The sequence below is a fragment of the Oncorhynchus mykiss genome, chromosome 10 (genome assembly GCF_057628025.1).
Source record: "Oncorhynchus mykiss isolate SJ-2025 chromosome 10, ASM5762802v1, whole genome shotgun sequence".
Lineage (NCBI taxonomy): Eukaryota > Metazoa > Chordata > Actinopteri > Salmoniformes > Salmonidae > Oncorhynchus > Oncorhynchus mykiss.
Window position 1 is genome coordinate 65056112 of NC_143031.1, and position 117617 is coordinate 65173728.

General features: G+C 42.6%; 5 protein-coding genes across 7 annotated transcripts; 4 read left to right on the forward strand and 1 right to left on the reverse strand.

Annotated features, from left to right (window-relative positions):
- The first annotated feature begins 10152 nt into the window (after positions 1-10152).
- Positions 10153-35595, forward strand: LOC110534612 (uncharacterized). Of its 2 annotated transcripts, XM_021619526.3 has the most exons (6): positions 10153-10665; positions 11001-11131; positions 17617-17799; positions 29370-29531; positions 29948-30062; positions 33673-35595. In XM_021619526.3, the coding sequence occupies exons 1-6, from the start codon at positions 10383-10385 to the stop codon at positions 34719-34721; spliced, it is 1923 nt and encodes a 640-aa protein (XP_021475201.3). In that variant the 5' UTR covers positions 10153-10382; the 3' UTR covers positions 34722-35595. The 2 variants fall into 2 exon arrangements, with proteins under 2 accessions (XP_021475201.3, XP_090043561.1); XM_090187435.1 differs by lacking the exons at positions 29370-29531; positions 29948-30062 and having other exon boundaries at positions 10157-10665; positions 17617-18773; positions 34412-34828.
- Positions 35596-41319: 5724 nt separating this feature from the next.
- On the forward strand, positions 41320-69498 carry LOC110534675 (uncharacterized). Its single transcript, XM_090187427.1, has 7 exons — positions 41320-41829; positions 45483-45613; positions 45806-45988; positions 49575-49739; positions 55736-55847; positions 57451-57578; positions 67227-69498. The coding sequence occupies exons 1-7, from the start codon at positions 41544-41546 to the stop codon at positions 68166-68168; spliced, it is 1947 nt and encodes a 648-aa protein (XP_090043553.1). The 5' UTR covers positions 41320-41543; the 3' UTR covers positions 68169-69498.
- Positions 69499-69795: 297 nt separating this feature from the next.
- On the forward strand, positions 69796-72531 carry LOC149980167 (uncharacterized). Its single transcript, XM_090187532.1, has 3 exons — positions 69796-70309; positions 70670-70800; positions 70983-72531. The coding sequence occupies exons 1-3, from the start codon at positions 70033-70035 to the stop codon at positions 72093-72095; spliced, it is 1521 nt and encodes a 506-aa protein (XP_090043658.1). The 5' UTR covers positions 69796-70032; the 3' UTR covers positions 72096-72531.
- Positions 72532-86720: 14189 nt separating this feature from the next.
- On the reverse strand, positions 86721-93867 carry LOC110534664 (uncharacterized). The gene is made up of 3 exons (XM_021619590.3): positions 90859-93867; positions 90168-90292; positions 86721-89961 (listed from the first exon to the last, which is right to left on the reverse strand). The coding sequence occupies exons 1-3, from the start codon at positions 91115-91117 to the stop codon at positions 88849-88851; spliced, it is 1497 nt and encodes a 498-aa protein (XP_021475265.3). The 5' UTR covers positions 91118-93867; the 3' UTR covers positions 86721-88848.
- Positions 93868-101205: 7338 nt separating this feature from the next.
- On the forward strand, positions 101206-113203 carry LOC110533183 (uncharacterized). Of its 2 annotated transcripts, none has more exons than XM_090187508.1 (6): positions 101206-103967; positions 106412-106542; positions 106889-107065; positions 110364-110513; positions 110865-110976; positions 111214-113203. In XM_090187508.1, the coding sequence occupies exons 1-6, from the start codon at positions 103697-103699 to the stop codon at positions 112089-112091; spliced, it is 1719 nt and encodes a 572-aa protein (XP_090043634.1). In that variant the 5' UTR covers positions 101206-103696; the 3' UTR covers positions 112092-113203. The 2 variants fall into 2 exon arrangements, with proteins under 2 accessions (XP_090043634.1, XP_090043635.1); XM_090187509.1 differs by having other exon boundaries at positions 103483-104281.
- Positions 113204-117617: the final 4414 nt, after the last annotated feature.

Consider the following 117617-nt stretch of genomic DNA (forward strand, 5'->3'; position numbering starts at 1 on the left):
GAGACTTGTCCCGAAGGCACTCCTGTGTTGTCTTGGCTGTGTGCTTAGGGTTATTGTCCTGTTGGAAGGTGTACCTTTGCCTCAGTCGGAGGGACTGAGCACTTTGGAGCAGGTTTTCAACAAGGATCTCTCAGTACTTCGCGCTGTACAGCTTTCCCTCAATCCTGACGAGTCTCCCAATCCCTGCCGCTGAAAAACATCCCCACAGAATGATGCTGCCACCACCATGCTCCACTGTAGGGATGGTGCCAGGTTTCCTCCAGACGTGACACTTGGCATTCAGGCCAAATAGTTCAATCTTGGTTTCATCAGACCAGAGAATCTTATTTCTCATGGTCAGAGAGTCCTTTAGGTAACTCCAAGCGGGCTGTCATTAGGGCTGTGGCGGTCACGCAATTTCATCAGCCGAGGATTGTCAAGCAAATAACTGTCTTGCGGTTATTGACATAAACACATTTAGCATCTCCTGGCTTCCACACTCAGCCTACAAACCACTGATGCAGACCTTTTGGACCATCTACATTTTAAAAAGTCTAATAAATCCATGTAATAAAGCCAACACCTTCACAATAAATCTATTTATTTTAGACAGGTCCAAAGAAGCATGATATGAAGAAAATGTAGTCTTTCAGAATTACAGAATAGCATACTCTGAGTTGTCCTCATGTTAGGTCCTGATTTGGCTATGCCAGTTGGCAGTGGGCTACACTATTGCATTTCTCAGAAAATATTTGCTTAGAATTCCATTGGATTATTTTATAGTATGAAGAATACAATTGAACAAGCTGAATGAAATACACTGCTCAAAAAAATAAAGGGAACACTTAAACAATACAATGTAACTCCAAGTCAATCACACTTCTGTGAAATATAACTGTCCACTTAGGAAGCAACACTGATTAACAAATTTCACATGCTGTTGTGCAAATGGAATAGACAACAGGTGAAAATTATAGGCAATTAGCAAGACACCCCCAATAAAGATGTGGTTCTGCAGGTGGTGACTACAGACCACTTCTCAGTTCCTATGCTTCCTGGCTGATGTTTTGGTCACTTTTGAATGCTGGCGGCGCTTTCACTCTAGTGGTAGCATGAGACGGAGTCTACAACCCACACAAGTGGCTCAGGTAGTGCAGCTCATCCAGGATTGCACATCAATGCGAGCTGTGGCAAGAAGGTTTGCTGTGTCTGTCAGCGTAGTGTCCAGAGCATGGAGGCGCTACCAGGAGACAGGCCAGTACATCAGGAGACGTGGAGGAGGCCGTTGGAGGGCAACAACCCAGCAGCAGGACCGCTACCTCCGCCTTTGCGCAAGGAGGAGCAGGAGGAGCACTGCCAGAGCCCTGCAAAATGACCTCCAGCAGGCCACAAATGTGCATGTGTCTGCTCAAACGGTCAGAAACAGACTCCATGAGGGTGGTATGAGGGCCCGACGTCCACAGGTGGGGGTTGTGCTTACAGCCCAACACCGTGCAGGATGTTTGGCATTTGCCAGAGAACACCAAGATTGGCAAATTCACCACTGGCGCCCTGTGCTCTTCACAGATGAAAGCAGGTTCACACTGAGCACATGTGACAGACGTGACAGTCTGGAGACGCCGTGGAGAACGTTCTGCTGCCTGCAACATCCTCCAGCATGACCGGTTTGGCGGTGGGTCAGTCATGGTGTGGGGTGGCATTTCTTTGGGGGGCCCGCACAGCCCTCCATGTGCTCGCCAGAGGTAGGCTGACTGCCATTAGGTACCGAGATGAGATTCTCAGACCCCTTGTGAGACCATATGCTGGTGAGGTTGTCCCTGGGTTCCTCCTAATGCAAGACAATGCTAGACCTCATGTGGCTGGAGTGTGTCAGCAGTCCCTGCAAGAGGAAGGCATTGATGCTATGGACTGGCCCGCCCGTTCCCCAGACCTGAATCCAATTGAACACATCTGGGACATCATGTCTCGCTCCATCCACCAACACCACAGACTGTCCAGGAGTTGGCGGATGCTTTAGTCCAGGTCTGGGAGGAGATCCCTCGAGACCATTCGCCACCTCATCAGGAGCATGCCCAGGCGTTGTAGGGAGGTCATACAGGCACATGGACGCCACACACACTACTGAGCCTCATTTTGACTTGTTTTAATGACATTACATCAAAGTTGGATCAGCCTGTAGTGTGGTTTTCCACTTTAATTTTGAGTGTGACTTCAAATCCAGACCTCCATGGGTTGACAAATTTGATTTCCATTGATCATTTTTGTGTGATTTTGTTGTCAGCACATTCAACTATGTAAAGAAAAAAGTAAGGCTGCATGATGCGACTCTAATGATGTGAAAAAAAGGTCACTTGAAAGGCATGAGCTCTGCTTTGTTTTGTTTTTTGCGCAGGCTGTACACACATTCACAATTTGACAAGCACTTGAAAATGCCTAGAATTTCCCGGCGGCATCTCCTTTGTGTGGCCGTAATGCACCCTAAAAAAATACATGTCTTTTGCGGCCTTTGGCGGTTATGCCCTTCTCCCTGAGTGCTGCGTGCTCGGAATCACCTCACTCTCATTCGCTCACGGTCATGTGATCAGGTCTTTCTCACGTTTACAAGTGAAGACAGACACATCCGGGACGCAGCTGCGAGGTGCATATTGAAGATATTGGAAGAACTATCCACATTTTACTTTTCGTTAGACAGAAAGATGAATAGGCCTAACAAACAGCAAAAGCACTAGCCTGTGTCAATCTACTATCCCCCATAGTACAAAAGTCGACCTATTCATTTCAACATTTCTAACAGTCTGGGACAGTTGTGGGATGCGATAAATCACAAAATAATACAACCACTATCATCAACAAAAATGTTTTACACAATGTGGCTGACGCAACAGATCAGAACGTTTAGCTTAAAATGTTGATAAACCTATTAGGCTGTTTCCTCACATTATACGCGCACATGGTACGAGGCTATAAGCGCGAATGTTCCATTAGCGGAAAACACCATTATCAAAAGTGACCGAAAATGCTATTATGCATGTAACGCTGTTTTACAAAGGTGCATTTTTATGTTGAAAATGATCTAACCCTAACTTGAAACTCACGCACTGCTTATGTATGCCAGTTAGGCTCTACACCCCTTGTAAAGCGAATTAATGTACTTAATTTTTTTAATAATTAATTTGACCACTTTAGTTGTGATAAACCTTATCAAAACATATAGGCCTAAAGCCTCCCGAGTGGCGCGGTAGTCTAAGGCTAGAGATTCTGGTTCGAGTCCAGGCTCTGTCACCGCCAGCCGTAACTGGGAGACTCATGCGGCGGCGCACAATTGGCCCAGCGTCATCCGGGTTAGGGGAGGGTTTGGCCAGCAGGGATGGCCTTGTCCCATCGCGCCCTACAACTTCGGTGGCGGACCGGGCGCATGCACGCTGACACGGTCGCCAGGTGTATGGTGTTTCCTCCGACACATTGGTGTGACTGGCTTCCGGGTTAAGTGGGCATTGTGTCAAGAAGCAGTGCGGCATGGTTGGGTTGTGTTTCGGAAGATGCTAGGCCTTCGCCTCTCCGGAGTCGGTACTGGAGTTGCAGCGATGAGACAAGACTGTAACTACCAGTTGGATAACACAAAATTGGGGGAAAAAGGGGATAAAAATAACATCTAGGCCTATGGGCTAGGCTACACTAGGTCTGTGACTATGATTTGAAAAAAGGCATTGTTTCTTATGCTGGGCATCATTCACAAGTGATAATATATAATTCACAAGTGATAGTCTGATGGGTGACAATATTAACCTGTTCTTGATTTAGTCTTGTCTTTACATATACTAAATAATATGTGTGAAATTTGTTTTGATTTAGAATGGACATTTATCATGCACCTGTATCGAAACGGGCAGCAGGAAAAATACATGTCATCTATGCACTTAAATTGCAAATGGAGGACGCTTTTCCCGTGGTTCATTTTCATGCCAGCCAGTTAGGCTATACACCTGTTGTAAATCTAAGCAATGTGCTTAATATTAGGAAAGTTGAGAAATAAATATAATAGCCCTAGCCTGTAGAAAGCTGATGGGTCCTCTTCTTTTTAGTAGAGGCCATCACTCAATTTTCTTGTGCAATTGCATAGCCTATATAAATGTTGCTCAACATGAGCTCAGTCGTAATTAGTATTACGCGTAATTAGTATTACGAGATTAGACTGATTAATCATGTAACTAATTAACTAGGAAGTTGGGGCACCAAGGAAAAATATTCAGATTACAAGGTTATAATTTCCTAATATAACCTTTCAGATATTTTCATATCTGATCCATAGTCTGCTGATTAATTAATTATTTACTTTACCTCACGTTAGTCTCATTCAAAACATGGTAAATTGTTGGTTATCTGCACAAACCCAGTCTTCACTATGAGTCATCCATACATCAATTGTCTTAAATCATTTATTTATTACTAACTAAGTAATTCACAGAAATGCATAAACAAACAGTCAAACAAGGTAAATGTGGTTACAAGAAATGATAGAGAAATGTTCCCTAGTGGGCTAAACCGGCCTCGCGGCTTGTTAGACAAAAGGGGAAATGGGGGTCGACTAAGAAGTCACTACTGAGGGATAATTATAACAATTCAAATGCTAATCCTTTGCACATGAACGCTCACTCATTCGGGAACAATTGCAATCAATATATATATTTACGCTCAGTGTGTCGTCTTGATCGCTGGTGAAAAGTTTGTTTCTTTTGTAGAATTGTCCGTCTCTCTCTCTCACTCTCTCTCTGTTGTGGTTATATATGGATAGTTCAGAGTGACATTCATTCGTTTCGTTATAGAGTGGATGTTTCGGCGGTTGTCGTTCTTCGCGTTCAATGATACTGAAATCCTAGCTGCAGACTAGTAATTAATATCAAAGACTTGTTCTTATTCTGTCGGTATCGATAGTCTAAAAATTTAACCACGTGGTATGGTTAAAAGATTCAGCAATGGTCTACAACCTTTGTCCCCTCCTAATGGAGAAAAACATGGTCTGCAACCTTTAGCCATCTCGTAATTGAGGTAAGCTCGGTCTGCTGATCGAAAACCTGAGTGGGAGTTTTATTCGGAAGGCAGAAAAGGGCTGTCCCAGGACGCCTGACCCTAACTGGGCTCAGGTGCGGTCCTCTGATTTAGTTAACTCAAAAAGGGGATTGGAGTTTTCCTTCATTAAACAGTCCAAAATCATATTACACAATTTTACAAACAGTATCATACTCACTCATACATCTTATACAACAATTAGATGTAAACCTCATATCTGAGGCTATTATATAAACAGCGTTAGGGTAATGTGGCGACACCGTCTCCCATGAGCTTCCCCAAGTTGTGACAAACGGACCAGTTCATAGCTGGAATCTTCACCAATCTTTTATACTTTCTCCGGAACATGAAATTTGTTCTTACTTTAAGTTCTGAGGTGGAAGAAATTCCTTTGTGCTCCAAGAAAACCTACTCTCTCTATACTGTGTGTCCATGAGGAGATCCTCAGGAATTTACGACGTCTCTCTGACCACAGCAGCCTAGTTGAAGGAGGAGAGGGGGAGGTAGGGAGAGGGGGATGGGGCTTGCTATACCCAGAGGCCAACGTCATGACAGCTCCTATGAAGTGTTTGATTGCGCCCCCTCTGGCTCGTGCGGTGGAGATCTTCGTGGGCTATACTTCGCCTTGTCTCAGGGTAGTAAATTGGTGGTCTGTTGATATCCCTCTAGTGTTGTGGGGGCTGTGCGTTGGCGAAGTGGGAGGGGTTATATCCTGCCTGGTTGGCCCTGTCCAAGGGTATCGGGGCCACAGTGTCCCCCGACCCCCCCCTGTCTTAGTCTCCAGTATCTATGCTGCAATAGTCTATGTCCCGGGGGGCTAGGGTCAGTCTGTCTTACCTCGTGTCCTGTGTGAATTTAAGTATGCTCCCTCTAATTCTCTCTCTCTTCCTCTTTCCCTCTCCTCTTGAAGGACCTGAGCCCTAGGATCATGCCTCAGGAATACTTGGCCTGATGACTCCTGGCTGTCCCCAGTCCACCTGGTTGTGCTGCTGCTCCAGTTTCAACTGTTCTGCCTGTGGCTAGGGAACCCTGACCTGTTCACCGGACGTGCTACCCTGTCTCGGACCTGCTGTTTTCAACTCTCTCTCTTTACCGCACCTGCGGTCTCGACCTCTGAATGCTCCGCTATGAAAAGGCAACTGACATCTACTCCTGAGGTACTGACCTGTTGCACCCTCTACAACCACTGTGATTATTATTTGACCCTGCTGATCATCTATGAACTATCTGGCCTTACATGGCCATGTACTCTTATAATCTCCACCAGGGAACAGCCAGAAGAGGACTGGCCACCCCTCAGAGCCTGGTTCCTCTCTAGGTTTGTTCCTAGTTTCCTGTCTTTCTAGGGAGTTTTTCCTAGCCACGATGCTTTTACATCTGCATTGTTTACTGTTTTAGGTTTTAGGCTTGGTTTCTGTATAGCACTTTGTGACATCTGCTGATGTAAAAATGGCTTTCTAAATACATTTGATTGATTGATTACATTTGCATTGATGTCAGAGGGATTAGAAGGACAGTAGAGTGCTGAGTACCAGGCAGTTAGCAAATTTGGTAGGCTACTAATGACCATCAGCAGCATCAGAGCATAGAGAAGCTTATTTACCCTAACCAAACAGTCACGTGGAATTTGACTGCCTTCATGACTCGTGATCGGTGTGGCGGTAATACGGTCACCTCAACATCCCAAGCTGTCATGTGCCTTTTACTGAGGAGTGGCTTCCGTCTGGCCACTTTACCATAAAAACGTGATTGGTGGAGTGCTGCAGAAATGGTTGTCCTTCTGGAAGGTTCTCCCATCTCCACAGAGGAACTCTGGAGCTCTGTCAGAGTGACCATCAGGTTCTTGGTCACCTCCCTGACCAAGGCCCGTCTCCCCCGATTGCTCAGTTTGGCCGGGCAGCCAGCTCTAGGAAGAGTCTTGGTGGTTCCAAACTTCTTCCATTTAAGAATGATGGAGGCCACTGTCTTCTTGGCGTATCTTCATTTTTTTAGTACCCTTCCCCAGATCTGTGCCTCGATACAACCCTGTCTCTGAGCTGTCCGGACAATTCCTTCGACTTCATGGCTTGATTTTTGCTCTGACATGCATTGACAAATATTGGACATTTATATAGACAGGTGTGTGCCTTTCTAAATCATGTCCAATCAATTGAATTTACCACAGGTGGACTCGAATCAAGTTGTAGAAACATCTCAAGGGTGATCAATGGAAACAAGATGCACCAGGCTCAATTTTGAGTCTCATAGCAAAGAGTCTGAATAGTTATGTAAATAAGGTATCTGTTTTTATTTTGAATAAATTGGCAAATATTTCTAAAAATCTGTTCACACTGTCATTATGGGGTATTGTTTGTAGATTGAGGTAAAAATTGTATTTAATCAGTTTTAGAATAAGGCTGTAACTTAACAAAATGTGGAAAAGGGGAAGGGGTCTGAATACTTTCCCAATGCAATGTACACACACACCATTATTTATATTTTTATATATATATTTATATAAAGGGCCTTCTTCTGACACCACCTGGTGTAGAGGTCCTGGATGACAGGCAGCTTAGCCCCAGTGATGTACTGGGCCGTACACACTACCCTCTGTAGTGCCTTGATGTCAGAGACCTAGTAGTTGCCGTACCAAGCAGTGGATGAAACCAGATGCTCTCGATGTTGCAGCTGTACACCTGAGGACCCATGCCAAATCTTTTTAGTTTTCTGAGGGGGAATAGGCTTTGTCATGCCCTCTTCACGACTGTCTTGGTGTGTTTGGACCATTCTAGTTTGTTGGTGATGTGGACACCAAGGAACTTGAAGTGCTCAACCTGCTCCACTGCAGCCCTGTCGATGAGAATGCAGACATGCCCGGTCCTCCTTTTCCTGTAGTCCACAATCATCTCCATGTCTTGAATATGTTGAGGGATAGGTTGTTATTCTGGCACCACCTGGCCAGGTCTTTGACCTCCTCCCTATAGGCTGTCTCTTCGTTGTCGGTGATCAGGCCTACCACTGTTGTCATCTGCAAACTTAATGATGGTGTTGGAGTTGTGCCTGGCCACGCAGTCGTGGGTGAATAGGGAGTACAGGAGGGGACTGAGCACACAACCCTGAGGGGCACCAGTGTTGTGGATCGGCTACGGAGGGCTACAGAGAGCGTGATCACACAGTCGTCCGGAACAGCTGATGCTCTCATGCATGGCTCAGTGTTGCTTGCCTTGAAGCGAGCATCGAAGTCATTTAGCTCGTCTGGTAGGATCGTGTCAGTGGGCAGCTCGCGGCTGTGCTTCCCTTTTGTAGTCTGTAATAGTTTGCAAGCCCTGCCACATAAGACGAGCGTTGGAGCCGGTGTAGTAGGATTCAATCTTAGCCCTGTATTGGCGCTTTGCCAGTTTGATGGTTTGTTGGAGGGCATAGCAGGATTTATTACAAGTGTCCGGGTTAGAGCACCTTGAAAGCGGCAGCTCTACCCTTTAGCTCAGTGCGAATGTTGCCTGTAATCCATGGCTTCTGGTTGGGATATGTACGTACAGACACTGTGGGGATGACGCCCTCGATGCACTTATTGATAAAGCCAGTGACTGATGTGGTGCCATCGTATTTTTTACCCTCTGGTTGTGCATTTAACATGTTGATAGAAATTAGGTAAAACTGATTTAAGTTTCCCTGCATTAAATTCCCCGGCCTCTGGGTGAGCGGTTTCCTGTTTTCTTATTTCTTTATACAGCTGACTCAGTGCAGTCTTAGTGCCAGCATCTGTCTGTGGGGTAAATAATCAACCACGAAAAATATGGATAAATAACCCTCTTGGCAAATAGTGTGGTCTACAGTTTATCATAAGATACTCTACTTCAGGCGTGCAAAATCTAGACTTCCTTAGATTTCGTAATGCGTTAGGATGGACGGAGACAAGCCGTAACGCCTGCCCCACTTGTGGGAAGCGCTTTCCTAAGGTGAACTTTGTGAAGAGGCACCAGACTGTTCACACCAAGGAGAGGCCCTTCAATTGTAAGCTGTGTTACAAGAGCTTCTCCTTCCTGAGTGATCTTCAGACACAGGGATGTCCACAAAAGGGGAAAATTGTATTAGTGTGGCTTGCATTTCGCTGCACCTGCAATAACATTCTTTGAAGTGTCCTGAGGGTAAGTGTTTTTTTCCCATTATTACTATGTCCCTCAGTTGAGCATCTGGATATGATCACATTCTCACATGATACAGACATGTTGTTTGGTGTGCTGGCATGGCCAAAACACTGTCATGTTAGTGAATTGTAACACTATATTTCCCCTCTGAATGTAGTTTTGCCTACAGCCTAACACCTTTAGAACAAGTCAGGTCTGCTGAGAAGACATGTATCCAGTGTAAAGCATAGCAGGAGAATTTGCGACAAACCTTTACTTGGCGATACTTCCTTAATTCCCAACTTGGAAGATAACCCATGTCTTCTAAACTTCCATGGCTAGTTGCAGGTGGTTCATTGGAATTTAGAAAACTGTTTTTAAATAAAATAAAATTGAAAACCCTGAGCAGTCGACAAATGGTGAACTCTCAGAAATTAAACTTGACAAAAGTGAAGATGCCAACCAATAATATCCTTTCTCTTCAGTAAAGCAGAGGCCAGGGATTAATAAAAGCAGTGGTAAAAAAAATTGGCAAGAATTGTGGAATAGGGACGGAAAGGGAAGACACCTGTGTAAGATCTAGGAAAACGTGAGGGCAGGGAGTTCCTCGGCTCGAGAGGGAAACGTAATCACAAGGCTGAGACTGGGACTCATGAGACTCAACAGCACTTAGAAATTTGTAGGGATACATCCAACTGGGAAGTGTGATCACTGCCAGGAGGAGATTGAGACAGTGGACCAAATTATATTTCAGTGCCATCGGTATTGGAGGGAAAGGGACTATTTGTTATTAGGAATAATGGTATTGAAGAGCCAAGTTTAATTGAATTGTTATGAAACCCTTAAGGTGATATTGTATTTGAATTATGTATTCCATTTCCTTAAGGGGAAGGCCGAGTTTAATTGGGTAAAGTTCAATTTGAGACATTCCCTGTCTGTTCCACACTCCAGTCCAGTTGGTGGCGGTAAGGCATTACTAAAAGTTGGTTGCCAACCGCCATTTCAGAACCAGTGAAGAATAAGTTTAAACGGAAGTGACCATGAACAACTTCCATGTTAGCGTTTAAATTGTTGTTATTTAGACGTTTATTTACACATTGGAACTCAAAATATGACTCTTAACTGCACATTATAACATAATTATCCCAGGTAGCCTAAGTCGCGTTGGAGACGGGACTTGGTTGATATTTTATCAAGGTAACATTAGCTAGCTGCTAATGTTAGCTAACAATGGCTAACTGTATGGTTTTTCACACTCAAATAGCCTCCATTATGGAGGTTCTAGCGAATGCCGCCGTGGTAGAGGTCTGCAAACTTGTAGACGACGACTATGCAGTGTTTCGTTTGGAAATAACTCAAAGCCAGAAAGAAAACAGGGTATTGCGGAGGAAACTACAGCTACTGGAACTGAAGGTGGCACGGGAGCGTGCAGAGAGGACAACGCCAGACCGCGTCCTCGCCAGTTTCCCCAGTAGTATCAAGTCCCTCGACCGATACAGAGGAATGGCAAGAGGTACATTTTGCAGAAGGCCTGTCGCACCGTTCACATCTACACATGTGACTTTAGATGTGTTAACCAGAATTGGGTCTTAGTCAGTTTTTGGATAGAATCACATTACTTAACTAACTTGCAGAAAGACACTATCAAGTTTCTTGATTTACTATGATTTACTCATTGAATACAAGATGCCTCGAACATAACAATCGATCTATAAGTAGTATATTAAAAAATTATGTGAAACTTTACCTTACATTCTTGCCAATTCTAGACCGTGTCAAAACTGTCAATATTGTACAATGTAGCATTGACGGTACCTAACCAACTCTTTCCCCCAATCACTCTCTCAGGTGAAGGAAATCTCACTGGAGGCCACAGGAGCTTTGTGAAGCCAGCGGAACACAATACATGGAGAGATGACCAACCAATCACTGTTGATGAGGAGAGTGGAACCGCAACCCAGCATGTTATCGTAATAGAGGTTAGATTACAGTACATAAAATGCTCCCAGTTTATTTCAGAAAGGCTCCCCTCAACAATTTTTTGCTTACATACTGGGATGCTACCAGTATCGTGATACTCATTAGTATTTAACTTATTTAGGAAAACAGCACACATTTTTGGAAACAAACATAATTAAGTTGTCATCCAGTCATATCTATTTATTTTTCTAGCTATAACAGACAATATTTTACATACAGCAGGTTTTTAAAAGGACCAAAGAGTTTAGTCTGCTTGGTGTTTTAATTTTTCCCTTGGGAAAAATATTGCTATACTGGTATCCTCACAGGCCAGTGTTAAGGTAATGTGCATTGTGTAACAAAAAAAGTAATTTGAGCACATACAAAATCGCAGTCTAAAAGGCAGAATTTATATTTGACAACAAAATGGGAAAGCTGTCTTGACTTTGGCTGTGTTATTTATTGGAAACCAGTGCAATCATCCAATGTAGAAACCACGCTGTCATTTCCTGTTTGCTAAAATCCTACACTGTTCATTCAATGTGGGGTAAAAAAAAAAAGCACTGAATAGTGTAGGGAATCATTGTACCATCTAGTTAAAATAACAAAAAATATAGTTTTTACATCTGGTTGACTAAAACCGAAAGGCTCAAGCTCAAGGAGTCTCCATGTTACGTGGAAATGGGATGCGGGGGAGGGGAGAGATTGTTTTGAATGTAGCCTAGTGCTGTTGCAATTCATCTAGCTTCCACATGGGGGAGAGATTCATCTGTAGAACCTTTAATTTTGTCACCTATTTTATATTTTGTTTTAGTCTTCAAGAGGTGATGATATTAAAACCAAACAGTTATAACATTTATTTAACAATCCCTTAAATGGCATGCAGTTGTCAATGGTTTTAGTGGAGCTGTGGGTCTCCTTGCCCCACAGCAGGTAAATCCAATTCTCTGCACCTTATTTTATTGATAATGGCCTATTAATGTGTAGTTTTAGTCAGTCATTTTAGTCCTATTTTAGTCACAAGTTTTATTTAACAGTTCATACAAACCTCTTAACTTAATTTCCATCATGCACATAAATCAAATTAAATTTTATTTGTCACATACACATGGTTAGCAGATGTTAATGCGAGTGTAGCGAAATGCTTGTGCTTCTAGTTCCGACAATGCAGTAATAACCAACAAGTAATCTAACTAACAATACCAAAACTACTGTCATACACAGTGTAAGGGGATAAAGAATATGTACATAAGGATATATGAATGAGTGATGGTACAGAGCAGCATAGGCAGGATACAGTAGATGGTATCGAGTACAGTATATACATGAGGTGAGTATGTAAACAGTGGCATAGTTAAAGTGGCTAGTGATACATGTATTACATAAGGATGCAGTCGATGATATAGAGTACAGTATATACGTATGCATATGAGATGAATAATGTAGGGTAAGTAACATTATATAAGGTAGCGTTGTTTAAAGTGGCTAGTGATATATTTACATTTCCCATCAATTCCCATTATTAAAGTGGCTGGAGTTGAGTCAGTGTCAGTGTGTTGGCAGCAGCCACTCAATGTTAGTGGTGGCTGTTTAACAGTCTGATGGCCTTGAGATAGAAGCTGTTTTTCAGTCTCTCGGTCCCAGCTTTGATGCACCTGTACTGACCTCGCCTTCTGGATGATAGCGGGGTGAACAGGCAGTGGCTCGGGTGGTTGATGTCCTTGATGATCTTTATGGCCTTCCTGTAACATCGGGTGGTGTAGGTGTCCTGGAGGGCAGGTAGTTTGCCCCCGGTGATGCGTTGTGCAGACCTCACTACTCTCTGGAGAGCCTTGCGGTTGTGGGCGGAGCAGTTGCCGTACCAGGCAGTGATACAGCCCGCCAGGATGCTTTCGATTGTGCATCTGTAGAAGTTTGTGAGTGCTTTTGGTGACAAACCAAATTTCTTCAGCCTCCTGAGGTTGAAGAGGCGCTGCTGCGCCTTCTTCACGATGCTGTCTGTGTGAGTGGACCAATTCAGTTTGTCTGTGATGTGTATGCCGAGGAACTTAAAACTTGCTACCCTCTCCACTACTGTTCCATCGATGTGGATAGGGGGGGTGTTCCATCTGCTGTTTCCTGAAGTCCACAATCATCTCCTTAGTTTTGTTGATGTTGAGTGTGAGGTTATTTTCCTGACACCACACTCCGAGGGCCCTCACCTCCTCCCTGTAGGCCGTCTCGTCGTTGTTGGTAATCAAGCCTACCACTGTTGTGTCGTCCGCAAACTTGATGAGTTGGAGGCGTGCGTGGCCACGCAGTCGTGGGTGAACAGGGAGTACAGGAGAGGGCTCAGAACGCACCCTTGTGGGGCCCCAGTGTTGAGGATCAGCGGGGTGGAGATGTTGTTGCCTACCCTCACCACCTGGGGGCGGCCCGTCAGGAAGTCCAGTACCCAGTTGCACAGGGCGGGGTCGAGACCCAGGGTCTCGAGCTTGATGACGAGCTTGGAGGGTACTATGGTGTTGAATGCCGAGCTGTAGTCGATGAACAGCATTCTCACATAGGTATTCCTCTTGTCCAGATGGGTTAGGGCAGTGTGCAGTGTGGTTGAGATTGCATCGTCTGTGGACCTATTTGGGCGGTAAGCAAATTGGAGTGGGTCTAGGGTGTCGGGTAGGGTGGAGGTGATATGGTCCTTGACTAGTATCTCAAAGCACTTCATGATGACGGAAGTGAGTGCTACGGGGCGGTAGTCGTTTAGCTCAGTTACCTTAGCTTTCTTGGGAACAGGAACAATGGTGGCCCTCTTGAAGCATGTGGGAACAGCAGACTGGTATAGGGATTGATTGAATATGTCCGTAAACACACCGGCCGGCTGGTCTGCGCATGCTCTGAGGGCGTGGCTGGGGATGCCGTCTGGGCCTGCAGCCTTGCGAGGGTTAACACGTTTAAAATGTCTTACTCACCTCGGCTGCAGTGAAGGAGAGTCCGCATGTGCAGGCCGTGTCAGTGGCACTGTATTGTCCTCAAAGCGGGCAAAAAAGTTATTTAGTCTGCCTGGGAGCAGGACATCCTGATCCGTGACTGGGCTGGATTTCTTCTTGTAGTCCGTGATTGACTGTAGACCCTGCCACATGCCTCGTGTCTGAGCCGTTGAATTGAGATTCTACTTTGTCTCTGTACTGACGCTTAGCTTGTTTAAATAGCCTTGCGGAGGGAATAGCTGCACTGTTTGTATTCGGTCATGTTACCAGTCACCTTGCCCTGATTAAAAGCAGTGGTTCGCGCTTTCAGTTTCACACGAATGCTGCCATCAATCCACGGTTTCTGGTTAGGGAATGTTTTAATCGTTGCTATGGGAACGACATCTTCAACGCACGTTCTAAGGAACTCGCACACCGAATCAGCGTATTGGTCAATATTGTTATCTGACGCAATACGAAACATGTCCCAGTCCACGTGATGGAAGCAGTCTTGGAGTGTGGAGTCAGCTTGGTCGGACCAGCGTTGGACAGACCTCAGCGTGGGAGCCTCTTGTTTTAGTTTCTGTCTGTAGGCAGGGATCAACCATGTCTCGTTAGCCTTAAGGCATACGCCCCCGCCCCTCTTCTTACCAGAAAGATGTTTGTTTCTGTTGGCGCGATGCGTGGAGAAACCCGCTGGCTGCACCGCCTCGGATAGCGTCTCTCCAGTGAGCCATGTTTCCATGAAGCAAAGAACGTTACAGTCTCTGATGTCCCTCTGGTATGCTACCCTTGCTCGGATTTCATCAACCTTGTTGTCAAGAGACTGGACATTGGCGAGAAGAATGCTAGGGAGTGGTGCACGATGTGCCCGTCTCCGGAGTCTGACCAGAAGACCGCCTCGTTTCCCTCTTTTTCGGAGTCGTTTTTTTGGGTCGCTGCATGGGATCCATTCCGTTGTCCTGGGTAAAGGGCAGAACACAGGATCCGCGTCGCGAAAAACATATTCTTGGTCGTACTGATGGTGAGTTGACGCTGATCTTATATTCAGTAGTTCTTCTCGACTGTATGTAATGAAACCTAAGATGACCTGGGGTACTAATGTAAGAAATAACACGTAAAAAAACAAAACACTGCATAGTTTCCTAGGAACGCGAAGCGAGGCGGCCATCTCTGTCGGCGCCGGAAGTACATAATAAACTCAGAAAAAAAAAGAAACGTCCTCCCACTGTCAACTGCAATTATTTTCAGCAAACTTAACATGTGTAAATATTTGTATGAACATAAGATTCAACAACTGAGACATAAACTGAACAAGTTCCACAGACATGTGACTAACAGAAATGGAATAATGTTTCCCTGAACAACGGGGAGCTCAAAATCAAAAGTATGTCAGTATCTGGTGTGGCTGCCAGCTGAAGTGGACTGCACCAGATTTGCCAGTTCTTGCTGTGAGATGTTACCCCATTCTTCTACCAAGGCACCTGCAAGTTCCAGGACATTTCTGGGGGGAATGGACCTAGCCCTCACCCTCCAATCTAACAGGTCCTAGACGTGCTCAATGAGATTGTGATCCGGGCTCTTCGCTGGCCATGGCAGAACACTGACATTCCTGTCTTGCAGAAAATTACACACAGAAAGAGCAGTATAGCTGGTGGCATTGTCATGCTGGAGGGTCATGTCAGGATGAGCCTGCAGGAAGGGTACCACATGAGGGAGGAGGATGTCTTCCCTGTAACGCACAGCACTGAGATTGCCTGCAATGACAACAAGCTCAGTCCGATGATGCTGTGACACACAGCCCCAGACCATAACGGACCCTCCACCTCCAAATCGATCCTGCTCCAGAGTACAGGCCTCGGTGTAACGCTCATTCCTTCAATGATAAACGCAAATCCGACCATCACCCCTGATGAGACAAAACCGCGACTCGTCAGTGAAGAGCACTTTTTTGCCAGTCCTGTCTGGTCCAGCGTCTGTGGGTTTGTGCCCATAGGTGACGTTGTTGCCGGTGATGTCTGGTGAGAACCTGCCTTACAACAGGCCAACAAGCCCTCAGTCCAGCCTCTCTCAGCCTATTGTGGACAGTCTTAGCACTGATCGAGGGATTGTGCATTCCTGGTGTAACGCGGGCAGTTGTTGTTGCCATCCTGTACCTGTCCCGCGGGTGTGATGTACCGATCCTGTGCAGGTGTTGTTACACGTGGTCTGCCACTGCGAGGACGATCAGCTGTCCGTCCTGTCTCCCTGTAGAGCTGTCTTAGGCATCTGCAATTTATTGCCCTGGCCACATCTGCAGTCATCATGCCTCCTTGCAGCATGCCTAAGGCACGTTCACACAGATAATCAGGGACCCTGGGCATCTTTCTTTTGGTGTTTTTCAGAGTGAGTAGAAAGGCCTCTTTAGTGTCCTATGTTTTCATATTTGTGACCTTAATTGCCTATCGTCTGTAAGCTATTAGTGTCTTAACGACCGTTCCACAGGTGCATGTTCATTAATTGTTTATGGTTCATTGAACAAGCATGGGTGTTCAACTTCTTACGGCTGAAATCCCATTAACAGGATCGATATGACAACAGCCAGTGAAAGTGCAGGGTGCCAAATTCAAACAAATCTCAATTAAAATTCCTCAAACATACAAGTATTATTCACCATTTTAAAGATAAACTTGTTGTTAATCCCACCAGTGTCCGATTTCAGAAAGCATATCATGCGATTGTTAGGTCAGCACCTAGTCACAGAAAAACACAGCCATTTTTCCAGCCAAAGAGAGGAGTCACAAAAAGCAGAAATAGAGAGAAAATTAATCACTAAACTTTGATCATCTTCATCAGATGACACTCAGGACTTCATGTTACACAATACATGTATGTTTTGTTCGATAAAGTTCATATTTATATCCAGAAATCTCAGTTTACATTGGCGCGTTATGTTCAGTAATGTTTTGCTTCCAAAACATCTGGTGATTTTGCAGGGAGCCACAATTTACAAAAATACTCATTATAAACATTGATACAAGATACAAGTGTTATGCATGAATTATAGATAAACTTCTCCTTAATGCAACCGCTGTGTCAGATTTCAAAAAAGATTTACGGAAAAAGCACACCATGCAATAATCAGCGCTCAGGTGCCAAAACTGGACAAAACTGATGAAAAAGAGCTTAATGTCAAATTAAATTAGCCTCATATGGAATTCTCGTCTGGTCTCATTTTCGTAAACTAAAATAAAAAGTAATTTGTAATAAAGTTTTTTCCCATTATGGCATAGTTTTAGTATTGTCACATCCCTACTTGCATGTACATCACAGGAGGTTGGTGGCACCTTAATTGGGGAGGACGTGCTCATGGTAATGGCTGTAGTGGAATGTTATTGAACATGTTTGATGCCATTCCATTTGCTCCATTCCAGCCATTATTATGAGCCGTCCTCCCCTCAGTAGCCTCAACTGATGTACATCGTCATTTATTTGTCATAGGGGAGCTTGTGAGACATCCTTACGACATTGTTATCCATTTCCACTCATGTACCTGTAATAACCTCCTCTCTTCTTGTCAGTCTGCAGATGCAGAGGCTGCAGGTCCTGGAGGATCGTCTTTGGTCAAGCAGGAGACTGAAGGAGACGACCCACAACACAGCAGAGACATCAAGACTGGAGCAGCGGCTGGAGTGGCGCCCCCTGTAGTTACGGACAACCTCGCCACCACGCCCCAGCCCAGGACCCAACGCAGCATTACGGAGGTCAGTGGAACATCGAAGGCCGTCCTCAAGTCAGAGACAGACACCGAGACTTTAACTGTAACACAAAGGCTCTTACGCACAGGATCTGACCACAGATCAGACCCAGAGAGACTGGGACTGGGGCCACTGGGCTCTCCTCCTGCTTCAGGCTCAGGGTATTTACCGGTATTTCACCAGAGCCAGGGGACTGTTAATTCCCTTGGAGATGGTGATACGTTAGACACTGGTGGTGATGATCTGTCTTGTTCTTACACTACAGAGACGGAACATGTCAACATGCCCTTGGGTTTAGAGACCCAGACTGATCCGTCTAGAGGGGACTGGAACCGGTACAGTAGTAGTGTATACTCTGAAGGGTTCCTTGATAAGAAAGGGGAGGGTCTGGTTGTAGATGAGGTGACTGTGAAAGTGGAGGGCGACGTTCCTCCCACATGGAATGCAGATCATCACCTAGGAGACGGACACTCACAGGGCAGAGATTTCTTAGACTACAGGGAAAGCTTCGAGACAAATCCAAATGTTGCGACCCACTCCCCTTTACACATGTTCAGGGATCGCAACCCAGTGTCCACGTCGATGGGGCCTTCCGATTCACACGGCCGCATCCTTTTCGATCAGGTATTGAACTCAAACGACATGGCTAGAGCCCAGGTTCAGGGAGGGGGGGCAACATCAGGCAATAGTAAAGAAAAACGGTTCCTCTGCATGTTCTGTAACAAAGGCTTCAGCTGCCCCCAGAAGGTGGAGATCCACCAGAGGGTCCACACAGGGGAGAAGCCCTTCAGCTGCACACAATGTCACATGCGCTTTGCGGAGGCAGGCACCCTAAAGAGGCACCAGAGGGTCCACACAGGGGAGAAACCCTTCAGCTGCCCCCAGTGTGAGAAGAGGTTCTCCCACCAGCACCATCTGAAGAGGCACTTGAAGGTCCACACGGGAGAGAGGCCGTTCGCCTGTACGGACTGCGGGAAGATGTTCTCAGAGAGGAGCTACCTCAGGATACACCAGCAGAAAAACCATTCCACTCTATAACATAGAAAGTAACTATTATATTCGATAGCTTCTGACGTTTAGATCAAATCTTGCATTAAAGACAATTCATTTTCATTGTCAGCAGAATGGATCCATAGATGCATTTGGAATAACAAGAGTAACAGATTTCAGTGTTTAAATGTTCCTGGGTAGAATATTACATCCAGACATTGTGTGATATATAAGGCATATATGTAAGCCTAAGAAGTCTGTTATATATTGTGTTTGTACTATGTAGGCTACAGTGCCTTCAAAGTACTCAGACCCCTTTTTCCAAATTTTGTTGTGTTACAGCCTTATTCTAAAATGGATAAAAAAATCCTCAATCTACATACAATACCCCATAACGACAACAGGTTTTTAGAAATTTTTGCAAATGTATTAAAAATAAAGAACAGACCTTATTTACTTAAGTATTCAGAACCTTTGCTATGAGACTTGAAATTGAGCTCAGGTGCATCGTGTTTCCATTGATCAGCCTTGACATGCCTACAATTGAATTGGAGTCTACCTGTGGTAAATTCAATTGATTGGACATGATTTGGAAAGGTGCACACCTGTCTATGTAAGGTCCCACAGTTGACAGTGTATGTCAGAGCAAAAACCAAGCCACGAGTTCGAAGGAATTGTCCGTAGAGCTCAGAGACAGCGTTGTGTAGAGGTACAGATCTGTGGAAGGGTATCAAAAAATGTCTGCAGCGTTGAAGGTTCCCAAGAACACAGTGGCCTCCATTATTCTTAAATGGAAGAAGTTTGGAACCACCACGACTCTTCCTAGAGCAATCGGGGAAGTGGGAGGTGACCAAGAATCCTATGGTCACTCTTGCCAGAGCTCTAGAGTTCCTGTGTGGATATGTAATGAAATCAATATTGAACTCTTTGGCCTGAATGCCACATCTGGAGGGAACCTGGCACCACCCCTACGGGGAAGCATGATGGTGGCAGCATCATGCTGTGGGGATGTTTTTCAGCGGCAGGTAATGGGAGAAAGATGAACGGAGCAGAGTACAAAGAGATTCTTGATGAAAACCTGCTCCAGGGCGCTCAGGACCTCAGACTGGGGTGAAGGTTCACCTTCCAACAGGACAATGACTCTAAGCATACAGCCAAGACAAAGCAGGAGTGGCTTTGGGACAAGTCTCTGAATGTCCTTGGAGTGGTCCAGCCAGAGCCCGGACTTGGACCTGATCAAACATCTCTGGAGAGACCTGAAAATAGCTGTGCAGCGACGCTCCCCATCCAACCTGACAGCGCTTGAGGGTCTGCAAAGAATGGGAGAAACTCCCCAAATACAGGTGTGCCAAGCTTGTAGTGTCATACCCAAGTAGACTCGGATGTAATTGCTGCCAAAGGTGCTCAGCAAAAATGTTTTAACTATTTTTGCTTTGTCATTATGGAGTATTGTGTGTAGATTGAGGGAAAAATACAATTGAATAAATGTTATAAGGCAAGGGGTCTGAATATTTTACAAAGGCATTGTATATGATGTTCACAAATGCCTATTTCATTACCTCCATTCAGCTAAAGGTTTTTCCCCCAAAGACACTTTTAATGAGAAAGGGAATGCAGTGTATCATGGAGATTTGTAGTTGAGACCTGTATATGTGTGGGTTACATATGGTGTATTTAAATCTTGTTTATGTTTAATAAACACAAAGTAACTTTTCATTCTAAGCCCTTGTTCAAACAAGCATCACCCACCGAACACAAAATGTCACTGTCTTTGGAAGTGGGGCTAGAGTGCCGTCTGAAACCATCAAGTACGCCTCGTCTAAATGTTGCCGATAGTTCAGCAGCCTCTGCCACTCTTTCGGCGTGGTGCACGTGAAGCTCGCCTCTGTTTCATGCAGAGGGCGCCAGAGTGCTGTTCTTCCACTCGGGAGAAATGGTATTGCATATTAAGATATGTTAATTACATGCCAATGAAGGTTGCTCCACACTCACAATGGAAGCACAATCATGCACAGGAGGTTGGTGGCACCTTAATTGGGGAGGACGGGCTTGTGGTAATGGCTGGAGCGGAATCAGTGGAATGGTATCAAATACATGTGGTTGATGCCGTTCCAGCCTCCTGTGTAATCATGGTCTCGGATCTGCAGGTGGAGGACTTGTGTGACTTTTGTTAAGCCTGAATTTGACCCAAAACCAACAAGGAAATTTACTGCAGTGTTGAGGGGTTGTATGAAACCAATCGGTACATCAAGCAAAGCTCTTAACCGTGTCAGCCTGTTCTTAATTTCTATTCAGTTTAACTCGCCATAAGTTTGGCGTCTGAACTGTGAGTAAGACATTTTTCTCATTGTGACTCTTTAGTATACATCTCACCCTATTCTGCATGAACACGACAGTGTGTTATCAATATACACTTACTAAATGAGAATGTTGCCAGAGGGGGATGGCCGCCCTTTTACGGGCTCCTGACCAATTTGCATTTAACTTTTTTTGTACGTAATGTTTCCGCTATCGTTTCCTATGACCGAAAATAGCTTCTTTTACCTCAGAACAGCAATTACTTAGCTCGATCTGGCCAATAATTTTTCTTTAAGGAGTCAGACACAAAGGATATACTGTTCTTCCTGGACCAGGCCAAAATCCCCATCATTCGTAATTAGAGGGGTTCCAGGGGTTGGCGAGTCAGATTCCTGGTGAGACTGCGTCGACGAGTGTATAATCCGCCTTTACTCTACTTGCGAACGTGCAATCACTGGAGAATAAACTGGATGAGCCCCGTTCGAGACTATCAACAAGACATTAAAAACGATATCCTATGTTTCACAGAGTCGTAGCTGAACAAGGACATGGATAATATACAGTTAGCTGGATTTTCCGTGCATCGGGAAGACAGAACAGCAGCTTCCGGTAAGACCAGGGGGGGTGGTCTGTGTCTCTTTATTTATAAAGAGAATTGCACACGACACATGGACATTCCTGCAGTCACCATGCTAATTGCATGTTCCCTCAACTTGAGACATTTGTGGCATTGTGTTGTGTAACAAAACGGCACATTTTAGTGGCCTTTTGTCCCCAGCACAAGGTGCACCTGTGTAATTGTGCTGTTTAATCAGCTTCTTGATATGCCACACCTGTCAGGTGGATGGTTTGGCAAAGGAGGAATGCTTACCAACAGGGATTTGTGCACAAAATCTAAGAGAAATAAGCTGTTTGTGCATATGGAAAATTTCTAGGATATTTTATTTCAGCTCATGAAACATAGGACCAACACTTTACATGTTGTGTTTATATTTTTGTTCAGTGTATATATTCTTCGTAGCTGTCTATTTACAACCACAAACCGCTACTGGCACTAAGACAGCACTCAACAAGCTGAAAACGGCAATAAGCAAACAGGAAAATGCTGATCAAGAGGCGGTGCTCCTAGTGGCCAGGGACTTTAATGCAGGAAAACTGATCTGTTTGACCTAATTTCTTCGAGCATGTCACGTGCAACTAGGGAGGGAAAAAAACTCAGCTACTCCACACACGGAGACGTGTACAAGCTCTCCCTCACCATCCATTTAGCAAATCTCACCAGAACTAGCCTAATGATTCCAGTTTACTAGCCAAAACACATCGGAAGTGGTCCGATGAAGCGGATACCTCACCGGCTCTGACGCTTGTCGGCTTACAAACTATCAGGGATTACAAATTGAAACAGCCACGAGCTGCCCAGTGACGCGAGCCTACCTTCTTTGCTCACTTCGAGGCAAGCAATACTGAACCATGCAATGAACTAGCTGTTCCAGGTGACAAGTTTGATCACACTCTCCGTAGCCCATGTAAGACCTTTAAACACGTTAACATTCAACTTTCCCACCTAGTCAAAAGTAACACCTATGTGAGAATGCTGGTCATTGACTACAGCTCAGTGTTCAACACTATAATGCCCTCCAAGCTCATCACTAACTAAGGATCCTGGGACTGAATGTGGTCCTGGGGGCAACAACACATCCGCCATGCTGACCCTCAACCCTTTAGGGGTGCGTGCTTCGTCCTCTCCTGTACTCCCTGTTCACCCACGACTGCAACTCCATCGAAGGCCTGATCACAGACGACGATTAAACAGCATATAGCAGTGTTACTCACAATCTTTTGTAAGGGGGACACTGGATTGAGACAATCATTGAGGGCCGCACAGATCTTTAATTTGTACTTTTCTTGCAAAATCAGAGCAATAGAGCACACGCAACTGATTTGATGTACAGCACATCACAAATATATACATACACACATAAAATAGGCTACATCACATGTATATGACCCATATTAAGTGTTACCTCAGTAGTTGGATGAGTAAAAATGTCCCTTCTGCCCCTTGACTGAATTCATTCTAAATGTATAGTCTGTTGCTATCCTTGTGAGGCAATACAGGTGTGCATTGGTCAGTCTGTTTCTCTGTGTTTATTCCAGCACGGTCAGGACAGAGGGCTGTGATGACTGGGGTCAGAGATAACACTGGCACATGAAAGGGTTTCTCAATGAAGTTGAACAACTTGTACTTCATGATATCCTTGAATCTTGACTGAAACTTCAGCTCTTCCAACACACGCACAAATGCATCATAGCTAAAACATTGCAGTATGTCTGGGTTGGATGTGGTCACTGCTCTGAGTTTTGGGAAATTAACAAACTGTAAGGTATGAACAGTGTGGTGATTTTTATTTTGAAATGCTGTGACCACACACAGCATTTTGCCAGAAGTTTTAGCTTTTGCTTGGAGCTGGAGATTCACCGTGTTCAGGTGACGTCAGTTAAAAAAGCCAGCTTTAATATCCACTGTGGATTATCCAGTTCTGGCTCCTCTCTCTCCTTGCTTGCAACAAATACACGGATTTGAGGGAAGAGAGAGGAAATCTTTCCAAAACTCTGCCACGAGACCGCCATCTCGCCTCACTGAAATAGCAAGTCGCCTTATTCTGTCTGGTATTCCTCCAGCAACTCGAAGAATTGCCGGTGTTTCAGTGCCCTCGCACATAGGCGGAAATCCCAGGGGGGACGGAGGGGACACGACCCCCCCAACCTCTGAATTCCCCCCCCCCCCCCATTATATCACTGTAAACATAACTATGTAATTTCAATAATATGCAATGAAAGCACTTGTGCTGATTATAGACACTTAATAGCGCGTTAAGTTTCAAAAGATTGCGACCCCCCCCCCCCGCCCTTTGCCTCACAATGGTTTGACCACTGCCAGTTCCTTATCTGGCAGGTAAGAGGGTTCGTATCTACTGTCTGAAAGGCACTCAATGCACGTAACTGACGTGAGGTTAATCCAATCAATCGCGCCATAGCAATGTTGTTTTTTATGTTGGCAGGGTTTATACACACACTAGCTGAATTTGCAGAGCTAGCGGGCAAACAAACTATTAAGCTAGCTAGTACCTATTCCATTTATGTGGCGTTGTCAAAGATGGAATCTTTGCCATCGTCAGTTTATTCCAAGATCAGCATGCGGCTGTAGTGCTTCAAAGTCCCTGCGATAAACTGAACTCCCAACTGAACAGAACTACACTCTCTTCTACCATTGTCTTAAATATCTTTAATGGTCTCGTAACAAAAGCTAAATTGTCGCTATGGGACTTTGAAGCACATGTGTGCCGATCTTGGAGTAAACTGACGATAGCAAATATTATAGCAAACACCACAGAAACTGAATTTGTGCTCGCTAGCTTTGGAAATTCAACTATTGATGGAAGCCAGCCAATATGAAACAAACTATATTAAAATGACAAAAGGTTGCAGCATATGTTGTGTAAATGGTGAACTCCTACAGCTGTCAACTCTTGTCACTGCAATCCGTTTCACATTTGCTAGCTACCTTTTAGATCAAAGCCCATATAGGATGATAGAAGCCCATCTCCTACTGTAAATAACCTACACACACTGTGTGTGTGTGTGTGTAGCTAGCCAGCCTGCCAGGTAGAAAAATGTCAGAAAAAAGTAGAGTATTTTTCAGTATACCAAAACACAAAGCAAGAACCCTAGTAGCCTAAGACTAGTTGATAAAATGTTCATTAGAAAGAAGTGAAATGCTAATGGAAATGTTTCACAATGATGTCATTAGGCAGATCAGGCAACAGAGGGCACACAGACAGCAGAGCTGGGGACAGATGGGCAGGGACAGACTGGCAGAGACAGGGAGTCTCAGGTAAGTTTGTTGAGTCTTTGTTTGGCAACATTATGAAAGGTTCTCCATTTTTTTGACTTGTAAAATAGGGACATAATTGGAAAATGCCATGGATACTCCCACTCTCAACTTAAACTGGTGACTGAACTAAGATTTGTTTTAAAGGCAATGGTATTGATTAATTGTGTAGTTTTGGGTACCGGTAGTTAGGAGTACAGCAAACACCTTATTTCTTTTCTAGGAGACAGACTGAGGCAGTGAGGGTGGTGAAAGGGAAAGAGCCAAGGAGAGAGACTTCAGAGGACAGTGTCACAGCCACGGCAGGACCAGGTGTCAACCTTGTTGCCAGCTGCACCAGTATAGGGGACAGTGGCACAGCCACGGCAGACAAGGTGTTAACCTTGTTGCCAGCTGCACCAGTATAGGGGAAAGTGGCACAGCCACGGCAGGACCCAGTGTCAACCTTGTTGCCAGCTGCACCAGTATAGGGGACAGTGGCACAGCCACGGCAGACAAGGTGTCAACCTTGTTGCCAGCTGCACCAGTATAGGGGACAGTGGCACAGCCACGGCAGACCAGGTGTCAACCTTGTTGCCAGCTGCACCAGTATAGGGGAGGTGGCACAGCATTGTTCAGTTACCTCAGTGATGGCACAAAACCATATCAGCCACACCCGCAATTTATAGAACCGCACACTCTTGCCAACAGAGTGTTGACATTTCAAGAGAGATGGTTTCGCAATTTCCCCTGGCTACATTATAATCCACCAATAAAAGGAGTGTTGTTTTCACTGTAGCCAAGGGTTTTCAAGCCAGCCATCTTTTGGCCAAAGAGCAGATGCTGCCTTCATTAGTGCAGGATTTAGGAACTGGAGAAAAGCCATTGTAAAATTCACAGCACATCAAAACTGCCAAACCCACCGCCACTGTGTAACTGTAACAGCACACCAGCTAAATCCAATCAGTGTCCAGTTATCCAGCGCGTGGGGTAAACAGCAGAAATGACGAAAGATACCTTGCACTGTATGAGAAAGCAACAACATTGATTGACTCCATTGAATCCATTGAGACGCACTCAAGACGATTTGCTGGCAAAGCAGTGGATCAGTGTTGGATGGTGTGGAGGTTCAGTTTGGCGACCGTTTTGACCAGGACAGTCTAAACATTCTGCAAAAGTTGGAAAGAGTGCTTCTCACGGTGGAGTTGGATGAGTCTCTAGATCAGTACCCTGAGCTGAACATAGATTCTCTTTCAGTGCAGTTGCCTCTCTTTCGCAAAACAAATACCCCTGTAGCAGTAGTTGAGAGGCAGCAGAGGTCCTCAGGAGGCTTCCAGTGGAGGTGCGGGGGTTGGTTGACCAAGTTGAGGTGCTGATCAGAATTTTGTCTGTAATGTACATAAAGACAGGCTGGACAGTCTTGAGGGAAAATATCTGCCAGCAATTTGTTGGATCCATTGAAACCCTCAAATGAAACCCTCATATGTTCGGTTCTTTTGTTCAGTAGTGTGTATAGCAGTGGTTCTCAACCTTTTTTGAGTACTGGAACGCCACCATATTATGAGGAAAGGCAGGCAAGGTTTTGAGTGGTCCTCAGGGACCTCCACCCCCTCTATATTATATGTAAAGTTAGTGGAATCCTTGTGCTGCTTAATACATTCATTACACTTTTATTTCATGGACCCCTTGCCATTACACCAGGGTCCCCTAGGGGTCCACATACCCTGTTTGAGAACCCCTGGTGTATAGTATGATATTTGTTATTTTGTTTAGTAGTTTTTCGTACATGACAGTACACTTACTAATTATTTCTTTAATTTAAAATTGCATACTTTGTGACATACTTGTCCATAGCTGTTGTTTGAAGAGTTGAGACACTGACTGAACAATAACTAAGTATTTTGGTTGATTTGTTTGGGTTTTTCATTGAAGTAGTTATTTTGCTTTTAGAACTGTACTTATTCTGAGCATTTTGTTCTTGTAAAGATGTTGTAATAGACTCAAACCAGTGGCACATAATTAATGACTATATAAATGAATAAGAAAAAGATAAATAAAAAAAGGTCAGTTCAGTGCGGAGACCAACTTTGTGATGGTTCTCAATGGAGATTCTTTGAGATGAGATCTCACCATGTTCATTGTATTTATGAAACCTGCACCCATACAGTGTACAGTACCATTACCACCTACTGGCCTTGCTTGGTATTGCTGGTTGTAAATACAAATACCTGCATACATACTGGACTGATAAGGAACACTGCTATAACTATTATTAGTAGTAGTATTATAATGATTTAAACATTTTAACAAGTTGGGACAACCCTTCAGTTAACTACTGTACCTATCAATTATCCAGTAGTAGTAATTATGGTTCTTCAATATTCATTTAACAACGTAGGCTGTGTTACAGCACTACTTTTGGTGTCCCCCTCAGGAATTGCTCTTGAGAAAATTTAATGTAATTGTCCCCTCAAGTTGATTTCAAATTTTCGCCCCTGCCCTCGCAATAATAATGTTCACCATGCGCACAACTTGCTGCATCACATTTTGTAAGTCAGTCTTTGAGTTTAGCCACAAGTGCTTCAAGATGAATGATACAATGAAACGTAACAAATTCGGGAATATCATCTCTTTCTCATCAGGCCTCTGAGTCCCTTCTCCTTCCCTCGCATGTTTGGTGCGCCGTCATTGCACACAGATGCCAGATTTGACCAGTAATATTATTATCAGCAAAAAATGTGACAATGGCTTTCCGAATATCCTCTCCTCGTGTTTGTCCCTGAAGGGGCAGTAAACATAAGTTCCTCTCTGAACGACTTGTTTTAAGGGAAGCGGACCCAAACACACAATTGGGCAATGCCACTTACATCAGTGCTTTCGTCAAGCGCAATACTAAAACACGACGCCACTGATGTGTCAGTAATCACTTGCTTACCGATGTCTTCTATGCGTCTTATGGTCGAGTCTGAGAGTTGCAGTCCCTTAATTTGCTTTAAAATAGCTCCCTTGTTTGTGAAACCAGCATACAATATTTTGGCTGAGGCCAAAAAACATTTTGGCAATCTCCGCCGCCTTGTTTCTCGCGAGTATCCAAGCAATCGCATATGTTGCCTCTGTCGTTTTCTCTGTCGATCATTTGCTGTTGTGCTATTTTGTTGTTTCTGAGGTTGCTTTGTGGCGGATATGTTTTGTCAAAGTGGGCATGGTGTGACTGCAAATGTCGTTCTAAAATTGCTAATTTAAAACAATTGACTGCCTTTTGAGCTAGTTCCATCATGCAGTACAAAAAAAATACTTCTGTCCATTTCATATGGAACTTTGTTTTTCTTGAATCCAATTCCGTATCCTTCTCTAAGCCACCGGAGCCACGTTAGCTAGCTGCATTTCCCCACCGCCATCTTCCCGATTTACCTGGTTCTCCAGTGGTTGTTCATTCAATAGCTGTCACATTCTCCAGCTCTTTTTCCTCATTTTCATTGTCAATAGATTTACGTTTCTTTTACAATAAGTTGATCCATGTCAACCAGACTGCAAAATTAGCTAGTAGCAAACTAATGTGTCGATCACTGTAGCTGAGCAGTTGCCTTCTATTTCGGCCTTTCTGTTCAACAGCTGCGCTATACTGCCATCTATCTGCCGTCCAGGGAACTTATATATATATATATATATTTTTTTTTTTTCAATGAAGTGATTCAGGCCCGCATTAAACACATTGAATTTAAATTGTATCAATATTATGTATTATGAATGGAAAATCACCGCAAGCTGCAAATTAAGGGGCCTGCGGACCGGACCGCGCAATGAGTACCACACCTATAGGGAGGTTGTTAGAGACCTGACAGTGTGGTGCCAGGACAAAAACTTCTCCCTCAATGTGAGCAAGACAAAGGAGCTGATCGTGGACTACAGGAAAAGGAGAGCCGAGCACACCCCCATTCGTATTAACAAGGCTGTAGTAAAGAAGGTTGAAAGCTTGAAGTTCCTTGGTGTCCAAACACACTAACACAGTTGTGAGGAAGGCACGACCACACCTATTTCCCCTCAGGAGACTGAAAAGATTTTGAATGGGTCCTCAGATCCTCAAAAAGTTATGCAGCTGCACCACCGAGGCATCGTGACTGGTTGCATCACGGCTTGGTATGGAAACTGCTCGGCAGCAAGACGCAAGGTGCTACAGAGGGTAGTGCATACAGCCCAGTACATCACTGGGGGCGAGCTCCCTGACATCCAGGACCTCTATACCAGGCGGTGTCAGATGAAGGCTACCCAAGTCAGACTGTTCTCTTTGCTACCTCAGGACAAGTGATACAGGAGAGCCAAGTCTGGGACCAAAAGGCTACCCAGACTATTTGCATTGACCCCCCTTGTTTTATTCCTATTTTTTCAAGTGTATGTCTGTATCTCCTGTCTCTTCCAGGAGGAGGAGGGTCTGGAGGTGCTGCTGGTGAAGGAGGAGGGCTGTGAGGAGGGTCTGGGGAACCGTGAGGGGACCATCGTCATGAAGGACAACCAGACTACACCTCCTGAACCCACAGAGCAACCAGCTGAGAAGAACAGGACCACACACAGTCTCACTGAGGTGAGCCCACTGAACTACTGTTTGAATGGTACTAGGTCAGAGGAGTGTTGATCTAAGATCAGTTTTGCCTTGTAGATCATAATTAATAAAAATTATATGGACAGATCCTTTATTCAACTAGGCAAGTCAGTTAAGAACAAATTCTTATTTACAATGACGGCCAAACCCAGACGACCCTGGCCAATTATGCGCCACCCTCCCGATCACAGCTGGTTGTGATACAGCCCAGGATCGAACCAGGGTCTGTAGTAATACCTCTAGCACTGCAATGCAGTGCCTAAGACGGATGCGCCACCCTAGATTGGCACTCCTACTATGAGACACTTTCTGGATACCAGCCCTGGTCTTGACATGCCTTTGAAAGATCCAATTCCAACCCAAATAGTGTCAACTAAACCCAACCTTATTTCTTGCAGTCAGTAAACAACATGGAGGATGGGAAGCCTGATCTGCTGCTGGTGAAAGAGGAGACAATAGAAGACGGACCAGAGAGCATTGACCTGCTGAGTGGACTAAAGATGGGGGAGCAAGGTAAGGGCGACATACTTTTGTGTATGTATAGTGTATGTGAGGATTTTTGCTATTTCAACCACACCCGTGGCTGACCTAAGATCACCAGGCGCAATGCCAAGCGTCGGCTGGAGTGGTGTAAAGCTCGCCACCATTGGATTATGCATAGTGCCAAGTAACGTTTGGTGCAGGAGTAATAATGGTCTGGGGGTGTTTTTCATGGTTCGGGCTAGGCCTATTAGTTCCAGAGAAGGGAAATCGTAACGCTACAGCATACAATGACATTCTAAACGATTCTGAGCATTCAACATTGTGGCAACAGTTTGGGGAATTTCATTTCCTGTTTCAGCATGACAATGCCCAGTGCACAAAGCGAGGTTTATACAGAAATGGTTCCTCGATCGTGTGGAAGAACTTGACTGGCCTGCACATACAGTTGAAGTCGGAAGTTTACATAGGTTGGAGTCAAACTCGTTTTTCAACCATTCCACAAATTTCTTGTTAACAAACTATAGTTTTGGTTAGGACATCAAGTCGGTTAGGACATCAACTTTGTTTATGACAAGTAATTTTTCCAACAATTGTTTACAGACAAATTATTTCACTTATAATTCACTGTATCAGAAGTTTACAAACATTAAGTTGACTGTGCCTTTAAACACCTTGGGAAATTCCAGAAAATCATGTCATGGCTTTAGAAGCTTCTGATTGAGTCAACTGGAGGTGTACCTGTGGATGTATTTCAAGGCCTACCTTCAAAGCCAGTGCCTCTTTGCTTGACATCATGGGAACATCAAAAGAAATCAGCAAAGACCTCAGAAAAAAAATTGTAGACCTCTACAAGTCTGGTTTATCCTTGGGAGCAATGAAGGTACCTTGGAAGCAAAGCCTGAAGGTACCACATTCATCTGTACAAACAATAGTATGCAAGTATTAACACCATGGGACCACGCAGCTGTCATACAGCTCAGGAAGGAGACGCGTTCTGTCTCCTAGAGAGGAATGTACTTTGGTGCGAAGTGTAAATCACTCCCAGAACAACAGCAAAGGACCTTGTGAAGATGCTGGAGGAAACAGGTGTTACGTTTCCCAGATTATGTGTTGTAGTTTGTGTATTTGCATGTGTTTATTTCAGGAAATGGCTTCCTGAAATCCCTCAAGCAGCTGATTGGTCAACTCCAGGGCTAATTGGAGAGCTGACCCCGCCCCCTCGTCAAGACACAGCTGTCTCCAGTTACACATTCATTCTGAAGCTATATAAAAGCCAGTGTTCTGTTCAGGGGAGGGAGATTTGCTGGGAGGTCATTGCAGAGAGATTTTGCTAGAGCTTGATTTTGATGGGAAGTTGGTATGTTTTGTTGCTCAGGTAGAGCTTAGTTGATGTCCTTTGTTTGCTTAGTTTGTTTGTGAAATTGTTTAATATTCTGTTTCATTTGTTCCCGGGGGGAAGGGGAAGGCACCTTGGGAGTGCTTAGGCAAGAGGCCCGCGGGCATACATATACCCGTAGTATATTCATTGTCTAGGCACTCTAGGTAAGACCTGGGTGGACCACCCCCTGTATTTTGGTTAGGGTACCAGGTGGTGCTAAATTAGGTAAGTAGTGGGTAGGCAGGTAAGATAGGAGAGGGGGCTTTGAGATTTACTTTCTTTGCTTTGGTTCCGTCCAGCCCCTTTTCCCCATATTACCGTGTAAAGGAATAAAGTCCTTGTAAAACGGTACCACATTCTGCCTGTTGTCATCCTTACTTGCACCTACAGTCCATACCTTTTTCACTTCACGGAGAGTTTAGTTGTAGCAGGGTGTTGCGTTCCCTCTTCATAGAGGCGTGCGTAACACAGGTACAAAAGTATCTATATCCCACAGTAAAAGGAGTCCTATTTCGACATAACCTGAAAGGCCGCTCAGCAAGGAAGAAGCCACTGCTCCAAAACCGCCATAAAAAAAGCCAGACTACGGTTTGCAACTGCACTTGGGGATAAAGATCGTACTTTTTGGAGAAGTCTCCTCTGATCTGATGAAACAAAAATAGAACTGTTCGGCCATATTGACCATCGTTACGTTTGGATGAAATAGGGGAAGGCTTGCAAGCCGAAGAACACCATCCCAACCGTGAAGCACAGGGGTGGCAGCATCATGTTGTGATGGTGCTTTGCTGCAGGAGGGACTGGTGCACTTCACAAAATAGATGGCATCATGAGGTAGGAAAATTATGTGGATATATTGACATCATTGACATCAAATATTGACATATATTGACATCAGTCTGGAAGTTAAAGCTTGGTTGCAAATGGGTATTCCAAATAGACAATGACCCCAAGCATACTTCCAAAGTTGTTGCAAAATGGCTTAAGGACAACAAAGTCAAGGTATTGGAGTGGCCATCACAAAGCCCTGACCTCAATCCTATAGAAAATTTGTGGGCAGAACTGAGAAAGTGTGTGTGAGCAAGGAGGCCTACAAACCTGACTCGGTTACACCAGCTCTGTCAGGAGGAATGGGCCAAAATTCACCAACTTATTGTGGGAGGCTTGTGGAAGGCTACCTGAAACGTTTGACCCAAGTTTAAATTGTTTAAGGCAATGCTTCCAAATACTATTTGAGTGTATGTAAACTTCTGACGCACTGGGACTGTGATGAAAGGAATACAAGCTGAAATAAATCTCTACTATTATTCTGACAATTCACATTCTTAAAATAAAGTGGTGATCCTAACTGACCATAGACAGGGAATTTTTACTAGAATTAAATGTTAGGAGTTGTGAACAACTGGGTTTAATTGTATTTGGCTAAGGTGTATGTAAACTTCCGACTTCAACTGTACAGTGTAGCCCTGACCTCAACCCCATCGAACACCTTTGGGATGAATTGGAACGCCGACTGCAAACCAGGCCTAATCGCCCAACATTGGCCGATTTTAATTATTATTTTTGTAAATAAAATATAAAAAAATCCCCTAGAGGAAAGCCTTCCCAGAAGAGTGGAGGAGGGGGATGGGGGACCAGCTCCATATTAATTGCCCATGATTTTGGAATGAGATGTTTACGAGCAGGTGTCCACATACTTTTGGTCATGTAGTGTACATAATAAAAGGGAAAGTTCATACTTTTATAAAGTGTGTTTTATGTAAACATAAGTTGTATCGATTTAATTTTATGAATGAAGAATAAATAATAGCATCCACGTCTTCAATTAAGGCAGCCCCCAACCCCCCACCCATCTCTCAGATTCAGAGGGGTTGGGTTAAATGCGGAATAGACTTATCAGTTGAAGGCATTCAACTGACTGAATCAGAGAGGTGTGGAGGCTGCCTTAAATCGACTTCCACGTCTTCGGCGCCCGGGGAAAAGTGGGTTAACTGCCTTGCTCAGGGGCAGAACGACAGATTTTTACCTTGTCACCTTTCGGTTACTGGCTCAACGCTCTAACCACTAGGCTACCTGCAATGGGAATAGTGATGCACCTTGCTATTATTTATTCTTCCTTCTTAAAATTAAATTAATACAACTTAAGTTTACATTTTTTTTAAACACAATGTATGAACTTGATCAGGTAATTGACAAAAAAAAACTAAATATATAGCATTTTCTCTGCCATGGTTGTAAAGTCTATTTTCTAACCTTTTCATGTAGGTGGTTGGCTGGAGGCTAACAGAGGAGACTGGGCGGCCAGCTTGGATTCCCAGACCCAGATGGGTGCAGCCAAGGGCCCAGGGGACAACATCACTGAGCAGGCCAGGACCAGAAGCGACATAGTGGAGGTCAGTGGCTGGGACAGCGTCCTCAACTCTGGGCTGTGGAGCAACACTGTTAACCTCAACCAGAAACCGACAGTGGAACACAAAACAACATCCAAACTTAGTCTCCAAGACAACAGACTGGCTGAGACTAGTGTAAGGCGTAGATTTGGTCCGCGGGGACGAGGTGATGTAAGTATGCAGCGAGAGCGAACAGATACAGACTTCGCTAGCAATGCTCCATCCTGCTCCTATAGTTGTGATTCAGAGAGACTGATGGCAACTCAGGTTAACCCCCCAACAGGTGCTGCCTTCAGCCTGCCTTCTATAGGATCTATCAACTGGAACATGGACCCTGTGACAACACAGACACTCCCTGGCCTTCGTCCTCCTCAAACTCTCCTAATGTTAAACCAGAACTCAGACAATGCCAGTGCCTCAACACTAAATGGCTATACAAGCTCAGTGACAAATGAAAATAGTAGAGATGGAATCAGTAAAGGTGATATCGCCATAGAGAAGCGCTTCCCGTGTTCGTTCTGTGGGAAAGTCTTCAGTTTCTCCAAACAGGTAGAGATCCACCAGAGGGTGCACACGGGGGAGAAACAATTTGGCTGCCACCTGTGCCGAGCCAGTTTCTCTCACTCGTTCAGCCTGAAGAGACACCAGAGAGTCCACACAGGGGAGAAACCTTTTAGCTGTACCCAGTGTCACATGCGCTTCGCCCAGGCTGGTGACCTGAAGAGGCACCAGAGGGTCCACACAGGAGAGAAACCCTACAGCTGCCTCCAGTGTGAGAAGAGGTTCACCCGCCAGGACCAGCTGAAGATGCACCTGAAGGTCCACATGGGTGAAAGGCCGTTCGCCTGTACACAATGCGGGAAGAGGTTCTCAGAGAGGAGCTACCTCAGGATACACCAGCAGAAAAACCATCCCACTCTATAACATGGAAAGTAACCATTGACCTTTACCACAGTAACCTTGATAGCTTCTGATGTTTAGATCAAATCATGCATTAAAGACAGATTCATTTTCATTGTCAGCAGAAAAGAGCCACCGATGCATTTGAAATAACAATAGTAGCATATTTCAGTGTTGAATATTCCTGGGTAAAATATTGCATTCAGACATTGTATGAGCCTAAAAAGTCTGTTACATAGTGTTTGTACTGTGTAGGCTATATGATGTTCACATTCATTTTATTATTTACCCTCCAACTTAATGAGAAAATGAATGCAGTTCATCAAGTTCATGCTGATTTATTTTTTATTAATATTTGTGTGGTTTTCATGTGGTGTATTTAAATATGTTTAATAAACACAATGGGACTTTTCATTAAGACTTTATATGAGACTCCCTTTAATATGCGTCCCATCTGATCTCACCTTATTCTGCATACACATCAGCGGTTTACCATACTTACTGAAATATCTACACACACATCAAAATAGTTCAGTCGCGTTTGTCTGAGGAATTCTCACTTATCATAGCTGACTCATATTTACCCACATATGTCGACCATAATGTCATTCTGTAAATACAGTATAGGACTAGATAGATAGGACTAACATAGTGGGGGTGGGTAAACACGCCATGTTGAAAGTGTGTTTATGTCTGTGTAATCTGTATCACCGCTCTCTTCCAGGAGGAGGGGTGTGTGGAGGGTCAGGGGAACCCTGAGGGGACCATGGTCATGGGGGACAACCAGACTACACCTCTTCCTGAACCCACAGAGAAACCAGCTGAGCAGGAGCTACCTCAGGATATACCAGCAGAAAATGCACACAGCCCATTGATATGTAATAAAAATATATTTATTTCATATAGCACTTTTCATACAGAACCTACCACTTTTAAAAAACAAACTAAAACAAATTCAGGGAGCTGGCAGTTCATGGAAGAGGGTCACAGCTAGATGACAATGCAGTTCAGTAAAGGAGTAGCTTGACTGGAATCTGCGTTGATGGTACAGGGAGACATCAGTCAGACAGGCCCAGAGCTTTATCAGGCACATCTGTCTCTGCAGTACACACCTCCTCCTCCTCTGTAGGTAGGCTGGAACATCCACCACCTGGGTGATGCATCGGCAGCAATAAGTGCCTGAAAGACCACCACACCTGGGCAGTAATCGGCAACAGTCTCCTATGAGGCGAGCCTCTCATCCCCTCACACTACAGTCCACATCCTTCCATGTAGTGCTAGTTTGTAGTTAATTCTGTTGGTTTTGGATGTAGTAGGGAACTGCATGAGGTGAACTAAGGAAATAATTAGTATACTGATGGTTGGTGGGATGGAGTCTGACAACCCTTTCCTGTTTGATTTGATTAGGATCCCCATTAGCCGATGCCATTGGTGACAGTTGGCATTACTGGGGTCTGACACATAATGAAAAATAAATTAGACAAAAAATGTAGTGTGCATGATTGTTTGCATTATCAGTTGTACATACAGTACCAGGCGTGGCTTCCGTCTGGCCACTAACAAAGGCCTGATTGGTGGATGTCAGTACATATAGTGCCTTCGGAAAGCATTCAGACCCCTTGACCTTTTCCACATTTTGTTACGTTACAACCTTATTCTCAAATGGATTCAATAAACAATTTCCCAGCTAAATACTTTTTACATTTTTGCACATTTATTAAAAAGAAAAAACATACCTTATGTAAATAAGTATTTAGACCCTTTGTTTTGAAATTTGAGCTCAGGTGCATCCTGTTTCCATTGATACAACTTGGAGTTCACCTGTGGTAAATTCAATTGATTGGACATTATTTGGAAAGGCACACACCGGTCTATATACAGTGCCTTGCGAAAGTATTTTTGCCCCCTTGAACTTTGCGACCTTTTGCCACATTTCAGGCTTCAAACATAAAGATATAAAACTGTATTTTTTTGTGAAGAATCAACAACAAGTGGGACACAATCATGAAGTGGAACGACATTTATTGGATATTTCAAACTTTTTTAACAAATCAAAAACTGAAAAATTGGGCGTGCAAAATTATTCAGCCCCTTTACTTTCAGTGCAGCAAACTCTCTCCAGAAGTTCAGTGAGGATCTCTGAATGATCCAATGTTGACCTAAATGACTAATGATGATAAATACAATCCACCTGTGTGTAATCAAGTCTCCGTATAAATGCACCTGCACTGTGATAGTCTCAGAGGTCCGTTAAAAGCGCAGAGAGCATCATGAAGAACAAGGAACACACCAGGCAGGTCCGAGATACTGTTGTGAAGAAGTTTAAAGCCGGATTTGGATGCAAAAAGATTTCCCAAGCTTTAAACATCCCAAGGAGCACTGTGCAAGCGATAATATTGAAATGGAAGGAGTATCAGACCACTGCAAATCTACCAAGACCTGGCCTTCCCTCTAAACTTTCAGCTCATACAAGGAGAAGACTGATCAGAGATGCAGCCAAGAGGCCCATGATCACTCTGGATGAACTGCAGAGATCTACAGCTGAGGTGGGAGACTCTGTCCATAGGACAACAATCAGTCGTATATTGCACAAATCTGGCCTTTATGGAAGAGTGGCAAGAAGAAAGCCATTTCTTAAAGATATCCATAAAAAGTGTTGTTTAAAGTTTGCCACAAGCCACCTGGGAGACACACCAAGCATGTGGAAGAAGGTGCTCTGGTCAGATGAAACCAAAATTGAACTTTTTGGCAACAATGCAAAACGTTATGTTTGGCGTAAAAGCAACACAGCTGAACACACCATCCCCACTGTCAAACATGGTGGTGGCAGCATCATGGTTTGGGCCTGCTTTTCTTCAGCAGGGACAGGGAAGATGGTTAAAATTGATGGGAAGATGGATGGAGCCAAATACAGGACCATTCTGGAAGAAAACCTGATGGAGTCTGCAAAAGACCTGAGACTGGGACAGAGATTTGTCTTCCAACAAGACAATGATCCAAAACATAAAGCAAAATCTACAATGGAATGGTTCAAAAATAAACATATCCAGGTGTTAGAATGGCCAAGTCAAAGTCCAGACCTGAATCCAATCGAGAATCTGTGGAAAGAACTGAAAACTGCTGTTCACAAATGCTCTCCATCCAACCTCACTGAGCTCGAGCTGTTTTGCAAGGAGGAATGGGAAAAAAATTCAGTCTCTCGATGTGCAAAACTGATAGAGACATACCCCAAGCGACTTACAGCTGTAATCGCAGCAAAAGGTGGCGCTACAAAGTATTAACTTAAGGGGGCTGAATAATTTTGCACGCCCAATTTTTCAGTTTTTGATTTGTTAAAAAAGTTTGAAATATCCAATAAATGTCATTCCACTTCATGATTGTGTCCCACTTGTTGTTGATTCTTCACAAAAAATAGTTTTATATCTTTATGTTTGAAGCCTGAAATTTGGCAAAAGGTCGCAAAGTTCAAGGGGGCTGAATACTTTCGCAAGGCACTGTAAAAGGTCCCACAGTTGACAGTGCATGTCAGATCAAAAACCAAGCCATGAGGTCGAAGGAATTGTCCGTAGAGCGCCGAGATAGGATTGTGTCAAGGCACAGATCTGGGGAATGGTACCAAAGAAATTCTGCAAACTTGAAGGTCCCCAAGAACACAGTGGCCTCCATCATGGAAAAAATGAACGGGTCTGAATACTTTCTGAATGCACTGTACACACAAAAAGTAGGTCACATGGGGGAGATGTGCTGAGGAGTGGCTTTCATCTGGCCACTACCATAAAGGCCTGATTGGTGGATGTCAGTACATACACCAAAAAAGTAGGTCACATGGGGGAGAGGTGTGAGGTGTTGCTTTATTTTTTTTTAAACCAGGTTTGTTGCTCACTGGCACTATATGAGATGGTGTTCCATGCAATCATGGCTCTGTACAATACTGTAAGTTTCCTTGAATAGGTTCTGAACCTGGGGACTGTGAAAAGACCCCTGGTGGCGTTTGTGTAAGTTGACTATGCAAGCAATTGGGAATTTCCAACACATTCATATTTTTTATAAAAACAAGAAGCGATGCAGTCAGTCTTTCCTCAACTCTTAGACCAGAGAGACTGGCTTATTGATATTAGCCTCTGATTACAAAGAGCAAAACATGCTGCTCTGTTCTGGGCCAGCTGCAGCTTAACTATGTCCTTCTTTGCAGCACTTGACCATATGATTGGACAATAATCAAGATAAGAGATAATATTCTAGACCCTGCATGACTTGGTGTGTGTGGTGTCAAAAAAAGCTAAGCATCTCTTTATCATGGGCAGACCTCTCCCCATCTTTACAACCATGATGCTGGTGTTTTATAAATGAGGAAACAATAGTGCCTCAATTCAAGTAGTGCATCCGTGCGTAATCTAATGTTGAACCTTTTCAAAAGTATTCTATCAAAGTGAGGGTACCAGATTCACAGAAAAGGTAAAGTGTTACCACAGTAAGAAAAGTTATTATAATTGTCACATGCATCTGTGGTGCAATCAAAGTACTGTACTTCAACGTATTTGTGTGTATGACCTTTTTGTTGAGGTTAGATACAAAATTGACTGTGCTGAATGTCATGGTTATTTTTATCATTGGAGGGACTGATTTAGGGATGGGCACTGTTATTCAAATATCCATGGACATTAGTATTGAATTACTTGGGAGAGTATTCATTTGAGAGAAACATATAGGCCTATTTTAACAACTAAGACTTATGTCTCAAATTAAATACAATTATCTGTGTGACATTTCTACATAGCCTACAAGCATAGACCATTACAGTTTTTATGAGTGCACCCCATAAAGAGGCACAGGTAAAGCTATTTCTTATTGTCGTCAATCAAAGTGGCGCTACATTCAGAGGCTCCATGCGTAGCAAGTGAAATGGGAGATTTCTAATCGTTGCAAAATGCAATTGCGGAATTTAATTGTCTAAATGAGAAGGAGTAGTCTACAACGATCAACCAACAGGTAGGCTGTTTCATATTAATGGGGTTATTGTAGCCAAGTATTGGGAGCAAAGCAAAATAGCCTTAATTAGCCTTGCTACTTTTGCTAGCTAGCTAGCTGGCTACTGTAGCTAACTAGCTTCTTTAATGCAATTAAGACAGGCACTACCAGATGGTATGATAGATATGTAAACAAGCAGCAAGTTTGTCTAACTAGCGCAAGTCGGTTTGGCTACTTTCTCGCACTCCCTCTGTGCCACATATTGACTGTCACACACACCGGCCCCTGCTCCTCTCTCGCCCCTCTACACCCTTCTGACGAAACAAGCAGAGCACAGCGCACCCATGAGCATGTCTCCATTGAAGTAAAAAATATATATATATTTTTTAAAAACACATGTAGTTCGACTGTCCGGATATCATTCGAATAGTTAAATCATTACAAGTGCTCAGCATACGTGGGAACTCCTTCAAGACTGTTGGAAAAGCATTCCAGGTGAAGCTGGTTGAGAGAATGCCAAGCGTGTGCAAAGCTGTCAAGGCAAAGGGTGGCTATTTTGATTTGTTTCACACTTTTTGGTCACTACATGATTCCATATGTGTTATTTCACAGTTTATGTCTTCAGTATTATTCTACAATGTAGAACATTTTTACAATAAATTAAGAAAAACCCTAAAATGAGTAGGTAAGCTTTTTACTGGTACTGTACTTGTGTAAATACCTGTTTAGAGAGACAGTAAATCTATGCTAGAATAAGGACAGTTTAATATTTATCTTACAGGCTCTAGTTTAGTCACACCTGGACTACTGTTCAGTCGTGTGGTCAGGTGCCACAAAGAGAGACTTAGGAAAATTGCAATTGGCTCGGAATAGAGCAGCACTGATGGCCATTGGATGTACACAGAGAGTAACCATTAATACTATGCATGTCAATCTATCCTGGCTCAGTGGAGGAGATATTGACTTCATCCCTACTTGTATTTGTGAGAGGTATTGATTGACATGTGGAAAGTACCAAGCTCTCTTTTAAACAACAAGCACACAGCTCAGACACCCATGCATACAAGACATGCCAGAGGTCTCTTCACAGTCCAGAACAGACTATGGGAGGTGCACAGTACTACACAGAGCCATGACTACATGGAACTCTATTCCACATCAGGTAACTGATACAAGCAGTAGAAACAGATAATAAAATAAATCCACCTTATGGAACAATGGGGACTGTGAACCAACACAAATATAGGCACAAACATATGCATATACACACATGATAACATATGCACTGCACTGTACACGTGGATTTGGTGTTGTAGATATGTAGTAGTGGAGTAGGGGCCTGAGGGCACACACTTAGTGTGTTGTGAAATCTGTTTTGAATGTATTGTATTGTTTTTAAAATTATATTACTGCCTTAATTTTGCCAGACCCCAGGAAGAGTGGCTGCTGCCAATGGGGATTCATAATAAATCAAATACTGAGGTGATGTAAATGGAATTAACTCATTATTTTCTACTCTATTATTTCTAAAGAAGTCTCTCAGCATGAAAGATACAGATCATAGGAGATTTGATGTGATAAGCAGTACCGTATTTAAAAGAATAGAGCGAATACTTTTTCATTGAACCACACCCTTTGGACTATGACGCCAACCAATAAGATAATTTCTCTTCAGTGTAAACGGAAGTGAACAGTGACTAAGAACAGTTTCTACGTTAGCGTTTTTATTGTTGTTGTGTAGACAATTATTATTACCCTGGAACTCAAAATATGACTAATTTACCTGCACAGCATCACATACTTACCCTAGGTAGTGTTTAATTCGCGTTGGAGACAGAACTTGGTTGATAGATGTTATCTGGTTAACATTAGCTAACAATGGCTAACTGCAACGTTATGGTTTTTCACACTCAAATAGCCTCCATCATGGAGGTGTTAGCGAATGCAGCCGTTGCAGAAATCTGTAAACTCGTAGACGACGACTATGCAGTGTTTCGTTTGGAAATAACTCAAAGCCAGAAAGAAACCAGGACATTGCGGAGGAAACTACAGCAACTAGAACTGAAGGTGGCACGGGAGCGCGCAGAGAGGACAACGCGAGAGCGCGTCCCCGCCAGTCCGAATAGTGTCAAGTTCCTCGACCGATACAGAGGAATGGCAAGAGGTACATTTAGCAAATGGCCAAGGCTGCGGAGCCTGTCGCCCCGTTCCCATGTGCGCATGTGTTGAGATGTGTTACCCAGAATTGGGTCTTGGTCAGTTTTTGAATAGTAGTATTCAATACTTCCCCTGAATAATTAAGTACGTAGCTAGCTATCGTGCAGTTTTGGATTTTATCAGGAAGGTCAATTAAGAGCAAATTATTTTAGCAACTTCTAACCAGATTCTTGAGCTCTTATGCAGCTATTGTCAATTCATTCATGTGCAATTCAGTTCAATACACTGGCTCATCTGGCTGGCATGTTTTTATTTTGAGCTTCCCTCCCTTTGTTTTGTCTTACACTAAAGTATGCTTTCATTAGTCATGTTATTATTATTATTTTCCTGTCTCCCTTCCTCCACCACATGGCATAGGCATAGCTCAGTGCTACAGTAGTGCCATAGTGGTTGTACATAATACAAGACATAACAAACAGTTGAATAATGTTGAAATCACAAATACCTAAAAGGGATTCACAACAATGAATTAACCTAATGGATTAATTAAATGAACAGCCTGTGAAAACCAACCTGGCAATAATTATAGAAAAATGTAAAAGGTTTCTATTTTTGTGGAACAGATGTGTCGTGAACTTGTTTATTTTATTTAATAGTCCCACATGGCAGTTATAGACTGAAATATATGGGTATAGGCTAACATCGAAACATAAACAATAAAACACCATTTAGTTGAGAAAACAAAAGTATGAATGAGACTCCTCCGAGTTGGCAGAAATAGGTTATGGGTGATTTTTCTTTTGCTATATCTCTTCTGTCATGTGGGATAGAGAGGAGGTGGGTGCTATGGGTGGTTCTGCCCGTCACTTGCCCTCGATAGGCAGCCAGTGTCGGAAAGGGGACTTGAAGAAGGAGATTGCAAAGTCCAGGCACAGCTCCTCTCTTCGCTCTTGGGAGTGCTAGTGTATGTAGCGCATCTGTGTGTCTCACTGTGCCCAGGATGATATGGCAAGCACACGTTCTTTGCAGATTAGATTAACCAACATGACACTAACAGTAGGTGTAGATAATGTAATGAAAAGTGAGATATTGGAGGGTGGTTCACACTACTGTTTGTGATCACGTCATATCACAGAGTCTGCGTTTAAGTATATGCATTATGTACATAAACACATGCATTCACTCACTCATTTATCAGGAGATGCTGCATTACTCTTGATATTGCATGTTACAAAATGTAACCTGGACTTAAATTGAATCAACATAAGAACATGAGTAAATGTGTAGAAAAAATAGGGAAGGGAAGTGCTGCAGGGATACTGTAGTATATAGATATGGAGACAAGTCAGCCTTGTTTTGCTCCTCTTAAAAGATAAATACTTTCTGAGAAGTAACCATTATTTACTATTTTACATCTGGGGTTGCTGTACATAACTTTAACCCATTGTATAAGATATTCACCAAAATTAAAGTAATCCAGGCATTTATATATAAATTCTAGTCGTACTTTGTCAAACGCCTTTTCAAAATCTGCTATGAAGACCAGGCCTGATATCTTTGATGTTTCATAATGTTCAATACTTTCAAGTAATTGTCGTATACTATCCCCAATATATTGTCCATGTAAAAAACCTGTCTGATCGTGATGTACAATATCTGGTAAAACATTTTTTATTCTATGTGCTCTGCATTTCGGCAGGATTCTCGCATCATAACATTGAAGTATAAGGCGCCTCCAGTTTCTTAAATGGACTGAATCTTTATACTTACTTCTTGTTGAGTACCTGAAAGTCTAACATTTTTCTAGGATTAATTAAAACATGCTAAAAATTGATATTTGAGTACATCAAAAAGTTCTGATGTACCTTTACTGGTATACCGTCAAGCCCTGGTGTTTATCCAGATGTAAAATATTTAATTGCCTCAAACAGTTCATCTTTTGTACATTAGCCTTCACACAAATCTTTCTGTAAATGTGTTAATTTTACATTATTATTAGGAAAGAAATCTTTACTGTTAACATCATTTAGTGGAAATGGAGAAGACTGAAAAGAAAACATAATTAAAATATTTTGCCTCTTTCAAAATATAATTTGGAAAATACAAAATTCAAAAGGCACTCGCACATCTGAGCAATCTAATTTGCAGGTGCATGGCAACAATTGAACAAGATGAAGGAAAAAGGAAACCGCACACTGCTCTTGACAGTATCACTGATATTTAATAAGCTTACGAATCGGCCTCACGGCCTTCGTCAGAGCTTTTGTGAATTAAAAAAATGTTTTGCACCCTTATGTAGACCTGGACACACCCACATCCGTTCCACACATCGAATAGGGTTGGAGGCAAAGGAAAAACAAATAAGTGCTACCAAATATAACAATATGCATTTCATAAATATTATAAAAGTGTATAAATAAGACGTATGAAACACCTCTGTAAAACCACAATGAGGACAAAGCAAGTTTTCATTAGTCATTGGGTACATCGTACGAAAAACGTCAGAGTAATCTTACTTAGGCACATAATTCATGTTCAAATTCACAACAAATTCACAACATAACATACATAGGCATTAAAGGTAGAAATGTCATGCTTTAGGTCACTACCTTTAGATTTTGTGGCATAGAGAAAGTTAAGATATCAGACAGGGGAGGAGATATTAATAATACTCTGAGTAAAAGAGAATGTTTTTGGATTTTCACCCTCCAGACATTATTTCCTAAAGGACTTAATGATGAAATGCCTATGTATGTTACGTTGTGAATTTGAACATGAATTATGTGCCTATTTAAGATGACTCTGTTTTTCGTACAATGTACCCAATGACTAATGAAAACTTGCTATGTCTTCATTTTGGTTTGACAGACATGTTTCATATGTCTTATTTATACACTTCTGTAATATTTATGAAATGCATCTTTGATGTTATGGGGCTATTTTGCTTCCACTGGTCCTGGGGCCCTTGTTAATATCAACGGCATCATGACCCAGTACCAGGATTTCAGCCAAAAACCCGGTTGCCTCTGCCAGGAGGCGGAAACTTGGCGGCAAGTGGATCATCCAGCACACATCAAAATCCACAAATAAATGTTTAATTGGTCACAAAATCAAAGTTTTGCAATGGCCATCTCAGTCTCTGGATTTGAAACCCATTGAAAACCTATGGTTTGAATTGAAGAGGGCAGTCCATAAGCGCAAATGAAGGATATCAAGGATCTGGAAGGATTCTGTATGTAGGAATGGTGTAAGATTCCTCCCAATGTGTTCTCCAACTCATAAAACATTTTTGAAAAAGTGTCCGTGCCATTGTCCTCGCAAGGTAAAGTATTGAAAGGCATTGAAAACAGGGATGTTAAACAAAACATCGTTCTCTGAGCAATTGTATTAGTATAAAATATAAATTCCTTTTTTTTGTTGCATACAATGTAGCTCAGTATTTGAATGATTTATTTTATACAGTCATTTTTGCTCATCTTTATCAAGGGTGCCAGTAATTTCAGAGCCCACTGTAGGTGCCCCAGGTCCCCCGGATGTGGTAGTCCAGCCCTGCTTACATCCTTACCAATTGTAGACGGTGTCAATAGTGTACAATATAGCGTTGAACATTGACAGTAGTACTTACCTTAACCACCCTCTTTCCCCCAATCACTCTCTTAGATGAAGGACATCTCACTGAAGGCCACAGGAGCTTTGTGAAGCCAGCGGAACACAACGCGTGGAGAGATGACCAACCAATCACTGTTGATGAGGGGAGTGGAACCTCAACCCAGCACATTATCATGATAGAGGTTAGTGTGATAGTGTAACATAGAACAAATTACAGTACGTTAAATGTGGCCCATTTATTTCAGAAAGGCTCCCCTCAGCTATTCACTTGCTTACATGTACATTCTTATTTATCTTCCATAGGGGAGCTTGTGAGACTTTGTTATCCAATTCAACTCATATACCGATAATAACCTCCTCTCTTCTTGTGTCAGTCAGCAGATGCAGAGGCTGCAGGTCCTGGGGTCAAGCAGAAGGAGTCTGAAAGAGAGGACGACCCACGACACAGCAGAGATATCGAGACTGGAGCAGCGGCGGGAGTGACGCCCCCTGTAGCCACGGAGGACCTCGCCACCGCCACTGTGCCCCAGGCCAGGACCCGACGCAGCATCACGGAGGTCAGTGGAACGCCGAACGCCGTCCTCAAAGCAGAGACTTTAACTGTAACACTCGGGCTCTTACACACAGGATCTGACCACAGATCAGACCCAGAGAGACTGGGGCTGGAGCGACTGCGCTGTCCTCCTGCTCCCAGCTCAGATTATTTACTTTACGGTAACCCTAGCCCTAGGATGGTTCATTCCCATCGGGACTCAGGTGACGCGTTAGAGACTGGCAATGATCCGTTTTGTTCTTACTCTACAGAGATGGACCCTGGCAACATGCCCTTGGGTTTAGAGACGCAGACTGATCTGTCTAGAGGGGACCGGAACCGGTACAGTAGTCGTGTGTACTCTGAAGGGTGCCTAGATAAGAAAGTGGATGGTCTTATCGTAAATGAGGTGACTGTGAAAGTGGAGGACAAAGCTCCTCTGACATGGAATATAGACGAGACTCACTTAGAAGAAGGACACTCACAGGGCAGAGATTTCTTAGATTACAGGGACAGCTTAGAGAATAATCAAAATGTTGCCACTCACTCCCCTTTACACACGCTCAAGGATCGGGGCCCATTGTCCACATCGATTGGGCCTTCCAATTCACACAGCTGTGTCCTTTTCAATCAGTTATTGAACTCGAAGGACCAAAGGGCCAACGCTCAAGGAGGGGGAGCAACATCAGCTGACCGTAAAGAAAAATGGTTCCCCTGCATGTTCTGTAACAAAGGCTTCACCTGCCCCCGGAAGGTGGAGGTCCACCAGAGGGTCCACACAGGTGTGAAACCCTTCAGCTGTACCCAGTGTCACATGCACTTCGCCCAGGCTAGCAGCCTGAAGAGGCACCAAAGGGTACATACAGGGGTGAAACCATTCAGCTGTACCCAGTGTCACATGCGCTTCGCTCAGACTGGTGACCTGAAGCGGCACCAGAGGGTCCACACAGGAGAGAAACCCTACAGCTGTCCCCAGTGTGAGAAGAGATTCTCCCACCAGCACCATCTGAAGATTCACCTGAAGGTCCACACGGGAGAGAGGCCATTCAGAGAGTAACTAAGGATACTCCAGCAGAAAAAACATTCCACTATATCATAGAAACTAACCATTCCACTCAATAGCTTCTGACTTCTACGTCAAACCCTGCATTAAAGACAAAGATACATTTTCAATGTTGTCAGCAGAAAAGATCCACAGATGCATTTCAAATAACAAGAGTAACAGATTTCAATGTAGAATATTCCTGGGTAAAATATTGCATCCAGACATTTTGTGAGATAAAAGGCCTAAAAAGCCTAAAAAGTCAGTTATATATTGTGTTTGTACTGTATAGGCCAGGGATTCTCAACTGGGGGGTCGGTAGGATTTTAAGGGGTTATGGGAACTTTGCAAGAATATAAAGCATGTAATAAAAAAATATTTTGAAAGGTAACCGCCACACTGAAACTTTTATTTTGAAAGGATACGGCCTCACCGCTTATTGTTGCTGACTTTACATGTACAGTGCGTCAGCAGTGTTGAAATGGCTTGTTACGTTTGGACTTGGAGGGTTTTCGCACTGCACACACACACTGACCCCACCCCGCACACACACAGATCCAATGAAATTACAGATTTCTCGACACATACACACACTGATCCAATAAAAATGTCACTGCAACATCGTTTTGTTTTAAATGTGACATGTCCAATCAGGTAATACAGATCTTCTTCTGACAGCTATCTCGATTGATAGCTAACTATTCAGATGTGTTCTGCAGGCATTGCACATGTGGATTGTTAGCTGTCATTTAACTCATGTAGTTTAGCTGTCAGAGTAAAATCATGGACAAGTTTTTAATACGTGCAGTTCCCTCTTCATCTACTGCTGCTTCCAATGTCAACAACAAGGCAGACAACCCAGGCCCTGTCAAGAAGAGAGAACATGAACCCGACATCATTCGATATAGTTTTACATACACTACCGTTCACATTTTTTGTCCATTAAAATAACATCAAATTGATCAGAAATACAGTGTAGACATTGTTAATGTTGTAAATGACTATTGTAGCTGGAAACGGCATATTTTTTTTATGGAATATCTACATAGGTGTACAGAAGCCCATTATCAGCAACCATCACTCCTGTGTTCCAATGGCATGTTGTGTTCGCTAATCCAAGTTTATCATTTTAAAAGGCTAATCGATCATTATAAAACCCTTTTGCAATTATGTTAGCACAGCTGAAAACGTTTGTGCTGATTAAAGAAGCAATAAAACTGGCCTTCTTTAGACTAGTTGAGTATCTGGAGCACCAGCATTTGTGGGTTCGATTACAGGCTCAAAATGTCTAGAAACAAATAAATTTCTTCTGAAATTCATCAATCTATTTTTGTTCTGAGAAATGAAGTCTATTCCATGCGAGAAATTGCCAAGAAACTGAAGATCTCTTGCAACGCTGTGTACTACCCCCTTCACAGAACAGCGCAAACTGGCTCTAACCAGAATAGAAAGGTTCATTCTATTGTTAATTCATTCTGACATTCATATTACATGTTATTGAACTGGTTAAAAACTTATACCTTAAAACTATTCACATGGTAATTGATGATTATTAACTCCTAATGATTGTTGTTTTTTCTATTTTAAAAACTGGTGTGTGTTACTGTTCATTAACATTATTGGACTGGTTTTAATGTCATGTTCTGAGTCTGATAATGTATTACACCCCACTTCTGAACTGATCGCCTAATTAAAATGGCTTATTCATTTAAATTTATAATAAATGTTTTCTCAGTTAATATGGCTGTGTAATGTCTTTCTTTAATACCATAATAGTAGCCCTATTTTGCAAGTGAAGCCTGCCCAAGAAGGCAGCTGCAATACAACATTACAAAATGTAATCATCAACAGTCCATAATATTGGGTCACGACTCAATTGTCACTGTCAAATTTGGGTCCCCAGGCAAGACCAGTTGAGAACCACTGGTGTAGGCTCTATGATGTTCACAAATGCCTATTTCATTATTTTCATTCCACTACTGAATTTTTTTCCCAAGACACTTTTAATGAGAAAATGTATGCAGTTTATCAAGTTTATGCAGATTTCTAGTATGGTTTTTCATATGGTTTATTTAAAACTTATTTAAAACAAAATGTGACTTTTCATTTTAAGATTTTCATTGCGACTCTCTTTAATATACATCACATCTGATCTCACCCTATTCTGCATACACCCAGCAGCACTTTATAACTAATATACACTTAAATATAAATAAATATACCTTTACATACCCCTCACACTAACAAACGAATACTGTACACAAAATATTTGTTCACAAAAGTAGTGCACTGGGCCTTTAATAGTCCTGTATTAGTGGAATGATATATCAGTCTACAGCGCCAGCGCTGGAAAAAATATGTGATATTTGTCCAGCACCCCACCCTACCGGCGAAAACAATTGCAGCACCCCCCCCCCCCCCCCCCCCCCAGGTTTGTCTGATGATGACTTTGTACTTATTTTTACCCACAACATCATATTTATTTCCACCATAATGGGTTTAACAACAATTAAGTAATCCTGTAACTACAGTGTAGGACTCAGTAATCTGTATCACCTGTCTCTTCCAGGAGGAGGCGGCTCCAGAGGTGCTGCTGGTGAAGGAGGAGGGGTGTGAGGAGGGTCTGAAGAACCCTGTGGGGACCATGGTCATGGAGGACAACCAGACCACACCTCCTCCTGAACCCACAGAGGAACCAACTGAGCAGAAAAGGACCACACACAGTCTCCCTGAGGTGAGCCCACTGAACTACTGTCTGAATGGTATTAGGTCAGGTCCTGTATCACAAAGCCTCAGAGTTGGAGTGCTGATCTAGGATCAGTTTAGCCTTTTAGATCATAATTAATAAGATTATATACTACTCAGTACTCCTATTCTGAGATTCTTTGTGGATATGGTCCCAGGTCTTGATTAATTTAGTCTTAAAGGGCGACTGCACTTCCTGATTTGGACTTGTTTTTCATCAATGCACATTAAGAAATGCTGGCGGCCATGACTGAAGGCAACGAGAGTTGTCTTGGGGGTGTGTTTTGATCAGTGGAGGCTCCTCAGAGGGGGAAGGGGAGGACATTCCTCAGTGAATTTCATAAAAATACAAATAGTGAAACAATAAAAAGTTCTACTTTTTAGATAACTATGCTAAATATATTCACATATCACCAAATAATTGTTTAAGTCACACTGTTTTGCAATGAAGGTCTGCAGTAGCCTCAACAGCACTCTCTTGGGTAGCACCAAGGGTGTAGCCGGAGGACAGCTAGTTTCCATCCTCCTCTGAATAGGTTATTATTATTTTTTTTAACCCTTTTTCTCCCCAATTCATGGTATCCAATTGGTAGTTACAGTCTTGTCTCATCGCTGCAATTTCCGTACGCACTCGGGAGAGGCGAAGGTTGAGAGCCATGCGTCCTCTGAAACACGACCCAACCAAGCCGCACTGCTTCTTGACACAAGGCCCGCTTAACCCGGAAGCCACACCAATGTGGCGGAGGAAACACTGTACACCTGACGACCGTGTCAGCGTGCATGTGTCCATCCCGCCACAGGAGTCGCTAGAGCATGATGGGACAAGGACATCCCTGCCGGCCAAACCCTCCCCTAACCCGGACGACGCTGGGCCAATTGTGCGCCGCCGCCCCACTGATCTCCCTGTCGCGGCCGGCTGCGACAGAGCCTGGACTCGAACCAGGATCTCTACAAGCACAGTTACCACTGGGCTACTCGAGAGGCCCCTCTGAACAGTTTTCAACAAATTAATTTATTCAAAAATGAGAGAGAAGTAAGAGCGAGACCTAGTTATATTTTGTTGTATTTTTTTTCACTTATCTAACTAGCGAATGCAGCTAGCTAGCTAGTTTAGCCTACTCAAACACCCGGCTCAAACAGCGAGGGATACTATGCTAGCTAGCTAGCTATGTCTATCCAACACTGGAACTCTTCCAAGTCAAGATAAGCTTTTGGTTTTATTAATTTATTGCCACCAGGGCCCACCGGTGTAACTGCTAAACTGCTTGCTGTACACTGTAAGTTTGTAGCTGGTTTATTAACACATACGTTCTAGTAGCTAGCCATGTTGACTATGACGTTAGGTGACAACTATGTAGGCTGTGTGTAGCGTTTAGCAGTTATGGAATGAAGGTTTGATTTGGAAAGTTTTTTTCACTTTGTCACATACAGCTGTTACAGTGCCTTGCGAAAGTATTCGGCCCCCTTGAACTTTGCGACCTTTTGCCACATTTCAGGCTTCAAACATAAAGATATAAAACAGTATTTTTTTGTGAAGAATCAACAACAAGTGGGACACAATCATGAAGTAGAACAACATTTATTGGATATTTCAAACTTTTCTAACAAATCAAAAACTGAAAAATTGGGCGTGCAAAATTATTCAGCCCCCTTAAGTTAATACATTGTAGCGCCACCTTTTGCTGCGATTACAGCTGTAAGTCGCTTGGGGTATGTCTCTATCAGTTTTGCACATCGAGAGACTGACATTTTTTCCTATCCTAACGACCCATGTTCTGAATTCTGTCGTACATTTCAAAAGTGCTGAACAAATACAGTTGAAGTCGGAAGTTTACATATACTTAGGTTGGAGTCATTAAAACTTGTTTTTCAACCACTCCACAAATGTCTTGTTAACAAGCTATAGTTTTGGCAAATCGGTTAGGACATCTACTTTGTGCATGGCACAAGTAATTTTCCCAACAATTGTTTACAGACAGATTATTTCACGTATCACAATTCCAGTTGGTCAGAAGTTTACATACACTAAGTTGACTGTGCCTTTAAACAAAAATTTCAGAAAATTATGTCATGGCTTTTGAAGCTTCTGATAGGCTAATTGACATCATGTGAGTCAATTGGAGGTATTTCAAGGCCTACCTTCAAACTCACTGCCTCTTTGCCTGACATTATGGGAAAATCAAAAGACATCGGCCAAGACCTCAGAACAAAATGGTAGTCCACAAGTCTGGTTCATCCTTGGGAGCAATTTCCAAATGCCTGTAGGTACCACGTTCATCTGTACAAACAATAGTATGCAAGTATAAACACCATGGGACCACGCAGCTATCATACCGCTCAGGAAGGAGATGCGTTCTGTCTCCTCGAGATGAACGTACTTTGGTGTGAAAAGTGCAAATCAATCCCAGAACAACAGCAAAGGACCTTGTGAAGATGCTGGAGGAAACATGCACAAAAGTATCTATTTCCACAGTAAAACAAGTCCTATAACAACATAACCTGAAAGGCTGCTCAGCAAGGAAGAACCCACTGCTCCAAAACCGCCATAAAAAAAGCCAGACTGCACATGGGGACAAAGATCGTACTTTTTGGAGAAATGTCCTCTGGTCTGATGAAACAAAAATAGAACTGTTTGACCATAATGACCATCGTTATGTTTGGATGAAAAAGGGGGAGGTTTGCAAGCCGAAGAATACCATCCCAACCGTGAAGCACGGGTGTGGCAGCATCATGTTGTGGGGGGGCTTTGCTGCAGGAGGGCCTGGTGCATTTCACAAAATAGATGGCATCATGAGGTAGGAAAATCATGTGGATATATTGAACCAACATTTCAAGACATCAGTCAGTAAGTTAAAGCTTTGTCGCAAATGGGTCTTCCAAATGGACAATGACCCCAGCATACTCCCAATGTTGTGGCAAAATGGATTAAGGACGACAACGTCAAGATATTGGAGTGGCCATCACAAAGTCCTGACCTCAATCCTATAGAAAATGTGTGGGCAGAACTGAAAAAGCATGTGCGAGCAAGGAGGCCTACAAACCTGACTCTGTTACACCAGCTCTGTCCGGAGGAATGGGACAAAATTCACCCAACTTATTGTGGGAAGCTTGTGGGAGGCTACCTGAAACGTTTGACCCAAGGTAAACAGTTTAAAGGCAATGCTACCAAATACTAATTGAGCGCATGTAAACTTCTGACCCACTGGGAATGTGATGAAAGAAATAACATCTGAAATAAATCATTCTCTCTACTATTATTCTGACATTTCACATTCTTAAAATAAAGTGGTGATCCTAACTGACCTAAGACAGGGAATTTTTACTAGGATTAGATGTCAGGAATTGTGAAAAACTGAGTTTAAATGTGACAAATAAAATTTGATTCGTTTTTGAAAAATGCTCCTAAATACAATTTAACCAGGTGCTCTAGACTAGAGCCTCCAAAGTGTCTGTGCAGCAGCCTGAAAGTTTGATGTCCCTAGTCGATTTTAGATAGCTACGGTATCGTTCCCCTTTTATCTGTGGTATCATAGCTAGCCTGGCTTGCTAGCAATATCAAATAATGTTGTATAAACAAAAGTAGCTACTAGCTAGCTAGTACCAAAATTAGTTGTTTGACGGTTGACATGCAGCAGAATTGACCGTGTCGAATGTAATCCATTCCTGGCCATATTGTTGAAATGCATTGGAAGTTTGCATCATCTTTATGGAAAACCATTTTCACTCCTCTTTGCTGTGCTTTGGACCCATATGCAGACTTGACAACAAATGTCCACATAGCAGCATGTTGTCTCTGGGCAATTGGGCATCGTTGGCAAAAGTGGGCAAGTAAGTAATCCATACCAACCCTCCAGTAAGTCGTGACGAACTCACTAACAGAACTCAGTTTTGAACTAGACTGACTTTATGACCAAAATTATCCTATTTACACTTTGTAGTCAATTTTGACACTAGAATGTCAAATCGTAGCCACATAGGCCATTTAAAACAGAGAAGTTGGTTCTAAATGCCTTTAAATGATCAAACCATTTAAGAGTGTCAAGTAATCAAATCAAATCAAATGTATTTATATAGCCCTTCGTACATCAGCTGATATCTCAAAGTGCTGTACAGAAACCCAGCCTAAAACCCCAAACAGCAAGCAATGCAGGTGTAGAAGCACGGTGGCTAGGAAAAACTCCCTAGAAAGGCCAAAACCTAGGAAGAAACCTAGAGAGGAACCAGGCTATGTGGGGTGGCCAGTCCTCTTCTGGCTGTGCCGGGTGGAGATTATAACAGAACATGGTCAAGATGTTCAAATGTTCATAAATGACCAGCATGGTCGAATAATAATAAGGCAGAACAGTTGAAACTGGAGCAGCAGCACAGACAGGTGGACTGGGGACAGCAAGGAGTCATCATGTCAGGTATTCCTGGGGCATGGTCCTAGGGCTCAGGTCGGCAGAACAGTTGAAACTGGAGCAGCAGCACAGCCAGGTGGACTGGGGACAGCAAGGAGTCATCATGTCAGGTAGTCCTGGGGCATGGTCCTAGGGCTCAGGTCCTCCGAGAGAGAGAAAGAGAGAAGGAGAGAATTAGAGAACGCACACTTAGATTCACACAGGACACCGAATAGGACAGGAGAAGTACTCCAGATATAACAAACTGACCCTAGCCCCCCGACATATAAACTACTGCAGCATAAATACTGGAGGCTGAGACAGAAGGGGTCAGGAAACACTGTGGCCCCATCCGAGGACACCCCCGGACAGGGCCAAACAGGAAGGATATAACCCCACCCACTTTGCCAAAGCACAGCCCCCACACCACTAGAGGGATATCTTCAACCACCAACTTACCATCCTGAGACAAGGCTGAGTATAGCCCACAAAGAACTCCGCCACGGCACAACCCAAGGGGGGGGGGCGCCAACCCAGACAGGATGACCACATCAGTGACTCAACCCACTCAGGTGACGCACCCCCTCCAGGGACGGCATGAGAGAGCCCCAGTAAGCCAGTGACTCAGCCCCTGTAATAGGGTTAGAGGCAGAGAATCCCAGTGGAAAGAGGGGAACCGGCCAGGCAGAGACAGCAGGGGCGGTTCGTTGCTCCAGAGCCTTTCCGTTCACCCTCCCACTCCTGGGCCAGACTACACTCAATCATATGACCCACTGAAGAGATGAGTCTTCAGTAGAGACTTAAAGGTTGAGACCGAGTTTGCGTCTCTGACATGGGTAGGCAGACCGTTCCATAAAAATGGAGCTCTATAGGAGAAAGCCCTGCCTCCAGCTGTTTGCTTAGAAATTCTAGGGACAATTAGGAGGCCTGCGTCTTGTGACCGTAGCGTACGTGTAGGTATGTACGGCAGGACCAAATCAGAGAGATAGGTAGGAGCAAGCCCATGTAATGCTTTGTAGGTTAGCAGTAAAACCTTGAAATCAGCCCTTGCTTTGACAGGAAGCCAGTGTAGAGAGGCTAGCACTGGAGTAATATGATCACATTTTTTGGTTCTAGTCAGGATTCTAGCAGCCGTATTTAGCACTAACTGAAGTTTATTTAGTGCTTTATCCGGGTAGCCGGAAAGTAGAGCATTGCAGTAGTCTAACCTAGAAGTGACAAAAGCATGGATTTTAATTTTTCTGCATCATTTTTGGACAGAAAGTTTCTGATTTTTGCAATGTTACGTAGATGGAAAAAAGCTGTCCTTGAAATGGTCTTGATATGTTCTTCAAAAGAGAGATCAGGGTCCAGAGTAACGCCGAGGTCCTTCACAGTTTTATTTGAGACGACTGTACAACCATTAAGATTATTTGTCAGATTCAACAGAAGATCAAGAATCAAGAAGTAATCAAATCAACTAACACATTTGCATATTATCAAATCAATTCATATTTTTGTATAGTACTCATAGCAATCCCTCATTGCCAATCAGAAAATGCTCCATAGCAGGGTGCTCATATCAAATTTCTTGATCCAACATCCTCTCACTCTGTATCTCTTCCAGTCAGTAGACATGGAGGATGGGAAGCCTGATCTGCTACTAGTCAAAGAGGAGTTTATAGAAGACGGACCAGAGAGCATTGACCTGCTGAGTGGACTAAAGATGGGGGAGCAAGGTAAGGTTGACATATTGTGCATTCAGAAAGTACTCTAACCTCTTAACTTTTTCCACATTTTGTTACGTTCCAGCCTTATATTACCCCATGATGACAAATCAAAAACACGTTTAGAAGGTTTTGCAAATGTATTAAAAATAAAAAAAACGTATCTCACATTTACATAAGTATTCAGACCCTTTACTCAAAACTTTGTTGAAGCACCTTTGGCAGCGATTACAGCCTCAAGTCTTCTTGGGCATGACGCTAAAAGCTTGGCACACCTATATTTGGGGAGTTCTCCCATTCTTCTCTGCAGATCCTCTCAAGCTCTGCCAGGTTGGATGGGTAGCCTCGCTGCACAGCTATTTTCAGGTCTCTATAGAGATGTTAGATTGGGTTCAAGTCCGGGCTCTGGCTGTGCCACAAAAGGACATTCAGAGACTTGTCCCGAAGCCACTCCTGCATTGTCTTGGCTGTGTGCTTAAGGTTGTTGTCTTGTTGGAAGGTGAACATTTGCCCCAGTCTGGAGCAGGTTTTCATCAAGGATCTCTACTTTGCTCTGGGATCTCAAGGATCTGTACTTTGCCCTGTTCATCTTTCCCTCATTCCTGACTAGTCTCCCAATCCATGCTGCTGAAAAACATCCCCACAGCATGATGCTGCCACCACCATACGTCACCGTAGGGATGGTATTTGCCAGGTGATGTCCAGACGTGACACTTGGCATTCAGGCTTTAGAGTTCCATCTTGGTTTCATCAAACCAGATAATCTTGTTTCTCAAGTCTGAGAGTCCTTTAGGTGCCTTTTGGCAAACTCCAAACGGGCTGTCATGTGTCTTTTACTGAGGAGTGGCTTCCCTCTGGCCACTCTACCCTAAAGGCCTGATTGGTGGAGTCCTGCAGAGATGGTTTTCCTTCTGGAAGGTTCTCCCATCTCCGCAGAGGATCTCTGGAGCTCTGTCAGTTTTTGCTCTGACATTCACTGTCAACTATGGGACCTTATATAGACAGGTGTGTGCCTTTCCAACTCATGTCCAATCAATTGAATTTACCACAGGTGGACACCAATCAAGTTGTAGAAACATCTAAAGGAGGACTGGCCACCCCACATAGCCTGGTTCCTCTCTAGGTTTCTTCCTAGGTTTTGGCCTTTCTAGGTAGTTTTTCCTAGCCACCGTGCTTCTACACCTGCATTGCTTGCTGTTTGGGGTTTTAGGCTGGGTTTCTGTACAGCACTTCGAGATATCAGCTGATGTACGAAGGGCTATATAAATACATTTGATTTTATTTGATCAATGGAAACAGGATGCACTTGAGCTCAATTTTGAGTCTCATAGCAGAGGGTCTGAATACTTATGTTCAATAAGGTATTTCTGTTTTTTATTTTTAATACATTTGCAAGAATTTATATAAACCTGTTTTTGCTTTGCCATTATGGGGTATTGTGTGTAGACTGATAAGGGAAAACATTTAATCAATTTTAGAATTTTTCTTCATTTATAAAATAAAATCTATATAACTTATGTTTACACACATTATAATGAAAATTATAATGAAAATGAAAATGATCCGGTAATACATTTAATGTTTGTAAAGTCTATTTTGTAACCTCTTCCTGTAGGTGGTTGGCTGGAGGCTAACAGAGAAGACTGGGCAGCCATCTTGGATTCCCAGAACCAGGCCGGTGCAGCCAGGGACCCGGGGGACATCACCACCGAGCAGGCCAGGACCAGAGGCAACATAGTGGAGGTCAGTGGATGGGACAGCATCCTCAACTCTGGGCTGGGGAACAAAACGGTTAACCACAACCAGAAACAGACAGTCAAACACAAAACAACATCCGATCTAAGTTAGGGATGGGCATTTTTCTGGCACGGAGAGAGAGAGAAAGCCAAACCGACTCGCGCTGGTTGGACAAACTTGTTGCTGCCATAGGTTATCTATCATTCCATCTGGTAGTGCCTATCTTGACTCCATCAAATCGTTTGTAAAAGAGCTAGCTAGCTACAGAAGTCAGTTAAGTTAGCTAAGTAGCAAGGCCAATTAAAGCTATTTTTCTGCGCTCCCCGTACTTGTCTACAACTCTATTCATATGAAACATCAGCCTACCGGTTGGATGATCAGTGTAGCCTACTCCTCATTTAGCCAACTTAGTTCCGTCATTTTTATTCCATTTTGCATTGATTAGAAATCTCCCTCTCAATGCCGCTTTGATTGATTCTAATAACAACAAGCTACATCTGTGAAACATGTGTAGGCTACCGGTGCGTCTTTTTTATGGGGCGCACTCATAAAAAAAAGTATATACTTTTTACATTTAATGGTCTATCCTTGTACACTATGTTGCAATGTCACATAGATCATTGTAAACTCAGCAAAAAAAGAAACTGCCCTTTTTCAGGACCCTGTCTTTCAAAGATATTTGGATTTTTTTACGAATTAACTTCACAGATCTTCATTGTAAAGGGTTTAAACACTGTTTCCCATGCTTGTCCAATGAACCATAAACAATTAATGAACATGCACCCGTGGAACGGTCGTTAAGACACTAACATCTTACAGACGGTAGGCAATTAAGGTCACAGTTATGAAAACTTAGGACACTAAAGAGGCCTTTCTACTGACTCTGAAAACACCAAAAGAAAGATGCCGAAAGAAAGATGCTGCAAGGAGGCATGAGGACTGCAGATGTGGCCAGGGCAATAAATTGCCATGTCTGTACTGTGAGACTCCTAAGACAGTGCTACAGGGAGACAGGACAGACAGCTGATCATCCTCGTAGTGGCAGACCATGTGTTAACAACACCTGCACAGGATCGGTACATCCGAACATCGCACCTGTGGGACAGGTACAGGATGGCAACAACAACTGCCCGAGTTACACCAGTAACGCACAATCCCTCCATCAGTGCTCAGACTGTCTGCAAATAGGCTGAGAGAGGCTGGACTGAGGGCTTGTAGGCCTATTGTAATGCAGGTCCTCACCAGACATCACTGGCAACAACGTCGCCTATGGGCACAAACCCAATGTCGCTGTACCAGACAGGACTGGCAAAAAAGTGCTCTTCACTGACGAGTCGCGGTTTTATCTCACCAGGGGTGATGGTCGGATTCGCGTTTATCGTCAAAGGAATGAGCGTTACACCGAGGCCTGTACTCTGGAGCGGGATCGATTTGGAGGTGGAGGGTCCGTCATGGTCTGGGGCGGTGTGTCACAGCGTCATCGGACTGAGCTTGTTGTCATTGCAGGCGATCTCAACACTGCGCGTTACAGGGAAGACATCCTCCTCCCTCATGTGGTACCTTTCCTGCATGACAATGCTACCAGCCATACTGTTTGTTCTGTGCGTGATTTCCTGCAAGGCAGGAATGTCAGTGTTCTGTCATGGCCAGCGAAGAGCCCGGATCTCAATCCCATTGAGCACGCCTGGGACCTGTTGGATCGGAGGGTGAGGGCTAGGGCCATTCCCCCCAGAATTGTCCAGGAACGTGCAGGTGCCTTGGTAGAAGAGTAAGGTAACATCTCACAGCAAGAACTGGCAAATCTGGTGCAGTCCATGAGGAGGAGATGCACTGCAGTACTTAATGCAGCTGGTGACATATTTTTGATTTTGACCCCCCTTTGTTCAGGGACACATTATTCCATTTCTGTTGGTCACATGTCTGTGGAACTTGTTCAGTTTATGTCTCAGTTGTTGACTCTTGTTATGTTCATACAAATATTTACACATGTTAAGTTTGCTGAAAATAAACGCAGTTGACAGTGAGAGGACGTTTCTTTTTTTGCTGAGTTTATTTAATTTTAGACAATGCCTTTTCATTGTTAAAATAGAGCGATTTTTTTTCTCTCAAAAATGAATACTTTCCCATGTAATCGAATATTAATATCTGTGGATATTCAAATATTCGGAATAACGTGCCCATCCCTAATATTAGTCTTCATGACAACAGACTGGCTGAGACTAGGGCGAGGCGTAGATTTGCTGTGAGGGGACTCCCGTGTCGGGATGTGGCTAGAGACAGGGATGTGGCTAGAGAGAATGGACACAGACTCCGTCCTAGTTGTGATTCAGAGAGACTCAGGTTAACCCCCTAACACAGTGGTATTCAACGTTGGGGTCGCAACCCTGTGGCAACTGAAGTGGGGTTGCCAATATTTGTTTTTAAATGTATTTTCTGTATTTGTTTTTTGAACAAAAAATGAACAGTACAGTTTATTGTAATGGACAATATACAAACATTTTTGAGAAAGGTAATTTGAAAAATAAAATTTTATTGAGTAAATGTATTAATTGGTTTATTTTCAATTTGATAAGAGATGACAATGTACTGATTTTTACATTATTTGTTGATGTAAAAATCAAAATATACCGATTTTAAGGTTGTGTCGTTATATTTGGGATGGAGTCACAAGAAATTATTGAAAAAAAATTCCTTCACCCTGCCTTCATAAGATTTATCAACTGGAATATTGACCTTGCGACAACACAGACACTCCCTGGCCTTCATCCTCCTCACACTCTCCCTATGTAAACCAGACCTCAGACAATGCCAGTTCTTCAACACTAAATGGCTACACAAGCCCATTGACAAATGACTGTAGGGAAAACAGAATCAGTAAAGGTGGCGGCATAAAAGAGAAGCGCTTCCCTTGTTTGTTCTGTGAGAAGATTCAGTTTCTCCAAACAGGTGGAGATCCACCAGAGCAGGTATTCCCAAACTGGGGTACATACAATGCCGCCGGGGGTATGCCAAATAAAAATGTGATTCACGTTTATTTTTTTATAATTAAATAATAAAATAAAATTCTTCACATTTTCAAACAACATTTATATTTTCCAACGGGGCTATACATTTTGGTCAGGTTTTTTTCTCACCCGAGTAGCCTCGTTTCACTGCCAAAAATAAAGTTAAACCATCTCGTGTTCAGCGAAGTAACAACACAATGTCAAATACAGGCAGCCTAGTCAAATAAATTAACATCCAATCACATTAACCGTTACTCTCTCGCGGAAATTCCACTAATGTATGTAGCCAAACGTAGCTGCTGCTCATTCCGTTTGCTCGAAAATGTATAAATGGTTTAAAAAAGTAAAGCCCGCATCCATAGACACATTCCAGCTCTACTGGTAGTACTGCTACTACCAGCTGTACTACACCTGCACCTGTTGACGACACAAGTTGTTCTGCTTCCACGAGCACATCCAATGCTAGCATCAGTAATTCTACATTTGTTGTTAGTCCACCTAGCATGGACACTGATAGTTGTGAATAGGATGTAGCTGAAGAGCTACTGCCCCCCTTACCCGGGAAAGGACCGAACAACAGACAGGGACATTGGACAATCGAAGAGGTGCAAATATGATGAGAACTACATTGATTTGGGGTTTAATTATATTGAGAGTAGTGCCATTCCTCAGCCACAGTGTGTTATATGTGCAAAAGTACTATCTCACAACTCGATGAAACCTTTACTCTTGTGCAGATTTTTAGAAACAAAACATGCCAATTTGAAAAATAAGCCACAGGAGTTTTTTGAGTGACAATTAAGATGACTTTCGAATAGTAAGACATGTATAAAAGCAACAGATATCATTAATAAGAAGAGGCTAGAAGAGTCTTAAATGGTGAGCTACCGAGTGGCTAGAACAGGCAAGCCCCATACTATTGTGGAGGACTTAATTCTTCCTGCTGCCGCGGGTATGGCTGGGACAATGCTGGGGGAAAAGGCCAACAAAAACTATACAGACAATGCCTTCATCAAACAACACTGTTTCACGATGAATCAGTGACATGGCAGGAGATGTTTTGAAACAATTACTGCTTCGCATTACGAGCTAGTGAATTTTATGCGTTTCAGCTGGATGAATCAACAGACGTGGTGGAACTGGTACAGCTCCTGGTATATGTCCGTTACGTTTATGGGGGGTCAATTAAGGCAGAAATCCTCTTCTGCAAATCACTGGAAACCAGGACAACAGGGGAGAATATTTTTTAAGTACTGGACAGCTTTGTGACATCAAATGGACTTTGGTGGTCAAGATGTGTTGGTATCTGTACTGATGCCACAAAAGCCATGACAGGGAGACATAGTGGAGTCGTAACACGCGTGCAAGCAGTTGCTCCCCACTTAGGTACACTGCAGAATCCACCGAGAGGCTCTTGCTGCCAAGGGAATGCCTGACAGCTTGAAAGATGTTTTGGACACTACAGTGAAAATGGTTAACTTAGTTAAAGTAAGACCCCTGAACTCTTGTGTATTTTCTGCACTATGCAATTATATGGGCAGCGACCATGTAACGCTTTTACAACATACAGAAGTGCGCTGGTTATCAAGGGGCAAAGTATTGACATGTTTTTTTTAATTGAGAGACAAGCTCAAAGTTTTCTTACTGACCATAATTTCACTAGTCTGACCGCTTGCATGATGAGGAGTTTCTCACATGACTGGCCTATCTGGGTGATGTTTTTTCTCGCTTGAATGATCTGAATCTAGGATTACAGGGACTCTCCACAACTAAATTCAATGTTCGGGACAAAATTGAGGTTATGATTAAGAAGTTGGAGCTCTTCTCTGTCTGCATTAACAAGGACCTTCCTCCATGCCCTGCCTCCAGTCCACTTACCGATATCTGAACAAGAGAGCCTCATCGAAATTGCAACAAGCGGTTCTATGAAAATGTAATTTAATCAGAAGCCACTGACAGATTTCTGGATTGGGCTGCGCTCAGGGTATCATACCTTGGCAAATTGCGTTGTTAAGACACTGATGCCCTTTGCAACCACGTACCAATGTGAGAGTGGATTCCCGGCCCTCACTAGCATGAAAACTAAACAGACTGTGTGTGTGATTTACGACTGAGACTCTCCAATACAACCCAACATTGCAGAGTTATGTGCATCCTTTCAAGCACACCCTTCTCATTAACCTGTGGTGAGTTATTCACCATTTTTGATGAACAAATAAAGTTTTATATGTAAGATGGCTAAATAAAGAGCAAGATTATTATTTGTGCCCTGGTCCTATAAGAGCTCTTTGTCACTTCCCACGAGCCGAGTTGTGACAAACTCACACTCATTCTTAAGTTTAATAAATGTATTGTATATTGTGTGTGTAGCAGGCTTACAATGATGGCAAAAAAACTATATTTGAGAATGCGCTGACCCTGGTGCTCGAGGGGGCACACAGCTGGAGGTTGAATGTTTGAAGGGGTATGGGACTATTAAAAAAGTTTGGGAACCACTGCACCAGAGGATGCACATGGAAGACAAATTGTTCAGCTGCCATCTGTGCTGGGACAGTTTCCCTGACTCGTCCAATCTGAAGATGCACCCGAGGGTCCACATGGGAGAAATCTTACAGCTGCCCCCAGTGTGAGAAGAGGTTCTCCCACCAGCACCAACTGAAGATGCACCTGAAGGTCCACACGGGAGAGAGGCCATTTGCCTGTATGCACTGCTGGAAGAGGTTCTCAGAGAGGAGCTACCTCAGGATACACTAACAGAAAATGCACACGGCCCATGTATAGAGTGGTGACATGTAATATAGTACTAGTTAGTTTGTAGTTCATTCTGTTGGTTTTGGATATACACTGCTCAAAAAAATAAAGGGAACACTTAAACAACACAATGTAACTCCAAGTCAATCACACTTCTGTGAAATCAAACTGTCCACTTAGGAAGCAACACTGATTGACAATAAATTTCACATGCTGTTGTGCAAATGGAATAGACAACAGGTGGAAATTATAGGCAATTAGCAAGACACCCCCAATAAAGGAGTGGTTCTGCAGGTGATAACCACAGACCACTTCTCAGTTCCTATGCTTCCTGGCTGATGTTTTGGTCACTTTTGAATGCTGGCGGTGCTTTCACTCTAGTGGTAGCATGAGACGGAGTCTACAACCCACACAAGTGGCTCAGGTAGTGCAGCTCATCCAGGATGGCACATCAATGCGAGCTGTGGCAAGAAGGTTTGCTGTGTCTGTCAGCGTAGTGTCCAGAGCATGGAGGCGCTACCAGGAGACAGGCCAGTACATCAGGAGACGTGGAGGAGGCCGTAGGAGGGCAACAGCCCAGCAGCAGGACCGCTACCTCCGCCTTTGTGCAAGGAGGAGCAGGAGGAGCACTGCCAGAGCCCTGCAAAATAACCTCCAGCAGGCCACAAATGTGCATGTGTCTGCTCAAACGGTCAGAAACAGACTCCATGAGGGTGGTATGAGGGCCCGATGTCCACAGGTGGGGGTTGTGCTTACAGCCCAACACCGTGCAGGACGTTTGGCATTTGCCAGAGAACACCAAGATTGGCAAATTCGCCACTGGCGCCCTGTGCTCTTCACAGATGAAAGCAGGTTCACACTGAGCACATGTGACAGACGTGACAGTCTGGAGATGCCGTGGAGAACGTTCTGCTGCCTGCAACATCCTCCAGCATGACCGGTTTGGCGGTGGGTCAGTCATGGTGTGGGGTGGCATTTCTTTGGGGGGCCGCACAGCCCTCCATGTGCTCGCCAGAGGTAGCCTGACTGCCATTAGGTACCGAGATGAGATCCTCAGACCCCTTGTGAGACCATATGCTGGTGCGGTTGGCCCTGGGTTCCTCCTAATGCAAGACAATGCTAGACCTCATGTGGCTGGAGTGTGTCAGCAGTTCCTGTAAGAGGAAGGCATTGATGCTATGGACTGGCCCACCCGTTCCCCAGACCTGAATCCAATTGAGCACATCTGGGACATCATGTCTCGCTCTATCCACCAACGCCACGTTGCACCACAGACTGTCCAGGAGTTGGCGGATGCTTTAGTCCAGGTCTGGGAGGAGATCCCTCAGGAGACCATCCGCCACCTCATCAGGAGCATGCCCAGGCGTTGTAGGGAGGTCATACAGGCAGGTGGAGGCCACACACACTACTGAGCCTCATTTTGACTTGTTTTAAGGACATTACATCAAAGTTGGATCAGCCTGTAGTGTGGTTTTCCACTTTAATTTTGAGTGTGACTCCAAATCCAGACCTCCATGGGTTGATACATTTGATTTCCATTAATCATTTTTGTGTGATTTTGATGTCAGCACATTCAACTATGTAAAGAAAAAAGTATTTAATAAGAATATTTCATTCATTCAGATCTAGGATGTTATTTTAGTGTTCCCTTTATTTTTTTGAGCAGTGTATATAGCCCCACAGTGGAGGTGTCATAATACCCCTAGAACCTAGTGATCAAACAGGGAAATGGTTACAATCTTTTTTCACCATTCATTTTCCCATAGAAGATTTTAGAAACACTTAAGATAAGGTTTGTGTTTAGTGTAGGCTTACTCTGGCGTGACATTTTGATAACCATGTGTCATGACTTGCCCTGTTGGGTGATGATCATAGGTGCCAGATCCCCCCTCCCCCACCAGTTTTATGACCGGTTGAAAATACTGTGTAGAAACTCTGCTGTTGTTGGGTTGGGTTTGGCAGGATTTGAGGAGAAAGAAGCCTCTTGTTATAAGGAGATTCCTCCTGCCAAAAAAGTAACATCAAAAGGTTGAATAATGAAACAATATTTCTGTAATCCTAAACAGTTGGAATGATCTGTGCGTACTGAAAGAACAATCCTGTCAAATTCATTACTAATTGGTGAGGTAACTCAGGACAGTAGAACAACATAACTGTATCTTGGAATGTGCATATTTCCCAGTGATCAGATTCACATCCAAAATGTTGGGGAAATGATATGGTTAAATATGAAACTATTTATGAGAAGATGTAATGTGATGTTAGCCTTCTAAATGAGAGAATTGTTTTTCATATGAAGTCTTAACCAAGTCAGTGGCCACGCCCACGTGAGCACAGACATTACGACAAAAGGAGGGAACGCCCCTTTTCCCCCAAGTGCTTAAATAGAGGACTCGTGACAAATGTACATTAATCAAGAAAATGTAAGGACGGGAGTCCCCACGTTGAAATTGCTACCACTCTATAGACCAGTTACGTGCAGTTCCAGCTGAATACGTTACAAATGGTTAATAAATCTACAAAACTAAAGACTACACATTCACCGTCTGCAGCTGTATATGTAAAAATAGTTTAGGAAACTAGACCGAAGACGAGAGAAGAACATTTCCCTATTGAATGACCATTGGTACATCTGACCTATAACAGACACTCCCAGAACAAAAGGAACAAGCTACAACTACAAAGGACATGGTGACCTCTGGTGGACAACCAGAGACTTACACAACCAGAGACTTTGTCGACTGACTCTCCAGAAAATGGACCAGCGATTTCAACAGAGACAACAAAGGCATAAAATCGTAAATATGTACATTGCAATTTTTTTCAAATAAGCGGCCGTTCATTGCATTTCCATGAGCATAGTTATCAGCTGTATGTACGATAGTAAAGTCCTTTGTATTTTCTCCTGTTCTTTCTTACATGCCCCTCCTCTTTTCATTTTGTGTAACAAGCCATCTTATCGGTTTAGTCCACTAGGGACCTTTCATTGCATTATGTAGTAATCAATGTGTAAGCTATTTTGCTTGTGTTTATGTAATTCTGTGTGATTATTAGTTAGTAAATAAATAATTAAGCCAATTTGTATATCGCTGATTCATCATTTATGCTAGGGTTCACGCAGATATCCAAGGATTTTGCGGCATTAAGAATGAGACTGATAGAAGGCAACAAATAATGATGACTGAAATGACTGAAATGTAAAAGATATTTATTTCTTTAAAGAGTTCATTCGGAAAACGGTAACTCGTTAAATAAACTTTTTCTGTGGCGCCCCAAGATTGAAAATTAGTTCATTGTTACAGGATTAATTTAATCATCGTACTAATTAAACATAGTTCATCGATTTGATAAAACATTCGTCATCACATTAATGATAGCCAACACACGACACATTTTATAATGAGGAAATGATAATAACTTAATTAATGTTTACTTTACATAAAGTAGTCAAGCTGTGTGTAATGTAATGTTGAATATTTATTCTAAAATTAATTTGATCAAATTGAGGGTATCAGATTTACAGAAAATAGTGTTACCATAGTGGGAAGTTATTCTACTTGACACGTATCGTTTTGTGCAATAAAAGTACTGTACTTCACATTATATGAGTGTATGACCGTTTTGTTGAAATTAAATACATTTACTCTGTGCTGACTTTTTGTATCATTGCAAGGGCTGAGTTTCCCTTATCCCAGTCGAACCAAAACATACTTCATTCTTGAATCAACACATTTGGATTAAAAAAATAAAATAAACACCAATGGCTCCATATTGTTAGGTACATTAATCACAGTGTTAGAGAAGGACTTGACTGTTAACATTTTATAATATCATGTCATGTTTTGTGTGTACAGCAAAGAGTTTCTTATATAAACCTTTATGCAATGTGTGTTTACAGTCTGCAGTCCATGAGGACATGCTGATATCCGGTGCTGCTGGCAGGCGAAACTGGACCTCTGAGGCGGCTGGTCACAAACCTTGGCTCCGGATCAGGACACTGGATCAGGAGCCGTCGATTTTCCTTTCCGAGTCAGAAACAGAACCAAACCGTGAGAGGCAGAGACTCCAGCACCACACAGAACACAACCAGTGGAGAGGTGGACTGAACAACCTCAGTCCTGGTGGTCATCAGATAGACAGAGGCTCCAGTCAGGGATCCAGTCTGCAGCCCAGACCCTTCTCTTCACAGTCTCAGTGCAGAGATGGAGCAGGACCTGGGGCTGATAGAGATAGACCCTCCTGTTCCTATGATACAAACACCACAGTATCCATGATGAACAATTCAGGTCACCCTGGGCTTCAGCCTTCACAGAGAGTAGTGGGAGACACCCTCGGTGGGAGTCTAACAGGAAGTCTGTCTTCTCCTTCAGGATCTTGTCTAATGCCTGGTGAATGGGTTCATAGAAGGCCTGCACCTGGGTCTATCCTTCCTCAGTTACCTCATGGTTACCCCACCAATACAGACAGGGTCAGGATGGGCGTTCACCACAAGAGGTACCTAGCCTATAACACAACACTCAATCCCAAAAACACCCAACCAATGGCTAGAGGTCAAGGATGGAGCTCAAAGACTAACCACCTGAGGGTGGTGGCTCCTGCTTCTGCCTCGTCTGGTGTCATTGGGTCACAATGTGGGAGGCCGAGTAATAGGACGAACGCTGACAAGCCGTACGCCTGCCCCACATGTGGGAAGCGCTTCGCTAGAGCAGACTATTTGAGGGAGCACCAGGCCGTTCACACCAAGGAGAGGCCCTTCAAGTGCAAACTATGTTACAAGAGCTTCTCCTTCCTGACTAACCTTATCAGACATAGGAGTGTCCACAACCGGGAGAAATTGTAACAGTGTGCCTCGAGATGTACGCAGGGGATATCTTGGAACTATTCTTAAGTTGACATATAGTTGTGAAGTGTTTTGTGGAAGAGGGTAATTAACCACATACCCTTCATTAACCCTTTGTTAACTTGTCATTTGAAACAGGCTTGGATATACCTGTTTTTAGAGAGACAGTAAACCTAGGCTAAAACAAGGATAGTTGAATATTTAAAGCAAAGCATCGCTTTATTACAGCCAGACTTCTCCCCATCTTTACAACCATTGAATCTATGTTTTGACCATGACAGTTGACAATCTAAGGTAACACCAAGTAATTTTGTCTCCCCAACATGTTCAACAGCCACACCATTCATTACCAGATTCAGCTGAAGTTTAGAACTTAGGGAATGATTTGTACCAAATACAATGCTCTTAGTTTTAGAGATGTTCAGGACCAGTTTATTACTGGCCACCCATTCCAAAACAGACTGCAACTCTTTGTTAAGGGTTTCAGTTACATAATTAGCTGTGGTTGCTGATGCATATATGGACACACATGCTTTGTTTAATGCCAGTGGCAGGTCATTGGTAAAAATAGAGAAGAGTAGAGGGTCTAGAGAGCTGCCCTGCTGTACACCACACTTTACATGTTTGACATTAGAGAACCTTCCATTAAAAAACATGTTTTGAGTTCTATTAGATAGATAGCACTGAATCCATGATATGGCAGAGGTTGAACGCCATAACGCATATGTTTTTCAACAACAGATTATGGTCAATAATATTCAATAATATCTCAAATCTAACAGTACAACTCCCACAATCATTTTATTATACATTTCTTTCAACCAATCATCAGTCATTTGTGTCAGTGCAGTACATGAATGCCCTTCTCTATAAGCATGCTGAAAGTCTGTTGTTAATTTGTTTACAGAGAAATAGCATTGTATTTGGTCACACACATTTTTTCCCAACAGTTTGCTAAGAGCTGGCAGCAAGCTTATATGTCTGCTGTTAGAACCAGTAAAGGCCGCTTGACCACTATTGGGTAGCGGAATTATTTGGGCTTCCCTCCAGGCCTCAGGACAAAGACTTTCCTCTAAATTCAGATTAAAAATATGACAGATAGGAGTGGCTATAGAGTCAGCTACCATCCTCAGTACCTTTCCATCTAAATTATCAAAGATTTGTCATTATTGATCGATAACAATAATTATCTCTAGCCAGCACAAAGACACAATATCATATTCTAACCAGGTTCTTGATTACTGCACTTATTATTTTTATTTACTCAACAAAAACTATGTGATGCATGGGACATAATACATTGATCAATAAATAGCATATCAAGAAGTTATGAGAAATGTTGCCTTACATCCTTGCCAATTCTAGACATTGTCAATAGTATGGTATTTAGCTTGTTATCTGTCAGTCAATCGTTAATAGCTGGAAGGACGCGTCAATGCGATAGGCAGACTGCTTCTCCTCGAACACCGCGGTGAAAGGGATGCTGAGAGCACATTGGCTATCGAACGACCAATAGCATGAGACGTGGGCCTTGAATATTTCGGTTCACTACCGTAATTCAAAGAACAGCGCGCAATTATTTTTCATTTAACAACCCCCTTTGAGCTATAACGCCAACCAATAAGATCCCCTTCTCTTCAGTGTAACCGGAAGTGAACAGCGACCAAGTACAATTTCCACGTTAGCATTTTTATTTGTGATATTTGGACGTTTATTAACACCCTGGAACTCAAAATATGACTAATTGAACTGCACCGAATCACATACTTACACCCTGTAGTATTTAATTTGCGTTGGAGACAGGGCTTGGTTGATAAATGTTATCTAGGTAACGCTAGTTAGCTAGCTGTGAACATTAGCCAACATGGCTAACTGTGTGGTTTTTCACACTCAAATAGCCTCCATCATGGAGGTGCTAGCGAATGCAGCCGTGGCAGATATCTGTAAGCTCGTAGACGACGACTATGCAGTGTTTCGTTTGGAAATAACTCAAAGCCAGAAAGAAAACAGGGCATTGCGGAGGAAACTACATCTATTGGAACTGAAGGTGGCACGGGAGCGCGCAGATAGAACAACGCGAGAGCGCGTCCTTGCTAGTCGTCCTAGTAGTGTCAAGATCCTCGAGCGAGGAATGGAAAGAGGTACGCACATTTTTCAGGAGGAAGAGGCTGCACATGTGTGACTTTAGATGTCTTAACCAGATATGGTGAAATGGGTCTTGGTCAGTTTGTTGGATAGTATGCAATAATTGCTTGGCTATTTTGTACAATGACAAAATATCTAACCAGATAATTGATTTACGTTATGTACTATTATTTACTTATTGAAAACAACGTGCTGCATTGAACATAGGCAATCAATCTATAAAGAGTATATCAAGAAGTTATGTGAAGTGTTACCTTACATCCTTGTCAATTCTAAACCGTGTCAAAATGGTCAATAGTGTTGAGCATTGACCATGGCTAAACCTAACAACCTATTTTCCCCAATCACTCTCTCAGGTGAAGGAAATCTCACTGGAGGCTACAGGAGCTTTGTGAAGCTAGCGGGACACAAAACATGGAGAGATGACCAACCAATCACTGTTGATGAGGGGAGTGGAACCTCAACTCAGCATGTTATCGTTATAGAGGTTAGTGTAATAGTATTACATCAAATGTGGCCAGTTTATTTCAGAAAGGCTCCCCTCAGCTATTCACTTGCTTACATGTACATCCTCATTTATCTGCCATAGGGAAGTCTCACAAACTCCCCTATGACAATGTTATCTAATCCTACTTATGTACCGGTAATAACCTCCTTTCTTCTTGCCAGCCTGCAGATGCAGAGGCTGCAGGTCCTGGTGTCAAGCTGGAGAGGTCTGAAGGAGAGGAGGACCCACGACACAGCAGAAACATCCAGGCTGGAGCGGCTGGAGCGCCCTCTGTAGCCACAGAGGACCCCACCACAACCCTAGTTCCGCCCAGGATCCGACGCAGCATCACAGAGGACAGTGGAACGCAGAACACTGTCCTTAAGTCAGAGACAGACACAGAGACTTTAACTGTAACACAAAGGATTTTGCACACAGGATCTGACCACAGGTCAGACCCAGAGATACTGGAGCTGGGGGGACTGGGCTGTCGTTCTGCTCCCGGCTCAGAGTATTTACTTTACGGTAACCCGAGGACAGTTCTGTCCCATCAGGACTCAGGTGACGCATTACAGACTGGCAATGATCCATCTTGTTCTTACACTGCAGAGACAGGGATGATACCTGGTGACATGCCTGTGGGCTTAGATACACAGACTAATCCAATGAGAGGGGACTGGAATCGGTACAGTAGTAGTGTGTACTCTGAAGACTGCCTGGATGAGAAAGGGGAGGGTCTGGCCTTAGATGATGTGACTGTGAAAATGGAGGGCGACGCTCCTCTGACATGGAATGAAGTCGAGACTCATTTAGGAGAAGGACACTCGCAGGACAACAGCAGTGACTTCTTAGACTACAGGGAAAACTTAGAGACAAATCTAAATGTCACAACCAACTCCTCTTTACACCCAGTGTCCATGCCAATGACACCTTCTGATTCACAAGGCCTGTTCGATCAGGTATTGAACTCAAATGACCAAAGGTCCAAGGCTCGGGGAGGGGGAGCAAAAATTGGCAGTAAAGAGAAGCGGTTCCTTTGCATGTTCTGTAATAAAGGCTTCAGCTGCCCCCAGAAGGTGGAGATTCACCAGAGGGTCCACACAGGGGAAAAACCCTACAGCTGTACCCAGTGTCACATGCGCTTTGCCCATGCTGGCAACCTGAAGAGGCACCAGAGGGTTCACACAGGGGAGAAACCCTACAGCTGTCCCCAGTGTGAGAAAAGGTTCTCCCATCAGCACCATCTGAAGATGCACCTGAAGGTCCACACGGGAGAGAGGCCATTCAGAGAGTAACTACCTTAGGATACAGCAGCAGAAAAAACATCCCCACTCTATAACATAGAAAGTAACCATTCCACTTGATAGCTTCTGACTGACATCAAACCCTGAATAAAAGACAAATATGAGTGTTGTCAACAGAAAAGATCCACAGATGCATTTTGGAATAATGAGAGTAACAGATTTCGGTGTTGAATATTCCTGGGTAGAATATTGCATCCAGACATTGTGATATATAAGTCTAATGAGTCTGTTACATATTGTGTTTGTACTGTGTAGGATATATGATGTTCACAAATTTAATTCCTTCCATTCAACTACTTATTTTTTTGCCCAATACACTTTTAATGAGTATACTAATGCAGTCTATCAAGTTCATGCAGAAGTATGTGTGATTTTCATATGGTGAATTTAAAACGTGTATGTTTAATAAATAAACATTTTGACTTTGTTCTCGTTATTTGAAACTCCCTTTAATATACATCACATCTGATCTCACCCTATTCTGCATAAACCCGACAGAGCTTTATAACCAATATACACTTACCACATATACCTACACATATACACACTAGCAAACACCTACTGTACACTTCAAAATAGTTTAGTCAGGTTTGTCTGATGACTTTGACTTATCATAGCTGACTCATTTATCCACAACATATTTATGTCCACCATGATGGGTTTAACAACAATGAAGTCATTCTGTAACTACAGTATAGGACTCAAAAGAAGTGAGGATGGGTAAAAAACGGCGTGTTGAAAGTGTGTGTGTGTATATGTACGTACCTGAGGGAGTGTATGTTAGTGTAATCTGTATCACCTCTCTCTTCCAGGAAGAGGAGGTGCTGCTGGTGAAGGAGGAGGGGTGTGAGGAGGGTCTGGAGAATGACGGGATCAAATTGGGGTCATAATACAGGCTGCACCAAATGTTTGATGCATTATAATAATTGATTATGCTTATGTTGTATTAATAGAAGGGGAAGGGCTATAAGTCCCCTTCCCCACTACATTTATAGTGTCCTAAACTACAGATTAACAATATATATACATAAGGTTTAAAATTGTTTCACAGTTATTTTCTAGTCACTGCCTCTTATAAAGAAACGGTCTGTGAGAAAAGCACCTCAAATATAAAGATAAGAGATAGATAATAAAAGGCAAATGAATTACTTAAAAATCATACAATGTGATTTTCTGGATTTTTGTTTTAGATTCCATCTCTCACAGTTGAAGTGTACCTATGATAAAAATTACAGACCTCTACATGCTTTGTAAGTAGGAAAACCTGCAAAATCGGCAGTGTTTCAAATACTTGTTCTCCCCACTGTATGTAATACAAACCTCCAAATGTTTAGCATGTTTTTCTAGATTCAGAACATAAAACAACATGTATAAAGCAAACATTATCCCGTAGGTCTAGCAAAGCAAGTACTTCAATAGCTTAAGCATATGTTGCAGAACAGTGATTCAAATATTTTTTCATAATATTTACAAAGAAGTTGATCTTAAGGGCCTGGTCACTTGAACAAACAACAGAGTACTCAAACCAACATATTTTCCTCCTATAAAAAAATAATAAGTTCCATACAAATATTTGTAAAATATAAAAAATGCTTCATTTGAAAATCCCCAACCCAGACTGTAAACAAACCCCATATGCACTGTGAATAACTAACCCTGGAATGAGTAGGTGTGTCCAAACTTTTGACTGGTACGGTATATATATTATTTTTTTGTCAAGTGCCAGTTTCATGAGAACAACCCAGATAAGCTTGTGTTGTGAGCTCTGTTGAGAAACAGTTAAGAGGGACTTGACTTTAGCATGTTTTGGTTGTTGTTGCATTGATGAACACAGTGATATGGTGACTGACATACATCAGTATAAATACAGCCAACCTTGAGTGTGTGACTTGTGTGGCTGAGTAAGTCCATTATTGAGTGACAATGTTTGCTCCAGCCATGGGAGATTTTTGTCGGCATGGTGCCGTAACAGCAGCCAGAGATTGATCCCTTCTATACATTTAAAAAAATATATTTTTAATCATAATTTTAATCATTTTGATGATTCAAATCAGTTAGCTGGCTTGAGGGGAAGAGAGGAAAGGGTCTCGTAAAAGTGGCAACTGAAGTGTGATAAACTATTCTGACCATGAACATTGTGTGGTGAGATTCCAGCGCCTTTGTGGCTACTCGAGTATCATCACCCAAGTGGGTGCTACACGGTGTTAAGCGTTGTACACATCGGTTGCGTCAAACTGTATGCTTTCAGGCAGAAGTCTATTCATTTCATTGGGAGGCAATATGCACCGCTGCAACTCAATTCAATTTCAATTTAAAGGCTTTCTTGGCATGGGAAACATATGTTAACATTGCCAAAGCAAGTGACGTGGATAAAACAAAAGTGAAATAAACAATACAAATTAACAGTAAACATTACACTCAGAGAAGTTCCAAAATAATAAAGGCATTTCAAATGTCATATGTCTATATAGTGTTGTAATGAAAATACATAAACATAAATATGGGTTTTTATTTCTCTGCAGATGAAGGCTCCGTTTGAAATTTTCCAAACTGTGCAGTCTTCTTTAGTCAGGCCAGATTCCATCGAAGAATCGGAAGTTACCAAACCATAGAAGATGAAAATATGTGATTTTCGAAGACGGGTTTATGGGATAGCTAGCAACTTGTATTGATTTACCCATTCCTATAAGTGAGTACTATTTTAATAGTACGTTAAAAAATAAGATGCATTGGCAGTTAAGCCAATTATACTTTATGACTGTTGCTTCCCGTTTTAGTTTTATTGTGATAATTATTATGAGTGAAGATCACTAGCTACAATATAGCCTAGCTTTTAGCTAGCTAGCTATCTGTTCTGTAAGATAGCTTGACTTGCTAGAAAGTTATAGAAACAAGTTAAGGAAAAAGTAAGTAAACAAAACATGATTTATTATCAACTGAAACAATGTTGATCCTGTCTTGAATGCAACTTCCCAAAATAAATGAGATACTATGCTCTCCGAATGCATGAAGATGATGTACGGTGTAATGAAATACAGTATTTTCTATCCGATTGAATCTTTATTTAACTAGTCAGTTAAGAACAAATTCTTATTTACAATGACAGCCTACCAGGGGAACAATGGGTTAACTGCCTTGTTCAGGGGCAGAACGACCTTGTCAGCTCAGGGATTCGATCCAGCAACCTTTCAGTCACTGGCCCAATGCTCTAACCACTAGGCTACCTGCCGCCCTTTACCAGTAAAAAGTTTGGACACCTACTCATTCTAGTGTTTTTCTTTTTTACTATATTGTATCTGTGAACACATACAAACATAGTCACTGTTTTATTACCAATGTCAGTTAGAATAGGTGATATCTCACACACAAACAGATACTATATTGAAGTTTGAACAGGTCAGACTAAACCTACCGGAGCGATGTGGATGGGTAGTCAGGCTAAGCCTGAAAAGCTGTGAAAATAGTGAACAGTGAATTAAATCATTTTTGGAGGTCTAAACCATTGCAATCATATTGATTTACATGTTATGATGACAACCTTTGCTCCTTCTGGTAAGTTTTGGTAGGTCCATTCATGACAAGTGAATCACTCTTTCTGGGTAAGTCTCAGAGCTTTCCACACCTGGATTGTGCAACATTTGGCCATTATTCTTTTCAAAATTCTTCAAGCTCTGTCAATTTGTTTGTTGATCATTGCTAGACAACCATTTTAATGCCTTGCCATAGATTTTCAAACAGATTTAAGTCAAAACTGTAACGCCGTCACTCAAGAACATTCACGGTCTTCTTGGTAAGCAACTCCAGTGTAGATTTGGCCTTGTGTTTAAGGTTATTGCCCAGCTGAAAGGCAAATTAATCTCCCAGTGTTTGGTGGAAAGCAGACTGAACCAGGTTTTCCTCTAGGATTTTACCTGGGCTTAGCTCTATTCTGTTTATTTTTTATGCTGAAAAACTCCCCAGTCCTTAACGATTACACGCATACCCATAACATAATGCAGCCACCACTATGCTTGAAAATATGGAGAGTGGTACTCCGTGATGTTTTCTATTGGATTTGCCCCCAAACGTAACACTTTGTATTCAGGACAAAAAGTGAATTGCTTTGCCACAATTTTTGCTGTATTCTTTAGTGCCTTATTCTGTACAGGATTCCTCCTTTTCGCTCCGTCAATTAGGTTAGTATTGTGGAGTAACTGCAATGTTGTTGATCATGCTTAGGTTTCTCCTATCACAGCCATTACACTATGCAACTGTTTTAAAGTCACCATTGGCCTCATGGTGAAATCCCTATGCAGTTTCCTTCCTCTTCAGCAACTGACTTAGGAAGGGCGCCTGTATCTTTGTAGTGACTTAGTGTATTGATACACCATCCAAAGTGTAATTTTATAACTTCAATGTCTGCGTTTTTCATTTGATCTTATCTACCAATAGGTACCCTTCTTTGTGATCCATTGGAAAACCTCCCTGATCTTTGTGGTTGAATCTGTGTTTGAAACTCACTGCTCGACTGAGGGATCTTACAGATAATTGTATGTGTGGGGTACAGAGATGATGCAGTCATGCAAAAAATCATGTTAAACATTATTATTGCACACAGTGAGTTCATGCAACTTATTATGTGAATTGTTAAGCAAATTTGTACTCCTGAACTTTAGACTTGCCATGAAAGGGGTTGAATACTTTTCAGCTTTTCTTTTTTAATTAATTTGTAAAAACATAATTCCACTGTAGATCAGTGACAACAAAAAACATCTTTAAAAAATTCAGGATGTAACAACAAAATGTGGAAAAAGTCAAGGGGTCGGTGTGAATGCTTTCTGAAGGCACTGTAATTTTATGCTATACAGACGTAGACTGACTGGCTCCAGATTGGATTCAGGCCAGTGACTCCGTTACACTGTGTAACCAATTGTGACATGTGCTATGGCCCTTGGCTCTAAAATGATACAATAATAGATATTATCTGCGTATGATGCATTTTACATCATACACAGATTCATTTCTCTATTTTGATAGTTACATATTTTATGATTGAAATGGTAGATCAATGAACAATTAAGTGACTCCAACACACAAATGCTGCGTACACATTTTAAGAATCTAGCGAAAATTACCGCTTTCTTGATTTCCACGGATGGCTGTCGGCATGGTTGTAAGCTCTGCAAAAACACAATCATATTTTTAGTACACAATTATCGATTTTATTACACAGTATGCATACACATTGATAGGCTATACACATATACATTCTATTAATATTTTTTTTAATATAAAATGAAACCAAAATGCCTTTAGTTTTTGGTGATCCTCTCAGTTTCGGCTCATTTTCAAGTCCTCTGGTGGTTACAGTGATGCCAACTTAGCAATTTTGTTGCTAGATTTAGCAACTTTTCAGACTACCCTGGCAACTTTTGTGTCCAACAGCACCTGACACCAAATTTAGCTACTTTTAAAAATGTATTTTGAACTTTTAGCAACTTTTGAAAAGTGACTCAAACGATAAAATGCACACATTTTCCCCTCTAAATGACACAAAACTATTTTCTCTGTCACACACACAGTCACAACACACGTGCCTGGCTGCAAAAGTGCATTGTGAGTGACGTCAGCAGCAGGTGCTCAGCTCGTGCCCAAGCAGCAGCAGGCCAACAGCAAATTGTTAGCTGACTGCAGCAGCAGCAGTACGGGTTCGACAAGCCAAACCCAATGAATATAGTTGGTCACGAATGTTTGATCTTGAACAGAACAAACAACATCAATCAACATGTCTCAATCAAAACAGCCAGAACATAGCAACAAATCAACCTGCCTCTAGCAACTTACCGTGAAAATTAGTTGGCAACACTGGGTGGTTACAGTCCTAACCATTGAACGGGTATCACCATAGAAAGAAGCTGGCTTGCTGAAAACAATGTCCATTTCGTCTGTTCTCTTTGGACGCAATGTCATTTGTTTTTTAGATAAACAGCTCGTTTTTGAATGGTAACTGCGTTAAGGGTGGAGTTTTGGACGCGGTGAAGAGTACTGGAAAGGTGGGGGTTTCAGGTTACAATAGGCTAAGCATACAGCAGATCGCCGATTGTCCTCACTTTGATTATGCTGTACAACATACTGTAGCACCGTGACCAGGATCTCTATTCATTTCAGTGAGCAGATTAGGGCATTCAGGAGGAACGGAAAACCAACTGAAGACATTTAAAAAAAATACTGGTAGACTTGGATTTTGGTCATGGACAGTGCTATTCGCAAAGCCCAGGAAAATGTACAGGTACAGTAGGCGACTGTAAAGTAGGCCAAATAATGCTAAAAATAATGCTATATAAAATCAACTGCTGGTTTTTACTGTATGCTGCACATTTTTACATTGTATTCCATTTCCAGCGAGACACTTCAAGCCATCGACTCACTGATGAATGAAGACGATGAGCGATCAGCATAGGCCATCAGGAATCTGCTGGCATCACCGCACAACATCACTCAAATCAGTCAGAAGAGGACAGTTGAACAAACTTGCATGAAAGGCTCGGTAAGAAATGTTATACAGTGGGGCAAAAAAGTATTTAGTCAGCCACCAATTGTGCAAGTTCTCCCACTTAAAAAGACGAGAGAGACCTGTAATTTTCATCATAGGTACACTTCAACTATGACAGCCAAAATGGGGGAAAAAAAATCCAGAAAATCACATTGTAGGATTTTTAATGAATGTATTTGCAAATTATGGTGGAAAATAAGTATATATATATATATATATATATATATATATATATATATATATATATATATATACACTTTTTTTTAATTACCAGAACATTAACTATGTGTGTTCGCTTCTTTTGTACTGTTCTGTAGTTTCGACCCAATGATTCGTCCGACATACGAAAGCGCCCTGCAGGCCCAGGCATGGATCAAAGCTGACGAGACATTCAATGTCGTCATCTTCACAGACGAATCAACCGTGGCGTAGTTGTAGCCTACGCCTCACGGACTTGTTATGTGTTCCACAATAATTCACTGTTGTCTCCTTTTTCAGGTATCATGGCTCGAGATTTTTTTGAGGAAGAAATCATCAAGAGATATGCTGGGCCCTATGTCAGAGAGGTGTTTCTGGGACCACATCATTTCTTTCAAGGCAGGATTTATAGCAATATTTAGTTATGTTTAGGCCTATTTACATGTATATTTCTATTATTGTACCTAATGTTGGCTGTTAGGCCAAATGTCTTGGCCTAAATGGCTGTTAGGCCAAATGCAGACAATGACCCAACACACTGCCGCCCAGGTTTGCATTGAAAATGAGGGCATATACTGGGTCAAGACACCAGCAGAGTAAGTAGACCTTTATGTAGTAAAATAAAGGTTACATTTTTTTTTAAATACATAAATAAAAGACCTACAACACCTACGGTAGGCCTACAGTATATCTAAAAATATAGATTTCTCATCTCTACATGTAGGTCTCCTGATTTAAAACCGATCGAACTTGTTTGGTATCAACTGAAAACATTCATCCGTAACTCTGCCAAGCCAACAAGCAAAGATCAAGATGTTTTGGCTAGAGAAATTGACGATACAACAACTCAACAAATACATTGATCATCTCAGCAAGGTTTTACCCGTGGTAGTGGAGCTGGGTGGAAGTGTGACTAAAATGTAGTTTAAATAAACATCTGCATTTGAATGTTTTTTCTCGTTATTTTATTAACGAAAGCATAGTGGTGATGAAGAAATACTGTACTGCTGTTTTGAGTTAGAAATGTAACACTTTAGAGTACTTAAGCATTGAATACATTGCAAGTGGAGGGGTTTTCACAGCCGTAGCTGGGCTATAAAAAGTCCATTGTCCTGCTAATAGGAAACATTGTTTGCGTGATGGGCCACACCTGCTACAGTACTACAGTAAACTTCTGAAAAACAAGTGTTTGAACATTTGTTTTCAAAATGCCTCCAGTTGTCCATCACTACTGTAAATAAAAACACAGCATCTTGTTTACATTCTTTATTGTAACCACAATGTCACAAATCATTTTTTAAATCGACCTTTCCAATGACTTTTAGAGTTTGGGATTTACAAATGTGTGCTTTTCATTATTCATTCCGTTGTTTTAGTTCCACCGTGCAGACTTTTTTTCTTGAAATTATTGTTTTATGTTGGATGCTACATTTTTGACTAGTTGCCTAATAAAATAATCCTACTTCTATTAGGCTGCTAAGCCTCATAGCCTACCTCAGCCAGTTAAGTTACTTTATGTAGGTCTAGCCTCCAAAAAAATAGTCTACAATTAAGCCCTCGATGTTTGTAAAGTCAAATTAAAATGAAGATTATTGTTGAAATGAATTGCTCGACTGGTGTAGGTTCTGTTGGTGTGCAACACTTGCACAACAAGTTAGCTAGATTTTCAGCACCAGCACCTGTGGAACGCTTGTTAAGACAGTAACAGCTTACAGACGGTAGGCAATTAAGGTCACAGTTATGAAAACTTAGGACACCAAAGAGGCCTTTCTACTTACTGAAAAACACCAAAAGAAAGATGCCAAGGGTCCTTGCTCACCTGTGAAAGTGCCTTAGGCTTGCTGCAAGGAGGCATGAGAATGGCAGATGTGGCCAGGGCAATAAATTGCAATGTCCGTACAGTGAGATGCCTAAGACAGCGCTACAGGGAGACAGGATGGACAGCTGATCGTCCTCACAGTGGAAGACCACGTGTAACACCTGCACAGGATCGGTACATCCGAAATTCACACCTGCGGGACAGGTACAGGATTGCAACAACAACTGCCCGAGTTACAACAGGAACGCACAATCCCTCCATCAGTGCTCAGTCTGTCCGCAATAGGCTGAGAGAGGCTGGACTGAGGTCTTGTAGGCCTATTGTACGGCAGGTCCTCACCAGACATTACCGGCAACAACGTCGCCTATGAGCACAAACCCACCGTCGCTGGACCAGACAGAACTGGCAAAAAGTGCTCTTCACTGACGAGTCGCGGTTTTATCTCACCAAGCGTGATGGTCGGATTTGCGTTTATCGTCGAAGGAATGAGCATTACACCGAGGCCTGTACTCTGGAGCGGGATCGATTTGGAGGTGGAGGGTCCATCATGGTCTGGGGCGGTGTGTCACAGCATCATCGTACTGAGCGTGTTGTCATTGCAGGCAATCTCAACGCTGTGCGTTACAGGAAAGACACCCTCCTTCCTCATGTGGTACCCTTCCTGCAGGCTCATCCTGAAATGACCCTCCAGCACGACAATGCCACCAGCCATACTGCTCGTTCTATGCGTGATTTCCTACAAGACAGAAATTTCAGTGTTCTGCCATGGCCAGCGAAGAGCCCGGATCTCAATCCCATTGAGCACGTCTGGGACCTGTTGGATAAGAGGGTGAGGGCTAGGGCCATTCCCCCAAAAAAGGTCCGCAGGTGCCTTGGTGGAAGAGTGGGGTAACATCTTACAGCAAGAACTGGCAAATCTGGTGCAGTCCTTGAGGAGGAGATGCAGTACTTAATGCAGCTGGTACCCACACCAGATAACGACTGTTACTTTTGACCCCCCTTTGTTCAGGGACACATTATTCCATTTCTGTTAGTCACGTGTGTGTGGAACTTGTTCAGTTTATGTCTCAGTTGTTGACTCTTGTTATGTTCATACAAATATTTACACATGTTAAGTTTGCTGAAAATAAACGCAGTTGACAGTGAGAGGACGTTTCTTTTTTTGCAGAGTTTGTATACAGTTGAAGTCAGATGTTTACATACACTTAGGATGGAGTAATTCAAACTCATTGTTCAACCACTCCAAAAAGGTCTTGTTAATTAACAAACTATAGTTTTGGCAAGTCGGTTAGGACATCTACTTTGTGCATGACACAGGTAGTTTTTCCAACAATTGTTTACAGACAGATTATTTCACTTATAATTTCACTGTATCACAAAAGTTTACATACACTAAGTTGACTGTGCCTTCAAACAGCTTAGAAAATTCCCAAAAATTATGTTATGGCTTTAGAAGCTTCTTATAGGCTAATTGACATCATTTGAGTCAATTGGATGTGTACCTGTGGATGTATTTCAAGGCCTACCTTAAAAACTCAGTGCCTCTTTGCTTGACATCATGGGAAAATCAAAACAAAATCAGCCAAGTCCTCAGAAAAAGAATTGTATACCTCCACAAGTCTGGTTCATCCTTGGGAGCAATTTCCAAACGCCTGAAGGTACAAACAATAGTACGCAAGTATAAACACCATTGGACCACGCAGCTCTCATACCGCTCAGGAAGGACACGCGTTCTGTCTCCTAGAGATGAACGTACTTTGGTACAAAAAGTACAAATCAATCCCAGAACAGCAGCAAAGGACCTTGTGAAGATGCTGGATGTAACTAACGGGTACAAAAGTATCTATACCCACAGTAAAATGAGTCCTATAATCGACATAACCTGAGCAAGGAAGAAGCTATTGCTCCAAAACTGCCATAAAAAAAGCCAGACTATGGTTTGCAACTGCACATGGGGACAAAGATCGTACTTTTTGGAGAAATGTCCTGTGATGAAACAAAAATAGAACTGCTTGGCCATAATGACCATCATTATGTTTGGAGGAAAAACAGGGAGGCTTGCAAGCCTAAGAAAACCATCCCAACCGTGAAGCACGGGGGTGGCAGCATCATGTTGTGGGGGTGCTTTGCTGCAGGAGGATGGAAAATGACGTGGATATATTGAAGCAACATCTCAAGACATCAGTCAGGAAGTTAAAGCTTGGTCGCAAATGGGTCTTCCAAATGGACAATGACACCCCCAAGCATACTTCCAAAGTTGTGGCAAAATGGCTTAAGGACAATAAAGTCAAGGTATTGGAGTGGCCATCACAAAGCTCTGACCTCAATCCTATAGAAGATTTGTTGGCAGAACTGAAAAGCGTTTGCGAGCAAGGAGGCCTACAAACCTGACTCAGTTACACCAGCTCTGTCCGGAGGAATGGGCCAAAATTCACCCAACTTATTGTGGGAAGCTTGTGGAAGGCTAGCAGAAATGTTTGACTCAAGTTAACCAAATTTACAAGGCAATGCTACCAAATACTAATTGAGTGTATGTCCATTTTTGACCCACTGGGAATGTGATGAAAGAAATAAAAGCTGAAATAAATCACTCTACTATTATTCTGACATTTCACATTCTTAAAATAAAGTGGTTATCCAAACTGACCTAAGACAGGACATTTTTACTAGGATTAAAAGTCAGGAATTGTGAAAAACTGAGTTTAAACGTATTTGGCTAAGGTGTATGTAAACTTCCAATTTCAACTGTATATATATTTTTTCAGAACATTAACCGTGTGTGGGTAGATACATGTGTGTAGGTATATGTGGAAAGGTAGATACAAATTATTTGTTGCTAGTTGGGGAGTTTTTTTCCCCCCACACATAGTTTGGCTATTAGACAATTCTTTAGTATAGGTTGAATAGTCTATTTTTCAGCTAATAGCCCATCCTAGCGATGTTGTTTGCAGAATTCACAGCTTGCTACAGTACGCTTGTGAAAAACAAAATGCCTCCAGCAGTTGAAACACAGAATATCTAATTGATAAAGTGTTTTTAGCCACAATGCTTTTGGTGCAGTCGGTAGCACGCTTGACTTAGGGCTAGAAGGTTGAGGGTCCTAAACCTGCTCGTTTCATTACATTATTATGCCGGTCTCAGAGCAAATAGCCCGGATTGTTACTCCTATCTCGTTCCTCACCCTCTTCCACGTGTCATTCTCTGCCTGAGTGGCTCGCTTGTGGGCATGCTGGCAGGATATGGCAGCACTTTCGGTTGTGCGTCAACAATTCAGCATAGAAAGTTTGTATGAAGGTCTGGTTATTTACAGGCAAATAGTAATATGCTCTAAATCGCTAAACAAACTTTGCTGCTCTGTTTTCAATCGTCCACATGGCTGGTAGAACCTATTCAAGTAGTTAACTAGCTAGCTAACTTCTATGATGAAGGTAGGGCTAGGCATTATTGATATTATTTGTGTCTGTGGGTGAGGGGTGGGGAGCCTACTTCAAGTACTACTTGACTTGTATCTACTTTAGCTAGCTGTATAATTTTTGAGAGGTTTCAAAGATGGACTGACTAGTATCCTCGAGTCAACAGTGTGCTAACTTTACTTCGGGAAAACAGTTATGTTTGCGGTTACCCTCTGGACAGCAGATCATTAGTATAACTAGTAGGCAAGGCTATGAAACCTTGTTTAGTCCTGCCTGCTATGGTGGGTTTTAAATTAATTGGTTTTCTCACGTTTGTTTTTGAGGTATAATTACTGTCATATTACAAATCGCAAACTTAATTTGCAACTTATTTATTCCAGAACCAAAGAGTGTGCAAATCACCTCTCAACTAGGTCAGCTGTTTCAACCTGGAACTCTATTCTCCTGCTGTGGTCCGATTCAGTCATTGGAAGAAATCCTGAAGAGCAGGAGTGTGTGAAGGGTTTTGTCCCAGCCCCCAGCTCTAAAATTTGACTTCATTATGTAATTAACATAGCCTATCTCCGTGATTCGTTATGATTTGTATTCGGGTATGGGCTGGAACAAAAGCTTATACACAGTCCTGCCAATCAGATCTGGAGCTGTGCACCCGTTTAATTCATTATTCTCTGTACTATGGGTACAATTGGGGGAGGGGGGGGGGGTATCGATATATAACTTATGATCCACTCTCAAGTTGAAGTTGCAATGGCGGCGGTTGCTAAGGGAGCAAAAGCCTGCAGCCAAGGCAGCACTGGTCCACACCTGCTCTGTCTGTCGGGTGAGTAGTATTGGTTGGTACTGAATGTGCTTGTAGGTTCCTCTCCATGTGTAGGCTATTGTACAGGCCTGTGTGGTACAGTCTTTCATAAGTGTAGAAGTTTGTTGCATCGTATTGCTTAGTTTATCACGTGTCAACTTTGAATTCAATCTAAGCCACAGATTGTTAACTTCCTCCATTTTGTACTTGACCTTTATAGATGCAGACCCGAAGAAATTCAAGCAGAACTTTGAGAGCAAGCATTCCAAGTCTCCAGTGGTCCCAGTGCTGGTTGATGTACAGGCCTAAGTGAGCACACGCACTCAAATGGACCTACAGCTCAGGCAAGATTTTTTTTTCAACAAGTTAGTTCTGAATTGTTTTATATAATACAGCAGTGCATTCTGACACCATGAACTGAAATAACTTTCACCTTATTCACATAGTTGGCAGAAATGATAAGGGATTCAATAAAGACCTCCACAGGCTGAATTAGAAGAGGATCTGGTAAAATAAGGGAATGTTACTAATATCATCTTAGGTAGCTAGCTAGCAATATAGCTAATCTGCAAAAAGATAGCCTAGTATTCATGGCACATTATAAATATCTGACTGCTACTAGGATAGTATTCTGTACAAGACAAGACCAAATGCATAAATAAAACAAATGTGTTAAATAAAATATGGAACAGTAAATTTAAATGTTCAATATATCTTTTGTTTTGGATCAAGGTAACTAGCTAGCTGATAGCGAAGGTGTCAAATGACGTGCAGGAGCTTGCAGGGATTTGCAGTCTTGAATGATGTCTACTTTGATGTTAGTCAGCATTTTCGTATCTGAGAGTAAATAGAACCGAATGAATAAGTCACCTTGCCCGAGAGATATTTACAGGGTTATCAAAATGTCACTCCAGAGTAAGCCTAGGTTTTATGGGTCTTATGACACGTCCACTGTGGGAGTCAATATAACATTTAAGATTATTGTACATTGTTTAAAAAAATAAGTAGTTGAATAGCCTTATGGACTTATGGACTGGCAAACACCGCTAAAGCCGTTGACTAGTAAATGACCGTGGGGTTCGAGCCCCCCTCGCTTCAAGCATTTTTGGAAAACACTGTCCATGCATACAGTGCATTCGGAAAGAATTCAGACCCCCTTCAATTTTAACATTTTATTACCTTACAGCCTTATTCTAAAATGTATTATATTGTGTGTCCCCCAATTCACACACACAATACCCCATTATGACAAAGCAAAAACAGGGTTTTAGAAAATTTTGAAATGTTTTGGTTCCCTTCCCCAGATCTGTGCCAACACAATCATGTCTCTGAGCTCTACGGACAATTCCTTTGACCTCATGGCTTGGTTTTTGATCTGGCATGCACTGTCGACTGTGGGACGTTATATAGACAGGTTTGTGCCTTTCCAAATCATGTCTAATCATTTGAATTTACAAGTGGACTCCAATCAAGCTGTAGAAACATCTCAAGGATGATCAATGGAAACAGGATGCACCTGAGCCCAATTTCAAGTCTCATAGCAAAAGGTCTGAATACTTAGGTAAATAAGGTATTTCTGTTTATTATTTTTTTTATAATTATGTAAAAAAATTGCTTTGTTATTATGGGGTATTGTGTGTAGATTGATGAGGAAAATGTTTAGAATAAGGCTGTAACGTAACAAAATATGGAAAAAGTCAAGTGGTCTGAATACTTTCCTGATGCACTGAAACATTGTACATGTAAGTGTAGGCCTAAACTTCTATATAATATGGCCTGTACTATAGTAGCAACAATGATTTATGTAGCTGTGTCAGTCTGCATTTTTACATTGAAATCATGGATTTCACGAGGGTTTCAGAAGTGATACATTTTTATTTCCGTAGGACTATAGCCTATCGACAATGGAGGTGTACCATGCAAAGTCCCATATGGATTAATAGGTTACAGCATAAGGAGGACACTATCTGATGTGAATGAATGTAGGCTATAGCTCTACTGTTGATTGGAGTTCCTAATTTACAGAATATGAGAATCAGCGAGTTAGATGACAATCAAATAGAAGTAATTCACCATCTGATACTGATACAGCCAAACGTCTTCCTCAATTAAAACGGTCAATTCTTGTCCTCCGGACTCTTGATAAACGTATTTAAAATAAACTGCAATACTGCCATCTGTAGGATGATAGTGAGAGTACAACGTGTAATCCTACTCTAGTACACTTTAATGCTCATCTTCAAGTCAAATAACACATATGTGATGAAGTAGATGACTATAAAAATGCATATAAAAACGTTGTAGGGCTACATTTAGGTGTACACAATCATATTGCATAGGCTGTATTATATGGATATTAGGTCATAGCAGTGTTTGTCTGCAAGGCTGAAGAAATTAAAATCATTCTTAAATTTTCATTTTCAAGCTGTAGGCTTCAAAACACACAAATGTAATTCTACATTTCAAAAGGGGGGGAAAAACTAATGTGAGATTGGAACCCTTGCCACAATCTGGAATCCATGCCACAATCTGGAACCCTTGCCACAATCTGCGACAATTACATGGCGCTAGACACTCTACATAGAAAGCAATTTGATCAGTCAGTAAAATACATGATGTAGTTGCTTTGATTATCGGTACATGCGGTTACACTTCTGTTATGGATGCTGTTGGAACATTGCCTGATGCTTAGTCTGAACATTCGTCAATTTTTTTGCAAGTATGACCCCGGAGTGTTTACCCAGCCCCACTATGTTTGAGTTCTATACTGTAGTTACAGAATTACTTTGTTGTTGTTAAACCCATCATGGTGGACATAAATATGATGTTGTGGGTAAAAATAAGTCAGCAATGATAAGTCAAGTCAGACAAACATGACTAAACTATTTTGACATGTACAGTAGGTGTTTGTTAGTGTGTGGGTAATTGTAGGTATATTTAGTAAGTGTATATTGGTTATAAAGTTCTGTTTATGCAGAATAGGGTGAAATCAGATGTGATGTATACTAAAAGTCTCAATGATAGCCTTAAAGTAAAATGTGATGTTTATTAAACATAAGTGTTAAATAGACCATGTGAAAACCACACATACACATCAACTAAAAATCTGCATGAACTTGATAAATTGCATTCATTTCCTCATTAAAAGTGTCTTGGGAAAGCAGTTCAATGAATGTAATGAAATAGGCATTTGTGAACATCACATAGCCTACACAGTACAAACAATATGTAACAGACTTTTTAGGCTTATGTGCTTTATACACTGAGTGTACAAAACATTAACACCTGCTCTTTCCATGACAGACTGGCCAGGTGAAACAAGGTGAATGCTATGATCTCTTATTGATGTCACCTGTTAACCCCACTTCAAATCATTGTAGACGGAGAGGAGGAGACAGGTTAAAGAAGGATTTTTAAGCCTTGAGACATGGATTGTGTGTGTGCCATTCAGAGGGTGAATAGGAAAGACAAAAGATGTAAGTGCCTTTGAAGGAGGTATGGTAGCAAGTGCCAGGCGCAGCGGTTTGTGTCAAGCACCGCAACGCTGCTGGGTCTTTCACGCTCAACAGTTATCCGTGTGTATCAAGAATGGTCCACCGCCCAAAAGACATCCAGCCAACTTGACGCAACTGTGGGAAGCATTGGAGTCAACATGGGCCAGCATCCGTGTGGAACACTTTCGAGTCCACGTCCCGACTAATTGAGGTTGTTTTGAGGGCAAAAGGGGGGGTGCAATTCAATATTAGCGATGTGTTCCTAATGTTTTGTACACTCAGTGTATATCACACAATGTCTGGATGCAATATTCTACCCAGGAATATTCAACACTGAAATCTTTTACTCTCGTAATTCAAAATGCATCCGTGGATCGTTTCTGCCCACTACAATGAAAAGTAATCTTAGATTTGATATAAACGCAATAAGCTATAAAGTGGAATAGTTTTTCTGCTGGGGTATCCTGAGGTAGCTCCTCTCTGAGAACCTCAGACGAACAGCCTTTCTCCCATGTGGACCTTCAGGTGTCTCTTCAGGCTGCCAGCCTGGGTAAAGCGCATGTGACACTGGGGGCAGCTGTAGGGTTTCTCCCCTGTGTGGACCCTCTGGTGCCTCTTCAGGCTGCCAGCCTCAGCGAAGCGCATATCACACTGGGTACAGCTGAAGGGTTTCACCCCTGTGTGGACCCTCTGGTGGATCTCCACTTTCTGGAGGCAGCTGAAGCCTTTGTTACAGAACATGCAGAGGAAGCGTTTCTCTTTACTACTGCCTGATGTGTTTCCCCCTCCCTGAGCTCTAGCCCTGTCGTTTGAGTTCAATACCTGATCGAAAAGGACGCGGCAGTGTGAATCGGAAGGCCCCTTCGACGTGGACACTGGGGCCCGATCCCTGAGCGTGCGTACAGGGGAGTGGCTCGAGACATTTGGATTTGTCTCTAAGCTTTCCCTGTAATCTAAGAAATCTTGTGAGTGTCCTTCTCCTAAGTGAGTCTCGTCTGCATTCCATGTAAGAGGAGTGTCGCCCTCCACTTTGACAGTCACATCATCTACCGCTATAACCTCCCCTTTCTTATCTAGGCACCCTTCAGAGTATACACTACTACTGTACTGGTTCCAGTCCCCTCGAGACAGATCAGTCTGTGTCTCTAAACCCAAGGATATGTTGCCAGAGTCCATCTCTGTAGTGTAAAAACAAGACAGATCATCACCACCAGAGTCTAACGCATCACCATCAGTATTTCCACAGGAATTAACCGTCTTCTGGCTCTGGTGAAATACCGGTAAATACTCTGTGCCAGGAGCAGGAGGACAGCCCAGTGGCCCCAGTCTCTCTGCTTCGGATCTGTGGCCAGATCCTGTGTGTAAAAGCCTGTGTGCTACAGTTAAGGTCTCAGTGTCTGTCTCGGACTTGAGGACAGCGTTCGGCGTTCCACTGACCTCCGTGATGCTGCGTCGGGTTCTGGGCGGCGTGGGGGTGGGGTCCTCCGTGGCTACAGGGAGCACTCCAGCCGCTTTAGTCTGGATGTCTGTGCTTTGCCCTGAGTCCTCTCCTTCAGACCTCTCCAGCTTGACCCCAGGCCCTGCATCCTCAGCATCTACAGACTGACACAAGAAGAGGAGGTTCTTACCAGTATATGATTTGAATAGGATAACAGTGTCATAGAGAAGTCTCACAAGGATCCCTATGACAGATAAATAAGGATGTACATGTAAGGAAGTGAATAGCTGAGGGGAGCCTTTCTGAAATAAACGAGACACATTTGACACGCTGTACAAAGTAACACTTTATGCAACACTATTACACTAACCTCTATCACAATAACATGATGGGTTGAGGTTCCACTACCCTCATCAACAGTGATTGGTTGGTCATCTCTCCATGTATTGTGTCCTGCTGGCTTTACAAAGCTCCTATGGCCTCCAGTGAGATGTCCTTCACCCGAGAGAGTGATTGGGGGGGAAATAAGTGATTAGGTTAGCTACTGTCAATGCTCAAAGGTCTATTGACAATGGCCGTGTCTGAATACCAATACTAACATACTTAAACTGTATACTTATTTTGGCGTTTTATCTAGTAGAATTCACTCATCTTTTCTGACTCAAGTTTTTGACAACAGCTGATAATCATAAATTGACGCGTTGTACCAAAATAAACTAATGGTGGGAGTCAATCACTCTTTAGATGACGCATTCGTAGTACTATTTTATTTTTTGCATACTATTTAGTACACAAGTATGGGTATTGGCAGGGATGTAAAATAACACTTCGCATAACTTCTTGATATACTATTTTGAGATGATGTTTCATGCATCATTGTTTTCGATGAGTAAATAATAGGAAATGCAGTAAATCAAGAATCTGGTTAGAATATGATGGATACGTAATCAGAGGAATTATTGCATACTATCCAAAACTGAACAAGACCGAATTCTGGTTAACGTATCTAAGGTCACACACGCGCAGAGGAGAACGGGGCGAGAGCCTCCAGCAAAATGTACCTCTTGCCATTCCTCTGTTTCGGTCGAGGATCTTGACACTACTGGGACGACTGGCGAGGACGCGGTCCCGTGACACCTTCAGTTCCAGTAGCTGAAGTTTCCTCCGCAATGCCCGGTTTTCTTTCTGGCTTTGAGTCATTTCCAAACGAAACACTGCATAGTCGTCGTCTACGAGTTTACAGATATCTGCCACGGCTGCATTCGCTAGCATCTCCATAATGGAGGCTATTTGAGTATGAAAAACCATACAGTTAGCCATGTTAGCGGCTAGTTAACGTTACCTAGATAACGTATATCAACCAAGTCCTGTCTCCAACGCGAATTAAAGAATACATGAGGTAAACGTGTGATGTTGTACAATTAAATTAGTCATAGTTTGAGTTCCAGAGTATTAATAAACGTCTAAATAACACAAAAAAAGCTAACGTTGAAATGATTCTTGGTCACGGTTCACTTCTTCTCTAAATTAGTATTGGGGGATCGCAACCGTGACGTGCATACAACGCCACCTACTGTACAACTTATACTTTGCTTGAAAAATAAAAATACCCCACCATCTAACTACATTCACAAAAAAATCAACAACAAATAAATTAAATTAAAACCACCCTCATCCATTACTTAAATCTATTTAGTCCTACCTCATGTCAACAACCTGAAAGGATGGGACATCACCACTCAACACACCCTGTAACTCTTCTGGTGTCAAGTCTCGCACACCCAAATACCTCTCTGCAGCTGCCACCACAACCTCAATTTCTGCAAGTTACGTTCTATCCCTGCAGTACAGTTGATAACCATTGCTATAAATGCTAAAAATCCATTCTTACTGAAACATACGAAAGTATTCGGCCCCCTTGAACTTTGCGACCTTTTGCCACATTTCAGGCTTCAAACAAAGATATAAAACTGTATTTATTTGTGAAGAATCAACAACAAGTGGGACACAATCATGAAGTGGAACGACATTTATTGGATATTTCAAACTTTTTTAACAAATCAAAAACTGAAAAATTGGGCGTGCAAAATTATTCAGCCCCCTTAAGTTAATACTTTGTAGCGCCACCTTTTGCTGCGATTACAGCTGTAAGTCGCTTGGGGTATGTCTCTATCAGTTTTGCACATCGAGAGACTGACATTTTTTCACATTCCTCCTTGCAAAACAGCTCGAGCTCAGTGAGGTTGGATGGAGAGCATTTGTGAACAGCAGTTTTCAGTTCTTTCCACAGATTCTCGATTGGATTCAGGTCTGGACTTTGACTTGGCCATTCTAACACCTGGATATGTTTATTTTTGAACCATTCCATTGTAGATTTTGCTTTATGTTTTGGATCATTGTCTTGTTGGAAGACAAATCTCAGTCCCAGTCTCAGGCCTTTTGCAGACTCCATCAGGTTTTCTTCCAGAATGGTCCTGTATTTGGCTCCATCCATCTTCCCATCAATTTTAACCATCTTCCCTGTCCCTGCTGAAGAAAAGCAGGCCCAAACCATGATGCTGCCACCACCATGTTTGACAGTGGGGATGGTGTGTTCAGGGTGACATTGTTGCCAAAAAGTTCAATTTTGATTTCATCTGACCAGAGCACCTTCTTCCACATGTTTGGTGTGTCTCCCAGGTGGCTTGTGGCAAACTTTAAACGACACTTTTTATGGATATCTTTAAGAAATGGCTTTCTTCTTGCCTCTCTTCCATAAAGGCCAGATTTGTGCAATATACGACTGATTGTTGTCCTATGGACAGTCTCTCACCTCAGCTGTAGATCTCTGCAGTTCATCCAGAGTGATCATGGGCCTCTTGGCTGCATCTCTGATCAGTCTTCTCCTTGTATGAGCTGAAAGTTTAGAGGGACGGCCAGGTCTTGGTAGATTTGCAGTGGTCTGATACTCCTTCCATTTCAATATTATCGCTTGCACAGTGCTCCTTGGGATGTTTAAAGCTTGGGAAATCTTTTTGTATCCAAATCCGGCTTTAAACTTCTTCACAACAGTATCTCGGACCTGCCTGGTGTGTTCCTTGTTCTTCATGATGCTCTCTGCGCTTTTGACGGACCTCTGAGACTATCACAGTGCAGGTGCATTTATACGGAGACTTGATTACACACAGGTGGATTGTATTTATCATCATTAGTCATTTAGGTCAACATTGGATCATTCAGAGATCCTCACTGAACTTCTGGAGAGAGTTTGCTGCACTGAAAGTAAAGGGGCTGAATAATTTTGCACGCCCAATTTTTCAGTTTTTGATTTGTTAAAAAAGTTTGAAATATCCAATAAATGTCGTTCCACTTCATGATTGTGTCCCACTTGTTGTTGATTCTTCACAAAAAAATACAGTTTTATATCTTTATGTTTGAAGCCTGAAATGTGGCAAAAGGTCGCAAAGTTCAAGGGGGCCGAATACTTTCGCAAGGCACTGTATCACTTGCTGGCCTAACCCTCTACTGGTACAGATCTACTACTCACACCACTCCTCTCAGGATCCCTCCCCTTGACCCATCTTCATCTACTTTCTTCACTGCCTCAGCATATGACAACTTCTGCACTACTCTAACCCTGGAAACCTCAACCTGCCTCTCTCGCACAGGACATTTCTGATCTTCAGCCCCATGGGCTACCCTAAAATTAACACATACCTTCCCAATGCTACACATTCCTTTGTCTCATGCCCTTCTGCACACTTCTCACACCTATGAACCTCCCTCCTACACACTGCTTCCACATGCCCATAAGCTTGACACCTGTAACAACATAATGTATATCGCACAAAAGCTTGTACAGGATAAGTAACATCACTTTGTCAGGCAAAGACTCATCATCAAAACTCAAAAGAACAGACAATGACTGCTGTTTCACCACTCTCACCCCCCTATCTGCGTCGCACCAAACGACAAGCACCACAAACACCGGGAATCTTCCCCTTCAGTTGGTCAACTTTTAAATTTACTGCTTCCCCAGCAATCACTCCTTTCAATGGCGCCCTTTTCTTGAGAGCAAAATAATTCACATTTCTTGCCCCCATTCGTTTAATGCCGAGCGCCTTCTCCCTCTGACCAGCAGAAACACAAATAACTATAATTGAATTCCTCTGTTTTAATTCCCAATTAAAATTAAACACTCTGTCAATTCATAAGAATTTGTAAGACCCTTATTTTATAGGAATGGACAGAGCCCCGTCTTAAAAGTCAAGTAACAGCCTTTATTCAAGAGAGTACTGAGTTCATACACATTTTACCACAGGTTATAAACTGAAAATGACGTCAGCGTTTTCTAAATGTTCCGTCTCTTCTTGACACTGGTAGAAAGGCCCTATAGCTCTCAAGCCTTCCCTCCTCGCCTAGAGCCAAGGTCAGTCAGTGTAGATAAGCATTCTAGACAGTCTGGAGATAGTTCATTCATTTGTACCAAGGAACAGACCGTCATTGTTCTAAACCCTTGACTACATTCACTACATTATATTCAATACTGGGATCAAGAGAGAAAATTCATACATGTACAGTAACATAATAGTATTCTGATTAGTACATCCTGATTGAAATGTATACATAATTAGTCATTATAGATAAAAATTCCCTTAACAATTTACTGCTTCCCCAGCAATCACTCCTTTCAATGGCGCCCTTTTCTTGAGAGCAAAATAATTCACATTTCTTGCCCCCATTCGTTTAATGCCGAGCGCCTTCTCCCTCTGACTAGCAGAAACACAAACAACTATCACAAGACCACTTCTGGTTACCCTCACCGATTCCACAGTACCCAACACTGTTTTCACCCACCCTGAAACCACAAATCGATCAACCAAAAGGCAAGGGTCTCCTTTTTACAAAAACTTCACTCCTACTGTCACAGGCTAATCTTTATCCTGACCCTCGGTGCAAGCCTCGGGCTCCGAGAACTTCCCCACACCTACCACCTCCAATACTTCGCCCTCATTCTCTTCAGCTCACACTGCTTACACGTTCTACCATTCTCCTTTAACAAATCATCTCCCTTTTCCAAGCCATTTTTAACTGACTAACTGACCATCTTCCTCCTCCTCTCGCTTAGACCTCCTCTGCTTCTCTTTTTCCCTCCATTCCCCCTCCGTATTCTAAGTCTCCTTATGATAATACTGCACTTCTCCTGACATATATCTTGTTATTGCTTTCTCAAGGGACGCCATTTAACCGGCTGTCACAATCAGCACACACCCCTCGGGATGTATTTCTCAACAGTGCATCCCACGTACCAAGCAGCTGCTTCGTCTTGATGTTATTCTTTATCAAAAGCTACCGCGACACTTTTCAAAGTCAAACAAGCGCGCCCTTCCACCCACCTTCCCCGTCTCTGCGAAAGCTCTCCCCAAAATGTCACGTCTGCTGGTCACGGCCTCCGCTATTCATATATTCCTCTATCTAGCTATGTGTTTCCACTTACTGTTCTGGAGTGGAAGCTCATTAGACATCATAGAACATTTGCCCTACTAATTAATCATAGACCCAGTCAAAAAAACTCACCACTATTCCACTAGCTACTTGGCCCCATCAGTGTTGTAACGATGTGTAACTAGTTAAAGTAAAAAAGGGGAAAATAAATAAACATAAATATGGGTTGTATTTACAAAGGTGTTTGTTCTTCACTGGTTGCCCTTTTCTTTTGGCAACAGGTCACACATCTTGCTGCTGTGATTGCACACTGTGGTATTTCACCCAATAGATAAGAGAGTTTATCAAAATTGGATGTGGTTTTCAAATTCTTCGTGGGTCTGTGTAATCTTAGGGAAATTTGTGTCTTTAATATGGTCATACATTTGGCAGGAGGTTAGGAAGTGCAACTCAGTTTCCACCTCATTTTGTGAGCAGTGTGCACATAGCCTGTCTTCTATTGAGAGCCAGGTCTGCCTACGCCGAACATTCTCAATAGCAAGGCTACGCTCACTGAGTCTGTACATAGTCAAAGCTTTCCTTCATTTTGGGTCAGTCAGAGTCATCAGGTATTCTGCCACTCTGTACTCTCTGTTTAGGGCCAAATAGCATTCTAGTTGCGCTGTTGTTTTTTAATTATTTCTAATGTGTCAAGTAATCATCTTTTTGTTGTCTCATGATTTTGTTGGGTCTAATTGTGTTGTCCTGGGACTCACTTGGGTCTATTTGTGAACAGAGTCCCAGGACCAGCCTGCTTAGGGGACTCTTCTCCAAGTTCATCTCTCTGTAGGTGATGGCTTTGTTATGGAAGATTTGGAATAGCTTCCATTTAAGTGGTTGTAGAAATTAATTTAATTTCCTGGATTTTGATAATTAGCGGGTATCGTCCTAATTCTGCTATGCATGCATTATTTGGGGGTTTACGTTGTACGCAGGGGATATTTTGCAGAATTCTGCATGCAGAGTCTCTCAATTTGGTGTTTGTCCCATTTTGTGATTTCTTGGTTGGTGAGCGGACCCCAGACCTCACAACCATAAAGGGCAATGGGTTCCATCACTGATTCAAGTATTTTTTTGCCAGATCCTAATTGGTATGTCAAATATTATGTTCCATTTGATGGCATAGAAGGCCCTTGTTGCCTTGTATCTCAGATCGTTCACAGCTTTGTGGAAGTTACCTGTGGCGCTGATGTTTAGACCGAGATATGTATCGTTTTTTTGTGTGCTCTAGGGCAACGGTGTCTAGATGGAAGTTGTATTTGTGGTCCTAGCAACTGGACCTTTTTTGGAACACCATTATTTTTGTCTTACTGAGATTTACTGTCAGGGCCCAGGTCTGACAGAATCTGTGCAGAAGACCTAGGTGCTGCACTATCCCTCAACACAACTTGTAACTCTTCTGCAATAAAATCGAAAATCGCTTACACCCAAGTACTTCTCAGCAGCTGCCACCACCACAGCCATTTTCCACCACGTTCCATTTCTGCGGCACAGTTGATAACCATGGCTATGAACACTAAGAATTCAACCTTACTGAAGTACATGTTATTCTATCACTCGCTATTGGCCTCGGCCTACTCACAGAGATCCCGTTAGTCTCCCTCTACCTGGACCCATCTGCATCTACTACTCTCTTCACTGCCTCGGCATATAACATCTTCTGTACTACTCTGATCTTGGCAACCTCAACCTGTCTCTCTCACCAGACACTTTTGATCTCCAGCAACAACTGTTCACTTCTTCTTCATAGTTGTATTGGCGGATCACAACCAACTGAAACGTACATACATCGCCACCCACTGTACTGGAGTGTGACCTAGAGGTCTTCACAGATCCACCTTTGCCTGAATACCCAGAACCAGATTCGGGACCTAGCATGTCCGGATCAAGAATTCTCAAATAATGTCACAGCTCTGGGTCGGATCTGATTGTCAAGTGTCTGGGGTATGTGTAATGTGTAACAGAATTGTCCGGAAGGGCCGTACATATCTGAACGCTACTGCTGCAGTAGAGAGAGGATTTTTATAATTGATGCTGCTGCTCTTGCTTTCCACGAGAGTGGAGCGTGGCACATGTAGCTTGTTGTTGTTGACCAATCATAAGTCATCAAAGCGGCAATAAAATCAGCTAGAAAGATGTGTCGGCATCGAGTAATCGTCTCTGGCCCCCTCCCAGTTAGGGGGAGTGATGAGCTCTACAGCAGAGTCTCACAACTCAATCGCTGGTTGAAAACTGTTTTCTGCCCCTCCCAAAATACTGTTTTCTGCCCCTCCCTGACTGAAACATGGCTTAAGCCTGATGAATTTACTGTGTTAAATGAGGCCTCACCTCCTGGCTACACTAGTGACCATATCCCCCGTGCATCCTGCAAAGGTGGAGGTGTTGCTAACATTTACGATAGCAAATTTCAATTTACAAAAAAAAAAATACGTTTTTGTCTTTTGAGCTTCTAGTCATGAAATCTATGCAGCCTACTCAATCACTTTTTCTAGCTACTGTTTACAGGCCTCCTGGGCCATATACAGCGTTCCTCATTGAGTTCCCTGAATTCCTATCGGACCTTGTAGTCATAGCAGATAATATTCTAATCTTTGGTGACTTTAATATTCACATGGAAAAGTCCACAGACCCACTCCAAAAGGCTTTCGGAGCCATCATCGACTCAGTGGGTTTTGACCAACATGTCTCTGGACCCACTCACTGTCACAATTATACTCTGGACCTAGTTTTGTCCCATGGAATAATTGTTGTGGATCTTAATGTTTTTCCTCATAATCCTGGACTATCAGACCACCATTTTATTATGTTTGCTAATGCAACAAATAATCTGCTCAGACCCCAACCAAGGAACATCAAAAGTCGTGCTATAAATTCACAGACAACACAAAGATTCCTTGATGTCCTTCCAGACTCCCTCTGTCTACCCAAGGACGCCAGAGGACAAAAATCAGTTAACCACCTAACTGAGGAACTCAATTTAACCTTGCGCAATACCCTAGATGCAGTTGCACCCGTAAAAACTAAAAACATTTCTCATAAGAAACTAGCTCCCTGGTATACAGAAAATACCCGAGCTCTGAAGCAAGCTTCCAGAAAATTGGAATGGAAATGGCGCCACACCAAACTGGAAGTCTTCCGACTAGCGTGGAAAGACAGTACCGTGCAGTATCGAAGAGCCCTTACTGCTGCTCGATCATCCTATTTTTCCAACTTAATTGAGGAAAATAAGAACAATCCGAAATTCCTTTTTGATACTGTCGCAAAGCTAACTAAAGAGCAGCATTCCCCAAGAGAGGATGGCTTTCACTTCAGCAGTAATAAATTCATGAACTTCTTTGAGGAAAAGATCATGATGATTATTAGAAAGCAAATTACGGACTCCTCTTTAAATCTGCGTATTCCTTCAAAGCTCAGTTGTCCTGAGTCTACACAACTCTGCCAGGACCTAGGATCAAGAGAGACACTCAAGTGTTTTAGTACTATATCTCTTGACACAATGATGAAAATAATCACGGCCTCTAAACCTTCAAGCTGCATACTGGACCCTATTCCAACTAAACTACTGAAAGAGCTGCTTCCTGTGCTTGGCCCTCCTATGTTGAACATAGTAAACGGCTCTCTATCCACCGGATGTGTACCAAACTCACTAAAAGTGGCAGTAATAAAGCCTCTCTTGAAAAAGCCAAACCTTGACCCAGAAAATATAAAAAACTATCAGCCTATATCGAATCTTCCATTCCTCTCAAACATTTTAGAAAAGGCTGTTGCGCAGCAACTCACTGCCTTCCTGAAGACAAACAATGTATACGAAATGCTTCAGTCTGGTTTTAGACCCCATCATAGCACTGAGACTGCACTTGTGAAGGGGGTAAATTACCTTTTAATGGCATCAGACCGAGGCTCTGCATCTGTCCTCGTGCTCCTAGACCTTAGTGCTGCTTTTGATACCATCGATCACCACATTCTTTTGGAGAGATTGGAATCCCAAATTGGTCTACACGGACAAGTTCTGGCCTGGTTTAGATCTTATCTGTCGGAAAGATATCAGTTTGTCTCTGTGAATGGTTTGTCCTCTGACAAATCAACTGTGAATTTCGGTGTTCCTCAAGGTTCCGTTTTAGGACCACTATTGTTTTCACTATATATTTTACCTCATGGGGATGTCATTCAAAACATAATGTTAACTTTCACTGCTATGCGGATGACACACAGCTGTACATTTCAATGAAACATGGTGAAGCCCCAAAATTGCATTCGCTACAAGCATGTGTTTCAGACATAAGGAAGTCGATGGCTGCAAACTTTCTACTTTTAAACTCGGACAAAACAGAGATGCATGTTCTAGGTCCCAAGAAACAAAGAGATCTTCTGTTGAATCTGACAATAATCTTGATGGTTGTACAGTCGTCTCAAATAAAACTGTGACGGACCTCTGCGTTACTCTGGACCCTGATCTCTCTTTTGACGAACATATCAAGACTGTTTCAAGGACAGCTTTTTTCCATCTACGTAACATTGCAAAAATCAGAAACTTTTTGTCCAAAAATGATACAGAAAAATTAATCCATGCTTTTGTCACTTCCAGACTGAAATAAGTTCAGGTGTAAAAACTTGCAAAATAAGTTGAATGGATTTTTGAATGACTACCTCATCTCTGTATCCCACACATACAATTATCTGTAAGAGCCCTTAGTCGAGCAGTGAATTTCCAACACAGATTCAACCACAAAGACCAGGTAGGTTTTCCAATGCCCCGCAAAGAAGGGTACCTATTGGTAGATGGGTAAACAAAAACAGATATTGAATATCCCTTTGAGCATGGTTAAGTTATTAATTACACTTTGTATTGTGTATCAATACACCCAGTCACTACAAAGATAAAGGTGTCGTTCCTGACTCACTTGACAGAGAGGAAGGAAACCGCTCAGGGATTTCACCATGGTGAGGCCAATGGTGACTTTAAAACAGTTTGAGTTTAATGGCTGTGATAGGAGAAAACTGAAGATGGATCAACAGCATTGTATTTACTCCACAATACTAACCTAATTAACCGAGTGAAAAGAAGGAATACTGTACAGGATAAGGTACTAATATAGGCACTAAAGTAATACTGCAAAAATTGTGGCAAAGCAATTCACTTTTTGTCCTGAATACAAAGTGTTATGTTTGGGGGCAAATCCGATAGAAAACATCACGGAGTTCCACTCTCCATATTTTCAAGCATAGTGGTGGCTGCATAATGTTATGGGTGTGCTTGTAATCGTTAAGGACTGGGGAGTTTTTCAGCATAAAAAAATGGAGCTAAGCACAGAAAGAATCCTAGAAAACCTGGTTCAGTCTGCTGGTCCAGTCTGAATTCACCTTTCAGCAGGACAATAACCTAAAACACATGGCCAAATGAACACTGGAGTTACTTACCAAGACGACAGTGAATGTTCCTGAGTGGCCGAGTTACAGTTTTGACTTAAATCTACTTTAAAATCTATGGCAAGACCTGAAAATGGTTGTATAGCAATGATCAGCAACCAATTTGAATGAGCTTGAAGAATTTTTAAAAGAATAATGGGCACATGTTGCACAATCCAGGTCTGCAAAGCTCTTAGACTTACCCAAAACGACTCAGAGCTGTAATCACTGTCAAAGGTGCTTCTACAAAGTATTGACTCAGTGGTATGTAAATTAAATGTTTCTGTATGTCATTTTCAGTAAATTAGCAAAAAGGTCTAGACATGTTTTCACTTTGTCATTTTGGGGTATTGTGTGAAGATTGGTGATGACCCCAAAAAATTCTGAACGTAAACATTATTAAAGTGACCAGTGTTCAATGACTATGTACATAGGGCAGCAGTTTCTAAGGTGCAGGGTAGAGTACCGGGTAGGTGCAGGGTAGAGTACCGGGTGGGGGCAGGCTAGAACAGTGACTAAGGCAAGTGGTGACTATTTGTAGCGGGGTGAACAGGCCGTGGCTCATTGATGATCTTCTTGGCCTTCCTGTGACACTGGGTGCTGTAGATGTCATGGAGGGCAGGCACTGTACAACTGGTGATGTGTTGGGCTGACTGCACCACCCCCTGGAGAGCCCTTCAGTTGGAAGCGGTGAAATTGCCATACCATGGAGGTCAGTGGAACGCTGAACTTCATCCTCAAGTCAGACACATCGACTTTAACACAAAGGCTCTTACACACAGGATCTGACCACAAGTCAGACCCAGAGAGACTGGGGCTGGGGCGACTGAGCTGTCCTCCTGCTCAGAGTATTTACTTTATGGTAACCCGAGCAGGAGGGTTGTTCATTCCCATCTGGACTCAGATGCCACGTTAGGAGGGGGGAGCCACATCAGGCAGTATTAAAGAGAAACGGTTCCTCTGCATGTTCTGTAACAAAAGGCTTCAGCTGACACAAAAAGGTGGAAATCCAGAGGGTTCACACAGGGGAGAAATCATTCAACTGTACACATTGTCAGATGCGCTTCACCCATGCTGGCAACCTGAAGATGCACCTGAAAGGTACACCCAGGAGAGAGGCCGTTTGCCTGTACACACTGTGAGAAGAGGTTCTCGGGAGAGTATCTGAATCTGATCTGCTGCTGGTCAAAGATGAGACAATAGAAGACAGACCAGAAAGCATTGATCTGCTGAGTGGACTAAAGATGGGGGAGCAAGGTAAGGGATAAATACATATAAACTACATACAGTAATAGATCTTCAATGGGAATAGTGATGCACCTGGCTATTTTTTCTTGATTTTCTTCATTTATAAAATTAAATCAAAACAACGTATGCTTACATACAAAACCAAATTGTAAAGTATGAACTTGACCAGGTAATTGTAAAAAAAAAACACAAAAAAAACAGGTGCTTGGCTGCAGGAGACTGGGCGGCTACCTTGGATTCCCAGACCGGTGCAGACAAGAGTCCAGGGGACAACATAACTGAGCAGGGCAGGATCATCGGCGACATAGTGGAGGTCAAAGGATGGGTCTGACAACCTAACGTCCAAGGACCTGATATGTTATGTTTATAGGGAGACTGGTTCTGTCAGCCAAAACGGACAAATACTCCATCTAAACGTGGATCGATTCTCAATTGTAGAAACATAAAGCCCTTTACTTTAATATCACGTCTAAATAATTTCACAAAAGCAAAATATACACTTACTGCACACTGTTTTAAGCGGGTTTAACACAGTTACAGCCAAAAGTATTTTTCAGTTAAAACACTTTTCTGGCGTCGTTCCTTCCGTTACACACAGGTGTTCAGAGCACGCTAGATAGCTAATTAGCACAGGTGGTCTCCTCGGGTCTTCCATCTGTCATCCGTAAATAAAGCGCTGTGTTGGAACCAATTTGGGTGCATCTTATATTCTGGTATTATTCGGGGAATTACACTCCCGACCACTATGGTCAGACAAATGGTGGTGGTAAACACACATCAGGGGATCTATGAAGACACATGTGCTTTAACGTAATGGTGTGTGAGCTCATAGTTCTTATAGCAATCAAACTAATGCAAGAAAACGCCAAACAAGATACAAATGACTACTATAGTCAATATTCATTCATTCAAGGTAACACCCTATTAAGTTTGAGGTGTGTTAAGAACAAGTCTATTTGCCTTCATCCACTCACCTGGTGACTGATTGGCTACATATAAGTATTGGATTTTCAAAGCAAATTTTCACTACTTGCTGTATATATGTGGGAACCCTAAGTAGCCCTATAAATGTGTGTAGTAATCTATCCTTTTTTATTATTATTATTATTTCTAGCTGATATGAAAGATAAGGTTATTGTGTTAAGTTCAAAATTGGCACCGTGGCTCAAAGAACCAGAGTAGAAGATATTATTTTTTAACTTCATAGACTCTCTAGAATCTATCAATGAAGGTATGTGGACTATATTACCCCTCATGACCCTTTATTAACTTGTCATTTGAAACAGACTTGTGTAAATACTTTTGTTTTTAGAGAGACAGTAAACCTTGGCTAGAACAAGGACTGTGATGATGTAGATGGATTAAGATCGTTCTATTATTTTCTACTCTATTCTTGCTAACACACTATTCTTTCTAAACAAGTCTGCTCTCAGCTTGAAAGATACTGATAATAGGAGATTTGGTGTGTAACGTAATAAACAGTACCGTAATTCAAAGAACAGCGCGCATTTATTTTTCATTTAACCACACCCTTTGAGCAATGACGCCAACCAAAATAATTTAAATTCAGTGCGTAAACGGAAGAGAACAGTGACCAAGAACAATTTCCACGTTAGCGGTTTTTTGTTGTTATTTAGACGTTTATGTTACACATTGGAACTCGAAATATGACTAATTGAACAGCACAGCATCACATACTTACTTCAGGTAGTCTTTAATTCGCGCTGGAGACAGGACTTGGTTGATAGACGTAATCTAAGTAGCCGCTAACGTTAGCTAACAATGGTTTTTCACACTCAAATAGCCTCCATCATGGAGGTGCTAGCGAATGCAGCCGTGGCAGAGATCTGTAAACTCGTAGACGACGACTATGCCGTGTTTCGTTTGGAAATGTCTCAAAGCCAGAAAGAAAACAGGACATTGCGGAGGAAACTACAGCAATTGGAACTGAAGGTGGTACGGGAGCGCGCAGAGAGGACAATTAGAGACCGCGTCCGCGCCAGTCGTCCCTGTAGTGTCAAGATCCTCGACCAATATAGAGGAATGGCAAGAGGTACATTTTGCAGAAGGCCGAGACTGCGGAGTCAGTCGTCCCGTTCCCGGCCCTAAGTTTTAGAATCAAGTTTGCTACAATTCAGCACATTTTGTCATGGGGCACAGGCAAAATGTGCTGTTTTAAAGCTCATTTCCGGAAATTCTGCACATTTTGCCATGACTTGTGCCATGTTAATATCAGTGCTTAATTTGAGCCGAATCCTGCAGGAAAAGGATCAGGCACGTCACTGTTTTGGACTGTTTCGTTCAGGAAATTCAGCCCATGCCCGATATTCTAAGAGTTGATTCGGGTTGGGCAGGCCCAGGCTTATGGTTTGTGCAACATTGTAACCTATGTTTGAGACCAATGTGTGGCTGTGTGAGACGCATGCCTGTGTCTCTCAGAACTAGAATGAGATGAACTTCATATGATCTCTCTCCCTTCTCTTATAGACATTAGCCTGTAACTCTTCTCTCTCTCTCCAGCGTTGCACGGCATCATCTGTTTCATTATAGAAGTGCGAAGGGTTCTGTAGGAGCTGCAGCACCCCTGATATATTGAAATACATTTTCCAAAGTTATAGAGTTAATGCTGTCTGTTCAGAAATAAATGAAATAATTCAGAATAGCCTACTACACCACAAAAAAAAATGTGTCACAGAGGACCAATAGCTTATTTTGAATAGCCTAGCTGTGGAGTGTAGCCTAATAGCAAGGTATGGTCCTACATTTTGGAATGCACTGCAAATATGTCAGTGAACAAACAGCATGCAGACAAAAACAAGTATTTTGCAATATTTCAAATACAATCACAGGAAAACACAGGTTGGAAAGCAAATGGCTCCTGCTGAAAAGATAATCTAATCTGTCTGCTGTAGGCTACCAAAATATTTGATCAACTTCCAAATATTGTTTTACAAAGTAAAATGAGAGAAAGGCATTTGGCACGAGAGCATCGGTCATCACCAGTGAGTGAGCTGCGCATCATTGGGTGAGTCAGATAAACTGGAAAGCAGTTTTAGGACAAATTTCCTCATATTGTAGCCTATAATGTGTCTCCACACACATAGGCCTAGTCTATTGATGGATTCAAGGTAAGGTAGTTTTTTTTAATTGATCTCAGTTTGTCAAAGTAGCCTGTCATTTAAATAATTTGTGCGGTATTAAAAACGATTCTGCCAAAGTCTTCAGACATGTAGAATTGCCTGAAATCCATTTTATAAAAGGCCACATTTTTCTGACAGTTTGTGCAGAAATGTTTTGGTTGCGCAAACCTACAGTTTACACATGGTCTGTGGTTGCGAGGCCGGTTAGATGTACTACCAAATTATTTTAAACGATGTTGGAGGCGGCTTGTGGTAGAGAAATTACCATTAAATTCTTTAACAGCTCTGGTGGACATTCCTGCGGTCAGCATGCCAATTTGAAACATCTGTGGCATTGCATTGTGTGAGTGGCCTTTTGTTGTCCCCAGCACAAGGTGCACCTGTGTAATGATCATGCTGTTTAATCAGCTTCTATGCCACACCTGTCAGGTGGATGGATTATTTTGGCAAAGGAGAAATGTTCACTAACAGGGATGTAAACAAATTGTCCACAATTTGAGAGAAATAAGATGTTTATGCGCATGGAACATTTCTGGTATCTTTTATTTCAGCTCATGAAACATGGGACCAACACTTCATGTTGCGTTTTATATTTTTGTTCAGTGTAGATAGTCAGTCAGGTGGCTAGCTGCCGGCAGAGACTGTTATTGCAGTAATGTTGAAGGGCTCTGTTTAGTATGACTTAGCTAGCTAGAAGGGTGAAGTAATAAGCTAATGTTAAACGGAGCCTACTTTAGCAGGAGCAAAATATAGGCTACTATGTTTACTTTAACAGAGAGGAGGCTACTGAGACAGACAGTGATGTGGCGAGGCTGAGGCAGGCTGCAATGCATTCAGGAGGAGGAGCAGAGGAGCTCTGACGAAGGCCAAGGGGCCGGGCCGACCCATGAAGCTTAAAATAAAAAAGTAACGCTAGCAAGAGCAGTGTGCAGGTTTTTTATTCATATTTTTTTTCTTGTGATATCCAATTGGGAGTTACGATCTTGTACGATGAAATAAGTGTGATAAATTTGAGAACAAAAACTACTTACATTTGAACACCACCGCAGAAGCTTCGCTATTTACCATATTCCAAGTTGTTTTGTTATCAAAACTCCTCCCTCTTCCAATGCATTGTGGCTGGGAAATTCCCTAAGTTAATTCTACTAGATGAAAAGCCAAAATTAGTAGAACATCCTACCATTAGATTTTTGAAAATTTGTGTACTATAAAACATATTTTATTTTCGCATACTCAAACAGCCTAATATTTATGACGCAAGTATGGGTATTCGGCCAGTGTCAGTAGTGTACAATATAGCTTTGAGCATTAACACAACCTAACTTAACCACCTCTTTTCCCCCAATCACTCTCTCAGGTGAAGGACATCTCACTGGAGGCCACATGAGCTTTGTGAAGCCAGTGGGACACAACGCATGGAGAGATGACCAACCCATAGCTGTAGATGAGGGGAGTGGAACCTCAACCCAGCATGTTATCTTGATAGAGGTTAGTGTCATAGTGTAACATTACAGTACATCAAATGTGGTCCAGGAGCTTGTGAGACTTCCCTATGACATTGTTATCCAATTCAGTTCATGTACCGGTAATAACCTCGGGGGCTCCCGAGTGGCGCGGTGGTTTAAGACGCTGCATCTCAGTGCAAGGGGTCTCACTGCAGTACCTGGTTCGAATTCAGGCTGCATCACATCCGGTTGTGATTTGGAGTCCCATAGGGTGGCGCGCAATTGGCCCAGCGTCATCTGGGGGTAGGCCGTCATTGTAAATAAGAATTTGTCCTTAACTGACTTGCCTAGTTGAATAAAGATAAAATAAACCTCTCTTCATGTGTCAGTCTGCAGATGCAGAGGCTGCTGGTTCTGAAGGATCGTCACAGGTTAAACAGGAGAGGACTGAAGGAGAGGACCCACGAGACATCCAGACTAGAGCAGCGGCTGGAGTGGCGCCCCCTGTAGCCACGGAGGACCTCACCGCCTCGCCCCAGCCAAGGACCCGACGCAGCATCACGGAGGTCAGTGGAATGCTGGACGCCGTCCTCAAGTCAGAGACAGACGCCGAGACTTTAACTGTAATGCACAGGCGGCTATTACACACAGGATCTGACCACAGATCAGACCCAGAGATACTGGGGCTGAGGCGACTGGGCTGTCCTCCTGCTCCTGGCTTAGAGTATTTACTTTACGGTAACCCGAACCCGAGGACGGTTCATTCCCATCGGGACTCAGGTTACGCGTTAGAGACTGGCAATGATCTGTCATGTTCTTACACTACAGAGATGGACCCTGGCAACATGCCCTTGGGTTTAGAGACACAGATGGATCTGTCTAGAGGGGACTGGAACCAGTACAGTAGTAATGTGTACTCTGAAGGGTGCCTAGATAAGAAAGGGGAGGTTATAGTCGTAGATGAGGTGACTGTGAAAGTGGAGGGCGACGCTCCTCTGACATGGAATGTGGATGAGACTCACTTAGGGGAAGGACTCTCTCAAGGCAGAGCTTTATTAGATTACAGGGAAAGTTTAGAGACAAATCCAAATATTGAGACCCACTCCCCTTTACATGCGCTCGGGGATCGCGACCTAGTGTCCACGTCAATGGGGCCTTCCAATTCACACGGCCGCATCCTTTTTGATCAGGTTTTGAACTCAAAGGACCAAGGGGCCCAGGTTTTGGGAGGGGGAGCAACATCAGGCAGTAGTAAAGATGAACCATTCCTCTGCATGCTCTGTAACAAAGGCTTCAGCTGCCTCCAGAAGGTGGAGATCCACCAGAGGGTCCACACTGGGGTGAAACCCTTCAGCTGTACCCAGTGTCACATGCGCTTCACCGAGGCTGGCAAACTGAAGAGGCACCAGAGGGTCCACACAGGGGAGAAACCCTTCAGCTGTACCCAGTGTCAAATGTGTTTCGCCCAGGCTGGGCACCTGAAGAGGCACCAGAGGGTCCACACAGGGGAGAAACCCTACAGCTGCCCCCAGTGTCACATGCGCTTCACACAGGCTGGCAACCTGAAGATGCACCTGAAGGTCCACACAGGAGAGCGGCCGTTCGCCTGTACGCACTGTGGGAAGAGGTTCTCAGAAAGAAGCTACCTCAGGATACACCAGCTGAAAAAACATTCCACTCTAACATAGAAAGTAACCATTCCACTTGATCGCTTCTCACTTGTAGATCAAATGCTGCATTAAAGTCAGATGAATTTTCATTGTTGTCAGCAGTAAAGATCCACAGATGAATTTGGAATAACGAGTCATAGATATAATTCTGAATCCAGGCATTGTGTGATCTATAAGCCTTAAAAGTACTGTGTAAGCTATATGTTTATAAATGCCTATTTTATTACTTCCAACTACTTCATGAGAAAATTAATACAGTTTATTAAGTTCATTCAGATTTTTTTGTTGACATGCATGTGTGGTTTTTATATGGAGTATTTAACACTTGTTAAATACACTCGTAACCATCACGGAATGGGTAAGCGCTGTATGGGTTTTGACTGAGGGAAATGCCGTAAATTAAGATGACTCGATGTATGGTGAAAGGTGAGACGTTGAGGATTCTTATAAATACCACTGTCATACAAGCAAGCCAAATCTGCACTTCACATCGCCAAATCTAACTCATGTCATATACAGTGTCAACGTTTCTGATCACTATGTTTGATGTGCAGTTACAAGATGTGATGTCGTCATACCCTGGGTTCTTCTGAACAGACTGATCCTATGTTTGTTTATTATGAGGTGCTGAACACGCACCTGAATGCACTCATGACTCCATTCTATGCGCACCACAATGACTATCTCTTTCTCTGATTTACCTTGTGAAAGCCTAATGCTGTAAGATTTGTATTTTATACCTTAGCTAGTCATGTTTGCAATAGAACAAGCTTTCAGATTGTCCACTTTAGCCAGATTGCGATTTATAATGGACTATTTTGGGATTGTGTAAACAACAGTAATTGTGTGATGGCGGGGATGCAGGGTTGTGTTCCGAAACAGAACAACTACAAGTGTGCTTGCTCTAGTTCCTCAACAGCACCGCTAGGGGAGCAAAAAAAGTACCTTTTATAGTTGAAGACTCTGAGTCATAAGTGCATTGAAATTGGAACTGTGCACACTTTGGAGAGGTGTGTGGCCACTTGGAGACCCCAGTTAGTCCTCTCACTCAAACCCCTGTAATTTTCTGGTCTTATGTTGCACCTACCCCACATTGCCCAGGGATATTCTTATTTTGTTACTGAATGTATGCAGAGTGTGTTCGGAGTTTGTCAACAACTGTTGCAAAATGTACAGTAAATGGAAAATGCACATAAAATCAACAGTGTCATGTTTAGATTGGATCTTGTCAGGTAAACTGTTGTGTGCTCACTTTTGGTCTAATTATCTCAACTGTTCCCTTTCAATTGCTACCATGGTTCTGTATGGTTTTATTTTTTTTAGTTCTGTAAGAAACATTTCCTATCCATATAGTTCAATTCCCACGTGTAAAGGGTTAATAAACACAAAATGGGTCTTTTCATTCTAAGACTTTCATTGAATCTCTCTTTAGTATACATCACATCTGATCTCACCTTATTCTCCAGACAGCGCTTTATAACCAATATACACTTACTAAATATACCTACACAAACACCTACTGTACACTGGATAGTCTATTCGAACATGCCTGTTGCCCAAAATGTATGTTGTATGTCACGCAGCGACCGTTGAGTGGGGACGTTCTGTCAGTTCAGAACAAATTGGCCACGTTAGCAACGTAATACAGCTGCCCGGTGACGCAACAGTGGGACGAACCACGAAACAACGCTGGTCATTCACACCGGCTTGTGTCACGGTGACATCCAGATGGTGCCCAATACTACAAGTTATGAATCACTCGTCCAGTCGAAATAAACATTAGTCTTTTACAAGTTTTAACTAGCGCCATGCTGCTGTTGCCTACAAACTAGCACAAACTAGCTAGCTGGGAAGGCTTCATCAGACTGAAGAGACTCCATTCGTTTCGTCTCCACTCGACTCTCAGCTGAGCAATTTGGGCACCAAGCCTGTCCATATATAGCCTCTTCCATTTTTCATGCATTTTATTTTACATGTCAAAATAGTTGAGGTTTGTCTGACTTCTGACTTATCATAGTTGACTCATATTTACCCGCAAAATCATATTTATGTCCACCATGATGTTTAACAACAATTAAGTAATTCTGTAACTACAATATAGCAGTGGGATGGCTAAACAGTTATTACCTGTTTGTGTGTGTACGTACCTAAGGGTGTGTATGTCTGTGTAATCTGTATCACCTCTCTCTTCCAGGAGGAGGAGGGTCCAGAGGTGGTGATGTTGAAGGAGGAGGGTCTGGGTAACGCTGAGGGGACCATGGTCATGGAGGACAACCAGACTACACCTCCTGAACCCACAGAGGAACCAGCTGAGCAGCACAGGACCACACACAGTCTCACTGAGGTGAGCCCACTGTGAACTACTGGCTGAATAATATTAGGTCAGGGTGCTGATCTAGGATCAGTTTAGCCTTTTAGATCATAATTAATAAGATTTAATGGAAAAATCATAGATCAGCGCTTCTACTCTGAGAGACTATGTGGATACGGGCCCAGGTCTTGATTAATTTTGTCTTAAGTGTGGGAACATGCCTCTGAATGATCAAACCATTAAAGTGTAAAGTAATCAAATCAACTAACATGTTTGGGCAATGAGACACTACTATGAGTACTATGCAATCATAAAATGCTCAATAGCAGGGTGCTCATATCAGATTTCTTGATCCAACATCCTCTCACTCTGTATCTCTTACAGTCAGTAGACATGGAGGATGGGAAGCCTGATCTGCTGCTGGTCAAAGAGGAGATAATAGAAGATGGACCAGAGAGCATTGACCTGCTGAGTGGACTAAAAATGGGGGAGCAAGGTAAGAGAGAAATACATATAGCCTACATACAGTAATAGATCTTCAATGGGAAAAGTGATGCACCTGGCAGTTTTTTTTCTACATTTTCTTCAATAATAAAATGAAATAAATACAGCTTATGTTTACATATAAAAGCACATGTTATAATGTATGAATTTGACCAGGTCATTGACAAAAAAAACTCCATATTTAGAGTTCTCTGCCATGTTTGTGAGTTCTATTTTCTAAACTCTGCAGGTGGTTGGTTGGATGCCAACAGAGGAGATCGCTCTGCCATTTTTGATTCCCAGACTGGTGCAGCCATGTGTCCAGGGGACGACATCAAGCAGGCCAGGACCAGAGGCAACATAGTGGAGGTCAATGGATGGGACAGCATCCTCAACTCTGGGCTGGGGAACAACACTGTTAACCAGAAACAGACAGTCGAGCACAAAACAACATCCAAAATAAGTCTCCATGACAACAGCCTGGCTGAGACCAGGGTGAGGCGTAGATTTGGTCTGCGGGGACGGGGAGGTGCCCGTATGCAGCTGGAGAGAACAGACACTGACTCGGCTAGTGATGCTCCGTCCTGCTCCTATAGTTGTGATTCAGAGAGACTGATGGCGCCTCAGGTTAACCCACTAACAGGTGCTGCCTTCAGCCTGCCTTCTATAGGATCTATCAACTGGAACATGGACCCTGCAACAACACAGACTCTCACTGGCCTTCGTCCTCCTCACACTCTCCTGTTAAACCAGACCTCAGACAATGCCAGTGCCTCAACATTAAATGGCTACACAAGCCCATTGACAAATGACAGTAGTAGCAACGCTATCAGTAGATCCGATGGCAAAGAGAAGCGCTTCCCGTGTTCATTCTGTGGGAAAGCTTTCAGTTTCCCCAAACAGGTGGAGATTCACCAGAGGATGCACACAGGGGAGAAACCGTACAGCTGCCACCTGTGCCAGGCCAGTTTTTCACACTCGTCCAACCTAAAGCGGCACCAGAGGGTCCACACAGGGGAGAAACCCTTCAGCTGTACCCAGTGTCACATGCGCTTCGCTCAGTCTGGCAACCTGAAGATGCACCTGAAGGTCCACATGGGAGAGAGGCCATTTGCCTGTACGGACTGAGGTTCTTAGAGGGGAGTTACCTCAGGATACACCAGCAGAAAAAACATTCCACTCTATAACATAGAAAGTAACCATTCCATTTGATAGCTTCTGACTGACATCACACCCTGCATTACAGACAAAGATTCCTTTTCACTTTTCATTGGAATAACGAGAGTAACGTATTTCATTGTTGAATATTCCTTGGTAGAATGTTGCATGTAGACATTGTGTGACATTGACTTAAGTGTACAACACATTAGGAATACTTGCTCTTTGCACTTCATAAACTGACCAGCTGAAAATTACAATCCCTTCTTGATGTCACTTGTTAAATCCACTTCAATCAGTGTAGATGAAGGGAAGGAGACAGGTTTCTAAGAAGGTTTTTTAAGCCTTGTTACAATTGATTTTGTTGTTTTATTTAAATGTTTCACCTGCTTCTGACTCACAGGCCCATCATTACACATATTTAAGTCAATACTGTAACCTGGTCACTCAGGAACATTCACTGTCTTCTTGGTAAGCAACTACAGTGTAATTTTGCAGTTGTGTCAAATGCTGCAGCCACCACCATGCTTGAAAATAAAGAGGTAGTTTATTCAGTGACGCGTTCTATTGGATTTTCCCCAAACATAAGGCTTTGCATTTAAGCCAAAAAGCATATTCCTTTGTGTTTTTGTTGTCGTATTAGTTTAGTGCCTTATTGCATACAATATGCCAATTTTGGAATATTTGTTTTCTGTATACTTGTATTTTCACTCATTGATTAAAGTCATTATTGTGGAGTCACAAATGTTGATCCATTCTGTTTTCTCCCATCACAGCCATTGAACTGTAACCGTTTTAACATCACTAATGGCCTCATGGTAACATTCCTGAGTAGTTTCATTCCTGTCCTGCAGTTCAGTTCAGAAGGATGGCTGTCTCTTGGTGTTTTTAAAGTAAGATGATCATGATAGTGCCTTAATTCATGTTTACTTTACATGTAGTAGTGAACCTTTTCCAAAGTATTCTAAAATAAATGTTATCAAAGCGATGGTACCAGATTTACAGGAAAGGTGAAGTGTTACCGTAGTGATGTTATTGTACTTGTCACGTATCATTTTGTGCAATAAAAGTATTGTACTTCACGTTGTGAGTGTATGACCATTTTAAATCAAATACAAAAATGACTGACTTTTTTTAAAATACCTTTGCAGGAACTGAGTTTCCCTTCTCAGTTGAACAAAATCATATGGACTTAAATAATTATAATTGGCTCCATGTTAAGTACTTGAATTCGTGTTAAATGGGCTTGGCTGTGGTAACTTGTTTAAGTGTACAGTGACGCGCTTCTCATATAAATATATATATACTCTTGTTTACTGTCTGCATCAAGGAACGATACAAGTAGACCATGGCAAATGGCCTGAGTGTGTTATCTTAATTGATCCACCATCTTGAACTGGCCCTCTGCAGTTGCAGGTCACTGGCCCTGGATCAGGCGCTGTCGCTTTTCCTTCGAGTCGGAGCCAGGACTGAACCACGAGGGACAGAAACTACCACATAGAACACAACCAGCGGACAGGAGGTAGACAGGAGGACTGAACAACCTCAGTAGTCAGTGATCCAGTCTGCAGCCCAGACCCTTCTCTTCACAGTCTCAGTGCAGGGATGAAGCAGGGCCTGGGGCCTAAATAGACCCTCCTGTTTTTATGATACAAACACCAGCCTTCAGAGAGACTCTAGCCTTAGGTCTAGCCTTAGATACCTCATGGTTACCCCACAATTAGTGATTCATTCGTGTTGGAATCAGGACTTGGTTGATGTTCTAATCTAGGTAACGCTAGCGTGTAACCCCGTATTAGCGGCATATGCAACAGCTTTTAAGAAATGTCTTCTACAGTGTTATCCTGTGATCAAGCCTTAAATGTTTTGTGGTTGGTGTCATGTTAGCAATTAGCCTGTTTGACATTTCAGTGGAAATACTGCTATCAGCCCAGTTATTGGCCACCTTACTATTTTGTGTAATTCAAAGATATGTTTTAATTTGGTTCATAACAGACACCAACCTCCTCTCTGAAGTGTTTATTAGATAGTTGGCTAGCCTTTTGGTTGAAAGAAATGGACTGGCCTGTCAACTTTTCATTGCTTAAAAATGGTTCTTCAATCTTTTTTCAGTGTTGCATGCAAATGTAAATCTAGAAGTTATTGTACTTGCCAATTATAATATCTAGACTAGGGCAAGTCTGCGCCTATTTTAAACCATGCCTGACCAAGAACAGCACAGTTTAACAACTTATCCTTAAGGCTGTTAAGTGCAGAATCACACTCATTAGTCCAGTCAGTAGGTTTCAACTTTTTGAAGCTGCCAGCTTGCTTCTCGGGCTTCACCTTCCCCCTTCTCCTCTGACCTGCAGTGAGAGCGAAGAGAGTCTTGGCAATAGCAGAACAGTTTGGAATTACATTTTGATAGCAGAATATCATTCCTAGGAAGGATTTGATCCTTCGTACTGAAGGCGTACGCCCATCTTCCTCCATTTGTCATCTTGGATATCACAACCACCTTTGTCGGGGCCACAACCACCCCGTCACCATTGGTCTGTTTGTTTGGGATCAAAGTAGAAGTTGTCATTAACTACCTTAACCATTAGAGGGATTGGTTAGGAGCAACTCTTACTTACTCGACTCGCTCTGTGCCTTTCATCTCATGACATCTTTCATCTAATTTCCGTCAATACTTGTCGTAGTTTCTGGTAGTGGGCAGGCGGAACTCTACGATATGTAGAGCGCTCTTGGAGAACACATCATTGTAGTTAGGAATTAGTTCAGTTACTTATTCTTTTATTGCTTGACTGATTTTACAGGGCTCAATGTCAACCTCTCCCAACCCGACATCTAGCAGTCTCTGCTTCAAATCCACGGAACTGGTTGTGATGGGCCACTTCCCTAGAGTTCCCCCTTCCATCTTGCAGGAGCCTTGGAAAACTGGGAAGTCCTCCACAGCTAGACAGGGACACACATCAGCCAGCTTTCAGTTTGTCTTTAGAGTGATAGGTTTTTCCGATAGGTTAGTGTCTTTCATGGGCACCCACCTGTCGCCCCACCTGGGTGTGATGACTCGGCCCACCATGATGTTTTGTGGCATGGTCTTGGATGAAGTGAGTTCAACCACAATAGTGCTCCCTGGAGACATTGGCACGCTGTTGAGAAGCCACCCCCATACTAGATGCTCTTGTTTAGCAAGGAGCGTGACAGCCTGGTTGAGTTTGACTGTCCCTATTTTTGGGGGGCATTTCTTCACTCTGCCAACATGTCAGGCTAGTCATCATGTTCACGAAGTATTCTCCCACAGGTGAGGGCTGCGAAGTACATCCTGATATGAGTCTCCAGTACTCGTCAGTACCCTTCATTTGATGCATGAGGTGCTTTATCAAGTTTATACTGAGAATGAGATCATCATGCTGACCTGGGACTATGAGCCCAGAAACTAAACAACTAATCCCATACAAGTTAAGGTCAACTTCATACATGCATTTTGGTTGTGCCGTTTTCCCCCCTACACCAATGAGAATGACTGGCTCTGACAGTGGCTTCTTCTCTAGACTAATATTTTCCGCAAGCATTCTTTGCTCTGCTGCCTCGCTTAAAGTACAGGGCATGGAGCCGGTGTCAAGCATCCCTTTCAATTGGAACTGGTTATTTACAGTGACTGGGGCATAAAACAGTTTGTCAAATGGCATTACTCTTTGTTTATTCTGCGCTATGACCCGAACCCCTCCTGGTGCTGCACTACATGCGTTCACATGTAAATCTTCATCACACTCAAAGGTTTGTTTCTCTTGACCCGCACATCTCCCCTCCATATGCTGGCCTGCCAGTTTAACGGCTCCGCTCCATGGGTTGCTTGTGTGGGCTCCTCACTGTATCTAGGCCCAGGCTTCGGACTAGAGGTCGACCGATTTTGATTTTTCAATGCCGATACCGATTATTGGAGGACCAAAAAAAGCAGATACCGATTAATCGGCTGATTTTTATTTCTTTCTTTATTTGTAATAATGACAATTACAACAATACTGAATGAACACTTTCATTTTAACTTAGTATAATACATCAACAAAATCAATTTAGACTCAAATAAATAATGCAAAAACAAAGTGTTGGAGAAGAAAGTAAAAGTGCAATATGTGCCATGTAAAAAAAGCTAACGTTTAAGTTCCTTGCTCAGAACATGAGAACATATTCCCAGGTAAGAAGTTTTAGGTGGAAGTTATTATAGGACTATTTCCCTCTATACCATTTGTATTTCATATACCTTTGACTATTGGATGTTCTTATAGGCACTTTAGTATTGCCAGTGTAACAGTATAGCTTCCGTCCATCTCCTCGCCTCTACCTGGGCTCGAACCAGGAACACATCGAAAACAGCCACCCTCGAAGCATCGTTATCCATTGCTCCACAAATGCCGCGGCCCTTGCAGAGCAAGGGGGACAACTACTTCAAGGTCTCAGACCGAGTGCCGTCACCGATTGAAACGCTATTAGCGTGCACCCCGCTAACTAGCTAGCCATTTCACATCGGTTACACCAGCCTAATCTCGGGAGTTGATAGGCTTGAAGTCATAAACAGCTCAATGCTTGAAGCACAACAAAGAGCTGCTGACAAACGCACGAAAGCGCTGTTTGAATGAATGGTTACGAGCCTGCTGCTGCCAACCACCGCTCAGTCAGACAGCTCTATCAAATATAAAATCATAGACTTAATTAGAACATAATAACACACAGAAATACGAGCCTTAGGTCATTAATATGGTTAAATCCGTAAACTATAATTTCGAAAACAAAACGTTTATTCTTTCAGTGAAATACGGAACCGTTCCGTATTTTATCTAACGGAAGTCATCCCTAAGTGTAAATAGTGCTGTTACATTGTACAACCTTCAATGTTATGTCATAATTATGTACAATTCTGGCAAATTAATTACGGTCTTTGTTAGGAATAAATGGTCTTCACACAGTTCGTAACAAGCCAGGCAACCCAAACTGCACCGCATCGATTATATACAACGCAGGATACTCTAGATAAACTAGTAATATCATCAACCATGTGTAGTGATTATGTTAAGGTTGATTGTTTTTTATAAGATAAGTTTAATGCTAACTAGCAACGTACCTTGGCTTCTTGCTGCACTCACATAATATGTGTCAGCCTGCCACGCAGGCTCCTCGAGTGCAATGTAAAGCAGGTGGTTAGAGCGTTGAACCAGTAACCGGAAGGTTGCAAGATCGAATCCCCGAGCTGACAAGGTAAAAATCTGTCGTTCTGCCCCTGAACAAGGCAGTTAACCCACCGTTCCTAGCCTGTCATTGAAAATAAGAATGTGTTCTTAACTGACTTGCTTAGTTAAATAAATATAAAATAAATAAAAAATATTTATTTTACTTCGATTTGTGTATATTAGGTATTTGTTGTGGAATTGTTAGATATTGCTGCACTGTCGGAACTGGAAGCACCAGTATTTCGCGACTCCCGCAATAACATCTGCTAACCATGTGTATGTGACC

Excerpts from the sequence above, each read along its gene's own strand:
- LOC110534664 (XM_021619590.3), bottom strand. The coding sequence starts at position 91,117 with ATGGCTAACTGTATGGTTTTTCATACTCAAATAGCCTCCATTATGGAG. Across the intron at positions 90,293-90,858 it reads AAACAGAGGAATGGCAAGAG|GACATCTCACTGGAGGCCAT; the intron begins GTACATTTTGCT and ends TCTCGGGTGAAG. Across the intron at positions 89,962-90,167 it reads ATCATGTTATTGTGATAGAG|TCTGTAGATGCTGAGGATGC; the intron begins GTTAGTGTAATA and ends TTCTTGTGTCAG.
- LOC110534675 (XM_090187427.1), top strand. The coding sequence starts at position 41,544 with ATGGCTAACTGCAACGTTATGGTTTTTCACACTCAAATAGCCTCCATC. Across the intron at positions 45,614-45,805 it reads AGCACATTATCATGATAGAG|TCAGCAGATGCAGAGGCTGC; the intron begins GTTAGTGTGATA and ends TTCTTGTGTCAG. Across the intron at positions 55,848-57,450 it reads ACTAAAGATGGGGGAGCAAG|GTGGTTGGCTGGAGGCTAAC; the intron begins GTAAGGTTGACA and ends CTCTTCCTGTAG.
- LOC110533183 (XM_090187508.1), top strand. The coding sequence starts at position 103,697 with ATGGTTTTTCACACTCAAATAGCCTCCATCATGGAGGTGCTAGCGAAT. Across the intron at positions 107,066-110,363 it reads CCCGACGCAGCATCACGGAG|GAGGAGGAGGGTCCAGAGGT; the intron begins GTCAGTGGAATG and ends TCTCTCTTCCAG. Across the intron at positions 110,514-110,864 it reads CCACACACAGTCTCACTGAG|TCAGTAGACATGGAGGATGG; the intron begins GTGAGCCCACTG and ends TATCTCTTACAG.
- LOC149980167 (XM_090187532.1), top strand. The coding sequence starts at position 70,033 with ATGGCTAACTGTGTGGTTTTTCACACTCAAATAGCCTCCATCATGGAG. Across the intron at positions 70,310-70,669 it reads CGAGCGAGGAATGGAAAGAG|GTGAAGGAAATCTCACTGGA; the intron begins GTACGCACATTT and ends TCACTCTCTCAG. Across the intron at positions 70,801-70,982 it reads AGCATGTTATCGTTATAGAG|CCTGCAGATGCAGAGGCTGC; the intron begins GTTAGTGTAATA and ends TCTTCTTGCCAG.
- LOC110534612 (XM_021619526.3), top strand. The coding sequence starts at position 10,383 with ATGGCTAACTGTATGGTTTTTCACACTCAAATAGCCTCCATTATGGAG. Across the intron at positions 17,800-29,369 it reads CCCAACGCAGCATTACGGAG|GAGGAGGAGGGTCTGGAGGT; the intron begins GTCAGTGGAACA and ends TGTCTCTTCCAG. Across the intron at positions 30,063-33,672 it reads ACTAAAGATGGGGGAGCAAG|GTGGTTGGCTGGAGGCTAAC; the intron begins GTAAGGGCGACA and ends CTTTTCATGTAG.